At 36.6% G+C, this 144,179-nt stretch overlaps 1 protein-coding gene across 1 annotated transcript; it reads left to right on the forward strand.

The window, feature by feature from the left end:
* Positions 1 to 106,580: 106,580 nt before the first annotated feature.
* On the forward strand, positions 106,581 to 108,010 carry LOC131061205 (basic leucine zipper 19; the record flags this gene model as incomplete). The annotated part of the gene is made up of 1 exon (XM_057994740.2): positions 106,581 to 108,010. A coding segment is annotated over one exon (705 nt), but the record flags the coding sequence as incomplete, so codon positions are not given.
* Positions 108,011 to 144,179: the final 36,169 nt, after the last annotated feature.

Below are 144,179 nucleotides of genomic sequence, written 5' to 3' on the forward strand. Positions count from 1 at the left end.
ACCAAAGGATACATCTCCAAGTCATAGGATGAGTATCTCCTCTTGGCATCATTTAGCTTTTCACTAAAAAAGGTAATTGGACTTCCTTCTTGATTGAGCACTGCCCCAATAGCCTTGTGGCTTGCATCACATTCTACCTGGAATATCTTTTTGAAGTCCAGTAGGGCAAGGATTGGTTGTTCTGCAACTTTCTTCTTCAAAGTTTCAAATGAGTCATCTGCTTCCTTGGTCCAACTGAACCTGCACTTTTGTCCTCCTTTTATGGTGTCAAGAATTGGTGCACAAACATGACTAAATCCCCTTATAAACTTCCTATAAAAAGTTGCTAAACCATGGAAACTCTGGACATCATTCATAGTTTTAGGTGTAGGCCAAGACAATATGGCACTTACCTTCTTCTGGTCCATTTTCAACTCATCTTGTGAGATTAAAAAGCCCAAGTAGATGATCTCCCCTTGCATGAACAAACACTTATCCAAATTTATCATTAGCCATTCTTCATGTAACCTTTTGAGGACCATATCTATACGTTTGAGGTGCTCTTCCCTTGAGTGGCTAAAGATCAACATATCATCAAGGTATACTATCACAAACTTTTCTATGAACTCCACCAAGACCTCATTCATCAACCTCATAAAGGTACTAGGGGTGTTAAACAACCCAAATGGCATGACCTTCCACTCATACAACCCCTCATTGGTTTTAAAAGTTGTTTTCCATTCATCCCTCGGTCTTATTCTAATCTGATGGTATCCACTCTTTAGATCCATTTTCGTGAAATATTTTGCACTCCCCAAGCAATCAAGTAAATCCTCTATCCTAGGGATTGGGAACCTAGACCTTATAGTTATCTTGTTGATGGCCCTTGAGTCTATGCATAGCCTCCAAGTTCCTTCTTTCTTGGGTGTAAGGATAGCTGGTACTGCACATGGGCTTAAATTTTTGCCAATTATCCTTGATTCAAGCAACTCCTCAATTTGTCTTGCCATCTCTACATTCTGATTTGGAGTAAGTTTATATGCTACTTTATTTGGTAAGGTAGATATAGGGATCAAATCTATGTAATGACTTATGTATCTTATTGGTGGCAGGGATCTTGGCATTCTATCTGAGATGATGTGTTTGTACTTGTCAAGTAACTATCTGACTATAGGGTATATGTGTCTCTGTCCTTCTTCTTCCCTCTCTGCAAACTGCTCCTTCTATGTCATCTTGGACTTAGGAATGAGGGCATAGAAAACTGCATCCTTCTCTATAATCTCCTTCATTAACTTCTTGCCTTCTACCAAAAACACTTTGGCATCCTTTCCCTTCTGTTCTATCTCACTCTCCATTAGGGGTAAAATCTCTATCACCTTACCATGTTTGGTGATTGAATAGGTGTTTCTAACCCCATCATGGTAGGCCTCCAAGTCAAATTTCTAGGGTCCCCCAAATAGGAGGTGACATGCATCCATCTTGGTTATATCAAATAGAAATCTATCCTTGTATGATCCAATCTAAAACTCTACCCAAGCTTGCTCTTCTATCACTGCTTGTTGACCTTGGGTGAGCCATGAGACCTTGTAGGGGTAAGGATGTGGCAATCTTCTCAACTTCATATTCTCCACCATTTCAAGTGACACAAAATTTTCAGTAGACTCAGAGTCTATCAAGACCCTGCATACATTTCCTCCTGCCTTGAAGGTAGTTTTGAAAAGAGACTTTCTTTATGGGGGCTCCTTGTCAGGTACCTTTATGGTGGTTACTACTCTCCTCATCATCAAAGCCTCTCCTCTTTCAAGGTATCTATAGCTATCAGAAGCATTAACACTTTGATAGGTGTTTGCACTTGCCACACTTTGGCAATCAGATTCCTACACCAAGTTGCTCCTCCTCTCTCCCATGGAGCTTGTAGCCTTCTCCAGACACCTATTGGCCATGTTCCCTTCTTGGTTGTAGTTCTAGCATCTAGGAGGTCCTCTACCTTGGGATCTTCTACTAGAGAATGGTCTCCTACCCCTAAAGTTCCCTCTTTGATTATAGCCTCCTCCTTGGTTGTAACTACTCTCTCCTCTAGTGCCTTCTTGATTTGATTCACCTTGGTATCCAAAACAAATTCCTTTGCCTCTGAAAGGACTTCTTCCCCCTCTTTTTTGTCTCCCTTTGCCTCTGCTATTTTGTTCCTGCCTTCTCTTTAGCTTCTCCTCCACCTTGAGTGCCAACTGAAAGCACTTTTGGACTGTCTCTGGGGTGTGGAGATTCAAATCTTCTTGGATGGAAAATCTCGGTCCATTGAGATATCTCACCACCTTCTCATCTTCACTCTCCTTTACCTTTGTCTTCACACACAATTTCATGAACTCGTTTGTGTAGGAACTCATGTCCATCTCCTTCTACTTCAAATTTTGTCTTCCCTTATGCAATTGGACACTATAGTCCACTGGAATAGAGGCTTCCTTCACTGAAGCCATCATCTTCTTCCAAGTAGCCACTTTTCTCTTTCCCTCTTTCACCCTCTCATCTTGAATGAAATTTCACCAAGTCAGTGCAGCCCCCTTCATTTTGGATCGGGCTATCTTCACCCTTTGGTGTTCTGGTATGTCTTCACTCTAAAAGAAATTATCTAAGGAATCTATTCACTCCATCACTATATCAGGCTCCATATTTTCTGCAAACACTGTCAGATCCAACTTCACAACCATTTTATTCTTTCCATGGACTTGAGGACACTCATTAGGGGTATCTGGTCTATAGGAACATCTAGTTCTTTCTGCCTAGGGATCTCCTCTTCATCCCCTTCTTCATCTCCTCCAGAGTCTCTCTCTCCCCTCTCCACTTTTCCCTTCAACTAGTCCATTTCATTCCTCAAGGCCTAATTCTTAGCCCTGACTACTCTTATCTCTACCATTTTCTTCTTCACCAAGACAACCAACTCAGCATTGGTCATCCTTGATGGGATATCTTGGCATCCCTCTTCCTCTGACATCTTGTCTTCTCCTTCTATCCAAAGGACACTCCTAAGCTCTGATACCACTTCATGCAGAGCCCTTCTTACACCTAAGGACAAGTCCAAAAGGTTAGGGTCTGACCCTTCAAATGAAAAAAATGACCCTACAAGGAAGGACTCTACATCTTAAGGTTTTGATCTACTCTCCACTACTCAAGCCTAACACCTACTCAAGATGAGTAAATGGCTTCAACTTCTCTAACATGCCTCACCGGTGACTCCTGCTCTTGGGGACCTTGGATTTGGTCTATTCATTCCATCTAGGAGCTATTCCTAATATTGATTTTGGACTTAGGCATCAATATCGTATATCTCCTTCGGAAACCTACCCCGTAGACTAATAGCCCTCCTAGACCGGTATTTTGCCTTTAACTCCAAAATATTGAACACAACCTAGGAAACTATTTACCATTATAGATACCCTTTATGGAGTTACACTCATCCCCAAAAGGGATTGACAATATCTGTAACCTAAAGGTTTGAACCCCTTAGAAGCCTAGAGACCTAATTAGGGCGATTAGGCCTAATTTACAAAGCAACCCCCATTACCGGTTTTCCAACTACAATAAAAACTTTATGAGCATGTGGGGAATGATGAATAGTATCTAATTCTATGGTTACATGCTTGGAATCCATCGCTATAGGATTTTAAGGTGACTGTCCTAATTTTGTTTAAGGTAGTCACATGGAGATGACTACCTACTTTCACTTCAAGCGCCTCACAACCAAGCCTTTCTTGAAAAAAGCCATGAAAACCTTAATGTGTGCTAACCAATCTTGTACTCCACCAAAGGAATTAACTTCTAGAGGAAGGAGATGCAAGATATGGCCATTATTTGGCGAAACCCTATCCAAATCCTTACTTTTCAGGTAGCAGACAACAAAATGAAGGGTTCTCACTACTCACAGACATTCAGAACCTCAAAACACCACCAAATAATAGGTGATTCATCCCTCCAACTACTCCATGAAAGGTTTTGTCCAACCCAATCTGTACAAGGATGTACAATCTCTGTAAACTCAGAATTTCTGGGAAAACTCAGTTTATTCAGTGTTTAATTGCTTCCAAACTTCAAACCATAGCAAATCTCTCCTTGAGAATTATTCCCAAAAGGCTTATATCCTTCCCCAATGGTTTCCAACTGAATTTGTAAGAGGTTGGAGTATTTGAGAGGCTTCCAACAACCAAAAGTGGAAAAGTTGCACTTTTGCTTGCAAAAGTTGCACTTTTTGAAAAAGTTGTCAAACACTACTGTATGCGGGAAAAGTGGGCTTATAAAACTTAATACGTGAAAATTATGTAAAATTACTAGTCCACACACACACACAAGACTTCTTGATGCAAGCTATAGAGTAACGTAGTGTTACTCAGCTTCCCAAGGAGGGTCCCATGGTTCTCTATCTCACAATGTCCCTCAAACCAACGTTTTTGCTCTCAGATCACTGAGCAAAATGGTTTAGGGATGGCAAATATGAGAACGAGAGATGTTTTTGCTAAATTTAGTATGAAATAGATGTGAAACTATGTATGATGCTAAAAATGCAATAAACTAAATGATAAGTTAGCAAGATTAGTATGAATACTATCCTAGCATACTATATTTAGTCTATGATTGAGCTAAAATGATAAAGAACTTATTCTAAACATGCATATTTAGTCTAATTCCTGATCTAAAAGAGGCTAAATGATGAGCATATATGAAATGAAAGCTTGAAAGAATTTGAGCATAAGTGTGATGCTTCAAATTTGAAAGATGATTGTTGAAAATGGAGAAATGAGAGCTCTATTTATAGCACAAATAGGGCAATGGATGGTTAGGATTGAAAGGTTTAATCAAGGGCCAAGCTTGAAAGTTGGGGATCCATGTGCACAATTTGCACCAATGACATGGTGACAAGTGTCAACATAAGATTGGGTTGAAAGAAGGGGTTGGAGGTATTGAATTCCTGAGAAGACCTCATGGTTATCTAGAGGCTAAGGGTCAAGTCTAAATTAAGATTACCCACTAGATTAAGAGTTAATCCAAGGATAAATCTTTGTGCAAATGATTAAGAGATAATCATGGTCAAAGCATTAAAGGCCTAATGAGACCTTTGGGTTGGGTAGAGGTTGAGTCAAAACAAATGTTTTAACCATGTAGGAGGGTTTGAGTTAACCATTAATGGTTATTGGAGACTTTGTGGATTAAGTGGTTGAAGGTTGGAAGCTTTCAAAGGTTATCAAAGACTCTGAGGATTTAGTGGTTGAAGGTTGAAAACCTTTAATGGTTATCAAAGACTTTAGGCCATTTGAGAAGTGACTTCCCTTTTCTTAGGGATGTGACAAAGTTTAGAGGAGGGGTTAGGTTAATTAGAAGCGATTAGAAGATTCTAGAAGGGATTAGGAATGGGTTTGGGATTTTGCAAGTGGATGGGGGGGATAATAGGATTTAATTGAAATTATTTAATTCAATTTGGTTGCAATTTGGAGAAATTAAATAAATTAGATTTATTCAATTTGGGATAACTATTTAATTAAATTTGAATTTAATTAAAAGTGGATAGGGGGGATTTAATTGAATAAAATGATTTATTCATTAAATGGTATAGTGAATTTTATTTAAATAAATAGAGTAATTTACTTAATAAAATAGAAGAATATGAATAATTTAATTAAATTGGATTTAATCAAATAGAGAAATGAACATAAAATATTCATTTGGGTATGTGGTCATTTTTATACGTCTACATTTTGCCCCTCTTTGAAGTGACGTGTGTGCACATGTTATTTCAAAGAAAATGATGTGTTTTTGTGATTTTATGATCAAATGCAATTTTTGTTGTGTCGCTCTTATGATTTGTAAGTTGTGCCCCAGATTTAATTTGATGTGTGATACCAAATTTGATTTGATGTGTGATGCCCGAGATTCGATATTTTGATGGTGATGCCCCAGATTTGATTTGATGTGTGATGCCCCAGATTTGATATTTGTGTCGTGTTGTCATGATTTTATGTAGTTGTCCAATATGAGTGTCGGTATAACTTGTTTTGATGTGAGATATTTCAAGTTATGTAGATATCAATGTGTTGTTTTGATCAAAATATGATTTATTTGCGTGTTCTATTTCAAGTTCGATGTGTGAAGCCTGATGTGTATTACAAGCCGATATGGGTTGGAAACTTGAGTTGTGTTACAAGCTGATATGGGTGGGAAACTTGAGTTGTTTTACAAGTTTATGTGATTTTGGTACTTGAGTTGTTTTACAAGTTTTGATATGGTTTTTGAGAACTTGAGTTGTGTTACAAGTTGATATGAAATGATAGGATTTTGAACTTGATGTAGATGAGTAAATTTGTTTCATGTTGTTGATGTGAGTTTGATTTTGATATCTTTGTTGTGATGTGGAAACTGATATTGGATTTGTTTTGAGATTTGATATGATAATGCCCCCTCGAGAGATCATTCGTGCACACAAAGCATGAATGATCTCTCGAAAGAAGAAGAATGTTGTTTGAAAGATGGAAGAGTAGATAGTGATGGCATGCATGGGTTTGATAAGATTGATTAGATTGATTGGAATGAGAGCAAGTCTGGTTTCAGGTATGACACCTCCTATATAAGACATGGATGATCGAGCATCTGGTTTTAGGAATGATACCGCCTGTATAAGACATGATAGAAGATAGTTTGGAAGAATGATGAAGATAGTTTGGAAGAATGATAGAAGATAGTTTAGAAGAATGATAGAAGATAGTTTGGAAGAATGATGTAGATAGTTTGGAAGAATGATGAAGATAGTTTAGAAGAATGATGTAGATAGTTTGGAAGAATGATGAAGATAGTTTGGAAGAATGATGTAGATAGTTTGGAAGAATGATGAAGATAGTTTAGAAGAATGATAGAAGATATGAAAGTGAAGAAAGATTCCATGATGATGTGATAGATATGCATGCGAGGGATGCAATGATGAATGATGAATGATATTTGGAAAATGAGATGTATGATATGATATGCAACTATGTTAAAATGATATGCAACTAATGCTTTTTTTTTTTTTTTTTTGGGGGCATCCTCGTCCCGCATTTGCCATCTGATATAGCCATTTGTTTGCTTTCTTTGTAGATATCATCATTGAGCATTGATTTGTTTAGGATATGTTGAAAATTTATACAAGCATAATGGTATAATTGAACCATAATGACCTGAGAAAAATTTACATGATATTTGATTTTGCAAGATAGCACAAACGTCAAGGTATAATTGAACTAGGATGACCTGAGTGCATATTGCGTAAACATACAAGAGTTAACCTTTGTCCCATACAAATCTGAAATGTCCTCAGCGATATGCCACCGGATTTCTTCATAGGACAAATTTGCATGGTAAAAGACTTCACTCACAGATAGAAGACAAATAAAACATCACATTCCTTCCTTGCTTCTCTAGTCGTAAGACATCCTGGAGGTGCTCAGGAGATATGATAAGCAAAAATTAACAACCATAAATAATCATGCATGCTATTGGAAATGTATTCTTGTCAATTAAAACATCTTGCAAAATAGATCTTTGTTCAGTTGAAATCAGTTCAATTTCATGATGTTTATCCTTCTTGCATTGTCGGTTGTCATTTGTTGGTTGTTTTGATCCTTATTGTCTTACTACGTTTTTGGTCTGATGTTGAAAATCTTGAAGGCGAAATGCCCCAAGCGAGGCCAGGATTTTGCCCCTTGCTGTTGATACTACTTTTATATGGATATGTACACCGATCACCTAGCCATGGTGGGATATTATTTGGATAATTGTTTCAGATAAACTAAGGACAGTGACTACACTAAGTATGTCCAAGATTGATAAGCATTTGTGAATTTCTAGTGATGTCTCAGATGGGTGGATATGATATGTACAATATGATCTGTGAAACATGTACTACCATCAATTGATAAAGATAAGGCTAACTATAATAAAATCCAGCAGTCATACTGATTGATGTCATTGTTATGATTTGGTTGATGATTGATGTATAAAAACTTATTTCTCTTGATGAATTTGGAAAAACTAGGTTGTTGTTTCTTCAACGTGATGTTACGATAAAAGTTCTTTCTTCTCAGAATAAGGTGATTAGTCATGCATGAGTGATCAATGGATTCCTTTGATTGGTTTGGATTCAGTTGATTCTTGTCTTTGAAAATTTCAAATCTTACTTTATCAGAGTGAAGGTTTAGCTGCCCCTTCACGATAAAGCGTGTCAAATGATATGGATAAAAGCCTCTCGATCTGGAAACTGGATTTGACAATTTGAAAATTTTAAATAAGTGTTTTTGAGATAAAAATCCGTAAGATGGTAAAGGATTCTGTTGATACTGATGATGAGATTTTCCGGATTATGATAGGAGAGATGTCTTTTATCGTGTGATTTGTTTAGGATTTTGACAACTTTTGTTTTAGCACAAATTTAGCTCGAGAAATAGTTTTAATGGTTTGTTTGTTACTCTGCTTTGATGAAAAATGATGTTTCATGGATGGATTGATTATCAAGACTTGATGATTGATAGAAATGTCTAGTTTCAAAAAGTGAGTACCCCGTATAAGACATGTTTGATGTTGATGTTGATTTCCAGTAATGGATTGATTAACAAGACATGTGATAAGTTTGATTGCAGACTTTGAGAGTTTTCCTATTGTTGATCTGATTTGATGGATGGTCCATGTGTTCATGCTTTGATTTTTTTATTTATTTTTTTTATTTTGTTGATTTTTTTGGATATTTTGATTTTGATTTTTATTTTTTGGATATTTTGATTTTTTTGAGTTTTTGTATATTTTGATTTTTTTGAGTTTTTTGGATATTTTGATTTTTTTGAGTTTTTTGATATTTTGATTTTTTTGAGTTTTTGGATATTTTGATTTTTTTTTTTTTTGAGTTTTTGGATTAGAAGAAAGATGTATTTGGTTGCCCCAATGTATATCAAGACAAGGAATGGATCAATGGATGACTGAACCATTGAGGTGGAAATAGATTTGTTGTCCATAGTTTTGATCAAGATCAAGGATGAAAAAGGGGATATGGATAGAGATAGGATATAGATAGCACTGGATGATGGAAGCAATGAATAGATAGGATAGATAGATATGGATTAGAGTGAAGCTAGATTGTAGAAAGAATTGGAGGATAGAAGAAATGAATATATAGGATAAGGGATATGGATTAGAGTGAACCAAGATTGTAGAAAGAATTGGATGATAGAAGAAATGAATAGATAGGATAGATAGATATGAATTAGAGTGAAGCAATATTGTAGAAAGAATTGAATGATAGAAGAAATGAATAGATAGGATAAGGGATATGGATTAGAGGATTTGGGAGATATGGTAGGAAGAATAGAGTAGATGAACTTTGCCCCCAAGCATAGAGGTTTCCATTTGCAAAAAGGTGATATGTAAGATTGTCATAGTATTTAGCACCATCTGAATAAGTGTTTCTGAACTTTTCAAAGATAGAGACCCAACCCACACTTGGAACCTCTGGAAAATTCAACTAAATATTTCTAGCAACTAGGAAGCAGACTCAAAAGGGAAGAAGAATTCCAAACTGGATCAAGGTACTTAGTTCTTTGATTACCCATGTGTGTGCAAGTGGGTTCATTCTGGCTCATATGATCATTGTAATCTTCAAAATCCAACATGGCTAGCTACATGAGTTACCTTGACTTCAAAAGCATCCTGGATAGAGCCTTGCTGCTAGCGAGCGTCCATAGCCCCGACGAGGTTATCGCTGTAATCTCACAAATATTGCTCCATTGCTAGCCAGGCGTCCATAGCCCTGATGGAGTTACTTGCATGTTCCCATAGCCAATCATTTTGATATTGCATTTCATTGCATTTTGCTTTTCTTGATATTCATTTTCTTGCTCATGCTTTTGATATTTCTTTTTTTCTCTTTATTTTTCTTGCATTGGCTTGTAAGTGATGAAACTTACATGGGTGCGATAATTACAGTGGCACTGAAGAAAGATTTTAGATTTTTCACTAGCCATGTCTTCAATTTAAGAGATCACAATGATTTAGAGCAATCAATTAAGTGTATGAGATATAGTAATCAAAAGATGTCAGTACCAAGATACGATAAGTGGTTCTTTTCTGGATTGAGTGTGTATCCCAACCAAAAGAAAATGTTAAAGAGGAACAACCTCGGATTCTGAAGCATTTCATGAATAGATATCTAGGAAAAGGACTAAACATGAGATTTGAGCATGGGCAAGTATGTGACAAAATGACACAAATTCCTATTTCACAGATGAAAGATTTATGCAAAGGATTGAATGAAAGGGATGGAAGGATAGAAAAGAGGTGTTGGATAATAGATAGAATGTTTGAAGATTTGTGCAAGGATAGATAGAAATGTTTTCAGGATGAGTGTTGGTACTTGAAAAGTGATGAAGAGATGGAGGAAAATTGAATTTTGGGATATAAAGACCCAAAAATAGATAAAGAAAATGATGGAAGAATATTTTGGGAAAGATGTTTAGATAGAGGGTTGAAAGAATTTCAAAGATGTGTTCCTCATTGATCTTTCTTATGGATCATTTGAGGTGATGGATTGGTGGATGGAGGGAAGTAAGGACCCAAGATGGATGGAAGGGATGGAGAATTCGATTGTGGAATGAAAGGACCTACGATAGATTTGGAGGATGAAGAGATTGACTTGGAATGAAAGGACCTAAGATAGATTTAGAAGAAGAAGAGTTTGACTTTGGATTGAAAGGACCTAAGATAGATTTGGAGGATGAAGAGATTCCTTGATCTTGGTCTTGACTTGGAGTAGGATCATTTGGGTTTGTGCTTTCCTCTTGATTTTGAATTAGATGAGTGGATGATATGGAAGGGATATCATGCTCTTGCTTAGGAGGTGGATGTTGAATGGGACTCTGCTCTTGAGATGAAAGGGGATCATTGGGGATGGAATACCAAAATTTTAGGCGATCATCATAAGATTCTTGACAGGTGGGATCTTGATCGAAGATGGGATCAGATTGGAGAGCCATGATATTGTGATCTTGATTTAGGCTAGGACTCATTTCCTTTGACTGAGTTTCCTTTTTATCAGTTTGATGATGAATGGTCATACGAATGATAAAAGTTGATGTTTTTGATAGTTTGATGTAGAGAAATTTACTCCTATTGATAAGGGTCCTAGGACTAGGTTGTCTCTTCTTTAACTTAGTTTTGTGATAAAGACTTGTTCGTCTCAAAATATGAGGAGTGGTCATACATGAATGATCATTGGTTTCCTTCGATGTTTGGATTGAGATACTTTGTTTGAAAACTTAAGTCTACTTTTATCAAATGAAGGTTTAGATGCCCCCTCACGACAAAGTGTGTCAAATGATATGGATAAAGTCTCCCGATATAGAAACTTGATTTGACAACTTAAGGTTTAAACTTGGTATGTTGTTTGATAGAATCCTTTAGATGATGGACCTTTTGATCAAGGTGATGATAATACCTGATTTTGATAGGATAAAGTCTTATCTTTAGCTAGTTTTGGATTTGATAACTTTTGTTCTAAGACTGACTTGTTTGATTTGGAAATGATTTCTCTGGTGTTTTGATTTGATTTCTTGTGACCCCATTTGATATTGGACCTGAAAGGATACTCAAGAAGTTTGAAAACTTTTTCTAGAAAGGATTACTTGGTTTGGTATTCCCCTAATCTTGTTGGATGAAAGTCTTTCCTAAAGATAGTTGAAATGTTGATAGCCATCTCAAAAGATGTTTGTTGGATATGGAAATCTTCTCCACTTTATGATTTTTCCTTGTTTGAACTGACTTTTGAGTTTGATTGTTAGATACTTTGCAAGATATTTTAGCATTTGTGACAAGAATACATAGCACACATGAAGACAATGATCATCCTAATGCTACACAGTGAGTTTATATTCTTTTGAGGATGTGTTCAAATCCTTGATGTTATCACTGGTTTGATTTACAACAAAAGACACATCAGATAGACTCTTTATTCAAAGGTCATTGACAATATCATAGCCCACTAGTCTCGATACTCCGTCAGCTCAAAGAGCCTTGTCACCCCTAGGGGGCGCCCATTTTTTTGCCTTTTGCTAGAAATTAACTCAAAGTGAATTGCTTCACAATTGAGTAGTTATCTTGGGAGATATATGGTGAGTAATCTTGGGGGCGGATTCTTCCCCACCCTTGCACTATGATGTTGCCAATGTTTGTCGACTAACTTAGCTCAAAGTTTCTAATGCTAAAGTTCGTAATCAGGCTTCCCGTTTGGCCGTCAGTGATAAACTCCCTCAGGAGGCTTCCCAACTTTTAGAACAAAGGCTTTACATATCTCAAGGATACTGGGGGAAGGCTAATCACTACGCGCAACCTTTGAAAAGGACTTTCGTCACTTTCCACGTTTGATTATAGTGGGTTGGAATACTTGGCGTCAAAGTCGTTCCCCACTTAGGTCGTTCCCTTCACACCGGCCAAAGAATGGCTTTAAGAGTTTTTCAACCCCTCGAGAAGGCAGGCCTGCTAAAGGATGTAAGTGCTTGAAGTACAGAAAGCTTAAGAGTGGTTTGGCTTTTTGATCACCCAGTTATGGGGAGAGCATATACCTTCCACTTTTGAGACAAAGCAATCAAGTTGTTCTTTTTAGCCTTCAAGACAATGATTTGCTAACTTCTATTTGGATATGTTGCTCCAACAAGCATGATGTTCTTTTTAACCTTTCATAGCAAAGTGTGTATTTTCAAAACTTTTGTAAAACAAGCCTGGTCAACAAAGTAAATCGTGATATTTGGTCAACAAAATTAAAGTCGATAGGGGAAAACTTTCCCTCTTTGCCTTGCACAAAATGAAGATGAGGTTCTTTTACTTTGCAAAATGAAGTGAATCCTTTTAAACACCAAAGGAAAGTGAGGTTCATTTTAAGCTTTGCAGAAAGTAAAGATTGTTTGTCTTGTTCTTTTTAGAGCTTCCAAAATGAAGTGTTTTTCCTAATTTGTAGGAATGAAAGGTTTGTTTTGTTGTTCTTTTTACCATGCAATAAAGAAAGATGAATTTTCTTTTAAAACACCAAAAAGGAAGGCATGAAGTTCATTTTATGCATCCAAATGAAATGATGAGGTTTATTTTAACTTGTGCAAAAAGGGAGAGTGAGTTCTTTTTAACCAACTTTTGTTGAAAGAAAGTAAAAAAAGAGACTTAAATCCTCTAAACTAACTCCTTCCCCTTGCACAAAAAATATTAGAACCTACACACAGTCAGTGATCAAGTGTTAGTGTGGGCTTACACAAGCCTAATTTTTGACTCTGTCATAAATTTTTGGCTCTGCCAACTCTATGCGCTAAACTATTGCACAGATGCGCTAAGAAAAAGTACCCACGCGCTATTATGTGCCCCCAATGCGCTAAGTTGTTTTACGGATGCACTATTCTATTTTTCTCCTGCGTCGAGACCTATAGAAAAATATAGTGAAAGTCACATGCTAAAAAAAGGACTCCATGCGCTAGAGTATAGACCCCACGCGCTAAACAGTGAGCGGGATGCGCTAGACTATTAACTGGATGCACTACTCTGTTTTGTTTCCGCATTGAGGCCCACAGGAAAAACTTAATGGAAGTCACGTGCTAATGTTTGAACTGCATGCGCTAAATGAAGGTCTCCATGCACTGAACAGTGGATTGGATGCGCTACTCTGTTTACTGGATGCACTAAACAGTGTTTTGCCTGCGTCGAGACCTACAGGAAAAAAAAATTTTAAATAAAATCATGCGCTAAAGGAATGACTTTACGCACTATAGAAGAGACTCCATGCGCTAAACAGAAGGCTAGAAGGGCTAAACTGTTAGGCGGATGCGCTAAGGAATGTTTCTGACGCGCCAATTCATGTTTCCCGCAGACCTGCAAAAGTCATTAATTTGAAAAACCGATTTGTTATTTGGGGTCGTGCCCCATAGTGGGTGCCAGAAATGTATGCGGGAAAAGTGGGCTTATAAAACTTAATATGTGAAAATTATGTAAAATTACTAGTCCACACACACACACAGGACTTCTTGATGCAAGCTATGGAGTAACGTAGTGTTACTCAGCTTCCCAAGGAGGGTCCCATGGTTCTCTATCTCACAATGTCCCTCAAACCAACGTTTTTGCTCTCAGATCACTGAGCAAAATGGTTTGGGGATGGCAAATATGAGAACGAGAGATGTTTTTGCTAAATTTAATATGAAATAGATGTGAAACTATGTATGATGCTAAAAATGCAATAAACTAAATGATAAGATGGCAAGATTTGTATGAATACTATCCTAGCATACTATATTTAGTCTATGATTGAGCTAAAATGATAAATAACTTATTCTAAACATGCATATTTAGTCTAATTCCTGATCTAAAAGAGGCTAAATGATGAGCATATATGAAATGAAAGCTTGAAAGAATTTGAGCATAAGTGTGATGCTTCAAATTTGAAAGATGATTGTTGAAAATGGAGAAATGAGAGCTCTATTTATAGCACAAACAAGGCAATGGATGGTCAGGATTGAAAGGTTTAATCAAGGGCCAAGCTTGAAAGTTGGGGATCCATGTGCACAATTTGCACCAATGACATGGTGACAAGTGTCAACATAAGATTGGGTTGAAAGAACGGGTTGGAGGTATTGAATGCCTGAGAAGACCTCATGGTTATCTAGAGGCTAAGGGTCAAGTCTAAATTAAGATTACCCACTGGATTAAGAGTTAATCCAAGGATAAATCTTTGTGCAAATGATTAAGAGATAATCATGGTCAAAGCATTAAAGGCCTAATGACACCTTTGGGTTGGGTAGAGGTTGAGTCAAAACAAATGTTTTAACCATGTAGGAGGGTTTGAGTTAACCATTAATGGTTATTGGAGACTTTGTGGATTAAGTGGTTGAAGGTTGGAAGCTTTCAAAGGTTATCAAAGACTTTGAGGATTTAGTGGTTGAAGGTTGAAAACCTTTAATGGTTATCAAAGACTTTAGGCCATTTGAGAAGTGACTTCCCTTTGCTTAGGGATGTGACAAAGTTTAGAGGAGGGGTTAGGTTAATTAGAAGCGATTAGAAGATTCTAGAAGGGATTAGGAATGGGTTTGGGATTTTGCAAGTGGATGGTGGGGATAATAGGATTTAATTGAAATTATTTAATTCAATTTGGTTGCAATTTGGAGAAATTAAATAAATTAGATTTATTCAATTTGGGATAACTATTTAATTAAATTTGAATTTAATTAAAAGTGGATAGGGGGGATTTAATTGAATAAAATGATTTATTCATTAAATGGTATAGTTAATTTTATTTAAATAAATAGAGTAATTTACTTAATAAAATAGAAGAATGTGAATAATTTAATTAAATTGGATTTAATCAAATAGAGAAATGAACATAAAATATTCATTTGGGTATGTGGTCATTTTTATATGTCTACAACTACAAGTTTGGGATCCACACAACTTGGATCAACCAAACACCACAAAGACACCCTAAAATCCTATCAAAAACCAAAACAAACATCAATCTACCCCTTATACACCAAATTGTCCAAATTGGCTTATCAAGTTGCCTAATTTGTGACAATGGTTTACATGGTGGGGTCTTTATTCAAGACATGAAAATGCACAAACAAAAGACTTGCAAAATGATCCTAAGATCCTAATATTCATCATTAGTTGCATGATTAGCTTGTTGAAGAGGTGCCCCTACACCAGTGATTTAATTAATGACCTATACATTCTTATGTTTTTGATTAAGCAAAAACAGGTTTTATGGGGACTTGAAACCCCTTACAAAGCTACTAAAAAAAAAGAATTAAAGTTTAGGACACCCCAAAGATAAACACACAAAACTGGCTGCAACAAGAAAAACAATATAGACCACCAGCCCAAGCAACAACAACAAAAAGCTAGTGAGAAGCTGGCAGAGACAACAACTAACAGAAACTACTTATAAACATTTAAGGCCTAAGAGGCCTCCTTTTCCAGCATCAGCATGGTCTTGGTAGAATCTTTAAGATCTAGAAGATCCTGTGGAAGAGAATCCACCATCAATTTAGCACTCTACTTGGTCCTCCTCAATGAGTGAGGAACAAACTTTGAGCTGGCAACTCCACCACCTTCTCCTGGTCAATAACATTCTTCTCATTGTGAATTTTCTCCAACCTGGTAACCAAAGCATTCATGTTGGTAGCGAAAACCTTCATCATAGCAGCACTATTTTTCATAATTTTCTTTAGGGCTTCCTCAATCTGCACTGCCTTCTTGTTGACCCCCTCAATCTTTTAGCCATATCTGCTCTTTAAGAGCTCAATTGCCTCGCCATTTTTCTTCAAAAACTCTAACATCATGCTCTTTTCATCTGCAATCCAGGTAGCACTATCTGTCGCATTCTGAACAACTTTCCCTTTATATAGATTGGTGTCGTGGTTGTCTTTCTAAGTCAGACCCTCCTTCCCATCCAACTTAGTTATCATGGTTCTCTATTTCAAGTGTACCATCATTACAAGTTAAAGGGATATTTGTACCATTAATGCGATCAAATAATAATTTCTCCCTAGCTTTCATAGGTAATAACCCTTCATTATACCATGACATAGGGACCTCTAAACTCACTCCAAAGTTAGCAAAGAATTCCGCACATATATTAGCTTCCCTATAGGTATGAGAGATAATACACTCCTCCAAATCATCAATAATGTTAAGGGAATTAGAGATGATATTTTTAATTCCCCATGAGGGCTTAGACATCCTTTTGAGGCATCTAATAATATTTAGGGAATCTCCCTCAGACCAACCTTTTAAAATTTTTAAGTTTTTGATAATCTTGAGGATTTCCAAAGCCCCCCTTACTTTAGTATTGTGATTAGTTTGAATACCCAAAGGACAAGCTATGGCTGCCACACATAAACCATTAGAGTCCCTTATCACACCCCCACAACCAGCTCTCCTAGGGTTCCCCTTCACAGCACCATCAAAGTTGACTTTCATCCATCCCTTAGGGGGGTACTTCCACACCACACCATCTCTAATTCTTCTTGCTTTATATTTGTTGATATCAACTTGAAGGCCCCATCTCAAAGCAATAGCCTTATCCTCCTCCCCAACATGTAATGAAGGAAGAGATCTGAGCTTACTACCAATCAAATTCAAATTCTCTCTTATGGATCTACATATTGTATCAAAGACAATATCAGCAGTGCAAGAGGTCTCTCTAAAAATTCGATTGTTTCTTTCCTTCCAAACATGCCAAGACACAAAAGGAAAAATCAAAGACCAAAAGATTTTCAATATTGGGTTAGAGGAAGGACACTTCTATTGAACAAAGAAATAATTCACCTTTTCAGGAAAGACCTACTCTATCTTCCAAATGGAAAGGATTTGGCTCCAAATGTCAATGGAGAAAGGGCAATGCAAAACAAGGTGAGAAATAGATTCAGCAACATTATGACATAGGAAGCATCTATTCCGGATTTGGAAGCCTTTCTTCATGAGATTATCAATGGTGAGGATTCTGTTTTGGAGAAGTAGCTAGAAAAAAATATTAACTTTAAGAACAAGATTCTTAATCCAAGCCTTGGCCCACACAAGTGGATGAGGGAGGGTGGGACTTAATAACTTAATAGCAGAGGAAACATAATAAGAGCCATCTAGGGACTTCTTCTAGATGAAAAGGTCTTCAATGGTCAGGTTCACAAAAAGAGAAATCAAGGCTTTTTGCAAGGGGGAAAAGACAGCATCAATATCAACCAACTTGACCCAAGAGGACTGCTGCCAATACTCAAAAACCAGTGTTCCAAACCTTCCCTTGCAACTATTGATAAAAGGCAAAAAAATATTAAAAGAACAGAGGGGTTTGTCAAAAATCAAAGCATCTTCCCAAAATCTGATTTTAGTTCCATTGCCTAAAACCCAACCAGCACTAGCTTCAACCAAACACTTTTCCTTCAGGATACTGTTCCAAATAAAAGAGCTATTTGGAATGTCATTAGAGTGAAAGGAGGCCAAACAGAGTTCCAATCCTTTCTATCACCAAAAGTCCTCCAAACTTGTTTTGCAAGCAGAGCATAATTAAAGTCTTTAATAGACCTTAGGCCAAGACGCCCAATATTTTTTGGATTGCAAACCTTCTCCCAAGAAACCAATGGAAACTTTTTCTTCTTTTCAACCCCAGACCATAAAAAACCTCTTCTCAATTTTTTCAATGGCATCAGCAAATTTAGAAGAGAGGCTTTCAGGAGCTGCAATTTAACAGTTTGACTAAGTAAAGATCCTTTCCACCCAGCAAGTTTATTGTTAAACCTATCCACAAGAGAGCTCCAAAAAGAGTCAGGAGGGGAGGTGCCCAAAGGAATCCCCAAATAGCTAGAAGGAAAAGGCTCAATAGCACAACCAATAATGTCAACAATTTTCCTCTGTCTAACTAGAGGGATATTAGTGAAAAAGATAGTTGTCTTATTCCAATTTATCAACTGACCCGAAGCATTAGAATAAAGTTGTAAATCTCTTTTGAAGGACCTAGCTTCATGAACTGAGGCAGCACCAAGAAGGATAGTGTCATCCACAAATTGCTAATGAGAAAAAACAAGATTATAAGAGGAAGGCCTAACACCTTTAATAACTCTAGAAGCAACCAGCTTTTGCAAGTGTTTGCTTATACTTTCAGCCATAAAAATGAATAAAATAGGGGAGATAGGATCCCCTTGTCTTAAACCCCTAGATAGTTTTAAAAAGGAGGAAGGAGATCCATTAATAACCACAGACAAGGCAATAGAGATAAGCTTCCAAATGATGTTAGTAACTTTACCATCAAAGCCTAAGGCTTGTAGAATCCTTAGTAGAAAAAACTAGTCCACTCTATCATAGGCTTTAGCTAGATCAAGCTTAATGAGGAAACCATCTTTCTTAGAGGCTTGAAGCAAATGAATGTTCTCATGGACCAAGATGTTAGAATCCAAGATTTTCCTCCCAGGCACGAATCCATTCTGATGCGAGGACATGATGGAAGGTAGCACTGCCAACAATCTAGATGTAACAACCTTAGAGATGATTTTATATAATGAGTTGCAGAGACTAATAGGTCTAAACCTATCCATAGAGTCTACACTAGGCCTTTTAGGAATAAGAACCAAGAAGGTAGAGTTAACCTCTTTAAGCAGGGACTTGGATCGAAAAAATTCCTTCACATCATGAATAATATCCTTACCACCAATATGCCAAAAATGTTGGAAGAAGAACATGGAGAACCCATCAAGTCTACGGGCTTTATCCCCCTAGAAAGAAAAAATGGCTCTCATAACTTCCTTATTAGAAGGGATGGCACATATACTTTTGTTATGATCAGGTCCAATCACCTTAGGAATATTCTCCAACAAAGACTCTTGATCGTTCAGACAAAGATTTGGATCAGTAGTCAAAAGACTAGAGAAAAAATGAACAAAGTCCTTAGCAATATCCTCATCTCTATTAATAGTTGTACCTTCAACCACCAACTTAGCTATCCAGTTAGCAAGTTTATGTTTCACAAAGGACATATGAAATTATTTGGTATTTTTGTCTCCAGCAGACAACCACAATGCCCTAGATCTTTGTCTCCAAAAATCTTCTTCATTGGCTATAATCCTGTGATATCTAGCAAGGACCTCATTCTCTTTACCCCTTGTAACAAATTTATAACCCTTTTTTCTGAATAAGATCCTGAAGTTGTTTCAACTCCATCTTTAAAGCATTATTGATGAAAAAGATATCTCCTAAACTTTCGTATTCCAAACCTTGACCCTTTCCTTCACATACCTAAGTTTTTTAATAGCCTTCAACATCGTTGATCCTTCCACTAGGATACTCCACCACTGTCCAACATTTTTTTTAAAAGAAGGGTAGGATAACCACATTTTTTCAAATTTGAAAGGAAAACTTCTCCTTTTTGAAAGGGCATTAGCAATAAAAGAAATGGGAAAGTGGTCCGAGACAATTCTATTTATAATAGACAAAGGACAATGATATTTAGATAACCAATCATTATTGATTAAAGAGCTGTCCAGTCTAACCTAAATCAAATCCTCGCCATGCCTTATGTTGGTCTAGGTGAAAGAGGCCTCACTCAACTCCACATCTAAAAGAGCCATGTTGTTATTGAAGTACATAATATCAGTTCTGCTATCCATGTGAACTTGAGACCCTCCAATTTTTTTGGAATTATAGAGAGGAGTGTTAAAATCTCCCATGACCAACCAAGAGTCTTGATCAAAAGATTTTCTTTTGACCTCAACACTCTTCCAGAATTTGAACCTTGCAACTTTGGTATTTGGAGCATAAATATTGGATAGGACCCAAATGAAATCATCCCTTATGTGTCTAAGTCTAATATAGATCAAATTACTATCAGCCACAATCAGCTTACCTTCAATAACTTTCTTATTCTAGAAGACAACAACACCACCTGAGGCACCATCAGAGCTACTACCAGCTACACACCCAAAGCTGAAAATGCTAATTTGTTCAACTTTATCTTTACTCATCTTAGTTTCTTGAATTAGAACGACATCCGATTTATGGTCTCTAACCATATTCCAGAGGATATATTATTTGTGGGATCTGTTAAGGCCTCGAATGTTCCAAGAAATTATCTTCATTTAGGAAGAGGAGAGTAGGTCTCCAAAATGGTTCATTGACTTCCATTAGCAATGTTCTGCTTGCTTTCAAATTCTCTATGCCATCTAGCAGATTTTCTGCCAGGAGGGGACTTTGAGTTGCCAACATCAGCCTTATCCCTATTTCTAGTATGCATTCCAATAGCATTACCAGTCTTCTTACTTTTCTTTTTCCCAGCTGTCATAAATGGTTCTTCGCCCACCTCTTCCTTAGATTCATTCTTGTTACAGTCTAGATTTTGGCTCTTCCAATGGTTAGAGATCAGAGTAATAGTATTATCTTTTGGAGGATTTAAATCCCCCTGTTTAAACGAATCTTGAAATCACTGGCACTCTAGCCCTATAGGGCTTTTTGGGTCATCACTCTTCTCAAAGATAGTTTTTAGGACTTCAGAGTAACTACTACCATTATTCTCACCATTGATATTCTTAACAAGCATCTCCCCATTAACTACTGACTCATCGACTTATCCTTCTTCCAAAGACTTCTTCTCAAGAGCCTTTGAATCTGAGATAGGATATAAGCTCAAGCCATTTTGAGGAGCCATATTAGTAGATTTGTCTTCTATATTCTCCTGATCCCTAGAGATAGGGGCCTTAGGAACCTATAGAAAAGGGATTTCAGAGCTAACAGTATCCTTGATCAGTTTTTCTTTCCAAGCCTGCTTTTGGGACCCCTTGTTTTTAGAGAGATTCTTAGGGTTACTAAGACATCCTTTCTCCCAATGACTAGCATTTTTGCAATGAAATAACACAAAAGGAAAGGATTCATACTCTATAGGTTGTTCCCATATCCCCAGTTTGGAGGAAATATCAATTGATGATGGGAGATCAGAATTTTGGCATACATTCACAAAAATTCTAGCGTAAACCAACCTCTTCTTGGCTATTCTCATTAGGTCCATAGCAAGAAGCTCCCCAAATGAACCAGCAATACCCTTAGAAACATCCTCAAACCAAAATTCCAAGGGTAACCCAGGAAGACGCACCCAAACAAGGGCCGACTCAAAGAAGGAAGAATCCTTTAACTCCAATCTAGGAGGCCATTTCCTTAGGGTTAAAGAAGTTTTACCTAGCAACCAAGGTCCTCCACATGGACCACTTTCCAAATCTTCCATACAGTAGAAGTTGAAAGACAAAAACCCCTTTGGCATTAAGGATATTTCCACTTGAACCTTCAAGTGCAATTTTTTCTTCGCAAAAACCCTCACTATCTCAATATTAGGTCTTGGGCCAACAAATTTACCCACTAGAGTGAACACCATTAAAGAGATGTTGTGTTCAATCACAGCGTCCAAGATTGAAATGGAAAACTTTCCCATCGACTTGTTAGAAATGTCAGAAACCTTAAGGAAAGCAGATTTACCTATTGGTTTTGTACCAAATAAGACGGAACAAGATTTTAGGGGGGCTTGAAAGACAGCATTCTGCTCCAGCTCCACTCCCCCTTTCGAGATTCCCTCTCGATTAGAGGTTTCAACATGTGAAGCCTTGTTATCTCCTAAGTCAAAAGGAGGATCCACAACTTGTGGGTCCCCATCCTTGTTAGACTCCCCATCATCATTCCCTTCCTTAGACCTATTTGAGTCATGAGAACCATGCAAGATAGGGCCAAAGATCACAAACCAAAAACCAGCACCAGTGTTCCCACCCAGCAAGTTCCCACCCGATAGTGTTTGCTAAAGTTCCCGCCCATACATTCTTATGTTGATACTACATATGATCTTTAAATACAATGATTTTGATCCATGTAGAGTCTTTCATTCATGTTCAAGCTAATTTTGTTTTTCCTTGAATGTTTCAATATCTTCTTGTTTTTCTTCTATTTGAAGTATTTGACCTCTTTTGCATTGATGGTCATGCCTCCATCGTTATTTGTACTTGAAGAGTAGATTCTTCCTCCTTAGGTCTCTCTTTGTTCTAGTCCATATTTGGGTTGGAATCTATGTCCGCATCTTCATAATTATTTGCAAAAATGGCATGGTCTTCCTTACTCCTTATAATCTTCATCTCTATGAGGGTTCTTTGCATATGCCTTGGACACCATATATTTTGGTTTTTCTCTTGAGTGGTTGATTTCAACCTTAATTTCTCTTTGTATTGCTTCACCCAAACTTTGCAGATCCAAGGTGTTTACTATTTTCTTAATTGACTCCTTGAATCCTTCCACAAATAAATAGGCGAGTCTTCCTTGGGAGAGGTCAAGGACCATAACCACTAATTCTTGAAATTCATTGGCATTATCTTACATAGTTCCTTGTTGACTAAGTAGAGTTAATTCTTTGAAGTATATTCCAGGTGCCTTAGATCGAATCTCTTGATGAGCCTTTGGGTGAATTCACTATAAGTAGTGATATTTTGATGGCCTTGAGTGATAAGGCCATGATGCCACCAATTGTGTGTTGTTCAAGCTAGATGAAGAGTGGCAAACTTGATGGCATTTTTTTTTCCGTCATAGGACTTAGTGATAGATATGTGTCCATGTTCTACACCCATGACTGGGTGGTATATTTTCCCAAACCATCAAAATGGGGTAGGGACATTTTACTTATCCTTGCCTTGATCTCTTTGCCTATGTTTCTTTTTTTCCTAATTGGGTTAACCTGTGTCTTGACATCATAGTACTCCTTAAAGGGAATACACCCTTGTACTTTAGGGTCCAACCTCACATAGATTTATGCTAGTTCTTCTACACTTTCAATCATTGGTTCTTCTTCATCAGACATAGGTTCTTCTCTAGGCAAGAATGACGGCATGGTGGGTCTAAGAAAAGAGGCTTGAGTGGAGTTTTCATTTTCAAAATTATTAGAGTGGGTATCTCTTCCATAATTTGGATTAGCTCTTATATTGTTGTTGTTCATGCTTTGGATAGCTCAAAGGATCTATTGGTTTGTCTTCTCAAATTTGTCATTGATTTGCTCCATGAATGTTCTTAGTTCATTTGCCAATTGTTCTGACATAGCAGATCTACCCCATCTATGTGGGTTCGCTTGCATTAACTATTCCTCACAGGATGGAAGGATTATGCTTTGATACCACTATAATGTTCCCTTAAGTTAACACTTAGAAAATAGGGACAAATAACTTGCAAAATCAATTGCAAGAGTCTTCATTCCTCAAAGTCTCACTTAGCACTAAGAATGACAATCAATGATACCACTGATGAACGTTTCTATTATATATTTGATTACAATATCACTGCTATCTCTAATATAATAATTGAATATATGAAAGGTGGTTAAACCTATATATATGCTATTTAATATCAATATTAGACCACCAAATGAAAGATAATCATTTATTAAAAAATATCAAAATAAAAAATAAAATTTGACAAAAAAATTTAATGATAAAGATAAATCAATACGCTCAAAAATAAAATAAATAATGAAAATATATTTTTAACATTAATATGTAATAACATAAATTTTTAGATTATTCATGCACTCTAATCTCTGTAGATTAAATCTAGACCTTACACACATACCTATGTGAACTTCTTTAGTGAATGCTTTGCAAGTTGTAAATATGTGACATGGACTTTATGCTTTTGTTTCCTTAAAGAAAAAGAGATTATTAACGTACAAAGTATTACGAAACAATTCATTTTTCTATAAGCAAGACATCATAGATTCCCAGTGTACTCTCCTACTCTTAAAAGAATAATTTTGTTTTTTTTCTCTTTAATAGCATGGATAAATCTTCTACTTTCTCAAAGAAATCTTATATACTTTATCATATTGGAGTAAAGAAGATATAGTCATGTAGGGTTTTGTTGTAAGAAATTCTTCTTCATTGGATACTTTAACACTGAATTTATCTTTTCTATAATCTAGGTGTTTACACATTTGGAAGACATTTTGAATCATACGTGCTACCAGAGTTGGGAAAACAACACAATACTACATTCTAATCAAGTGTTGGGTCCTTTTTTTTAAGCTTTATTTCTATTGCAAGACAACATAGATCTAAAGTCCACTCTCCTACTCTTAAAGAGAATAATTTTGTCTTTTTTTCTCCCCTTTAATAGCAGGATTAAATCCACCTTTTAAGGATTAATGATGAGAAGACTATAGTAGAATCTGCATAAGCAAAAGAAAGACACATGTCCAATCGTTATGAACTTTAATCACCCACAAAAAAGAAGAAATGAATATTTGAGTTGTTGTATGGAAATCTACCAATTGTTTTGATGATCTTCGTTATAGAAATCACAAAAAATATGGCTATTGACGTCGAGTAGTCAAAATTTTCAGGGGTGAAGGGTTAGAGTTTGTGAACAATGCGACCCAAGGTATTATTTGCAGGTTAATTGAGTTATCAGAAAGCTTTTTCTGCTCTATAATTGATCTGAATTATGAATTCGGATGACAACACCTGAGTGAGAACCTACGGTATTGTAAATTTTGTTACAAGAACCAGAAATCATAGAATTGAAGCAAGCCAAAAAGTGATCTATTTCATTTGAAAACCCAACATATAGAAGTTCATGAGATTCCAAGAGTCACAAAAAACCTCTCTAGAATCGAAGTCCAACAGTCACATTTGTTCATTACATAATAAAATCTAAAAACTACGAATTTTTCAAAAAACTATATCAAATTTTATCCTAACTTAAACTAGACATAACTTTCTGCTTGGGACTCGAAATTAGGAGCTGTTGATCTCATTGGGAAGGTCTCTAAGAGTTGTAGACATGAATTTGAGTTGCAGGGGCTAAAAATGCCCTTAAGACCTTAAAAAATGCAAATTACTAACATATAGACAAACTAAAGTAAAAAAATAATATAATTCAAATTTTCTTCTGATCAATAATTTTCCCTGTTTTCCCTCTTTGATGTCGTACGATGATCCCTTCTTTGTAGTAAGTGGTGATATCTTTAAACTAAAATTCCCCATCTTAGTTTTTCTCCTGTGTTTTCCAGCAATCTATTCGATTGAGAAGCAAATGATTTTACAAACATCTAAGAGACAATGGAGCATATCCTTATGCAGCGCATGATTATCCTCTTGAGAGTCTTGACTTTAATATTTTTAGGTGGTCTCATAAGGATGGACTGTCTGAGAATGTCCTGAAGCAAATTGACATTGAGCAATGCATTCACCATACAACTGAAAAATGAGTGAAAAAGATGCTTTCATAGGCATGAAAATGGATCTACCTGGAAAAGGAAATCCCTTTGAAATCCCCAAAATCTATCCCCAAACCCTATAAGAAAAATTATAGTCAGTTTGAAAGACAAGAGTTTTGGTTTAAAAGTTATAACAAAGGAGGCAACATCTTTAATATGTAGTGGCGTATGATACCTCGAGAACCCAACAAGTAAAACATTGCAAACATCTTGAAGAGATGTGAATCGTTATCAAGCAATAGTGATAGGCCTAATAGGAAAGAGTGTTGATAGGGTAGAATAGAATTACTTTTTAGTTTCACTAAGGAGATGATAAAGGATGATAAAGGATGGTAGAGCTCTCTAGAAAAGTTTCAAAGTGATGAATATTTTGTGTAGAGGTTTGTTGTAACAAATGATAAGGCAAAAGGGCTTCCCTTGTTTCAGTCTCACAAGATAATTGTTTTGAAAATGAAGAGGGGACATGTATTAAGAAAAGAAAAAAGAAAATTGGGGAGTGTAGAGATTCTTCTCTAGCCTCTCTTAAGGTGGGTAATCAGGAGTGTTTGAGGGTTTCAGAGGAATCTCACCCTAAGACTGGCCATGAAGGGAGGCCCCTTTTCCCTTGTGACCTAAACTACAATTCTGCAATGTTAAATCTTGACAAAGAGCATCCTTTGGATCCCCATACAGTGATTGGGAATGTTGTAGTTGATAATTTCAAAATGCAAAAAAAATTCTTTCATGATATTAATGTTGCTATCTACGGGGTCAAGAATAAACTAGATAATCTAAAGGACCCAAATTCAAATTGGTTGGAGAAGGGAGGAATTAACATGGTTATCTCCCTGCAAAAAGTAGTTAAGGACATAGAACACTTCAAGGAAGATTTCAAAGAGAGAATAATGAGATTAGAGATGAACTATAAAAAAATCAATAATAATCTAATCACTCTAGTCAACTTCAACTACATGGTTATCAAGTCCAATGTATAGAGAATTAGATTTAGGGGAGAGAAGTTTGAGAGGGCTCAAGAGGAAAAATTGTCCTTCATTGATATTGATGTTGTTGAGAAAGGAAAGGAGCCTACTCAAGAGGAGGGTAGAGGCCCTTGTACTCATACTAGAATGATCACCAAGAAGATGGTGGATCAAGTGGCACAAGATGTGAGATATATGAAGAAGTTGTCCATGAACCTTTCTCAACTTGAAGTGGAAGTTGTTGAAGCTTTAAAGAATTTGAATTACTTGATTCTTCTTGTTTTGTTATGTTGTGTTCTATTTTGGTCTTTTATGTGAATTGGCTGCCCATATGCTAATGGTATGCTAATGGTTTTCTGATGGCATCTTAATGTAAACAAGGTTTTGGGTCCCATCAAAACCTGCTTGACCCCTTTAATAAAAAACCAAATGACAAGTGATATATATGTTGTCTTTTGTTTCTATTTCACTTTCAACAAAATGATAAATGCATTACATAAGTTAAAGAGGATCTTCCATTAAATGATGCCATGAAAACTATCATAGCCTCTATCAAAATAGTTAAAACTATTTTGTAAACCATACTTATGAAACTCCTATAGCTTTATGAAAGCACTTTACAATGTTATGGGTCATAATAGTTAGAAGACAAAATTAAGAAAGGGGAGTATTCTTTAGCTATAAGTACAAGATAAAGTGTGATAGAATGACCATAAATAATGAATAGACACATTCAAGGCAATTTGTAGTTAGGAAGAAAACTCTTAATACGATCAAGTCATAAAGTTGAGAGATCAAGTAAAGAACAAGAGCATGCACTATGATGAGCACATTGTAGGACTACTAGAAACTTTTGAGGATCCTATAAACCTATGCACGATTATGTTGAGAGGAAGTTGGAGACTAAGGCATGGTAAAAGAAATTTCTTAGGAGAAGAACTAGATAGTGACCTTTGGAGATAGTCAAATCGAGTGGGCATGTTATTTTTCCAAACAATATGATAGTGAAGTTGTATATAATAATACAAGGATAGTTAAAGGGTAGTAGACTGATCTCGAAATAAAAGAAATAGTCAACTAAGTTACAAGGCTCTTAGAAGAGAGTGTTTGACAATGTAATATTCTTAATTTTATATAGTGTTTGATAATATAACATTCTAAATTTTATATCTTTTACAATTTCATGTTATGTTTAGCAACTATTTGTTGGAAATTGACACTCATCTGGTAAGAGTCAATGGCATTTTGGGTTATCATTGATGGCAACTTATCTTCAAGTGTAAATATTATATCGGGATTCATTTCTTTGTTTTGTTTTGGTTAACTAACCGACATTTATTTTGCTTCACAACCAGCTTAGTCCTGATCTTGGTAATGTGCATTTGGAATGTGATAATGGATAGGACCCAGCTAGGAGATCTTATGGCCCCGATCATTTATTTGATGGAATTAATGGTAATGTGTGAAGGCCGACATGATCATTGGGATTATGTTTGAAATACATTATGATTCGGCAGTGGACAGGTATATATTTTTCATTGAAGCCAACATGATGGAAGTTAGAAAGATATTTAAGGAGATCCTTTCAGTGGTGGGTTAGTATGTTTTTGTGGAATGTGAATTTTGATTGTGAATTATTTAGAGATTATTAGTATGCATTTTGGTCAGGGATTGGAAGCGTTTGTATGCAATTTCACATGCACAACTTTAAAAAGTAGCAGAACAGAGCATCAACAGACTAGTACATAGTGAAGGCTATCAGAGCATGAACTGGAACTTATCCAGCATGGTCAAACGCATCTTATAAGTTCATTCCTTCTTGTAATTACTTTTTTATGTTTTGTAAGTTAGTGAGACTTCTTTTGTTGTGCTGAGAAATGAGCTCTAGAAGGTTGGCCTGATTGCATGTCCAGTCCCCTTCATGTAATATTTGTATACCTTGATCAAGTATATAGATATTATGGGTATCATCCCCACCATGGTTTTTCCCTTTCCAGGTTTTTCCACGTATAAATATTGGTGTTATGGTGTTTCCTCTTTATGTGTTGATTGGTGTATGCACTTTAATTTTATTTACTATTAACGGATTAATAAGTAATAATTTCAAAGCTAAAATTACCGGTAGAACACTGATTCACCTCCCCCCCTCCCCTCTCAGTGTTCTTGGATTCCAACAATTGGTATCAGAGTTTGGTCCCTCAGAAGAAGTTTAACCACTTGAGGAAGATCCAAAATTTGGAATCAATGGAAACCGGTCTGCGGTAGCAACTTCAAATTACTCTTGAGGATCTTGATAATGAGCAGATGGAGAATAATAAACTAAAGAAAGTCATAGTACACATCATTGATTGCAAGGAAAGCTTTCAGTTGTTAAGGCTAAGAGGAAGGAACTCTGTGATCAATTGTAAAATCAGAACAGTGATGAGGAAGATTCTATGAAGGATCAATGTTAGAAACTCACTCTGGAGAACACTATCCTGAAGAGTGAGATACAAGCCCTAACCATGAGAATGTGCAAGGAGATTGAGGATAGAAAGAAAAATGAATAAAACCTAGCTCAAGCATTGAAGGATAGATTTGATGAATGCAATAGACTGACTCATGGAAATGATATGATGAAACTTGAGTTGACCCGGTCTCGGAACAATGAAAAGAAACTTGAGAGATAGATTATAATCATGAGAGATGACTTGGTCATTGAAAATGAGTACAAGGACAAGTTCAAGGATAGCTCTACTAAACTTGATGAATTGTTGAATGATGGGATGGGGTATGGGATAGACTAGCCTAGTCTATGCTCTTGGACCCTTTCCTTGGGTCACTGGTGTTCTCCTCACACCCTAGGGTCTCTAGGATTTCCTTTGCTTGAGGAATCCCCTAATCTTGCCCAATCCACCCACCAATGTGTTGCTTTGTTGCTCCTAAGGTCTCACCTACACATGAGACTCAAAACCCCTTAATATGGCTAATAAGGGCAAATCTTGTTCCACACCTTCCAAGGTCTTAGCAAGGTTGTTTTAGGTCTATTTCATGCTCTATTCACCCATTCATGAGCCACCAAGAGGTTTCAAGATTCTAACCCCTTACCGCTTTCACCATTTTGTGGTTTTCCTACAAAATAGGGCTACAAGGATTAGGACCAATTAGGCCTCCTAACTGGTCTTCTAGGGCTCCCTCTCACAACCGATGCACAAACAACCCAATATTCTAAAAAGGACTACCATTCATTTGGCAAAGACTCAAATATTTTCTAGGTTTTAGGCCCCCTAGTGTCCGTACTCTATCCTTGGTGGATTTTAAGGTTTTTAAGGGTTTTGTGAGGGTTTTTAGGGTCTGTCTGGGTCACAGGGAATGTTTTGTGTTTTAACCTCCATGTCTAAATTGGTGGAGACTTCTCCTTCACACCAGTGGTGCTTCACACACTCCTTTGCACCTCCTCCAAAGGATGCATACTCCTCTGTTCAACCTTTCTCTCCAAGACCTCTGCACCAACAGCCATTCCTAACAGGGCACTATCCAGTCTCACCTAGGAATGGGTATTTGCTTGGCCTCCTTGCATTTACAAGGGCCCTACTTGTTTGGTAATATGGTAAAAGGTCTCCACATACATTCCCCATGGTTTCAGGGTGGTTCCACAATGGGGAATGGAGTCAAGACTTCATTTACTCAAACCGGTTCAACACTGGACAGAAAAGCTGCAATTCACAAACTATTTACAAACACACTCTACCGGTAAACAAAAAGATAAATTAATCACTCAAAATGAAGATATATACATTCAAGAAGACATTCCACACAAGTTTTCTCACAAATCAATCCATTTGCTTGCTCGGTAACTTCATTCAAACAGACTGGTAACTCATAAACAGTCACAGTTAGTACAGTTTGCTTGAGACGTACAATCTCTGACAACCAACCCTTTAACTTAGGGTTTAAAACATCTTATACTACTCATACCTTGATCAGTGTGCCACATTTATGGTTGTCCATGTTAACCTAACAATTTTGACAACATGGTGGAAAAGTTGCTTGACAACTTTTAAAAGTTGTCATGCAACTTTTGCAACTTTTAAGCAACTTTCCCAATGTTGCTCTTCATGACTCCTAGACCCACAATGGGCCAACCTAAGGACACCACCATGATATGAAGGACCCCTAAACACCTCCAGGACACACACAACGTCCATTTTCAAAACCATCACAAACTTTGACTTATGACCCCTAAGATCACCTCTAGGACTCTACCTAGGACCTATGAGCACTTGGCTCATTATTATATACAAAGGCTTCATAAGAAGCATAAAACCAACAAAACAAGAAAGAGAAGGAGTCTAGGAGGGTGCTCCTACACCATACTCCCCCTCTTCACACAACTAAGAAGAAGAAGAAGAGATGAGAGCCGGGTCTATTCCAAGTGTCTTGAACCTGCTCTCCTCCACCCATGTAGCTTCAGATACTGGTTGACTTGCCCATTTCACTAAGTGCTCCATGTAGACCTAGTGTCTAGTAGACTTCTTCACCCTTGATTCCAAGATCTCCTCTGCTTTAGGCTTCTTCACTTGAGGTAAGGTATTTACATCTAAGTCTTGTAATACCTTAGCTTGGTTTTCAATCTACCCTGTTGTTTCTCCCTTGTACATTACTAGATCAGCAACATTAAAGAGTGGTGAAATGGCTAAGTCTGAAGGTAAATCAACCTTATAGGCGTTCTCACCATATTTTGCTAGAATTTGACAAGGACCTACCCTCTTCATCTGCAGTTTGGTAGGCTTACCACTTTGCATCCTTGCTTTGCTCAAATGGACCATCACATAGTCACCCACCTTGAACTGAACTTCTCTCCTCTTTTCATCCACTTTGGCTTTTAGTTTGTGAGTGGATTCAAGGATGGTCTTCTTAACTTTCTCTTGAACTTCCTTGATGGTTTGGGTGAAGTCTTCTTCTTGTCCACTCTTCATCTCCAAACTACTTAGACCTCTCAACTCACATACTCCCCTTGGATGTCTGCCATACACAATCTCAAAAGGGCTTCTACCAATGGTTCTATTCACACTGTCATTATATGCATATTCTTCTTGAGGAATGATGAGGTCCCATGTCTGACCATATTCCTTAGTTAGACACCTCGACAAATTGCCTAACACTCTATTGATGACTTCAGTTTGACCATCGGTTTGTGGATGGTAAGCTAAGCTAAATGACAAGTTAGTTCCTAGTCTCCTCCATAATGTCTGCCAAAAATGACCCATGAACTTTTTGTCTCTGTCTGAAACAATGCTTAAAGGGAGTCCATGAATCCTTACAATCTCCTTAAAGAAGAGATGTGCAACATAACTAGCATCATGTGTAGTCTTACATGGTATGAAATGACTCATTTTGGAAAATCTATCTACTACCACATAGATGTTGTCCATACATGTTTTAGTCTTGGGAAGTCCTACTACAAATTCCATGCTTATGTATTCCCAAGGTCTGTTAGGAACCGGCAATGGTTGATACAAACTGGCATTGCTTGATCAACCTTTGGCTCGTTGGCATACACCACGCTGCTCTACATACCTCTTCACATCTCTTGGTAACTTTGGCCAATGGTATTACCTCTGTACTAGATCTAGGGTCTTATTTATCCCAAAGTGTCCACTCAAACTACCATTATGCTTCTCTTGGATGAGGTTCTCCCTCATAGATCCTCTAGGTACACACAACTGGTTACCCTTGAACAAGAGACCATTTTGGAGAGTGTAGTCTGCATACTCACCATGGAAATGGTTCTCAAATTCTTTACAAACCTTGTAAGCTGATGAGAAGTCTTCATCTCCTTCATAGAGGTTTTTGAAACCTTCTATGCCTATGCTCTGCAACTATAACTCTTGAACAGTCAACAACTTCCTACTCAATGCATCTGCCACCTTGTTAAGTTGTCCCTTCTTATGCTTGATGGTGAAGGTGAAGGATTGGAGATACTCCATCCATTTCAGATGTCTATTTCTTAGCTTCTCTTGAGTTTTGATGTAACTCAATGCCTGATTGTCTATGAACACTACAAATTCTTTTGGGAGTAAATAATGTCTCCACTTCTTTAGAGACTGAACTAATGCATATAGCTCTAGGTCATAGGCTGAGTATTTCTTCTTTGCTTCATTAAGCTTCTCACTAAAAAATGCCACAGGTCTTCCCTCTTGATTCAACACACTGCCTACTGCAATCCCACTTGCATCACACTCCAAGGTAAATAGCTTATCAAACATAGGTAGGAGAAGGATAGGTTTTGTGGCTATTTCTTGCTTTAACAATTGAAATGCTTTGTCAGCCTACTCTGTCCATTTAAACTTAGTTTTAAGACCTCCCTTTATGGTGTCAAGGATTGGTGCACATATGACACTGAAATTCCTCACAAACTTCCTATAGAATTGAGCTAATCCATGGAAACTTCTTACCTCACTCCCTGTTTTAGGTACAGGCCAATTCAAGATTGCCTCCACTTTGCTTGGATCCATCTTCAAGGTTCCCTTAGACACTACAAATCCTAAGTAAACCAACTCTTGCTTCAAGAAGTCACACTTCTCTAGGTTGATGGATAGCTTCTCCTCATGCAACCTCTCTAAGACTAACCTCAAATGCTCAAGGTGCTCCTCTTTGGTTCTGCTATAGATGAGAATGTCATCTAAGTACACCACCACAAATATGCCTATGAAATCCTTCAACACTTCATTCATCAACCTCATGAAAGTGCTTGGAGCATTAGTAAGCCCAAATGGCATCACAAGCCATTCATACAATCCATCTATGGTTTTAAAAGTTGTCATCCACTCATCACCCTCCTTAATTCTTATCTGGTGATACCACTTTTAAGGTCTAGCTTGGTAAAATACATAGCCCCTCCTAAACAGTCCATTAGATCCTCTATTCTAGGAATAGGAAACCTATACCTTATGGTAATCCTATTAATTGCTCTTGAGTCAGTGCAAAGTCTCCACTTACCTCCTTTTTTTGATGCTAGCACTACCGAAACTGCACATGGGCTGATGCTTTTCTTGACTAACCTTTGGTCCAATAACTCTTGCACTTGCATTGCTATTTCCTTATTCTAATCAGGTGTAAGCTTATATGTAGCCTTGTTAGGTAAGGAAGCACCGGGAACAAAGTCTATTTGATGGCTAATAGACCTTCTAGGTGGGAGAGTTGCAGGTGCTCCATCACTTACTATGTCCTCATACTTTTGTAACATCTATTTTACCTCCTTAGGTACCTCTATCTACAAATTACTCTCCTCCTCTTTAGGCTTTACAAAAATGGCACATCCGACTATCTCTTCCTCATGCAGCAAGTGTAAGAACTTTTTATCGGTGTTCAACAAAACACTAGGTGTTCTTGAGCTTCCTTCATCATCTTTTGTCAAAGACTAAATCTTGAAGGTTTTGTCATCCTTCTTGAAAGAAATGGAGTTCTCTCCTCCATCATAGACCATCTTCCTATCAAATTTCTAGGGTCTTCCTAGCAGTAGATGACAAGCATCCATGGGCAACACATCACAAAGGATCTTATCCTTATATCCTCCAATGGTAAACTCTACCCAAGTCTGTTTGTTGACAAACATACTCTGTCCTTTGTTCAACCAAGTCACCTTGTAAGGATTAGTGTGGGGTATTCTTGTGAGTTTCAACTTCCTATTTGCCTCTTCTGATATGATGTTGTCAGTTGAGCCTGAATCAACTATCACCTTGCACACTTTACCAAGAACTTTGCATCTCACCCTAAATAATGCTCTTCTATGTTTGGGTTCTTCTTTAACTGGTTGTCTGATCAAAATCCTATTGAACATTAGATTCTCACCAATTTCTAATTCAATCTAGTCCACATCCATTGTCTTGTTTCTTAAAGAGTCTTCATGTGCATATGCAACTCTCTTTCCACTATTGGATGATGTAGGCTTGTCAGGACATCTATATGTCGGGTGTCCTAATTGTCCACAGTTGTAACATTTCATGGTTGCAAAATAGGAACTACCTCTTCCGGTACCTCTACCCCTATTTGAACCACCTTGTGCACCTCTTCCTCTAGTTTGTCCTCCTCAAGGATTGGTTTCAATACCATGTTCAGTCAACTTGGCTTCTCCTTGGTTCCTCTGCTCATTTGACTTGCTTTGGTAACCACCTCGATGATTCACTTGGTCTCTACCTCTGCCTCTACCCCTATTATTGGATTCTCCTTTCCTTTTGTTCCTCTCTTCTACCTTGGCAGAAAGCTGATGACACTTCTGGACAGTAGTAGGAGTCCATAGACTTATCTCCTCTTGAATGTTCCACTTTAGGTCGCTTAGATACCTAGCCACCTTAATGGATTCATCTTCTTGAACTTTGGACCTAAGACATAGCTTTTGAAACTCCTCTATGTAGGAGGCCACATCAAGATCCTTCTACTTTAATCCTTGTCTCTTCTTATGAAGTTGGACTTCATAATCCTCTGGTAAGTAGTTCTCCTTAACCTTACTCACCATAGTTTTCCAATTTGCAATGGGTAGCTTTCCCATACTAACTCTCTCTTATTGCAGGTACTTCCACCATGTCAAAGTTGCTCCCCTTAATCTTGATTTTGCAACTTTAACCTTCTGAGCCCCTGTCACTCCTTCACACTCAAAGTGGTTTTCCATGCCCTCAATCCATTCCATAACAGTGTCTATGTCCATTCTTCCACTGAAATGTGGCAATCCTTCAAAAGCTTTGTTGTTCAAAGCCTTGATAGCTTTCACAAAAGGTTCTTAATTGAACAAGGGATCTAGTTTAGGGATAATGTCATCTAAGTCTATAGTCTTCTTGCCTTTACCCTTGGTGTCTTCATCCCAAGGTCCTTGTGTCCTCTGATCCACCACTTCCTACAGTTTATCCCTTATCTCACTCATAGCTTCTTCAAGGAGTCTGTTCTTCTCCTTCTGTTCTTCCATCTCTCTAGCCAGCTCTGCATTAGTGACCATTCTTCTCTCCCCTATTGATTCACAGTATATAGAGACATACACAGTCCAACAAATCTTTAACTTTCTCTGATACCAATCTCATGGGATGGGGTATGGGATAGACTAGCCTAGTCTATTCTCTTAGACCCTTTCCTTAGGTCACTGGTGTTCTCCTCACACCCTAGGGTCTCTAGGACTTCCTTTTCTTGATGAATCCCTTGACCTTACCCAATCCACCAACCAATGTGTTGCTTTTCTGCTCCTAAGGTCTCACCTACACATGAGACTCAAAACCCCTTACTATGGCTAATAAGGGCAAATCTTGTTCCACACCTTCCAAGGTCTTAGCAAGGTTGTTTTAGGTCTATTTCATGCTCTATTCACCCATTCATGAGCCCCCAAGAGGTTTCAAGATTCTAACCCCTTACCCCTTTCACCATTTTGTGGTTTTCCTACAAAATAGGGCTACAAGGATTAGGACTAATTAGGCCTCCTAACCGGTCTTCTAGGGCTCCCTCTCACAACTGATGCACAAACAACCCAATCTTCCAAAAAGGACTTCCATTCATTTGGAAAAGATTCAAATATTTTCTAGGTTTTAGGCCCCCTAGTGTCTGTACTCTATCCTTGGTGGATTTTAAGGTTTTTAAGGGTTTTGTGAGGGTTTCAGGGTCTGTCTAGGTCACAGGGAATGTTTTTTGTTTTAGCCTCCATGTCTAAATTGGTGGAGACTTCTCCTTCACACCAGTGGTGCTTCACACACTCCTTTGCACCTCCTCCAAAGGATGCATACTCCTCTATTCAACCTTTCTCTCCAAGACCTCTGCACCAACAGCCATTCCTAACCGGGCACTATCCAGTCTCGCCTAGGAATGGGTATTTGCTTGGCCTCCTTGCATTTCCAAGCGCCCTTCTTGTTTGGGATTATGGTACAAGGTCTCCACATCCATTCCCCATGGTTTCATGGTGGTTCCACAAAGGGGAATGGAGTCAAGACTTCATTTACTCAAACAAGTTCAACACTGGACAGAAAAGCTACAATTCACAAACTATTTACAAACACACTCTACCGGTAAACAAAAAGATAAATTAATCACTCACAATGAAGCTATATACATTCAAGAAGACATTCCACATAGGTTTTCGCATAGATCAATCCATTTGCTTGCTCGGTAACTTCATTCAAACAGACTGGTAACTCATAAACAGTCACAGTCAGTATAGTTTGCTTGAGCCGTACAATCTCTGACAACCAACCCTTTAACTTAGGGTTTAAAACATCTTATACTACTCATACCTCGGTTGGTGTACCACATTTAGTGTTTTCCACACCAACCTAACAATTTTGACAACATGGTGGAAAAGTTGATTGACAACTTTTAAAAGTTGTCATGCAACTTTTGAGCAACTTTCCCAATGTTGCTCTTCATGACTCCTAGACCCACAATGGTTCAACCTAAGGACACCACCATGATATGAAGGACCCCTAAACACCTCTAGGACACACACAACCTCCATTTTCAAAACCATCACAAACTTTGACTTATGACCCCTAAGATCACCTCTAGGACTCTACCTAGGACCTATGAGCACTTGACTCATTATTATATACAAAGGCTTCATAGGAAGCATAAAACCAACAAAACAAGAAAGAGAAGGAGTCTAGAAGGGTGCTCCTGCACCACTGAAGAATCAAAGAGATGCTAATGACAAGAGAGGTCATGGTTATGAAGAATAAGAAAGCTCTGGTACTACACAACAAGATCATGCATCCGCTTAGAAGAAGAATCATACCAAAAACCAGAACTAGAAATCACTGGTAAGACAACCTAATGCTCACAAATTCAATGGTACATGCTTTTTTATTCAATAAATATGGTCATATGGCTAGTTAGTGCAGAAAAATGAATAATCAAAACAATGCATCATTCACCAGTCTTGGAAATGTAAGATGTCATGCATGTAGCAAATTGGGACATATGGCTAACCAATGCAAATCAAAGGAAATCAACGAAATCAACAGATTAACAAAGCAATTCAGAAGAATAATATTATGTGTTATGCATGCAACAAGATTGGACATATTGCTAAATATTACAGAAGTAAGAACCCATCAGCAACTAATAGAAATGCGGATGAGAAGGGAAAGGAAAAAGTGGAAGACATTAGGAGATACCATGAGAAAATATGGGTAAGGAGATCAGATACACAATTGGTAGATCACCAGATAAAGTAATCAGGTCCTACACTAGTAGTAGACACAACCAGTAACTAAGGCACTCTGCCTTAGGGGTAGGCAAACCATTGAAGATCGTGCATATACCCTGGATTAGATCTATAGTTAGAGAACTCTAATTACGGATGGCTACTTAGGAAATTTTGGTTGTTTACCGAAATCTACTTGTAGACTATGTGACCCAGTAAAGCTTCCCGACAATATTTATGACAGTAAAAAATTAGGGTTAACGGTGATAAAAGTGATAAAAGGGAAAGGTAAAGATGTTTTCTTCACATAGCGATCAATAATTCAGATGAGCGATTTCCAGAGTGATTCAGAGTCCAAGGTGATTTGAGCAAGCACTTTCTATTCAAAGGCGATTTCATCCCCCAACAGTGTCTTGAAGTTTTTTTTGCTTGCAAAAATCCTGGTTTCAGTGTCTGGTTATTATGGCTTCATCATCTAGCATCAACACTACTTTGGTGGTAGAAATCAAGAATCAGCCCCATCCTATTTTCAAGAAGCATCCTTTCAAGTCACTTTTGGATGAACCTTTGGGACCATTTTCAAGCATTTGCCATGGTATTCTTCACACAAAGGATATTAGGGCATACATCCATTATAATATTGAGGAGCTTGGTAGATATGAGTTGTCCTACATTTTTATAGAAAACCTGATCACCTCCAACCAGTTGAAAGTGGAATTTTCACACTTGCAGAGGAAGGGTTTCACACAGTTCATGGATTTTTCCACTTTTGATGAGACGGAATGGGTGCGATACGTTTTGAGCCACATTCACGGAGATTTTATCTGGTTGGTCTGGCTGTACAAAATCACATAGGAAGTGATTAAGAATGTCACCTTTCTTCACAAGGTTGGAGGTGTACCTAGCCCTAGATGCAAGATTTCCAACTCAGAACTCAACAAACTCACTAACACAACTTTTGATGCATGATCAATGAGGGTTGATGATGTAAGGGATATTGATGTAAAGTTTGTCGTGATGATTATAGGTTATAAGGTCTATCAATCTAACCAACTAAACTTTGTCTCTGATAATAATATTTTGATTTCTCATCAAATGGTTAAGTAGGATGCACACTACAATCTTTGCAGTGTAATGCTAAAAGAGCTCATGACAAACCTCCAGAAAATTAAGAAAGACAAGAAGAATATTTTTCAGCATGGCTCTTTTGTTCTGTATCTAGTATTTTACTTTTTGGGCACTATTCCCGGTTTTGAAACAATTAAATAGGCTTTTGACTACCCAATAGCAACTCAGATAGGTCAAATTTTGGATAGGCAAGGGGATAAGTTAAGTAAGGATAATTTATGGGCATTTTTCAAGACTTTCCAAGAGGAAATGAAAAATAGATCTAGAATTCCAAAGTCTATAGTAGAAAAGTATGAGGATATTATATGTTTTCTAGTTAATAAAGATGAATGCATGATGGAAGCCATACAACCCACAATAATATAGATCATGCCTATGGGCTATGAGGTGAACAAGGCCACATTGGATGCCTATGCACAACACTTACTGCAAGCACCAGCAGATGAAAAACAAGAAAAAGGGCTTAAGGTTCACCAATAGTAGGTTGCACCAGCAATTAGAAAGAAAATGACTAAGGTTGCACCAGAATCACTTATGAGTGAAGGATATGACAGGGAAGAAGTTCAACAGAAAGTTAAAATCCTTGAAGCCCACAGGAAAGAAGAGATGAAGCAATAGAGGAAATAGGAAAGATAAGCCTGAAAAGCAGCTCAAGTCACTCCTAATGTGGTCTCCATACAAACAGAGACTTCCAAGAAACCAAAAGCATCATCCATGGATCTTTCTAGTCCTAAACCAGCTGAGTCTACAAAGAAAAAGCAGAAGGCAACCCAGCAATACATGACTATTTCTTCTAAGGAAACAGAATCAGATGAGGGTATAAAGGAAATTCCCAAGAAGAAAGGAGTAGTGGGGGAGAAGAAGGAGGAGAAAAAGAAAGAACCTATTAAGGAGACTCCTTGGAATCCCAAGCTCATAATCATACATAAACGAAAACCTAAGTCAGATGAGAAGCCCAAACAAGAAGCCAAGGTGAGAATCGGTAAGAAGAAATTGGATGCTCAAGATGTAATTGATCAAATTATTAATGTTGGGAACTTAGATAACATTTCTTTATTCTTTGATGGATTTCAGGAGAAGGACAAAAAGATAATTGAGGAAGCAATTCTTTTATATCTTGATTCTTTTAGTAGGGCATTAATTGAACTTGAGAAAATTTTGCCTAAAGAGTTGTATGATACGTTAGAGGCCAAAAAATTACATGCTCAGACTCTAGACCGACAGATAAAAGAGACAAAATTAGTTAATAGTTTTCCAACAATAACCCCTCCAGAGATGGCCGATCTAATAAATAAAACCGACTCATCCAAATTTAACCCTAAGCACAGAATAAACAACCTAATGTTGGAAAGGTTTGAAGAGATTCGGAAGGAAAAACAATAGATATTTGGGTAAGAATCCTTTTGAGTTTGGGTTATGAACCGAGTCTCAGTTTTGTTCAATCTCAATTTCCAAAAGATCTGTAACTGGCAGAACAACAAAGTGTATATACTGAGCAACCGGCTAGCACTCCATCAACTACCACTATATTGGTTAGTGAGTTAAATTTTGCAATAGAGGATATACCAACTGATAATGTACAAAATGCAGATTATACGAATGCAAATATAGATAAGGATATAGGTAATAAGGGTGCAGATGATGTACAGGATCTAGATAGGACACCAATTGGAAAAGCCACTGATGCACAAGAGTTAAAGGATTCTAAGGTTATCTCTCTGGTAGACAAGGTTAAGGAAACCATGGCAGATCTCTCTTCGAGCTTGGCAATTGACACTTCAGCCTTAGCCAAAGGGAACTTGTCATAATTTTCTATCAATTTTGACAAACCCTATCATAAGATGTCACCGGCTGAGAAAATTTTAGTGGCAAAAATACTTAAAGCATAGGCAACCCAGGAGTTGGATCAAGAAGAGTCAAAAGAAAGGAAATTAATTGAACACAGTTTTGAAGTTTTGAACCAGTTGGTACCAGAATTCCAAGAATAAGAGAGCGCAAGCTCATCTGGTAAACTGGAAGAAATTATTAATTTTATTCTCAAGCACTATGATTCTCTATTGAAAATTTCATTAATAGAGGCTAAAGATAAATTTGTTGAGGCCCGGAAACATACATTTTTGCAGATGATTGAGTTTGACAAGGGTAAATTCCAAACTTGCTTGCAATACATTGATGTGGCATTAGCATAGGGAGGTAGTGTATATAAGACTAGTCTAGATTTTGATAAGCTCATAGCATCTATAGACAAGAAACTATCAGATTGTAGGAACAATTTAATTCAGATTTCCAATTCTTACAACCCGACAATCAATCTTACAAGTTCTTTGGATGGTCCAATTTTTGTAGTTATGATCAAATTTTAAAATTGGAGAAGGACGTGGACACTATAATAAAGAGATTAAAAGAGCTTCAGAATCCTTTTGGTCCCTCATTGGATAATTTATTTTTTCATAAGACTGAGTATATTGCTAACATGCTAAAGAAGGATCCCAAAATATCAGAGGAAATTGAGTATTATGCGAATCTCTTGAATGGATTCATTTCCATTTTTGACTCCCTTAAGCAAGGTTGGGATACCTACTTTTCATTTTTGAAGAATATGTATGCAGCTATTAAGAAATCTGTATAGAACTAGCCTATGTTTATAACTGTACATAATTCTTTATGGGTACCCCTCTTTTTCATTGATGTCAAAGGCGAGGGGGAATAAAGTGAAAAATGTATATAGTTCTTAGGGGGAGCATCAAATGTATATAGAAGATTCATGTACAGGTCAGGTGGTCAAGCAGATTCAAAGGCAAATTCAATAACACCACCATTTTTCACATGAGTGTTGCCATTAATGCCAAAGGAGGAGATTGCTGGCAATTCACTCATCCGGTAAGAGTTAATGGAATTTTGGGTTTTCATTGATGGCAACTCATCTTCAGGTGTAAATATTCTATCAAGATTCATTACTTTTTTTTGTTTGGGTTAATTGGCATTCATTACACTTAATAGACATTCATTTTACTTCACAACTAGCTTAGTCCTAATCCCAATAACTGATCTCGATAACATGCATTTGGAACTTGGTAATGGATAGGACCCAACTAGGAGTCTTATGGCCTCGATCATTTATTTCATGGAATTTATGGTAACATGTGAAGGTCGACATGATCATTGGGATTATGTTTGAAATTCGTTATGATCCAACAGTCAACAAGTTTATATTTTTAATTGAAGCTGACATGATGGAAGTTAGGAGGATATTTAAGGAGATCCTTTCAGCAATGAATTAGTATGTTTTTGTGGAATGAAAATTTTGATTGCGAATTATTCAAAGATTATCGGTATGCATTTTGGTCAGTGATTGGAAGCATTTGTGTGTAGTTTCATGTGCATAGCTTAACCGATAGTAGAACAAGGTAGAATGGAGTATCAACAAACGTTTATATAGTGGAGGTTATTAGAGCATGAACCAAAACTTATCCAGCATGGTCATATTTATCTTATAAGTTCATTCCTTCTTGTAATCACTTTGTAATGTTTTGTAAGTCAATGAGAGTTCTTCTCTTGTGTTGAGCAATGAACTCTAGGTGGTTGGCCTGATTACATGTGCAATTGCCTTCATATAATATTTGTATACTTTTATCAAGTATATAGATATTATGGGTATCAGCCCCATCGTGGTTTTTCCCTTTGTAGGGTTTTACACATAAATATTGGTGTTATGGTGTTGCCTCTTTATGTGTTGATTAGTGTATGCATTTTAATTTTATTTACTGTTAATCGGTTAATAAGCAATAAGTTCAAAACTATCATTACCAGTAGAACACTGATTCACCCCCTTCTCACTATTCTTGGATTCCAACACTATTTTGGGGGTTGTTCTTGATTTTGTGCAAATGGACTCATCTTGGGTACAAAGAGGAAATATGGTCACACGTACAAGTTCCTAGCCCTATGTGTAGTGAAAAAGGCTAGACACAAGAACCAAGTGGCCATGTTCTCCCAATTTGGCCCCAAATTCAAGTCTTCATATGTCATTTTTAGGCTCTCAATAGTTTTTATGTTGTTGTCAGCCTCTCTCAAATATTCTACAGGAAAAGATGCAAAGAATATATAAATGTGACCTCCTTTTTTATTTAAAAGCCTAAACTGCTCTCTATAAGAATGCTTATGATCAATCTAAAAATTAAAGTAATAAATTTGAAGATTATCATCAAGAATAATGAGATATATTATTAAGAATTTTTTTTTTTTAATCATATTGTACTAACACCTTGCAAAACTTTATGAGAGCAAGTCAACATCACCATACATGGGATTCAAGCAAGGGTTTGATTTCTATGGTAATTATTATGGTTTATTTCATTTTTTGTCTATGCTTCTAAGGGTCCATACAATTGTTATCATCACCATTATTTCTATTATGAAAGTAGGAACACTAAAATTAGGTTTGATCAAGGCAAGTCGCTATAGAACAAAACCTTTTCCCCTTCTTTTATGTGTGTAGGTGCAGATCCGAGAATTTTTGGCTATTAGATGGTAATTCTGGGTCCTAGTGTTTGGGGAAAAATATCCTATTTTTTTGAATTCAATGACCCAATAACCTTCTAAATCTATTTCCAACATCAACTTCTATCATAACATCTTGTAGGACACAAGCACCTAAAATTTTGGCCCTACCCAATCAACTCTAGATTTTAACACTTGGTTCTTCTTTCCATCTCATTTCTATACCTCTTACTCTCTTCTATACTTCTATTCTATACTTTTTTCATTCTATTAAACTTTTCTAATTTATTCTTCTTTGGCCTAGTTCATTGCACATGATCAATCAATCCCTATCACATGTAATAAAAAAAAGTGTGAGTCCAAGATAATATTGGGTTTTTCTTGTGGACAAAAAAACAAAGTAAACTCACATCTATAACATTGTATGGGACAAGGATTGACCTAATTTAATACTCATATTATTCCATTGTTACTTATCCTACACATCATTTTGGTGAACTCAATGTATTATACACTTGTAATCATTCTGATTTCCTGATATATCTTATTGCATTTGATTAGATGAATAATTAATTGCATTATTTCTTTGAGTATCTTATTTAGTATTTACAAAAAACATGTGTTTGGTTTAGAAAATAAATCTTCTAAATACTATTGTCATATCATTTAGGAGAATAGTCTTCCAAACCTACTAATTTTATTTCATAGTTGAGTGGTTGGTAAATTGGTTATATAATGACATATTTAGAGACATTATCTTCATGGTTTTCTTGCCTCAAATAATTATAAAATGTATCTTGTTATAGTTGTGATGACTTATAATATTCATAGGGTTGATATTTATCCCCCTCCTAAAATTTGTCCTACTCATGATGACACTTTGGTACAAGAGGATCATGTTATTGAGATTTTCCTCAATATAATTCACCTTCAATTCATTTCAATGGTCCAATTCATGGAGATGAAGCATTAGTATATGAAGAACATTGTACCTCTCTTGAACTTGGTCCCACTTATGAAGATATTTTTTGCAAGAGGTTGATATCATTCTACTTAATACTAATCCTTTCAATACATTCTTGGATAAAAACTTGGGTAAGAATGAGGCTAGCAAGGATCTAAATTCTTGCCATGGGGTTGATCCTTCCTCAACCTTGCATCCATTTTGTGCTTCACAATATGATTACACAACTCATTTTGGTGGGGTTTATGATATGATTCCTCCTTCATCACAGTCAGAAACACATTATGTTGTTAGCTTTAATATTCCTTCTAAGTTTGGATGTAATGGATATTGTCTTGGGAATATGGAACAAGGAGTTAATGTCCTTGTAAATTTAATAGCACACTTTAATAGAGAGGGCTTAGGTTCTTAGTTTTATCCTCCACTTGCATCCCTTTGTTACCTCCTCCTAGAAAAATAAAACTTCCCTTCAATGAAATATAATTTCTTTCCAAACCCTATCCTTTATGGTGGCAAGAGAAAACCTACTTGAGGCTTCTTAAAGCCCATTTTATTACTCTTCCTCCAAAATTTCATAAATATCAACACATAATAAAACAAATTTATATTTTTGTGCATTTCATCACATGCTTGGTCATGAGACTATGGAATCTAATGCCTTTAAGTGAGAGGTGTAATAGCTTATTTATAATTCTATTAATATTCATGTGATTAGTGACATGTTAAGTTTCTTCTTTACCTTTTCACTCCCATAATTTATTAAAACTTTTTTTTTATTAGATTATGTTACTCCTCATTGAATGGCATTCATAGCTCTATATGGGGACTATCATGCCTATGAAGTGTGATACCTACAACTGAAACACAAACACTCAATAGATCATTACAAGCATGTTTAGCAAATAAGAAGCAAATGAAAGATGAACCATGACAAAGCGACCTATCACCTCCTAAGAGATGCGAGTATGGATTTTCTCTTAGATCTGGATAAGAAATCCCAGTGACTTGACTACACCTAGATGGAGAATTTGAAATGATAATGATATGCAAAGATGAGATTGATTACGCTAGATTGATCTAAGAGACTAATTAAGCTAATGATATGCATGATTAAGCTATGATGATGATGCAATTAAGCTAGAAAAGAGATTGATTAAGCTACATGATTCAATGCTAGAAAATGATCAAATTAAGCTAAATCTAAGATGCAATTGCCTATAATAATAATGCTCAAATGATATGCCTCTAGTAACAATGCCTAAATTGATAATGAGATGGGATTCTTTGTGCTCCAAAATGGGGGATATTTATAGGATTTCTAGGGCCAGGGGTGAGGTGGCAAGAATCAACAGTTGAGTTTAAAGATATCAAGGGTAAAATTGGAGGAGGTTGGAGAAGAGGTTGGAGGAAGGGACACATGTCATCTCTGTGGTGACAAGTGTCAAGGAGCCTTGCTCATAAAAGGGTAAGTGTCCATGAGAGGAGACATGTGGCCAAGGTGCCATGTGTCTCAAGGGAAGAATATCCACACCATAGGAGGTTAGGATAAGGAGGTTAGAATGTGCAAGATAGGATAGGGTTAGGTAAACCCAAGGTTAGGTGGTTAGAAGTTAGGAGGCATGTGGGTAATCTGAATTTTAAAAATTCAAATAATAGGAAAAGACTAATTAATTTTCAACAACTCATAAATTGATTTGTTTTAATTAATTAGGGGATTAGAAGAATTGATTGAAATGAGGGGAAGATTAATTAATCAAAGGAGACCATGGAATGAACTTAATGAATAAATCTTTAGATTTATTAATAAGTAGATGAAAGGGAGAATTTAATCAAATTGCCTAATGAATTCAATTAAATTAGGAAGGGGGATTAATTAAATAATTGCTTATTTAATTAATTATCTTTAGACCATTTTTAGGTGTATACATTTTGCCCCTCTTTGAAGCAAGGTGTGATGACATGTTGATTCAAATAATAATCTCATTTTGATGATGGTATTGGTTCGATAGGATGCCCCAACCATTGATTGATAAATTGCGTTATGATGATGCCCCCTCGAGAGATCAATTGAGATAATTGACCTTTGGAGTTTTTGGATCTTTGCAAAATTGATATCCCGATTAGAAATAAATTCATTATGATATACCCAATGATCCAAACCATGGCAAGAAGCCACTTGGGATGCCTACGTATGTACAAAGGCTTTATTATGGATATGAACAATGTTGATGGAAAAGAATGCAAGCGAAAGGATGCATGAACTAATATATGGAAGAGCTAGTGGACAGATAGCGCCTGTTTGACAAGTTTTCACCATCTGTTTTTATTGCACTTTTTCTCATATTTGATTTTTTTAGGGGGGATTTTCTGCTTTTTCACTGTTTTGGGATTTTTTTGCTTTTTCACTATTTTTTGGATTTTCTTCTTTTTCACTGTTTTTGAATTTTTTTGTTTTTTCAGACATAAAAACTTCTTTAGATGCATGCTATTGATGGGTTCCTCAAGGTGATCCCCATCTTATTTTGATAGCTGATATGCTCCTCACCCAAATACTGTTGTGACCACAAATGGACCTAACTAGTTTGGTTCAAACTTCCCTTTCTTTTCTCGATCTGATTGGTTTCGTGGATTTTCTTTGAGTACTAGTTCCCCAACTTGAAAGACTCATGGTTTGACCCTATGATTATAACTTCGGCACATTCTTTTCTGATATACCTTTAGATGATCAAAGGCATTTTTTCTTCATTCATGGATCAATTCTAACACTTGCAATCTAGATACTCATTGTTTTTCATCTAGGATAAGACCTTTTAATGATACTTGTAGAGAAGGTTTCTCCACTTCTATTGGTAGTATTGCTTCTGATCCATAGATAAAAGACAAAAGTGTGGCACATGTTGGTGTGCGAATACTAGTACGGTAGGCCCATAAAGTAGGGTTCAATTGAATATGCCAATCTCTGTCAGCATCATTCACTGTCTTTTTTGAGGATTTTCAGAATAGTTTTGTTTGATGCTTTTCCTTTCCCACTCCCTTGTGGATAGTAGGGTGTGGAAAAATTGTGTTGGATCTTGAATTTCTCACATAGTTCTTGGACATCCTGATTCTTGAATGGTCACCCATTATCAGTGATAATGGTCATGGGTATTTCATAGCGACAGATGATGTAGTTCAAGATAAAAGCAGAAATTTGTTTTCCTATGATATTTGTGAGAGGTACTGCCTCAATCCATTCTGTGAAATATTATGTAGCTATAAGGATGAATTTGTGATCATTGGATGAAGAAGGATTTATCTTTCTTACTAGATCAAGACCCCATTGGCAGAAAGTCCAAGATGTTGTCAAAGCATGAAGTTCTTATGCTGGTGCATGAATCAAAATCCCATGGATCTGACACTATTTGCATGTTCTAGCTATCTAAAAAGAATCTCGTTTCATAGTTGGCCAATAATAGCCCAAGCGTATGAGTTTTTTCGAAAGGCTAAGACCACTTGAATGAGTGCCAAAAATTCCATTATGGACTTCATGTAAGGCCTTCTTAGATTCTTCTTGTTTGAGACATCTTAAAAGAGTACCGTCTAGACCTTGTTTAAATAGGGTATCCGCGACAAGAGTATAATGGGAGGATTGGTGAATAAAGTTTCTCTTTTGATTTTTCGATAAGTCAGGAGGTAGGGTATTATCTTTTAGGTATGTGTAAGTTTGGCCATAACAGAAGTAATCATGCTCAACAAGGTGACAAGTAGTTTAGGAATTAGGACAATTATGAGCAGGGTAAAACAACTCTTCCACCAGGAATTCATAACGTTGTTGATTTTCATGTGTCTAAAGGAGAGAAGCAAGTGTTGCCATGGAATCTACTACTTTGTTGTCATTTCTTGGAATCTACTAAAAAGTTATTTCTACAAAGTATTTCTTGATATCATCAACCATCTTTTTATAAGGCATTAACTTTTCATCCTTTGTCTGATAATCGTCATTGATTTGATTGATGATGAGCTGAGAGTCTCCAAAGACTTGAAGTTGTGTAATGTTCCATTCTATAGCCATTTTGATACCTATAACCAAAGCTTCATATTTTGTTGTATTATTGGTGCATGGAAAGCTTAATTTGTATGCTTTTTGAATTGTATGACCTTGTGGTGTGATGAATAGAATACCTACTCCTAATCCATGCTGTGTATATGAACCATCAAAGTATAATTACCATGTTTTTGTTGTGACTGTTGGGATATCAACATCAGGAAATTCAATCTGCAAAGGATGATTATCCTGAAGTGATGCCTCGACTAGTTGGTCTGCAATGACTTGTCCCTTTATAGCTTGTTTGTCAACATACTCAATATCAAACTCAATCAGGATCATGATCCATTTTTCTAGTCTTCCTGTTAATGTTGCTTTGCTGAGTAAATAATTCAACAGATCGATTTTAGCTATCAACTTGATAGAGTGAGATAGTAGATAGTGTGTTAATTTTTGAGAAGCAAAAACTACTGCCAAGCGTGCTTTTTCTGTTGGTGAATAGGTGATCTCATATCCCACTAATGTTCTGCTAATGTAGTATATGGCTCATTCTTTTTCTTCATTATCTTATTGTGCAAGCAGAACTCCTAATGATACTTTGGTGGTCGATACATAGAGTAATAATGGATTTCTTGGAATTGGTGACATTAGGATAGGTGGTTGCATGAGATACACCTTGATCTTGTTGAATGTGTCCTCACATTGATGGTCCTACTTGAAATGAAAATTTTTGTGTAACAGATGAGTAAATGGTTGACATTTATCTGCTAGTTGAGCAACAAATCTTCTGATTGACTGGAGTCTGCCTTGGAGTGATCTAAGTTGACTGGTATTCCTGGGAGATTCCATCTCCATGATTTCTTTAACCTTAGCTAGATCTACTTCGATACCTCTAGCTGAAACAATGTATCCCAATAGCTTGCCTAAAGTGATACCAAAGGCACATTTCTTAGGATTTAGTCGTAGCTTGTACTATTCTAACCTATCAAAGATCTTTTCTAGTATTCCTATATAGTCTTCTTTGTTTTATGATTTAGCCAAGATGTCATCCATATAATCTTCCATGAATGTATGCATCATGTCATGGAATATCATTGTCATAGCTCTGTGATATGTAGCACTTGCGTTCTTTAGTCCAAAAGGCATGATGTTCTAGCAAAAAGTACCCCATGGGCATGTGAAAGCTAACTTTTCTTGATCTTCAGGTGCTATTTTAATCTGATTGTATCCGGAGAAACCATCCATTAGAGAAAACATGGAGTGTCTAGCAGTTAAATCTACAATGATGTCAATGTTAGGCAAAGGAAAGTCATCCTTTGGGCATATGCATTATTAAGATCTCTGAAGTCTATGCATATTTTGATACTTTTATCTAGTTTGGAAACAAGAATGGTGTTTGATACCCATTGAGGATAAGCTACAGGTCTGATGAATCCAACATCCAATAATTTCTTTAATTTAGCTTTGACTAGAAGAGCAATATGTGGATACATTTTCCTTAATTTTTGTTTAACTGGTTTGGCTCCTGAACTGACATTTAAGTGATGCATAATAAGCTCTGGATCCAACCCTAGCATGTCTGCATATAACTAGGCAAAATTGATTTGCCGTCGTTTGAAGAATTCCATATATTGTTGCATTTCTTCTTCTGACAAAGAAGTTGTTGGATGTAGGATCTTTGGTTGCTCTATTGTCCCAATGTTAACTACCTATGTTGGTTCGATCAAAATGGATGACCTTTCTTGATAGTGCATAGGTAAAGTGTCAAATCTCCCATCTTCTGGTGCCTCGAGGAGGTTTTTGTTGTTAGATGTGTCTTTTCTTTTTACTTTTTCCTTATCTAATGTTGCCAAGAAATGGTTTTCAGCATTAGACCTGATATCGTTTTCTTTATTTTCCTTTTGCGACTAGGAGATTTGGCACCCATTTGACTGGAAGATGCATTGCTAAAATTCCTGGTGAAATTTGTTGCGGGTTCAATTGCATTAAGATATATGGATATTGGTCATTCAGAAAGGTATCAATGGTAGTATGTCCTTCATTTTCCCAATCAATAAGTTCGGGGTGGATTAGAGGTAGGGGTTCATTAGGTTGAGATGTTTCGAGAGTATCAAGGGTCATGATGGATGTATCAAAGTTTTCGATATGTATTTCCATGTCTAGAACAGTACTCTCATCAGAATGACCTCGCACAAGGAGTTCCTAATCATCCTCGATTAAGTCCAAGTCAACCAATTCAAGTGAACTAGTTCCTAACATTTTCCCTACATACATGTGAGCTACATTGACTCTTACATCTTCTTCAAAACAATTTTATTTAGCTAATTCTTCAAAGTGATAAGAATCCCATTTTTATTAGTTAGAATCTATCTCACTTGCAGCTTGCAATCTACATATTTGTTCATATAGTATTTGATTTGTTTCTTTAGCTTTTCTTTCTATATCTTTTTTTCTTTCATATTCAACCTCTTCTGGAGTGAGATTGTGTTATGTCAACCTTATTATGAGATCTCCTTGATTAGTACCAGGTTTGTGTTTGTTTTGATTGAGATTTAAGGTTGCTTGTGTTGGGTCTCAAATCAACAGATTGGATAGGTTCTAAGGAAATTCCAACTCCTATGATCAAACCTTCCAATTGACTTGGCCAACTTATAGAGTGAACCTATTTGGTTACTAACTCTCTCACTTTAGGCTCTACAGGACCTAGGCGAGTATACCTACTCACTAGTTGTTCCTTCAACTAATGCTTTTTATAGTAGATTTAGTGTCTTAATCTGATGTCTCCTAGTCTCAGAATGGCATAAGTTTCTTAAACAAACTGACTTCAGATGTGTGTATTGATCTATGTATCTTACAAAAGTATATATGTTACACTTTGGCTAAATTACCTACTATACCTACTCTACTAATCCTAATGCTTAAAAGTAAAGGGTAACTGGTATGGTTAAAGGGTTTGTTTACAAATGATCAGTGCCTTTCCTCTTATTTGGGCTACAGAGTCTTATATTTCTTTAGGACTTATTGTGTAAACTTATGAGACAGTTTTTAAACCCACCACTTCTCGATGAGTCTGTCAGTTACTGTTTCTTATGAGCTCTACTTCAATGTCTATATTGTAAACTACTTGAATGGATTTAACCCTAACTTTTAAGAGACCATCCAAGGAAGAAATACAGGGAACAATTACAATTCACGAGTAAATCTTTTTGATCCAAATCTACAATATAAAACATAGAATTTTATTGGAAGAACACGAATAACCTTATCCACTTTTAGATAATATCATAAGCAACTACCTTCTAAAAATATGTTAACTCTCAACACATATGAGAAAGAAAATGCAACTGGTTATTTTTGATAAAAAGTTTTAAAGTACAAAATTGCCTCCACCTCTTCTCTCTATTCTCCTTTTCTCTTTACATTTTACATCACACATATATATGTGTTTGAATGGTTTTCATACCCCTTTGGGTGAAAAGACACCCCCCTTTTAAATAAAAATAATTCCAAATCCCGAAATTGCCTTAGTTTATGTAATTAATTGTCACTTTACAAGTTGTTTAGGCAGATTAGAGGTATTTTAAGGCTATTTTATGGGTATATAATGGATAAATGGTCTTTAAATGATGTAAATACCCCCTTTGGTGCTTCACACTCCATTTTTTATGCCCATTATTGTGTTTATGTTATGGTTTCATATTGTGCAACAAATATAAAATATATTACTTGTACCTATTCAATATATATATATATATGTATATATATATATTTAGAATTTTTCTTGCTCCTTGTCTTGGAATTTGGAATTCTAAAAATTGCAAATTTTAGGGTTCCAACAGTGGCTCTGTCTGGGGACGGATGCCCCTTGTGGGCATAGCAAGAATTTAGATCTCTGGTAGAGCAAACCATGTGCCTAATTCATTGACCTGTTTTAGTGGCCTCAAGCCCAAAAAATGAACACCAATTCTTTCCTCTATCAAACATCTGATTCTCATCATGAAGTAGTATAAAAACTTTGAAATTAGTGATATCACCTGATTGGCAATTCCTATCATAAGATGCATTATCCATCCTTATTTTATAAGGATTCTTTATTTCACCTGGATTACCATTATCCCCTATTCCATAGGAAATGATATTTGTATTTTTACAAAAGTTTTCTTCTTGTGGCATCTGCATATTCTTCATCTCTATTTTATTGGAATGCTGCATATTATCTAACTAGTACTTCTTTTCACCTTTTATTTTATTTATATGTGATGTACCTTCCTTTTGTAACTCTCTTATTTTTGTGGTCCTTTTATCACGTGACTTAGTCATATTATTACCCATGTTGTCTGCACACATGTTTGTATTGTCCATACTGTTTGAAATTTTTTCTTTTTCATCATATAAAGGATTTGAGAATACATGAAAATCCTTTTCACACATATCATGGCAATAGGGAATATTATTTTCCTCTATCACTTCATCACATAAGGGGTTTGAAAATATTTGAAAGCCATTTTCAAATTCCCATACCTCTTCTTTATCAATTGTATCATCAAGGTACTCAGGTATGGATTCACTTTCCTCATGACTAGTACAATATTTTTCATCAATGTTAGCAACAATTTCTTCAGGTTCTGACTTGTATTCACAAACATCATCAATTGCTTCTTCATCAGATGGGACTTCCAAAGGGATAACTGATTCTTCTATATATTCATCTTCATTTGCATCTCTTATGTTGATGTTACTCGTCTCATGCAAATCATGTAGTTTTTTATTCAATTCTTCAAGAATTGAACATGCTGACTCCAAGCTGTCAAACCCACATTCTCTCATGATCAATTCCTCCAGTATAGCTGAATTAAGTTGTATATTATCAGGCATTTGGAAATAAGTCACCATTATTCTACCAATTAGTTTTTCTATAGATTCACCTTCCTTTCTTCTTATGTTGTAGATTACATTGCCACAATCATAATCCGATTGAATCTGATTTTGGTATGGAGAACCAATTGAAGGGCAAGTGACTGAAGTGTTGTCCTTGATTACACCGTAAAATTCTTCCATGAACCACCACTCAAGTTCTTCCCATGATGAGATACTTTGTGGGGGTAGCAAGCTGAATGACTGCTCTGCAACATCCTCCATTGTTAGCACAAACCATTTCATGATCGTTTCTTCTAAGTAGATTTTGAAGGTCTCAATAAACCAATAAAATGATTTTAGATGCCCAATTGGTGATTCCCTTTCATCTCCATGGAACCTCGACATACAGATCTTCAACTCACAAGGAAATGCATATGGATACTCAGGGATGTTACCAAAATCCAATGGCTTAAAACTTCTTGGAATATTCTTGTCTCTTTGTGGCTGTGGTTGCCACTGTGCATATTTTTCTGAAGATGCTTCTCCATAAAAATATGGATATTGAAACATACTGAATGCAACTGATCTTTTTCATTTAATTTTCCTGTTTATAGAATTGCCACCTCTTTCATAGAGGACATAAGCTATTTCTTTCTTCTGAGTTCTCTCCCACAGCAGAGTCTTAATAATTTTTCCCCAACAGAGTCGCCAATCTGTTGGGTCTCGAATCAATAGATTGGATAGGTTCTAAGGAAATGCCAACTCCTATGATCAAACCTTCCAATTGACTTGGCCAACTTATATAGAGTGAACCTATTTGGTTACTAACTCTCTCACTTTAGGCTCTGCAGGACCTAGGCGGGTATACCTACTCACTAGTTGTTCTTTCAACTAATGCTTTTTATAGCAGATTTAGTGTCTTAATCTGATGTCTCCTAGTCTCAGAATAGCATAAGTTTCTTAAACAAACTGACTTCAGATGTGTGTATTGATCTATGTATCTTACAAAAGTATAAATGTTACACTTTGGCTAAATTACCTATTATACCTACTCTACTAATCCTAATGCTTAAAAGTAAAGGGTAACTGGTATGGTTAAAGGGTTTGTTTACAAATGATCAGTGCCTTTCCTCTTATTTGGGCTACAGAGTCTTATATTTCTTCATGACTTATTGTGTAAACTTATGAGATAGTTTTTAAACCCACCACCTCTTGATGAGTCTGTCAGTTACTGTTTCTTATGAGCTCTCTTCAATGTCTATATTGTAAACTGCTTGAATGGATTTAACCCTACCTTTTAAGAGACCATCCAAGGAAGAAATACAGGGAACAATTACAATTCACGAGTAAATCTTTTTGATCCAAATCTACAATATGAAACACAGAATTTTACTGGAAGAACACGAATAACCTTATCCACTTTTAGATAATATCATAAGCAACTACCTTCTAAAAATATGTTAACTCTCAACACATATGAGAAAGAAAATGCAACTGGTTATTTTTGATTAAAAGTTTTAAAGTACAAAATTGCCTCCACCTCTTCTCTCTGTTCTCCTTTTCTCTTTACATTTTACATCACACATATATATGTGTTTGAATGGTTTTCATACCCCTTTGGGTGAAAAGACACCCCCCTTTTAAATAAAAATAATTCCAAATCCCGAAATTGCCTTAGTTTATGTAATTAATTGTCACTTTACAAGTTGTTTAGGCATATTAGAGGTATTTTAAGGCTATTTTATGGGTATATAATGGATAAATGGTCTTTAAATGATGTAAATACCCCCTTTGGTGCTTCACACTCCATTTTTTATGCCCATTATTGTGTTTATGTTATGGTTTCATATTGTGCAACAAATATAAAATATATTACTTGTACCTATTCAATATATATATATGTATATATATATTTAGAATTTTTCTTGCTCCTTGTCTTGGAATTTGGAATTCTAAAAATTACAAATTTTAGGGTTCCAACAGCTTGAGAGGTGCTTTTAGTTTGTTTTTCTTATTGATTTGAAGCTTGCTTCTTTTCCCATTTCATGTTTTCTTGTGCTTATTGCTTAGTTGATGTTTCTTCTCTTTCAATTGCCAGTTGTTCTTGTCTATTTTCATATTCTTCTTGTTGTTGGCTAAAAGATGTGTCTTCTAGTGGAGTAACTTGTCCATATCCTAAGCCTACTTTGTCTGTAGCCTATTGAGTATGAGGTTGGATAGGTTTTGATATACCTTCTTTTCTTTTCCCTATAGGACTGGTTCCAGTATATTCCATTTTTCTGAGAATGTTAAATCCTTTTCCATACTTTTCTGTAGGTATGCGAACATTGTTGATCTTTTGTTGGACTTCTTCATCCTTGTATAGCTACTATAGTACATCTTTCTCTTCTGTTTCCTCTGATAAGGTCCCAACACTAACAAATGCTCCATCAGAAGATGTTTCACAATTGGTTGTTGTTTAGAGTTTGATGGTTTTCCAAAGGATTTAGGAGAAAGTGGTAATTGTGATATTGAATACTCTCCATTCCCTTGATCTCTTAGCTACATTTGTTTTTCCATACTTGACAAAATTGAGGCAAATCATTTTTATTTGGATTGTGTGTTTGAAGATGATGCCTCCCTATTATGAGGAACAATGACTTCTTGAGCTGGTTTGAGATTACTACAATACTGAAATGGATTTGAATCTGCTGAGATCATGATTTCCTACCCATTGTAGGGAAACTTTAGGCACTGATGATATGTGGATGGAACATCTTGTATGTCATGTATCCAAGATCTTCCCAAGAGTATGTTGTATGATAAGTCCAAATCTAGAACTTGGCATGCTGTGTCTTTCTGTAAAGGTCCCACTCTTATGGGTCATATCGCAATTCCTTTAGAGGAATGCTCTTCTTCATCATAGGCTTTAATGGTGATCTTTTTTTGAAGATCAACTGCATCTTCTGAATAACCTAGAGAACGGACTAGACTCAAAGAACAAATGTTTAAGCCAACTCCTCCATCTATTAGGACACATTTAACTCGCGTCTTATGAATGATGACTTCGATATGCAAGGGAGAATTATGGGGATGTTGCAAGGACATGTCGTCTTCTTTGGTGAATGATAAGCAGTGAGGGGTTGTGAGGTGTCCCACCTTGGTTTGGAATTGATCTATATCCAGATCTTTAGACACTGTTGTATCTACTAATGCTCATTCAAGAATTTCTTTGTGTGCAGGTGAAAGCTTTAAAAGTTCTAAGATGGATATTTGTGTGGGCATTTTCTACAATTGCTCCACTAGATTATTTTGTTTTGTAGTGGATGACATGTTTGTTGTAGGGCCTAGCAAAATAACTTTAGCTTTGCTTCTTGTGATAGCATGAATAGGTTCTTGATTTTGCTTTTCTTTAACTACAATCATATTTACCACACTATCATATGTATGAGCATAGTTTACCTTCGCTTTACCCTTACCATTATTTGTCATTGATGATTCACCCTTCTCATAGTTTGGAAGTGGAGTTTTAAAATTTGTATGAGATTCGTTTGTCGTATGTCCATCCACAGTTATTAGTCCATTATCAAACAAATCTTGGATGACATGTTTCAATTGCTGACAATTATCTGTTTGATGTCCCTTGTTTTGATGGAAATCGCAATAATGGTTATCATTCCACCAAGGGGGTTTTACTTGAGGTTCATAGTTCCTTTCTTCTGGCAAAGTAATCAATTTGTTTGCGAGAAGTGTCTTTAGTGCTGACCCAAGGGGTTCACCAATGTTTGTAAATTGCCTTTGAAAGAAATTTTTGATAGTAGCTTTTTGATGATTGTTGTTTTACTGAGCTGCTGCTGAGTGATTGGATAAATTAAAAACTGATTGTTTTGGTTTCACATTGTTGTTATCCACTATTCCATCGCTGACAACATTATGATTTCTATTCTAAAACTTTGGCTTATCATTGTTGTTTTTGTTGTTAGTGTTGTTAGGAGGGTGAACTCCTTCTTTGTATATTTTCAACTCACCCTTCTTTATCACGGCTTCCTCCATTCTGATTCCATTATCAATCATCTTTCCAAAACTTTGATGTCCTTGCATTTTTAGATGATAACTCATTTGATCATTTAGGTTGTTGATGAATATGTTCATTCTTTCATACTCTAGCACTGTACGAGGATATCATGAAGCTAACTGTCTCCATCTCTATAAAAATATCATGAAAGGTTCACCACTCTTTTGTTTGGCATTACATAGGTCTAGCATTGTTACTTAATGTTGTATGTTGTAAGAGTATTGTGAAACAAACTTATCCACCAATTCTGAGAATGATCTGATTCCAGGTGGAAGTTTGGAGAACCATTCCATAGCTAGTCCAGTTAAGCTTTTCAGAAATAATCTCCTCAAGTAAGTATCCTCATGTGCAAACTCCATACTCGTGCAAAATTATCGTATATGATCTTGTGGGTTAGTGCTTTCATCATATTTTTTGTATCTAGGAGTTTCACAACCTATATGAAATGGTATCATGTTTAGATTTATGTCGAATGGATAAGGATAGATTTCTTGAAGTGAGTATCTTCTAACATTTCCTCTTTGCATATCTTGAATTTTTGTTTGTAGTGTTTGTTTTTTTTGTGTGAGAGTTGTGATAGGATTATCAACATGATTTGTTCTTGCATAACCATGATTTTGCATTCTAGGAGGATCTTGATCTCTTCTTGTATCATCTCTACCCCTTCTTGTATCCTCATTGGATTGAACGTTATTTAGAATTTCTACGTCATCCCTTTTGGGAAAGTAAGTTTCCTCATTGGTTCTGGTGTTACTAGGAATTGATGTGTCATTAATTTTGAGACCAAAAATATCCTCATATTGTTCATTATTGGAGGGGTTCACTTCTCTTTTATGTCAATTTGTTCAGATCAAAATCTTGGGGGAGTGTAGCACCAAATTTTGCTAACATTAGGAAATATTGTTTTTCTCCCTCCAATATTTTCTGCATAAATTTATCGAATTGAGGATCTTTTTTGATGTCTCTGACATGTTGTTTTGTTATTTCCTCTTCAACTTGTATTTCATCTTTGTGTTCCATATTTCTATAATCTTCAGTTATATCTAATGTTTCAATTTCTGTCTCTGCGATCTTTCATCTCTGAGCCCTGGTTAAAATGGGCATACATGTGTGTTAGATATTGTGCTAGGAATCGATTGTCCAAAAGTTATTTTGATAAGTGATCAACTATCAATGTAAATGTGATAGAGTGATATGACATGAAAAGATGATTCAAGTGTTTTAAAAGTTTGCAAGTTTTTTGATCTTCGGATTTGGAGTGCAATGATGATGATTTTGATATAAACCAAGTCCAATAGGAACAATATATCCTATGATGTGAGACAAGGTTATCCTGAACAAACGTTGTAGTTTCATGATAGAGGATGATAGATCCTGATGAGAAACTATGTTTTGAGTGATCGGTTTATCAAAGATGGTGATGATGCGCTTTGAGATGCTTAGATCTTGAACTTGTTGAATGTGAATACTTGAAAATCTTGAGGTGTCTATTTCTAGAGTCCGATTTGACAGATGATAACTTGACAAAGCGAACCAAGGATACAATCTAAGCACAGAATGACAGATAATAGGTGTTTATGCTCACTGTAAATTGGTCAAGCAAATATGACAGATCTGAAAAAGACATGCAAGAAGATAGTTCTGGAGAGACAGAGACATAAATTCGTACGACAGATTATACAACCCCGAACAACAATTTAGATAGGCTCATACGACAAACTAGAAATTTTGCATGACAAAAGACATAAACTCATACAAGCTTTCTCACAGAACCAAACGATAAAAGATGACACAAAACTCTTTGCTAAGTTGATTCGTACGATAATCCTCACTAGGCCAGATGATGAAAGATGACATAAAATGTTCTGCTAAATTGGTTCATACGACAATTCTCATTGGACCGGATGATAAACTAGATGCCTTGTACAAAAAACTAACAAACTCATATGACAGAGGACTGAACAGAGACAAAAACTTTGTTTGGACAGATTTTTTATTAATGAAGTTTGATGTTTTGCTTCTAATTTTTTGTTTTAAGGACGAAGACACAGCAAACATGCGATATGATAAGTGACCTCAAGCACAGTACGCTACCTAAGGAAGTTGGCTGAGAGAGAAAACCTTTGCTTGGAAACTTAGGTACACACCCAATAGCTAATCAGAATACGATCGCTAAGTCTCATGCAATGGATTCTCAACATCGTATTATCCAACTCCAAACGCTAATGGGGGCACAATATGGCAAGTGTCTTGGGAGAGTTACTATCTCTCTTGCACAAAGATTATCCCCCTTTTGGAGGTGAATTGGGTAGCTTCTAATTTTAATCGAAACTAGTAAGGGATCCATTCGGCACATCGGGGTATAAACTTAATTATGAGGTCTCCTAGCCTTGAAAACCAAGGTTTGATATACCCGAAGGTATGGAGGAGATCTATTCCTGAGCACTGTCGTTGACTTGATTTTCATCAAATCACATTTATTTTATAGTGGGTTGGATTACTTGGTGTTAGCCGTTCTCACTTGGGTCATTCCCCTCTCACTGGCCTTAATGGATTCGGCCTTATAGGCTCCTCGGGAAGGCAGGCCCACTAAAGATATGCACTATTGAAAGCAAAGGATGAGTCTGGCTTTCTGATCACATAAGAAATGTAAGAGTATACTCGCCTATCATAAAAACACATAAGACATGTTTTTTCATTCCCTTTAGCAAAATAAGTGTTCTTAGAAAATTTAAAGAAGACATAAAGTTTGGTTGAGTCCTCCTAGGCAACCTACAAAATAGATACGTTAGTAGTCATGATGTTTGGATGAAATGAATCTTTGACAAGCGTAATCTTTGACAATCATCCTACAAAAAAAACTAGTTAGGTTATTGAAAAACTCACAAACAGACCAAGGTTAGCATTAGTAATAATCAAATTGAAGCATGAAAACCCTAAAATGCAATCTATTTTGAAAACATAGAAACAGAATTTTGTATGACAATTCTCACCTGCTTGTACAAGGACACAAAGGAACTCGTACGAGGTAGAAAGGGAACTTGTACAAAATTCTGAATCAGATCCGACCAAAAACTTGCTAGATTGGAAATTTGATGATGCGAAGAGGCCAAAAATGAGATTTTCGGCCCCACGGTGGGCACCAAAATGTTGTGCATGTGAAGTGTGATACCTACAGCTACAACACAAACACTCAATAGATCATTACAAGCCTGTTTAGAAAATAAGAAGCAAATGAAAGATGAACCATGACAAAGCGACCTATCGCCTCCTAAGAGATGCGAGTATGGATTTTCTCTTAGATCTGGATAAGCAATCCTAGTGACTTGACTACACCTAGATGGAGGATTTGAAATGATAATGATATGCAAAGATGAGATTGATTATGCTAGATTTATCTAAGAGACTAATTAAGCTAATGATATGCATGATTAAGCTATGATGATGATGCAATTAAGCTAGAAAAGAGATTGATTAAGCTACATGATTCGATGCTAGAAAATGATCAAATTAAGCTAAATCTAAGATGCAATTGCCTATAATAATAATGCTCAAATGATATGCCTATAGTAACAATGCCTAAATTGATAATGAGATGGTATGCTTTGTGCTCCAAAATGGGGGATATTTATAGGATTTCCAAGGCTAGGGGTGAGGTGGCAGGAATCAACGGTCAAGATTGAGTCTGAAGATATCAAGGGTGAAATTGGAGGAGGTTGGAGAAGAGGTTTGAGGAAGGGACACTTGTCATTTCTGTGGTGACAAGTGTCAAGGAGCCTTGCTCATAAAAGGGCAAGTGTCCAAGAGAGGAGACATGTGGCCAAAGTGCCATGTGTCTCAAGGAAAAAATATCCACACCATAGGAGGTTAGGATAAGGAGGTTAGAATGTGCAAGATAGGATAGGGTTAGACAAACCCAAGGTTAGGTGGAATGGGCTAGGTTAGGTGGTTAGAAGCTAGGAGGCATGTGGGTAATTTGAATTTTAAAAATTCAAATAATAGGAAAAGACTAATTAATTTTCAACAACTCATAAATTGATTTATTTTAATTAATTAGGGGATTAGAAGAATTGATTGAAATGGGGGGAAGATTAATTAATTTGAATTAATTAATTAAAGGAGACCATGGAATGAACTTAACGAATAAATTCTTATATTTATTAATAAGTAGATGAAAGGGAGAATTTAATCAAATTGCCTAATGAATTCAATTAAATTAGGAAGGGGGATTAATTGAATAATTGCTTATTTAATTAATTATCTTTAGACCATTTTTAGGTGTATACAGGGACTTATTGTCTTTCATCTTGGTACAACATTATGTGCAATCATACCTTATATTGGCTAGAAACATAATATTCCATATTTTAGTTATCTTCTTTTACACATTCATGGGTAAGGATGACTGGATTTTGAAGGTGTGTATTCTTCCTAAGTATGCCCTTCATTTTTCTTAAGATATTAGCGTGCAGAAATATGCAAACATCTTAAGGGGAGACATTGGCCTCATTTTATTTGTTTTCATTGATGTGACCCCTTTTTGGTGGTATTAAATTTATAATGGTCCATGAGGAATGGTTATCAAATCCATCTCTAGCAAATTTGGTGGTCTATGAATCAACCAACATACTACAACATGTTGGCTAGCTATATTCATATGACTCACCTTGATCACCCACTCTAATGTAGCTTGTTGGTTTTTTATAATTCTTGTTGTTTATTTTCCCTAGGGCACTAGTAGTTTATGAATTGCCTATTATAATGCAACTTACTAGTCAATGGAATTCATATGACTCACCTTGAATATGTAGGTTGATGCAACATGCTAGTTTATGATTGTTGTTATCATTTATGCTTCCTGAGGCATTAGCAGTCTATAAATCACCCAACATAACATAGTTTGCTATAATTTATATGATTCGTCTTGATCACCCATCATAACAAAAGTAGATCATTTTGTTGTTATTTTATGGATCACCTATCATAACACAACTTGCTAACTAGTAGAATTCATAAACATTTTTTGGCATTCATGCTCATGTAGCATTAAAAAAACATGGTATGCCCATTAATAACACCTAAAAAAGGCCCCAAAAAAATTCTAAATTTTTTTTCATCCCTATAAATCCATCCTAAACACCTAAATATTTTACTGAATCATATCTATGATAAATTAATTTGAAAGTTGAAATTTTTAGAATTTATACATCTTGCATTTCTAATTAAGAAAAGACATATATTTCTTAAGTAGGAAAAAATAATGAATTGCAAAATATATTTAATAATAATAAATTGGGTATCAAACATTACAATAATTTTGCCTAAAGATAAATAATATCACCTATCTCATTATATAAGTACTAATGAAAACTCTAAAATACACTAATATTATTTAGTCCCAATATTAGACCACCACATGAAACATAATTATAAATTTAAAAAATATCAAAATAAAAGTTAATAGAATTTAACAAATGAATTTAATGATTAATATAAATTAATACACTCAAAAATAAAATAAAGAATAAAACTATAACTTTAACATCCATTCATAATAACATAAAATAAAAATCTAAATTTCTATGAAACCTATTGTAAAGACACATTATGCATACACTTCAAACTCTCTAGATTAAATCGAGACCTTACACATATATTTGTAAATATGTGGCTTATGAGTATGGGATTTATGATTTCGTTTACTTAAAGAAAAATAGACTACTAGCCTGCAAAGTATTACAAAAGAATTATACATGCTAGTGGTGTTTGATATATTATATTCGTTCCTTGGGAATTATACTTCTATCACAAGACAACATATATTCCAAGCACACTCCTACTCTTAAAAGAGAACATTTTTGTTTTCTCCCCCTTTAATAGCAAGAGGAGATCTTCTTCTTTTTAAAATAAATATATGGCAATTGAGGTGAAGTAGTCATAAGATTTTGAACAATACCAACCCAAGATATTATTTTTATTACAGTATTAATGTTGTAATCAATCTCTTTCATGGATGGGTTTTCTTTACAGAAATTGCAAGAAATATATCAATTGAACTCAATTAGTGAGGGTGTGTAAGGTTAGAAGATTGTTATAGCATGGCAACCCAAGATATAATTTATAGGTTGAATGAGTTACCAGAAAGCTTACTCTACTCTAACATTATCTCTTGCCTTCCCCTCATTGATATTGTATGCTCCTCCATTCTCTACAGTAAGAGGGATTATTGGAATTTATTGTCCTCGCCACCAAGTCAACCCCCAGTGGATATGTGTCCACCTACATGTAAGGAGAGAAGCTATAGCAGACAATCTGGAGAAAGATTTTCTTAGATTTTGGGATCCCCATTCCAACTACTTGTGACATGAACAACAAGACTGTAGAGAATTAAATGAGGTAGCTATGAATTTGAATTTTGAATCTGGGGGGGATTTTGAGCAAAAAGCCACAAGACAAAAAGGGAGAATGTCTAGTTTAGTAGTTGCAAAGAGTGCAAATTAGCAGATCAAAAAGAAGTGCACTACTCTAGAGTGAATGCAGAGAATTTAGCTAACAGTAGCAGCCTGTGTGTGTTTTGTCAGTTGATCAAGATAGCTCCTGACTGTATGGTTTTTCAATAGAGAGGTGATTTCTCCTAACTATGTGTAGCGCCAAGAGAGAATTTCATTTGTAGAGAGCTTTGTGAAGCTCAGAGTTTTGTGTAGTAGAATGCAACTCCTAATCACTACTCAGTAGTTTGTAATTAGTAGACATTGTGTTTTAATTTTTCTTGTATTTTGTAATTTATTTCTATCTCAATAGAAAAGAGAAAGCTTGCATGTCTCCTTGTTTATTTTTTAGTTTATTTTATGTCGGTTTGTTCCCTTCTATTTGGGGATTGAGACAATTCCTAACTATTTGGGGATTGAGATAGTAGTCTCTGAATATTTTGGGTACACCAAGCTTGAGGATTTCCATATCCTCTACATGGTATCAAAACTATAGAGCCTAAATCTTTGTGTCTAAGAGACATGGTTGGAGATGAAGGAAAGAGCTAGCATTAGTCTTCATCCTTTAGTGGACAAAATTATGATGTTTGGGCCAAGAAGATGAAGACCATCATGGTTGCAAATGATTTGTGAGAATTTGTGTCATTGGGTTTGTGGATATGACTTATCCAGCTTAGTATGCTACCCTCACAAACAATCAGAAGAACCAGTTGAGGGAGACAAGGAGGAAAGATGCTAAGGCATTGAGTTTGATTGAAGCATCCTTGATAGAAGCATTATTTCTTAGAATAGCAATAGCTAACTACACTAAAGAAGCATGGGAAATCATCCAAACTAGCTATAAGGGGACCGACAAGGTCAAATTGGTGAAGCTCCGAATTCTTAAAAGATATTTTGAGACTCTTCAAATGAAGAATAGTGAGTCCATTTCAAAATTTCATACAAGAGTATCTGGTTTATTGAACCAGCTAAGGACAAATGGAGAAACCAGGGAGGAGCAGAGGATTGTTGATAAAATCCTTCGAAGTTTGCCTTCAAAGTTTGATGCAATAGTGATTGCCATTGAAGAGGAAAAGGATTTGTTGGTATTGATAATGATGAGTTGATGGGTTCTCTTCAAACCCATGAGAAGCACCTAAATAGGTCTACTACTTCTTCCCAAGAGAAAGGTTTCAAAGCTCAAGATAATGCAAGAGGCAGGGGAGAGGAACAAATGGTGGAAAGAGCTCAAACCAAGCCAAGAGGGAGTGAGGAGCTCTCAAAATCACTCCAAAAAAGGCAAGAAGAATAGCATCTTGAACCATAGGTATGACAAGAGCAATGTATAATGTTTTAACTATCATAAGTTTGGCCATAATGCAAGAGATTGTTGGAAAAAGAAAGGTAATCAGTCAAAGAATAATTCTAATGTGGCTTATGTGAATGTGGGTGGAAATAATCAGTCCACAACCTTCATCATGTACAACATTGGTGAAGAAGGCAGCCCTAAAGTATGGTATTTGGACAATAGGCAGTAACCACATGAGTGGTAATGAGAGTTTGTTCCCATTTATTGACAAAAATATCAAGTCTGAGATCAAAATGGGGAATAATGGAATAGCTCCACTTGTGGGCAAAGGGTGTATTATAATCCGCAACAAGAAAGGTGAGAAGAAGGAGATTGAGAATGTTTATTTTACTCCAAGCATTAAACATAATCTCATGAGTGTTGGATTGATAGTCTACCCCTTCATCCCATCTCTGTTGATCAGCCTTTTGCACAATGGGGGCTTAATTTTATTGGCCCTATCAATCCATTGTCAAGTGTAGGACACAAGTGGATTTTGGCTACCACATACTATTTCACAAGGTGGACAGAAGCAATTGCCTTGAAGGATGCAACTAAAAATTTAGTGGTTCAACTCCTTGAGGGGATTGCAACTAGATTTGGATCCCCTTCCACAATTATATCAAATAATGATAAAGCCTTTATGGGATCTTAGATTAGTCTATGGACAATCTAGCATGATGTGTTTTTGAAAACATCATCAAATTATTACTATCCCCAAGTTAATGGCTTAGCTGAGTCCTCCAACAAAAATCTCATCAAAATCATCAAGAGGACCCTTGAAGGCAATCAGAGGTCATGGCACCTCAAGTTGGGAATAGCCCTGTGGTTTGATAGGATCACTCCCAAAAGAGCTTTAGGCAACTCACCTTTCATGCTAGTATATGGAAAGGAAGCAAGGCTTACCTTATCCCTTGAGTTGCCATCTCTAGACCTAGCACATTAGTTGGAGCTATTAGAAAATGATGCCTTCTCAGTGAGGTATGTTGAGCTTACAAAGCTTGAAGAGGTTAGAGATAGGGTTGTGCAGATCCTAGATGTCCATCAGGGATAGGTTAAAAGGTATTTTGACAAGAAGGCCATTTTGAGGACCTTCTAGGTTGGAGATTTTGTCCTAAAATGAGATGTTGACAGAGAAAAAGTGGGGAGGCACTCAAAATTTGATGCAATATGGAGTGGTCTCTATGTGATTATAGGTTGCAAGGAGGCTAATTCTTTCAATCTATCTAGGCTAAATGTTGAAGACCTCCCTTTTGAAGTCAATGGCATACATCTCAAGGCATTTGCTTAGGGGTGATTTTTTGCAGATATTTTTACTAAATAGTGTGAATATCTATAATTTATGTTCCTTTGCTTTCCATAAGTAGGGGTGATTTTTTGCAGATATTTTTAGTAAATAGTGTGAATATCTATAATTTATGTTCCTTTGCTTTCCATAAGTACTCGTGCACAAGAAATTTCCTTCATATTGGCTGATTTTTTAAAATTTTGTAGGATGCAGGAGGTTTACCTTTTCTTTTCTCCTTTTGTGACTATGTGCCCAATGGATAACAAGGACATCTGGTCTTTCTCTAAGCAGGTTTAGGGTCCCCCTGAGTCACCAAAATGTTGACATTTTTCTATCAACAAAGTTGTAGGTCCAATCTCAAAAACTTGGATTTCCTACATAACCTACATGTTATCCGTTCCTACATAACCTTAATGTTATGTGAATTGATTAAGAAAAAGCAGAGGAGCATTTTTTCCTTTCGGGCTCCATTTTTATTTTTCAATTGATCGGGTCAACCGGTCAACTCACTTAAGTTCTACTGGCTAGATGGTTCCTTATTGTTCATGGGCTGATTCTCCTTATTTCCTCTTGTCAACCATTGGCAATTTCCTCTCAAGCTTTGGGCCCCACTACCCTAGATGTTTTTTCTAAGCCCAACAAATGATGCTACATAGGATGTCTTCTCCCTGCACAGGAAAAATTGAAAGGTGAACTCACACATAGGATAGGAGAAATGAAGAGAGGGTCTCTTCTCTGCTACATTGTGAGGAAGGATAGAGCACACGAAGGGCCCTACGAGATAAAAAAATACTAAGGACAGATGGATTCCACAACATCCTGCATGACAATTTAAGGAAACATTTGGGCCATGTGGGGTAAGAAACAAATGGGCAAAAGTCACCTCGCCACCCCACGATGGAAATCAACACCCAAGTGATGCTCTATGAGATAAGTAAAAGTTAGGTAGATGGTTTACTCACCATCCCATAGATAGCTTCATGGTTTCAAGGGAGGCCTCACAAGATAAACAATGCAAAGGGGCAAATAGTCATCTTGTGAACCTTTCCATACAATCACGGTGATCCTGTGGGGTAGGAACAAGAGAGTGCTAATATTCTTGCCATCCCACAAGAATTTTTGTGGATGCAGTGATACCCTGTAGGGTAATAAAATAAGTGTGCAAGTAGTGTTCCCACCACCCCACAAGGCAAAAGTGACCATTCAAAGGACCTTGTAGGGTAAACAACAAAGAAGTGAAAGGATTCCCTATCATCTCGTGGTTGTTTTCAAGAAAATAGTTTGGCCCGTGTGGGGTAGAAACACATGTGGCAGGAAATTTTCCTTGCCATCTTGCATAGCCAGGTGACTAAGTGGCAAAGGCCTTTTTCGTCTAACTTTCCAAGTTGTTGAATGTATTTTGGGGTCTTATTGAAGCATCTAGTCTTGGCGAAGCATAGCTATGGTGGGCCTCAAGTGACATGGCTTTTGCAAGGCGTTTACTCAAACCTTGATGGAGTGATTTTTTATGCCTGGTTGAGCACCAAGTACTCTGACCTAGTGGGTCTAGCTCGATGTGTGGTGCACCCTCGACCATTGGATTTTCATAGTAGTCAGTCAACGATAATGTTTTAAACTTTCATTGGGATTTTTGGAGTGCTTATGTGGTGAAATCTCGTGCGTCCATCTACATGAAAGATCTTTTGATCAATGGTGGATATTTTAACTTATGGAGGCCATTGAATTTTGAATGCTATGTAAGGAGGTGGTTGTCAACCTAGTAGTCAACATGTTTTTTGTGCTCAGTTGGCACCTGATCTTTGATCCATTTTGCTTCCAACCACTAGAGATTGTTACCATTACTCTAAATTGGACTTCTACAAGCTTATCTTGGATGCCACCATGCCCATTCAATGCGTTATGAAGACTTTTGGGTCTAAAAAAGATTTCTCAAATGCCATCCCATGCAAATTTCTCCTAATTTTTAGGAGATGAGTGTCCCTCCCACGCTTCTACAAGCAATTTCTGATGAAACACGTGCTCATTCATTACTGATTAGAGACATTTTTTCCTGGGAGTGTACTCGTCCATGCTTATGTGCAGGGGTTGCTTCATCTACAGAGTTTTTTTTTTCCTCCCAAACAATTAAACACTCATAGAGGAAATTTTGCACACTATAGCTCAGATCATTCATTTAGAATTTCTTCTCCCCTCTACCTTTTTTGTAACCTAACCCTTGTTAGGGTTATGGTTTCTATCTTGATTCCAGTCTGAGTTATGCCTAAAATATAAAGGCAATTTATGCCATATTTTCAAGATCTTCTTTTCTTTCTCTATAGAAAACTTATGTTTCTCTACATATGTAAAATTTTCTTTGCCTTCTTATGAATAGAATTAGCTTATTTTGCCTCTATTCAGTTCTCATAACTCGTGTATTTTATTTACCTTGTTGTTTCAATGCAAGTTTTTTTAAGTTCTCCTTAGCATAGTGATTGTGTTGAATCATCTTTAGGTGTTATCTATGGGATATTTTGAGTCCCTCTTGTCATCTTCAAGATTTCCAACCTTGACTCTTCTTAGGAAGCTAATTAAGATAGGATCTTGTGCCTGTCTTAAGTATTTTTATTCATATTTTGTGCAGTTATAGGCCAAAAGATTATATTAAATATAGGTGTGAACATTTTCCTTTCTTTCAAGCATCCCTCTTTCTCCCTTTTCCGTTATCAAACCAGTAGATTAGATATTTTGATGTTGGGTTTAGTTCAACACTTGCATTAGATTGAAGAGGAAGTCAAAACCTTCTTCGAAGATTCAACCTCACTTCTGCAAGTTCCACACTTGAGAGGTTGTTTTCATGTTTCACAAATTTGATGATAAAGGTTGATCATTACAGGGTGCAAAATTTTGTGACAATAGGTTGATGCCAAAGGAAAATCCAACCTAAAGGGTCAAAATTTTCTAATGTAGCTAAAAAAGCTACTAAATATTGTGTGTGCATTATTTGAATGCATTTTAAAAATGCACAAACATAACATTAAAAACAAATAAAAATAGCATACATTATTATCTAGATTGATTAATTATCTTTCTCTTTTTCCCGAACCCACTTTAATTAAGGCTTAAAATTTAGGGTTTATGATTTATGATGGATAGTTGAGGTTTTACCTTTCTCTACCTCCCACCTCCATACCTCTCTACTAATACTTCCCTTTCTCTCTCCCTCTATTCTCTCTCTCATCTCTCCCTCCCCTCTCTACATCTCTCCCAGCATCTCTCCCTCTCTACCTCACCTTATGTTCTTACCCTTGTCTCTATCATTACATCCCTCTCTCTCCCACCCTCTCTAGGTATCTCCCTCCCTCCCTCTTTATCTCTCTACCTCTCCATCATTGTCTCATTACTCATCTCTCTCTCCTCCTCTATCTCTCCCCCTATAGATCTCTCACCTTTCTCTCCCCAAGCTCTAAGTCTCTCACCTCTCTATATGTGCCCTCTCTTTTTTTTCCCTTCCTCTCCACTTCTCTTCATGTCTACTTATCCCTCTCCCTCATCTTTTTGAACTTATATCTCTCTCTCCCTTGCCTCTCTACATATCCCCTCTCTAGGTCTCTCACTCATTCCTTGTCTACCTCTCCCTCCCTCCTTAGTCCTCTCTTTCCCTTTATTGTTCTCTCTCATCTTTTCTATCCTTTCTCTATCTAGGTCATCACCTCTCCCTCCCTTGTATATAGTTTAGGTAATAGGATGTAGGATATAGGGTTTATGGTATCAAGTTGAGGGTATTGGTATAGGGTTGAGAATATTGGTATAGAGTTTAGGGGACAAAATTGATGGTATAATGTTTAGGATATATATGGTTGAGGGTATTGCCTATGTTGATAATTCCCTCTATCTCTTCATCTTCCTCTCCCTTTTGTACTCTCTTATTCTCTCTACATTGTCTAGCTCATCACCTTTCCCTCCCATCCTCTCTCTACCCTCTCTATCTCTCTCCCTCCCTCCATATCCACCTCTCTACCTCTAAATCCATGTATTATTAACTACCTCTTTCTATCCCCTCTATCTATCTCAACCCTCTCTCTCCCCATCTATGTCTAGATCACCTATCTCCCCCCTCTAGGTCTCTCACCTCTCTAGTTCTCTCCCTATATCTCCACCTCTCTCTCCATATCCCCTTACCCCACTCACTTTAAGAACTTTCTCATTCTCTTCTCTCTCTCCCATCTCCTCTTTATCCTATCCTTTCTTGGGTCTCTCACTCTCTCCATGTCTACATCTACCTCCATCCCTTCTCACTCCTCTATCTCTCTCTCTTTGTTCTTATATCTCTCCTCATATGCCTCCCTCCCCTCTATGAGTCTCTCCCTCCATTTATTCTCCTCCCCCTCTCTATCTCCACCCCTCCTTACCCCCATCTCTCTCTCTAGGTTTCTCTCTCCCTCCCTATCCACCTCTCTATCTCTCCATCCATGTCTCATTAACCACTTCTCTCTATCCCCCTCTATCTATCTCACCCCTCCCCCTCCCCATCTAGGTCTCTCACCTTTCTCTCGGGCACTGTAGATCTTTCACCTTTATATATTTCCCCTCTCTAGTTCTTTCCTTCCCTCTTCACCTCTCTCTCTCTCCACTTACCCCTCCCTTTATGAACTCTCTCATTTTCTTTTATCTCTCCCCTTAACTCTCTTCCTCATTCCCTAGTTTTATCACTCCTTCAATGTCTCTCTCTTTCCATCCCTTCTTACTCCTCTCACTATATTTTCGTATGTCTCTTCTCTTCTCCCTCACTCCACTATCTAGGTCGCTCCCTCTCTTCCCCTCTCCCTCTATATCTTCACCTCCCTCCTTACCCCTTATTTCTCTCTCTTATACCACTCTCACTTATTCTCTCTCCATTGTCTAGGTTGTCACCTTTCCCTCCCATTCTCTCTCTCAATCCCTCTCAGGGTTTCTCCCTCCCTCTCTCTCCACCTCACTACCCCTACATATATTTTGCGTTACCAACCTCTCTTTATCCCTCCTATCTATCTCACCACTTTCCCTCCCCATCTAGCTCTCTCAAATCTCTCCCTCCTCTAGGTCTCTCACCTCTCTATTTGTTCCCTCTCTGGTTCACCCCTCCATCTCCACATCTCTCTCCCTCCCACCATACCATTCTACCTTTATGAACTCTCACATTCTCCTGTCCCCCCCACTTACCTCTCTATCTCCTCCTTCCCTAGGTCTCTCACTCTCTCCATGTCTACGTCTACCTCCATCCCTTCTTACTCATATATCTATTTGTTATTTTGTCTCTCCTCTTCTCCCTTCATTTCTTCTCTAGGTCTCTCCCTCAATTTCTTCCCCTCTTCCTCTCTGTCTCCTCTCTATATTTCCCTCCCTCCTTACCCACATCTCTCTCTCTCTACCTCCCAGACCACTCTCTCCATTGTCTATATAGTCATCTCTCTCTCTATGTTTCTCCATCTCTCCCTCTCTACTACTCTACCTCTCTATCATTTTATCATTTCCCACCTCTTTCTATCTACTACTATCTCTGACCTCTCTCTTATCTCATCTAGGTATCTCACCTCTCTTTCCCTCTATAGGTCTCTCACCTCTTTATTTTTCCCCTCCCTAGTTCTCTCCTTCTTTATCCACCTCTCTCTCCCTCCCCCTTTATCCCTCTTCCCTTTATGAACCCTCTCATTCTCTTATCTCTCTCCTTTCTCCTCTCTATCTCCTCCTTCATTAGGTTTCTCACTCCCTCCATGTTTACCTTGTTGGAAATTTGGAGGAATTGATTATGTGTTGCATTAATGTTTGTCATTGATGTCAACACTAGCCACTTTGGTTCTTTACCAGTATCTAGATGGTCACGGTAGGATGATTGGTTTCTGGCTGATAAGATCATGTTGATCTAGTATGCCCCAGTATTCTTTGGCCTATGGAATTTGTTTGGATTGGTTATTCATGTGTTCCTGATGTGTATCACATTCAGTTGGTTTGGGATTTGATAATCCAAAAGCTATCACTTGTTCTAGTAAGCCTTTTGGTTACTGGTGAGGGTTTCACTAGCAAAGACTTGTTGAAGATCTTTTGATACTATTCATTAGTGGTATTAGTGCGGCTTCTAGTAGGTTCTCAGGATGCTGATGGTTATCTTGTTCATGTTCTAGTTGATCGGTGGTGTTGTGGTTAGCACCGGACCTATTATGTTCTAGGTTATGCTATCTAAGTTATGGATTGGTTTTTGTGACATGTTGGAGGATGTTCCTGATGTGTTACCAGCACGATTTAAGGATTGGTTCACATTGTTGTCAACCTAAGACAACTTGGTTGATCATTAGATTGCGGGTTCAAGTTATAAGTTTATTGTATTATCTTTTAGGTGGCCAACCTAATTGTTTAGGTCCTAGATTGGTATAAATATGATGTAAGATCTCTTTGTAGATCAATAGGAGATCATGTATGGTATGGTATTATGCGAATAATGTTGTAATCATTCATGCAGAAGACTTGGTCAATCATAAGTGATCGAATTGGGTTTGTGGAAAAGGTTTAAGGCCTCTAGTATTGACCTTAACCAAAATTGTACTCATGCATGGGAGATGCTATAGTTGTAGTTCAATCTTCATTTCAAAATGTTGTCTGATGTTTTTTGTAGTCAGTGAGACTCCTTTTGTGATGAGAAGTGTTGTCTAGGCTATTGGCCTTCCTACATGTGTAGGCCCCTTATTGTAATATTTATTCATCTGATCGGTGGATAGATATTGTGGGCCTCCAATCCCACTATGGTTTTTCCTATTTGAAGTTTTCCATGTACAATCTGTGGTGTTATGGTGCTTATCTTTGTGGTTTCATTGTTGCTTATTGTTATATGCTTTTATGTTTACTGGTTGCTAAGTTTTATTAATAAGGTTAAATTTCTCCATTCTGGTAGAACACTTATTCACCCCCCCCCCCCCCTCTCAGTGTTCTTGGAACCCAACAATTGGTATCGGAGCATTGTGCCTCCGAGTAAGTCTAACAAATTAAGAAAGATCTTGTTTTTGGAATCTATGGAGATAAGTTTAAGGAAGGAACTTTTACAAAATCAGGATGATGAAGAGAAAGATTCCCTTAAAGAAAAATGTCAGAAATTGAGTTAGGAGAATATTTTCATGAATAATGAAATGCAAGCTCTAAATATGAGGATGCCCAAGGAGATTGAAGACCCGAAGAAGAATTACGAAAATCTTTCTATATCTCTGAAAGACAGATCTAAGGAATGCATTAGGTCGGTTCGTTAAAATGATGTGTTGAGAACGAAATTGGTCCAATCACAGAACAATGAGCAAGAATTGGAAAGAATGGTAATAGTCCTAAGAGATGATCTGACTATTGTAAATGAATACAAAGATAAGTTCAAGGTTAGTTTTGCTAAGCTTGATGAATTATTGAAGGATCAAAGGGACACGGGAGACACTAGAGGTCTTGGATTTGAGCATGGAGAAAGCTCCGGTACTACAAATGAAGGTCAAAAGGTCAACCGGAATCAGAGGACACAAGTAAGACAACCCAATGCACATAAATTTAATGATAGATTCTTTGTTTGCAATATATTTGGTCATATGGTTGGACATTGTTTAAATAGAGAAAATCAGAATAATAATGCAGTTCTCAATCAATGTTCAAATTCTAAGAAGTATGGTCATAGGAAAGAAGATTGTAGAATGAATATGAAATGTCATGCATGTGGAAAGTTTGGACATATGGCTAATCAATGCAGGTTTAGGAATGGTCAAGGTTACACTAAGTCAATTTAGAAGAACAATGTCACTTGTTATGCATGCAACAAAGTAGGACATATTGCTAAATTTTGCAGAAGCAAGAACCTATCGGCAGGAAGTGATAAATCTAATGAGAAGGGAAAGAAGAAGGTTGATGACACTCAGAAGGAGCATAAGTGGGCTATGAAGTCTAAGGCTCAACCGACGGAGTCAATTGCCCCAAATGTTCATTTGGCTGAAGGATATACCTTGATTACTCAACCGACAGAGCATAATGTTCCTGCACCAGTAGGAAACTCATCCGGTAACTAAGGCATTCACCTTAGTGGGAGGCAAATTGATGATAAATCTTGCATTGCCCCTAGTAGTGGTCTGAAAGCCTGTTTTAGATATTTGGAAGTCAGTTTGAAGGTTAACCGACAAATATTTGTTGGATCTTGGATCTAGTTTGGTTTACCAATAAGTCACTTTATGAGTTATGGTTTGGTCATACATCTACAGTTAAGTATTTCATAATATTTCGTAGTAAATGACATATCAAGAGAGATGATTTCATTGGAAGTTTGATCCTAGATGTAATGAAAGAATATTTATTGGTTATTCTAATGGAAGCAAAGCATATAGATGTTATAACAAAAGATTGCAGAGGATTGTGAAGAGCACTAATGCCAAGGTGGATGAGCGGTATAGAGGTCAAATTTGAGCAAGAATCGACAGTGGAAATGGTCTTAACTGAAACGGTAACACCTTTACCAAACTAGGATGCAGAACTAGTTACTCCAGCAGTATCAGAAAATTCAATAGTAACTAAAGATCAGGGAAGAGGAATAGAGAGTCAGAAGATTCCTAGGTATGTAAAGCTGAATCATTCAGAAGATCAAATAATTGGACAAGAAGAAAATTGGCAGCTAATGAGGTATGCTTAATTTCTTTAACTATACCAACATCAGTTCTTGAAGCTTTTAAGGATGAATATTTGATGAAAGATATGGAGGAGGAATTGGATCAGTTAGAAAAGGACAACATAGACTTGGATTTTATTAGAATTGGGATTGATTGGTTTGCAATGGATATTCTCAGAAGGAAGGAATTGATTATGTTGAATCCTTGCTTCAGTAGCTAGGATTTTCAGATATTTTCAAGGATTATCTGGTATAGTTTTTTTTTTATGATGACTTTACACCTTGAGCATGTTCAAATGTGGATTGGAATAGAGATACAGGTAACCGAATAGGCTCATCCAGTGAAGCTTTCTTTCATGGAAAGAAAATTATTTCATGGATCAACAAGAAATAGTCATGTACTTATTTATCTACTACTGAAGCTGAGTATGTTGTTGTTGCTACTAACTGTACACAAGTTTTATGGATGAATCAAATGTTAAAGGCAATAAAAGTGCATTACAATGAACTAGTAGTTATTCATTGTGATAACTCTGCTACTATAGACATATCAAAGAATCCGATATTTCACTCTAAGACAAAGCACATATCTATCAAGTATAACTTTTTGAAGGAAAAGGTAGAAGAAAATGAAGTTAGATTGGTTTATGTGAACACTAAAGAGCAAATTGCAAACATCTTCACTAAACCTTTGCCTAAAGAATCATTTGAGTAGTTCAGAGACATATTAGGGGTTTATGCCCCTCTAGTAGAAAACTGATTGACGTTATTTTCCATCAGTCTGGTATGCATTATTAGAGATATTATTCATTTCAAATTGATGTGGTGATGCTACTACTTTGGGGGAGTTGTTAGTCTTGTGATTTAGTGGTTTATGATTTTGCTTTGATATTTACATTGAATGTCAACTAGGGAGAGATATTCTTGTAAAAAACATAAGGAGTTATATACATTAAGGGGAGAGATATTTATGTGGAAAATAATATTTAACTAGAGATCTTTTGATACTATTCATTAGTGGTGTTGGTGTGGCTTCTATCAGGTTCTCAGGATGTTGATGGTTATCATGTTCATGTTCCAGTGAATCGGTGGTGTTGTAGTCAGCACCAAACCTATTCTATTCTAGGTTATGTTATCTAGGTTATGGACCAATTTCTGTAACATGTTGGAGGATGTTCCTAATGTGTTACCAATAGGATTTAAGGATTGGTTTACATTGTTTTTTGCCTAAGATGACTTGGTTTATCATTAGATTGTGGGTTTAAGTTATGAATTTATTGTATTATCTTTTAGGTTCCCAACCTAATTGTTTAGGTCTCGGGTTGGTATAAATATGATGTAATATCTCTTTGTAGATCAATAGGAGATCATGTATGGTATGGGATTATGTGAATAATGTTGTAATCATTCATGCAGAAGACTTGTTCGATCATAGGTGATCGAATTGGGTTTGTGGAAGAGGTTTAAGGCTTCTGGTATTGAGCTTAATCTGAACTATACTCAGGCATGGGAGATGCTATACTTGGAGTTCAATCTTCATTTTGGATTGTTGTCTGAGGTTAGTCAGTGAGACTCATTTTGTAATGAGAAATGTGCTCTAGGCTATTGGCCTTCCTGCATATGCAGGACCCTTATTGTAATATTTATTCATCTGATTAATGGATAGATATTGTGGGTCTCCAATCCCACCATGGTTTTTCCTCTTTGAGGTTTTCCATGTATAAATATATGGTGTTATGGTGTTTATCTTTGTGGTTGCATTGTTGCTTATTGTTATATTCTTTTATGTTTACCAGTTGCTGAGTTGTTGTATTAATAAGGTTAAATTTCTCCATTTTGGTAGAACATTGATTCACCCACCTCTTAGTGTTCTTGGATCCCAACATACCTCTCCCTCCATCCTTTCGTACTCCTCTCTATCAGTGTTCTTTTGTCTATCCTCTTCTCCCTCCCTCCCCTCTTCAAGTACCTCCCTCCCTTTCTTTCCCTCTCCCTCTCAAAATCCCCTCCCTCCTTAGCCCCATCTATATTTTCCTCCCACACTCTCTCTTCATTTCTAGGTTCTCTCTCTCTCTCTCTCTCTCTCTCTCTCTCCCTCCCCAAGCTTCTTCCCTCTATCCCTCTCCACATAGGTCTCATTACCCACTTACTCCCTCCATCTATTTGACCCCTCTCTCCCCATCTAGGTCTCTCACTTCTCTCTCCCTCTCTAGGGATATTACATCTCTATATGTTCCCTCTCTATTTTTGTCCCTCCCTCTCCACCCCTCTCTCCCTCCCTCTTACCCCTATATCCCTTTATGAACTCTCTCATTCTCTCCTCTCTCTCCCCTATCTCTTTCCCTGGGTCTTGTACTCCCTCAATTTCTACCTCTCCCTCCCCTCTCTAGGTCTCTCCCTCCCTTTCTTCCCATCTCCATCTCTATTTCCCCCTCCCTCACCCTAATATCTCTATTCCTCTATGTCCACTCTCTTTTATTATCCCTTTATTATATAGGTCATCACCTTTCACTCTCACCCTCTCTCTCACCCATCTCTAGGTTTCTCCTTCCCTCACTCTCCATCTATCCACCTCTCCATCCATGTCTCTTTAACCACCTCTCTCAATCTCCCTTAATCTATCTCACCCCTCTCTCTCCCCATCTAGGTCTTTCACCTTTATATCTATCCCTTCTCTAGTTCTCTCCCTCCCTCTCCACCTCTTGTTACTACTTATCAAGTTGCCATTAGTTTTATGTCAAAGTTATATTATATACTCTAGTCGGTTATATATTCAATCAGTATGCACAGTCTAGTCGGTTACAAAAGAAAGTAAGTCTCAAAATGTAGTATACACCGAGCTGTCTACCGAGTATCATTTCATGTCTACCGAGTAGCAAAGATGACACACTGAGTTGATATACACTGAGTGAAACATGTTACCAGATTCATTGAACCTGGACATGCATATGAAAACGTGTTACAAGATCAAGGCACATCTAACCGTTATCACATTGGAAATTGCACTTAAAGATTGTGTATGATTTTGAGATCATCTAACCAATGAAATAATTTACATGGTTATTCATTCAATAAATCGTGTTTGTAAGATTGAAGCAATGAAAGGATCACTATCATAAGAGATCTATTTATATGACATGAGTTAATAATTAAAGGTATGTGTGCATGAGTGTAAGAAGATTGTTACAGAGACACAGAGGTCACCGAGAAGGTTTTCAAAGAATAATTGAAGAACAGAGTAAATAGAAGGGTATACCGAGTTACTATATGGGTTATCGAGGTATGCTATAAGCAAGGTAACTTATTCTGAGCACATAGAATCTTCTATAACATTCCAGATGTAAAGTTGCAGATATTTGTAATGATTTTATTGTAATATTGTAAAGTTGTAAGAAAAACCTTTAACAGGGTAAAAGACTCTAATCAAGTCTATAAATTGTAAAGCCTCTAACCAGGTGCAGCATTTAGTTTAAGTGTTGTTAAATCCTTTAGCAAGGTAGATCTAACAGATCTTGGTACTCCTAACAGGGTAAGCTATCAGAAATAGCTAAACATGTAGCTCTAACCGAGAACTCTTTATTATTGCAGTAGTGAAGTTGTGGGTGCCATCCCCACTGCAATTTTTCTCTCTAACCAAGAGTTTCTGCGTAACCAAAATATATGTGTTATGGAGTGAATCATGTATGATTGTTATCTATTTGTTTTAGCTTTATATTATGTTACTGCACTATTCGGTTTATGCATAACAGTAAAATTATTATTGAAGAAAAGTTTTGGAGTACTGATTTACCCCTCCCCTCTCAGTACATTAGCCTTCCATATTGGGCCTAACAATTGGTACCAGAGCCTGAATCTTGGAAAAGGGTTTAACTGCCTAAAGAGAAAGATCTTATCAATGGAAGGATATAAACAATCTCGGAGGATTGTGTATCTGCAAGAAGAGCTGGATCATGCTAATCAAGTGATTGCAGATATGCAAAGTCAAATGCAAAAATCTCTAAAAGTGACAAGAAGATTATCTGATGATTTGCAGGACTCTCAAGAGTTAGTGGAACAAATTGAGACATCATCTGAGAACAACATATCTGAAGAAACTGAAGAAATGATTGGAGTATTGAAAGAAAAGAACAAAGCACTGGCTGATCAATTGAAAGCAATGAAAAGAGAACATGAATATTTCAGCACACAAATGACTGAAAATCTTGATGCATTGAGGACAACTGAGGATAAAGTAAGAGATCTAGAAAGAGAGAAACAACAACTTGAAGTCTTAATATCTGATAAGAATGATGAAATCACAAGGTTGACTGGAATTCAACAAAATCTGTCAGATCAACTAGGTTATGCACATCATGAAGCAATTATGAAGAATGATGAGAATCAAGCATTGAAACTTGAAGTATCAAGGTTAACCAATGACCTTGAAACAGAGAAGAAATCCAAAGAAACACTGAAGAAGAGTTATGAAGCATAAAAAATGTTATATGAGCAACTGAATACAAGATGACCCAACAAAGATGCAGGACTCAACTACAAAGGAAAATACTCTACCGAGAAGGGAATTCAAACTATCGAGAGAGGAGAATCATCAAAGCAAGCTGGAATCAAGAAGAACATCAAAAGAAAGAAGCCTATTTGCAACTACTATGGAAATCAAGGTCACACTACCAACACGTCAAATCAAAAAAGGTAAGCAACCGAATGTCACTAAGTCCAAAGGTTATTGTTACAATTGCAATAAATATGGTCACACATCAAATCAATGTAGGACAAAGTCTATTAACAATTATCAGAAGGCAAAATTCAAAGGGTTTTGTAAAAACTGCAATAGATATGGACATAGTACCGAGAAGTGCTGCTTTAAGCAAAAGAACTATATGTGGTCTACACACCAAGCAAATGCTAGAGGTTACCGAACTCACACACATACTTATCGACAGTATTCTGCAGTACCATGGGATTACAATACAAGGATATGGTGTGAATGTTGTGGAAGATATGGACATATTAGTGCCAAATGTTTTATAAGGTTTTAGATGTACAACCAAAGATCATGGAGAAATCCTGGTATGGCATGTTTTCATTGTCACAAAGTTGGACACTTAGCTGAAGATTGCAGAGATCAACCTAGAAAAGACACTGAAGAAATAAAAGAAAAATTGAAGATGATTTGGAAAAGGAAGGAAATTGTGTCAAATAAAGAAAGCACCTTACCTACCGAGTTAGGTGCACCTATTCCAAATTAATCAGTAAAGGTATGAAGGGACTGCATTCTCTCAAGGTTAAATCTTAACAGTTCCTATTTTATTATGTACTTAATTCAAAATCTGCATAGTTAAGATGTATTAGTAAGTTTGAAATTCTATCAAAGTCTTTTGAAGCACTTTATAGGAAACCTGTCAAGTCAGTGAATACAAGAAGCCTGTCAAGTCGGTAAATAAAGGAAGTTTGGTTACTCGGTTAAAATGGAAAAAGGAGAATAAATCGGTTAAAGATGAACTGAGTGCATTTAATGTTTTTGACCTAACCTGCACAAAGCCCGATAAGGTGTATTGTGTACTTAAAAACATTTTCACGGTCATTTACACTTACCAAGTTTTCGAGAGAGCAGAGAAAAGTGAATCCAAGGCGATCAAAACCTCCTACAAAGAAAATTCAAGGTATCTACATCAATCTCAATGCATTGTTAAGCTGATTTACCAATCGTATCTAGTTGCCATTATCTACTAAGCATAAAGCATCAGTCGTTTGAAATCCTGAAACCCTAAGGATATTTTGTTAGCTTTTATCTAAAATCTTCAATGGCGCCTAAGATCCAAGATCCCATAGTTGTCAAGAATGTAGAGAAGCCTCACTAAAATACTCTTTGACTCCTAAAGTTGCATCTAAACCGGATGACAAAACCACCTTTTCACTCATCCCAGATGGAGTGTTGTTAGTCGAGGATGTGAGATTCTTCACCAAATGTCATGTTGAAGAACTCAATCATGTTGAAATCAGAGACACCTATGATGAGTTGTGTACCGATGGTAAATTGAACAGCAAGTATGAACACATCAAGATCAAGGGATTGACTGAAGCCCTAACCTATCCCCGTGTGTTCAAACCCTAGAGGGTCAAGTTTGTTCCAAGCAGAGTTCACAATGATTTCATGTGGCTAGAAGAGAAACCATTTAAGATTACTAAGGAAATCATTCATCTGATTACCGGTTATCCCATTTATTATCATGCCCGAGCCCAAAAGATGATATCATGGAAGGAATTGATCGGTTTAACCGGAGTAGAATCTGATTGCAGAGGATTGAAACTAAATAATGTCATAGATGAAGAATTAAAATTTTCCATTAGAGTAATGGGTTACTGTTTCTTCGAATCGGCAAGGGAAAACAGTGTTCCCTGTGCAGTGGTAGACCTGGCCAACAAAATTGTGAAAAAGGGAATGAAAATTGACCTATGTGAGGTGTTATTGAAGAACCTATTTGAAAATCTGAACACCATCAGGAAGCCAAAGAAAAACAACTCAGCTAATACTTTAAAGTTTGGATCATTACTGGTATGCATGTTTTTCTATTTTGAAAAATTCTTTCCATCAGTCGATAAAGTTGTTTGGGAACTACACCGACCAATCACCCATCAGATTAATGACTTCATTAAGAAGTTAGGAGATAATTTCAATAATATTATGGATGATTAATTTAGTAAATTTCAAGAGAAAAAGTATAACAGATATAGGATTCCACCCCATCTAGTAGAGAAATACCAAAATGATATATGTTTTGAAGTTGACACCGATTACTATTATGTGAATGTTGTGGAACCAAGAACTCAATCTTTGTCACCGATGGGGTACGAGATCAATTTTGAGATCACACAATAGCAAATTGATGCATTTCTTACATTACCAAGACATGCTACTGAGCTAAGGTATGAAACCTATGAGGAAGTAAAGGCAAAGGTAAAGATGAACATTGTAGTACCCAAAGCTACAAGAAAGGAAAAAAATATGATAAAGGCATTGTCAGAGAAATTTGGAGAAGACTCTTCCTCTACACCTATCAAAGGCACCATTGCCATTACCGAAGAGGAATCCGAAGCCCAAGAGGCAGCTATAACACTGAGCACTGAATTGCCTAAGGGAAAGGTGTTGAAGAGAAAGAAACATGACACATCAAAGGCCTCACCGACTCCACCGCCAAAGCGACCTAACACAAGAGCATCTACAGCCTCACCAAGTAAGAAAACAAAAAGTGTTACTGCTCCCAAGGTAACAAAGACATACAAGAAATCTACTTAGAGACTCATTTTGGCAAAAGAGTCTAGTGATACCGAATCAGAGGATGCAAGCAAATTCGAGATTGTCAAGAGCAAGAAGGTAGATATACATAATGTTGAAAACTTTTGTGCTAATATGAAAGAATATGGGGGATTTGGAGGATTTAGATATGTCAAGTATGAAACAACGAATAATGATGAGAAGAGACAAATTGAAGAAGTTGTCATCTGCACACTTCTAAAGTTTCGGTTAGCTCCATTGGAACTAGCTAAGTCACTTCCGAATGAACTGTATCTGCATATTGATAATAGGTGGAAGTATGCAATGGATTCAGAGAAACAAATCAGAGAGAGAAGTATGGTTCATCTCTTTCCTGACATGTTAGTAGCTGAAATAAAGGAACATCTGACAACCTACAACTCAAAGTTTCTTGTCAAACAAAGAGCCTTAAAACTGATGAATGGGCTATATATTGAAGTTGAAAATGAGATAAAAGCAAAGTGGCAGGAAATCTTTAAAGTCAAGGATGCCAGTGAGCAAGCTATAGTTGAATTTGTTGATGTCACCGAGCAAGGTCCTGATGCTACCGAACGAGACCTTGCTGACACCATTCAAATAGATGAAGATGTCATGGATACAGAGGCACCAGAACAAGAAATGATAGAAGGAACTGCATATGCAAAACTTGTATCTAGTGAATTGGTCTTGGAACAAGTTTAGCCTTATCCACCGATCAAGCAACCTGTCTCAACCGAAACCCCTCATGACACGGATCAAGGTAGTGAAGGTCACAAGTCTACAGTAGGAGAAGGGACTACCCAAGAACAGACTTCTCAAGCACCTTCTAACACTGAGACTGTTGCAACTAAGACACCAAGTACCGAGACACCGAAGGACTTTACAGAGGCTAAAGGAACTGATCAAAGTGTTGCCTCTACCAAGCAACCTACCCAGGGTCATCAAGCCTCACAAAGCCCTTGTCTTAGTTCCATCGGTGAAAGGTAAAGAAAAGAAGATGAAAAAGCATAGTTTTAAAGTTGATTTGTCAAAACCAATAGTGTTGCCCAATGTAGACATAGCAAAATTAAAAGGGCAAGCACTCATTGATTTCGGTGAACTATGCAAAGCAAAGGTCGAACAAGAGAAGCAAATGGCCATTCAAAAGAAAAATAAAGTACTTCAGAAGGTAAAAGCACTCCTAATAGATACACTACCAGAAGCTACAGTATCATCTGATACAACCATCCACATTCAACTGGATGAACTCCTAACAAAGATAGAGACATCTGGCGTAGATGCATCGGAATATTTAAGCAAGCTAAAAGACAAAGAGCTCACTGCAAAAATGATAGAAGAGGTACAGAAAGCTATAGCTATTGGCAAAGTTAAACTTGTCAAATTTATTGCTGAGTTGACTCCTCAACTCAAGCACATTCTTTATTTAATTCAGAAACTCTACACATTTTCTTTATTCATTAAAGACATTAAGAATAAAATAGAGGCAATTGAGATAGAGATCACCGATCTCTCAAGCAAGTTGACCACAGAGCCAAATTCAGTTCAGAATTTTTACACAAAACTACAACAACTCATGGCTCAACAATTGGACCTAAGAAATGAAGAACACAAGATCAGGATGGACATAATGACACTTCAGACATTATTCCTTCCTCATCTTTCATCCGTCCAAGCACAGATCAACCGAGCCACCTCCTTATCTACTACACAAGAGGGAAGCACTCTAGATGGCTTATTATCATTATTGGCTGATATTCAAGCACATAATTCTTTAATGGATAGTGTAAAGAATACCCTCTCTATCACTCTCACCAAAGCCCGAACCAAGTACAAATCCATTTTTGACCAGTTACCACCCCCAAATGGTAATTAAGTTTTGATGTTTGTCAAAAAAGGGGGAGTAATATGATACAGTATTGGGGGCGTGTAGCATTCAAAGCATCAAAGTATAAACTCAAATAGGAGTATAGTATATAGGGGGAGTATACCGAGCACAACAAGAAGAGTATCCAAGTGCAGTACACCGAGTAGTAAACAGAATAGATCACCAAACATGCAAAATCGGAGTTTTGTACAGCATATAGATTATTGAGTTATAACTTTGAAAGTAGTTTTTGTCAAACATCTCAACTAATGTCAAAAGGGGAGATTGTTACTACTTATCAAGTTACCATTAGTTCTATGTCAAAGTTATACTATATACTCTAGTCGGTTATCTCTACCGTAATATTCAGTCGGTATGCATAGTCTAGTCGGTTATAGAAGAAAGTAAGTCTCAAAATGTAGTATACACCGAGCTGTCTACTGAGTATCATTTCATGTCCACCGAGCAGCAAAGATGACACATTGAGTTGATATACACCGAGTGAAATGTGTTACCAAATTCATTGAACCTGGACATGCATATGAAAACGTGTTACAAGATCAAGGCACATCTAACTGTTATCACATTGGAAATTGCACTTAAAGATTGTGTATGATTTTGAGGTCATCTAACCAATGAAATAATTTACATGGTTATTCATTCAATAAATCGTGTTTGTAAGATCGAAGCAATGAAAGGATCACTGTCATAAGAGATCTATTTACACGACATGAGTTAAGAATTAAAGGTGTGTGTGCATGAGTGTAAGAGGACTGTTACAGAGACACAGAGGTCACTGAGAAGGTTTTCAAAGAACAATCAAAGAACAAAGTAAATAGAAGGGTTTACCGAGTTTCTATATGGGTTACCGAGGTATGCTATAAGCAAGGTAACTTATTCTGAGCACATAGAATCTGCTATAACATTCCAAATGTAAAGTTGTAGATATTTGTAATGATTTTATTGTAATATTGTGAAGTTGTAAGAGAAACCTTTAACAGGGTAAAAGACTCTAATCAAGTCTATAAATTGTAAAGCCTCTAACTAGGTGCAACATTTAGTTTAAGTGTTGTTAAATCCTTTAGCAAGGTAGATCTAATAGATCTTGATACTCCTAACAGGGTAAGCTATTAGAAATAGCTAAACATGTAGCTCTAATCGGGCACTCTTTATTATTGCAGTAGTGAAGTTGTGGGTGCCATCCCTACTGCAGTTTTTCTCTCTAACCAAGAGTTTCTGCGTAACCAAAATATATGTGTTATGGATTGAATCATGTATGATTGTTATCTATTTGTTTTATCTTTATATTATGTTACTGCACTATTCAGTTTATGCATAACAATAAAGTTATTATTGAAGAAAAGTTTTGGAGTATTGATTCACCCCTCCCCTCTCAGTACATTAGCCTTCCATATTGGGCCTAACACCTCTCTCTCCCTCACCCCTTACCCCTCTAACCTTATGAACTTTATCATTCTCTTCTCTCTCTCTCCTCACATCTATTTATCTCTTCCTTCCATAACCACCCTTTTTCTCTCATTTTCTCTCTCCCTCCCCTCTCTAGATCTCTCTCTCTCCCTTTCTTCCCCTCCCCCTCTCTATCTCCCCCTCCCTCTTATCTCAATCTCTCTCTCACCCTCTCAGAATAGTCTTTCTTATTCTCTCTATGCATTTTCTTCATCATCACCTTTCCCTTCCACCCCTCTCTCTCCCCTCTCTATGGTTCTCCCTCACTCCCTCTCCATCAATGTCCCATTACCCACATCTCTCTATCCCCCTCTACCTATCTCATGTTGGTATTATGGATGTGTTGCATTGGTTTTGTCATTGATGTCAACACTTATCAACACTTATCCTTGTGGAGATCTTTGGATATGTTCACCGGCATGTTTAGTGACTTATGTACAGTCATCGGTATCTGGTTCACTGATAGGTTATATTGTTCATCGACACTGAGGATGATCTGTTATCATCTGGAGATTACCTAGTTATGTCAAAGACATTGTTTGGACACTTGGTTTTGTTGATTTGGTTATTGGTCTAATCTAGTTTGCATATTTGTTGTTACTAGAAAATAGGTCTAGGTTATGGACCGGCAAGCATTATCTATTCCAGATCAGCACGACACATTATGGAGATGTTTTATTGATTGCTTATTATTGTAAATGCATTAAGCTGACATAATTCATCGCATATTGATTCATTTATAATTGATTTTATTGTAATATCTTAGTGATCCGACCTACACATTTGGTCTTAGGTTTTGGTATATATGTAAGAACTCATTTGTAAGATTAAAGATAGAGAAGGATTGAGGAAAAAGGATTGTAGTAAGGTATATGTGAATATAACAAGAGCTATACACAGAGACATCATTTGAAGATTCAAGGAAGGTATGAAGAATTCAATCAGAGCTTTAACCGGTATTGAATCCAACATATGAAGATGCTATTTTGAGTAGTACATTATCATTGGATTTAACCATCCGATTGTAGTCAGTGTGACTCCCATTTTCTAATTGAGCAGCGATCTCTAAGGAGTTGGCCTTTCTACATGTGCAGACCCCATTTGTACACACATACTATCTGCATTAGTATCATCTGATTGTGGGTAAGGTTTCCCACTGTGGTTTTTCCCCTTACAGGGTTTTCACGTACAAATATTTATGTTATGTGTTGTGGATGTCATTTGTCTTTTGTTTCATGCATTAAACTTTATGGGTACTGTTATTAACTACTAAACTGTCTACCGACATTAAGTTTGGTTTACCAATATTATGCATTAAGTTTGGTTAAGTTATATTTGGATTGAAATTAATAGACAACTGATTCACCCCCCCCGCACTCTTAGCTGCCTCTGATAACTCAATGATGAACGGATAGTACTAACCTGGTACTGAGAGTGGGGGGTGAATCAGTGCAAACAAAAATACAATCCTAAACCGGTTTGACAGCAAACACTTCAAATGACTAGCAAGCAGTGACACCGGTTTGAAACAAAGTGCAACCGGTAAAGCTAAGAATGACTGAGTCAAGCATTAACTGGTTACTCACTTAGCTTTTCACTCAACTCAAGACTACACTACTATTTCACCCTTATGCATAAACATGTAATCTATGATCAAACCATAATAACAGCTAGTTCAACATATTTTATTGATAGGCATAAAACACAGAACCATCATATGCTTGACAGACAATAGGAAAGCATCACAAGATAAAAGCATCACACATGACATGCATATTTTTCACGTGGAAACCCAATTGGGAAAAACCATGGTGGGGATGAATACCCACAAGCTATTTTTGAACTCTTTAGAAGTCCGCTCTATTAGGAGCCTTGTCCGGTTAGAGACATTACAATAGGTTTTGCTAGGAACCGATCCTGTTAGGGATCACCCGGTTAAGGGATGGCTAGAATACCCAGTTAAGGGTTAAACCTTATTAAAGGTTACCTTGTTAGAGGATTTCAAGAACTCAATAGCTTAAGGATTTTGAACTCAATAGCTTTGAATTACCCTGTTAAAGGATTTACAGCAAGCCGATTAAGGCTACCCTGTTAAGGGATTTTTCAACTATTGAAGTGGTTAGAAATCAATAGGTATTACAATGAGCTGGTAACAACACTCAATGCCAATGCAGATCTGCTTAAGCTCCTCTTCACCTTCTGCACTTACACTCTGCAAGTATCACTTATCTCCTTTTGGTCTGGCAAGAATCACATATCCCTTCTCTTGGATACACACACAACTTTTGCCAACAACCTCAGAAAGAGACACAACATCGACATTATAGGAAAATAGATAGGTCGGTAGCATAAACCCTAAACCCTAAACCTGTTAGGTTAAGGAATTCAAACGGTTCAATCCTAACCATTGAGCACACTATATTAAATGCAACAGTTCTTGATCCAATCTCAAGACATTCTCCATTGTCCATTTCCACCAATTTTATGGCGATCGATAACCCATCACACGTTATCACTAGTTTATAGACTTCTCACATTCTCGAGGTAGATAGGAACAATCTCCTTCATGCAAGATCCTTCATGCGCACAAGGCTTATGTGGAAACATAATCTGTTCTTTGTTATCATGCTAACTCATCACACAAAGTCACCGGTTGAGCCACATAGGCTTGAAGTACTTCAACCAAAAACCCTAAAGTTGAGACTACCAACCGATAGTCATACAATACTTCCATGTGTCGGTTCCCATAACCATATGTCGGTTCACTTTGAACAAGCACACCGCTTCACTTTGGCACAAATGCTAGTTCATAGTGTTATACCAGTTCTCTCATATGTCAGTTCTCACCTCTTCAACATGTTGACATCAATGACAACATATAATGTCATTATGTCCTCATACCGGTTCACATAATGCCAACAGCCTCTGGGTCCTAACAATTGGTATCAGAGCTAAGTTCTCTTTTTGCAGAAGTTTAATAGCTTGAGGAGATTCTATGGCAACTAAATATTTCAAGAAGGATAGTCTGAAGCTTGATGGAACTAACTATGGTATATGGAAGATCAGAATGGAGACACATCTGAATTGCATTAGAAAAGACATATGGGATGTTACAAAGATTGGCTATATTGGTCCTACTTAGAGTCAACCTAATCCACCAACCTTAGCTAAAGATCAGGAGAATGATTGCAAAGCAAGAGAAGAACTTTTGAGTGCATTGTCAAATCAACAAATCATGGGATTATCAGATCGATCTACTGCTAAAGCTATTTGGGATAAATTGGAAACATTGAATGAAGGTGATACCACTGTCAAAATTGCAAAACTAGAATGCTTTCGGGTCAGGTATGAAAATATGAAAATGGAAGAAGATGAAAGGATTTCTGCTTTTATGGAAAGAGTTAATGAAATTGTTTTGGGTACACAATGTTGTGGAGGATCCTTAAGTGAAGATGAAATTGTTTCTAAAGTTTTAAGAGCATTGCCACTGGCATACAAAATGAAAGTAACTGCTATTAATGAATTCAAAACAATGCCTAATGCATTAGTATCTAGAGATACTTTGTTTGGAAAACTTTCAGCCTTTGAACTTGAGGAATTTGGTCCTATTGCTACAATTAAGACAGATTTGGCTTTCAAAGCTTCATCATCTGCAAAATCATCATCATCTAAAAAATCTGATTGGAAAGAACTCTATGCTAGAGAACTTGAAGAAATCAAAAGAGAGAATGAAGTACTTGAAGAGCTTGAAGCACTATTTGCAAGGAAAATGCCTAAAGGTCCATTTGGAAGTAAGTATGAAGGTGAAGCACCATTTAAATGTTTTAACTACAATAAAATTGGTCATATGGCATCTAGGTGTCTTGATAGACATGCAAGATTGAAAGAAGAAGCTAAAAGAACATATAAGCCTAACCCTGAATATCAGAGATACATATTTAAGAAGAATAGAGACAAATCATGTTACTATGCTGATGAAGGAGTTACTGATGATTCTGATGAAGAACCAGCAAAAAATGGATGGGCTTTTGTTGCAATAATAGAAGATCAACCGAAACCTACTATTCAACCGGTAGAACAAGCCCTCACAGCTAAAATTGAAGATAAGGATGAATGGGTCATTGATTCTGGATGTTCGCATCATATGACTAGTGATAAGAGTAAATTCTTGACCTTTCAGAAATACAATGGAGGTCTAGTAAGATTTGGAGATGACAAAGCTTGTTTGATCAGAGGAAAAGGCACTATATCTTTTGATGGTAAGCACAATACTAATAATGTTTACTATGTTGAAGGCTTGAAGCATAATCTTTTGAGTGTTGGTCAATTATTTGAAAAGGGATTTCAATTACAATTCAAGAATGGTAAATGCAAAATCATGAATAGAACTGGTTTGAAAATTGCAACCGGTAATCAGACTAGAGGTAATATATTTCATTTGAATAACAATGAGAAGACATGCTTGATTGCACATATTGATGAAAGTTGGTTATGGCATAAGAGACTTTGTCATGTAAATTTTGATTGCATTGTGAAAATTAGTACAACTAAGGCAGTAAGGGATTTACCTAAGATTGTTAAACCTCACAATCCGGTATGTAAGGAATGTCAATTTGGAAAGCAAGTTAGAGCAACTTTTAAGAGTATTCCAGAAAAATCCAATAATGTTCTTGACTTAATTCATACTGATTTATGTGGTCCAGCAAGAACTAGAAGTTTACAAGGAGATAGATATTTTATGCTAATCATTGAGAATGTGTTGGGTTACTTTTCTCAGGGAGAAATCAGAAGCTTTTGGGAAATTCAAACTATTCAAGGTCATGGTAGAGAATGAAACCGGTAAGAAAATAAAATGTTTGAGATCAGATCAAGGAGGTGAATTCACATCCAGGGAATTTAATACATTCTGTGAAGTGAATGGAATCAGAAGAAAATTATCAGCACCTTGGACACCCCAGCAAAGTGGAGTTGTGGAAAGGAAGAATAGAACTATTTTGGATGCAGCTAGAAGCATGATATTAGAAGCAAACCTACCTCGTGTATTGGAGAGAAGCAGTGAATACAACTGTTTATACATTCAACAGAGCTCACATCAAAGGTGAAACCAGTAAGACCCCTCATGAACTATGGTTTGGTAATACTCCTACTCTTAAATATTTCAAAATATTTGGAAGCAAATGTTATATTAGGAGAGATGATTATATTGGCAAATTTGATCCTAGAAGTGATGAAGGAATATTTCTTGGTTATTCATCTAAGAGAAAGGCATATAGATGTTTTAACAAGAGATTGCAGAAAATCAATGAAAGTACAATTGTGAAGATTGATGAACAGTTTAGAAGGTCTAAAGACTCTGAACCGGTAGTTGAGATAATCACAAATGAATCTACAATGAGTACACCGGTACAAAATGTTGATCCAGTCACACTGGCATCATTTGAGAATTCCACAGTGACTGAAGAACAACAACAAGTGAATACACCCAGGTATGTAAGATTGAACCACTCTGAAAGTCAAATAATTGGGAATAAGTATCAAGGTGTTATGACTAGAGGAAGACTGGCAAATGAAGAGGTATGTCTAATTTCTCAAATTGAACCAGAAACTATTAATGAGGCATGTGAAGATAAACATTGGATTAAGGCTATGGAAGATGAATTGGAACAAATTGAAAATAATAACACATGGACATTGGTTCCCCGACCTAAAAACAAAAATGTAATTGGAACTAAAAGGGTATTTAGAACTAAACTTAATGAAGATGGTAAGGCAATCATAAACAAAGCAAGATTAGTGTGTAAGGGATATTCACAGAAAGAAGGAATTGATTACAATGAAACCTTTGCACCGGTAGCTAGAATTGAGGTAGTCAGATTATTCTTAGCTTTTGCAACACACAAGAACTATAAAGTATATCAAATGGATGTTAAATGTGCATTTCTGAATGGTGATCTTGAAGAGGAAGTTTACATTAAACAACCTGATGGATTTTCTTTGACAGATGACAAAGATATGGTTTGCGGGTTAAGGAAAGCTTTATATGGATTGAAGCAAGCTCCTAGAGCTTGGTATGCTAGATTGGACAAATATCTTCTGAAGCTTGGTTACACTAAAGGTAATGCTAACAAAAACTTATACTACAAAGTGACTAATGATGACATCATGGTTATTGAAATTTTTGTTGATGATATTATTTTTGGAGGAGAAGATGGATTGTGTAAAGACTTTTCTAATAAGATGCAAGAAGAATTTTAAATGTCTATGATTGGAGAGATAAAATTATTTTTAGGATTACAAATTTCACAGACTAATAAAGGTATATTCATAAATCAATCAAAGTACTTGAAGGAATTACTTAAGAAATTTGGCATAGAAAACTCTAAACCGGTAAGCACACCTATGACTACATCAGATAAACTATTATTGAAGGATGAATCAACACCTGTTAATCTAACAAGATACAAGTCTATGATAGGAGGTTTACTATATTTGACACAAATAAGACCTAATATTATGAATGCGGTATGTATTGTTTCAAGATTTCAGAGTAATCCTAAGGAAAATCATGAATCAGTAGTGAATAGGATTTTCCGGTACCTACAAGGCACAACAAATCTTGGTTTATGGTATCCTAAAGATGAAAATTTTGATTTATGTGCATACACAGATGCAAATTGGGTAGGAGATGTAGATGACATAAAATGAACCACCGACAAAGCATTTTTTCTTGGCAGTAGATTAATTTCATGGTTAAGCAAGAAACAAAGTTGTACATCACTATCAACAATAAAATCAGAATATGTTGCAGCAACAACTAATTGTACTCAGGTATTATGGATTAAACAAATGTTGAAGGACATAAAGGTAAAATGCAAAGAACCTATAATCATTTACTGTGATAATATGGTAGCAATTGATATATCAAAGAATCCGGTATTTCACTCTAAAACTAAATATGTTTCTATCAAATTCAAGTTTCTGAAAGAGAATGTTGAAGCAAAAGAAGTGAAATTGGTTTATGTGAATACTAAAGAGCAGATTGCAGATATCTTTACTAAGCCTTTGCCCAAGGAAACTTTTGAATATCTAAGAGAGTAGCTTAGAGTTATACCCTCACCAGTATAAACTTAGGCAGTTGGAGCATGGCATCAGATTGACAAAATTAACAGAGAAATCTTTTTCTGGCCTTTGATGAAGGAGAGCTACTTCTCAGGGGGAGTAGATTGAATAAATTTGGTTATAGAAATTGGTATTTGTAATAAGTTATATGAACTGATTGTATTTGGTTTTGTATTACTTTGGCATATGATGTCAAAGGGGGAGAGATATCTATGGAAAAACACATTATCTTTTGGGGAGAGATTATTCATTAGGGGAGAGATTGTTACTCTCTATATTTGTATTTTGATTTCTGGTTAATGATCTCTTTGGGAGATTGTTGGTTTTTGGTTTTTGGCATTTCTACTTTGGCACTTAGATGGTTTTTCCATCTTGTGTTGCCATCAATGCCAAAGGGGGAGATTGTTGGTATTATGGATGTGTTGCATTGGTTTTGTCATTAATGTCAACACTTATCAGCAATTATCCTTGTGGAGATCTTTGGTTATGTTCATCGACATGTTCAGTGACTTATGCACAGTCACCGGTATCTGGTTCACCAACAGGTTATATTGTTCATCGGCACTAGGGATGATCTGTTATCATCTGGAGATTACTTGGTTATGTCGAAGAAATTGTTTGGACACTTGGTTTTGGTGATTTGGTTATTGGTCTAATCGAGTTTGCATATTTGTTGTTACCAGCAAATAGGTCTAAGTTATGGACCGACAAGCATTATCTATTTCAGATCAGCACGACACTTTATGGAGATGTTTTATTGATTTCTTATTATTGTAAATGCATTGAGCCGACATCATGCATCGCATATTGATTCATTTGTAATTGATTTTATTGTAATATCTTAGTGAGACGACCTACACATTTGGTCTTAGGTTTTGGTATATATGTAAGATCTTATTTGTAAGATTAAAGATAGAGAAGGATTGAGGAAAAAGGATTGTAGTAAGGTATATGTGAATATAAGCAGAGCTATACACGCATACATCATTTGAAGATTCAAGGAAGGTATGAAGAAGTCAATCAGAGCTTAACCGGTACTGAATCTAGCATATGAAGATGCTATTTTGAGCAGTAGATTATCATTGGATTTAACCATCCAATTTTAGTCAGTGTGCCTCCCATTTTGTGATTGAGTAGTGAGCTCTAGGCAGTTGGCCTTTCTGCATGTGCAGACCCCATTTGTACACACATACTATCTGTAGTAGTATCATCTGATTGTGGGTAAGGTTTCCCACCATGGTTTTTCCCCTTACAAGGTTTCCACGTACAAATATCTGTGTTATGTGTTGTGGATGTTATTTATCTTTTGTTTCATGCATTAAACTTTACCGATACTGTTATTAACTGCTAAACTATCTACCGGCATTAAGTTTGGTTTATCAGTATTATGCATTAAGTTTGGTTAAGTTATATTTGGGATGAAGTTAATAGACAACTGATTCACCCCCCCTCTCAGTTGCCTCCAGGTCCTAACATCTCACTCTAGAGGCTCTCTTCCCATCTAGGTGTCTTAATTCTCTCTCCCCCTCTTGGTCTCTCACCTCTCTATCTATCCCCTCTCTAGTTCCCTCCTCTCTCCATATCTCTCTTTCCCCCTTACCCCTTTCCCTTTATGAACTCTCTCTCTCTCTCTCCAAGTTTCTTCCTCCCTCCCTCTCCATCTAGGTTTCATTACCCACTTACTCCCTCTATCGAATTCATCCCTCTCTCCCCATCTAGGTCTCTCCCTTCTCTCTCCCTCTCTAGGGCTCTCACATCTCTATATTTTCCCTCTCTATTTCTCTCCCTCCCTCTCCACCCCTCTCTCCCTCCCTCTTACCCCTCTCTCTTTATGAACTCTCTCATTATCTCCTCTCTCTCCCCTATATTCTTCCCTGGGTCTTGCACTCTCTCAGTTTCTACCTCTCCCTCCCTTCTCTAGGTCTCTCCCTCCCTTTCTTCCCATCTCTATCTCTATTTCCCCCTCACTCACCCCAATATCTCTCTTCCTCTTAGTCCACTACTTTTTATTATCCCTTTATTATCTAGGTCATCACCTTTCACTCTCACCCTCTCTCTCACCTATCTCTAGGTTTCTCCTTCCCTCACTCTCCATCTATCCACCTCTCCATCCATGTCTCTTTAACCACCTCTCTCAATCTCCCTTAATCTATCTCACCCCTCTCTCTCCCCATCTAGGTCTTTCACCTTTATGTCTATCCCTTCTCTAGTTCTCTCCCTCCCTCTCCACCTCTCTCTCCCTCACTCCTTACCCCTCTAACCTTATGAACTTTCTCAATCTCTTCTCTCTCTCCCCTCACATCTATTTATCTCCTCCTTCCATAACCATCATTTTTCTCTCATCTTCTCTCTCTGTCCCCTCTCTCTCTCCCTTTCTTACCCTCCCCCTCTTTATCTCCCCCTCCCTCTTATCTCAATCTCTCTCTCACCCTCTAAGACTAGTCTCTCATATTCTCTCTCTGTATTTTCTATAGCATCACCTTTCCCTTCCACCCCTCTCTCTCCCCTCTCCATGGTTCTCCCTCACTCCCTCTCCATCAATGTCCCATTACCCACATCTCTATATCCCCCTCTATCTATCTCACTCTAGAGGCTCTCTTCCTCTCAATTCTCTCTCCCCCTCTTGGTCTCTTCTCTCTTTCCCCCTTACCCCTTTATGAAATCTCTATCTCTCTCTGTCTGTCTGTCTATCTATCTGTCTCTCTCTCTCTCCAAGTTTCTTCCTCCCTCCCTTTCCATCTAGGTCAAATTACCCAATTACTTCCTTTATCTATTTCATCCCTCTCTCCCCATCTAGGTCTCTCCCTTCTCTCTCCTCTCTAGGGATCTCACCTCTCTATATGTTCCCTCTCTATTTCTCTCCCTCCCTCTCCACCCCTCTATCCCTCCCCCTTACCCCTCTCCCTTTATGAACTCTTTCATTCTCTTCTCCCTCTCCCCTATCTCCTTTCCTAGGTCTCTCACCCTCTCCATTTCTACCTCTCCCTCCCCTCTCTATGTCTCTCCCTCACTTTCTTCCCATATCCATCTCTAATTCCCCCTCCCTCATCCTGATATCCCTCTTCCTCTTAGTCCACTCTCTTTTATTATCTCTTTATTGTCTAGGTCATCACCTTTCCCTCCCACCCTCTCTCTGATCCATCTCTAGGTTTCTCCTTCCCTCACTATCCATATATCCACCTCTACATCCATGTCTCTTTAATCACCTCTCTCAATCTCCCTTAATCTATCTCACTCCTCTCTCTACCCATCTAGGTCTTTCACCTTTCTATCGATCCCTTTTCTAGTTCTCTCCCTCCCTCTCCACCTCTCTCTCCCTCACCCCTTATCCCTCTACCCTTATGAACTCTCGCATTCACTTCTTTGTCTCCCCTCACATCTATTTATCTCCTCCTTCCATAGACCCCCTTTTTCTCTCCTCTTCTCTCTCTCCCTCCCCTCTCTAGATCTCTCTCCCCCTTTCTTCCCCTCCCCCTGTCTATCTCCCCCTCCCTCTTATCTCCATCTCTCTCTCACCCGCTTAGTCTAGTCTCTCTTATTCTCTCTATGTATTGTCTATAACATCACCTTTCCCTTCCACCCCTCTCTCTCCCTTCTATATGGTTCTCCCCCACTCCCTCTCCATCAATATCCCATTTTCCACATCTCTCTACCCCCCTATGTCTATCTCACTCTAGAGGCTCTCTCCCCATCTAGGTTTCTCACTTCTCTCTCGCCCTATTAATCTCTCACCTCTCTATCTATCCCCTCTCTAGTTCTCTCCTTCCCTCTCCATATCTCTCTTTTCCCCCTTACCTCTCTCTCTCTCTCTCTCTCTCTCTCTCTCTCTCTCTCCTATGACTTCTCTAGCTCATCCTTCATGAGGTCTCTCATTCCATCCATGTCTACCTCTCTCTACATATCTTCTTATTCCTCTCTGTATTTGTTCTATTATCTCCTCTTCTCTCTCCCTCCCCTCTCTAGGTATTTACCTCCCATTCTTCCTCTTCCCCTCTTAATATCCTCCTCCCTCCTTTCCCCATTATCTCTCTCTCTCCCTCCTCCACTCTCTCTTATACTCTTTTGAGCATGGGTTTGAGGAGAAAATATGGCTACCTTTGATCATCAGTGTGGGTCTAAGGAGAAAAAGCATGCATGTTGTGAAAGAAAATAGTAGAAATGAGGGCAACTTTGCACTTTTTTATAACTTTTCTAAAGTGCGCTATCCACATAGCTCACTAGAAAATTGGTTTAAATTGACCAAGCTTAAGGTTTGGTAATTCTAAACCTAAACATGAACATCATATTTGGCTATCGTTTCATGCTCCAATGGGGGCCAAAATATAAAATGACAACTTTTTGGTTCCCCATTTTTATGCGCTTGCCCTAGTAGTCGAATAGAAAAATAAAAATTTAAACTTAAGGGAGAATATCACTTAGTCATATTCTCTTTATGAGATATCTAATTAACCCTATTGTCAAAAAAAATTATAGATAAATTAATGAGTATTACCCAATTAAGATGTTTTGCATAGAACATTCAATTGTCATTCATTAAATAATTTTTCTCACAAGATTTTTAAAATAATTCACCAATCAATTAGGATGTGGATATTTTTTTATACTTCAATTAAGTTAATTATTTGTATAATTTAGAAATTACTTGAGAAAATAGAATTGTCTCTAATTGTGATTAAATTCTTCGAGTGATAAAAATTAGTTAGGGAAATATTGATTGCATTTAAAGGTTCATTTCCTAGTCAAAATTAGTTATTATATTTTAAAATTAAGTTAGATAAATTGGGTTAAACATTTGCTAATGTAACTAGTTAAATTAGGGAAATTGATTTAATTAAACATTTATTTTATTTGTTTAAATACAAATTAGAACCCTTCATCAATATAATAAACTAAATGCAAGGGAAGAAGGGTTGTCTAAAGTTGTCTCATTAAACATTGAATAGTAAAGATTAAATAAGTAACATATGTTTCCTTTGAACTGCCATTATTTTCTTGTAATCAACTTTGATCAATAAGAAAAAAAGTAGTATGGAAAAATGAGAAGACTAAATGTTAGAGGAGAAATTAAATGTATTCCTTAGAAGTTTAATGTAGATGAATGATATATCTTTGTGCACAATTTAGTTTAGCTTTTTAAGCCAAACGTTTATTTTGTATTGCAATTAAGTTGAATACTCTACTGAAGTTGAGGGATTGAGTCTCATCTTGGAGGCTTAACCTCCTTCATTCCATGTATAAACCTTAAAAGGATTGATCTTGGGATGGATGTCCCTTGAGGTGTCTTGCACAAGACACTACACCCTAACTAGGCCAACCTCCATTGTAAGGTGAGGAGAATCATGGGTTTTGCCACACCCGAACACATTTCTTCCACTTCCTTGCCTTTGAAGTGACATGCTTGAAATGATATTGCACATGCAACACCATTAAGCTCACACAATAGATAAAATTTTTATGTGTTTAAATAAATGAATTATGTCTTCCATACGTTAAAATGTGGACATGACATAAACTCTACTGCAAGTGCTATTCTTTTTAATGGTCCAAATCCAAATGTTCTTAAGAATATTCCTTGTAATTGTTTAGGTTATTGAAATGATTTAGGATGTTCCAAGACATTCAATTAAAGTTCAAATGAATGTCTTGAAATATTAAAATATAATGTTTAGTTACATAATTGTAGACTAAGTTAGCTCTTAACAACTGATGTGAACATATGAGAGTTGACAATTTGAGTTTTAAAAGCTTAAACTTTGGGTTAGATCTATGTCATTCGGGATCACTCCTTCATATCACAGATATAATTCAATATAAAGAAGCACACAATTTGAAATTGAATTAGATGTAAAAAATCATGATTGATGATGAAACAACTGTCTACTTATATGTTAAAAGAAGAGAACAAAATCAAATATGTATAAATGTGTTGAAGCAAAAAGGAATAAAATAAATACAAATTGAAAAAAATTTAAAAAATTAACACAATATATCACATATCACTATATAGTATTAAAATATTTTCTCAAAATAAATTCATAATGAAATGAAAATAATAAATAAATATATGAATTTCACCCTTACAAATTTATTTAATTAAGATATTTATCTTAAAAACATACAAAAATACATAAAAACTTTATTTCTTTAAAATTACTTGTCTTTAAATATATATCAAATATATTTATATTTTATTTTTTATATACACATAAAAACATAAGATATCTTACTCTCAAACATTATAATCTACAAATCTTTTTAGAACCTCCAATGCACATTTTTTTTTTTGATTGATAACCAGGTTAGATTTATATTGCTTAAAAAGGAAAGTATACATGCTTAAAGTTGATCATCAGCGATCCACAAAATGGGGTCTAGCCCCTACAAAACCAAAAGAACTCGAGACTGACACCACACCTACATAGCCTACCATTCCATATGCAATCCTTACAACAAATCCTCCCCACCCAAACCCGACAACCCCCATGAGACCATCCTACCGAAACCAACCAAGGGCCTTCTCTCTAGAGAAATTAGGAATGCCTTGACTAGGACCTGCCTCAGGTATCTCCACCCCTCCACCTGTCAAGGTTCCCAGCCTGCCACCTCAAAGCAAACTGCAATCCACCACCTTCGCACTCTTCCGCAAGATTTTGTGATGCACTAGTGGCCGCCCATCTTCATTTATTGGAGCCTGCGACTTCATCGGGGTCTGCTTGTCATGCATCTTCTCTCTTTCCGCTGGTCCCAATTCCCGTGCAAACTTCATGACATCCCTCCACCCATTTCTTGCATCTTCCATTTGAGCATCCATAGAACAAGAAGCCGACCACACCACCAACGGCTGCATAGCTCCCATTTCCTCACCAAGATGCCGCCACGACCCTTGCACCACTCTCAGACCCTTGCCAATCTCCACACAAGCTACCACCTTCACCAAACCACCCGACCATTTAGGTCTCAACACAAGGGATGTCACCCGCAACACCACATCTATCGAATCTCCCACCATCAAAGCCAACACCACAAACAAGGACGAGATATCTAGGTTTGTTCGCGGGTGACAGTCAGAGTCCAAAATTTTTTCCCCAAACATTAGGTGCACAACCCTCCAAAAAACTTCCTCATCTACCCTGAAAATGTTCAACAGTTAATTGCTTGAAATTGAACCACGAAATGCAGGCATTTGGCCATCTGTAGACAACGAGAAGTTGGCTTCCATCCTTCCCCACACTCGCATCTGAAACCTGCACTCACGAAGCCTAAATCGTCCACTACGAAATGCCAAAACACAAAGAGATGAGGCCCTATAATAACCAAAGCCACTCCAAGAAATAATTACTTCACACGCTTCACCTCAAACCATGCATCATCAGCTGAACATACCTTCAAACACTGACATCATCACACCTGTGCCGCCATTACAACTTGCAACCAGAACAAAGATCACTAACCACGTGATTCATCACTTCCCCTCCATCATGTGAATCAAAAACAAATCACTCAAAACTCATCACCATGTCTCGGATTCTCCTTTCGCTTCCTAAGCACTATCAACCAAACTCTAGAGGACACACATTCCTTAGGTCCTCAAATAAATTAAAATGGTCAGCCAAAGAACTATTTGCACCAACATTCAAAAGCTCATCAACCTCAACGTTCGCTTCCCTAAGAACATGCGATACCTTAAAATCATCAAACCCACTCAGAAGGTAATTCATCCTTCTGATGTGTTTGTCTAGGTGCCAGGCCTCCATCCGTCCCCTAGCAATACCATTCAACACTATCTGGGAATCCCCCTCAAGATGGAGTTTTTTCACCTCCAATTTCTAAGCCAAAAGAATGGCTTCAATTGCCGCCTGACACTCAGCTTCATTGTTCGTACCATCCATCAGTCTCTTAGCTCCAAGGAAAAGAATACTTCCACTCTCATCATGGGATATGACCCCTGCCCCGGAGATCCTGGGATTCCCCCTTGAAGCCCCGTCAAAGTTGATCTTGGTCCAACCCTTATCTGTCGGAACCCACTCCTGACTTTTATCGCCCTTCCTAGGAGGATTAGCCCTCAAAAGCCTATTAATAGGCCTGAATTTAATCAAAGACCATCTCATCAGGATACCAACATCAAATTGAGTGAAAGGGGTCTTTGCCATGTTAACCTGGGAAGCAACATTAGAGACTAGTTCCAAAATTGCCCTCTCCAACTTTATCAGAAAGCGTTCCATTGGTTCCGATTTATCCTCAAAAAGTCTTCGATTCCGTTCTTTCCAGACTTCCCACATAACAGTTGAAGGCATTACCTTCCAAATTGTAGCAAAGGTTGAAGACTTATGCAAAGCTGACCACGAGTCCAACCACTCACGCAATTTCCCTACCAACGGCCCCTTCCGACTTAGCCTCTGCAACACAAAATGCTAGGCTTCTTGGGCAAAATCGCAATTTAGCAAAAGATGATCCACATCTTCCTCCTCCATCTTACAAAGCATGCAACGGAAGGGGCCCACAAACCCCATTCTTTTGAGTCTATCTCCAATCAAAATCCGATTGTTGCCTACCAACCAAGAGAAAGCACCTGCTTTCGGCAGACAAGAGTTGTTCCAACAAACCTTAGCCTCCCAATCCACCTTCCTGCCTTCTGCCTCCAACAAGGTGTACACCAACTTAACAAAATAACTACCACTCTTTGCACCACACCATATTGTTTCATCTTCCTCCCTAGAACACGTCACCTCTCTGCTAGCTAGGATATTCCTCATCAACCTTTCATTAGCCTCCTCCAAGTCCAGATCACGAGGATCCTTCCAAGTCATTTGTTGTCCCAGTTCAAGAGAGTCTTCTACCCCAATGTTGGATGGTCTTTTGGATAATCTGTTGGGGGGCCTTGATATCCAAAGATGGGCAACCGTCCCAAGAATCCTGCCAAAAACTCGCCTTACGACCATCTCCGATCCGCCAAGTCAGATGATTAGTAATCAAGCTCCTAGAATTCACCAAAAAATTCCAAAGAGCAAATCCTCTCAGGGGGTTTTCAACCATGAGAATCCTTTCCCTATCACCATTATCCAAATACTTAGCTTGAAGAATGCGAACCCATCTCTGCTCCGGCTTGCTGTACATATGCCACACTAACTTTGCCCCCATAGCTTCATTAATTAACTTCCAGTCGCGGAGCCCTACACCTCCTCCCCCTTTGGGTTTACCTCCAATGCACATTTTACCCTAATTATTAATTACCAGAAAAGATTAATAATTAGGGTAAAATGTGCATTGGAGGTTCTAAAAAGATTTGTAGATTATAATGTTTGAGAGTAAGATATCTTATGTTTTTATGTGTATATAAAAATTAAAATAAAAATATATTTGATATATATTTAAAAATAAGTAATTTTAAAGAAATAAAGTTTTTATGTATTTTTGTATGTTATTAAGATAAATATCTTAATTAAATAAATTTGTAAGGGCGAAATTCATATATTTATTTATTATTTTCATTTCATTATGAAATTATTTTGAGAAAATATTTTAATACTATATAGTGATATGTGATATATTGTGTTAATTTTTTTTATTTTTTTTCAATTTGTATTTATTTTATTCATTTCGCTTGAACACATTTATACATATTTTATTTTGTTCTTTTTTTAACATATTTATACATATAAATTATTTTTTATTTTCAATGAATTAATAAATACGATTAAATGTGCATTTATGAGGCTGGATGGACAGTAGTCAAGGGAGTCAATGCCAGCAGATCAATGTAACAAAAAATGCCATGCAGTCTCCAAAAAAAAAATCTCAGGGGAAAACTACAATAAATAAATAAATGCATAAAAATCTTTTCCTTTTTGAAAGAAAATTCCCCAAATAAGCTCAATAACTGTTGTACGAATCAGTTTACATGAACTCCAAACCCCCTGGAAGGAAACTATGCCCTACATTGTCCGGTTATTTGAACCTGGTCCAAAAGTCGTGTGTAGGTGAATAAAACTTTGATTGCCTTCCCATAAGACGAGGAATCGCCCGGACCAAAAATGATCGAGAATAGGAAACGTATTCTTTAGGTATGTCGGTAACAATTACTTTACTCCAGTTGTCGACTGTATTGTGTAATTTAGGGACAAAGAAAGCGAAGATTTTGGCTGTCCGGAGGAAACCTTATTTGGGTCCACACCACCAGCCCGATTATGGTGGCATATAGGCATTCTGTTGTAGTTCGTGTAAGTACTTTTTGTTGAGGAATTTGTTTTGATTTTAGGAAAACAAATTGCCCCTGAATGTCTTCTTTGAAATTCTTGAAAGTTCTTGTACGGGATGCGGGTTGGAGATTTTGATTTCCCTGTGTTTTCGTATTAAACTAGAATGGGTAGGTTAATGCTGGATTCAGCGGTGTGATCGATTTGTATTATTTTGGCGTGTTTGTTGAAAGAACTGTTTTGGCCTAGCACAAAAATTGGATGTAATTTTAAAATTTTTTGAGGAGGGTTTTTAGTTTCTTTGGGCAGATTCAACGAACTGAGCAGTAAGTTATTTTCTTTTTCTCAAAGGTGTAAAATTGCATTGGCAATGCCTTATTTTCTTTCAAAACATTAGTTCTCGCGTGTCCATGAATGTTGCTTAATGGGGATTGGCAATTTCGAATTCACCATTGAGCATAATCATGAGGCTGATACCTACCCATACAAAATTTGAACAAAATTTAAGCTTAATAGCAAACATTTCTCTAGGCTTCCATAAACCTGTTTGCATACAATATGGGTGTCAGGCTTGGTGACTGACTTAAAGCCCTACTCTTACCTTTACGGGAAAGGGTCCATATTTGAGCGCATTCCAAAACATGACATATAATTCATAGATTTGAAAAGCATTATCTTTCACAGTTTAGCCTATTAGTTGTGACTTCTACGTTTTAAGTACTGAACGTTATTACTAAAAATGGAAAGAAATGTTCTCATCATTCCAAAAATCAACAATCCTGTGATGTCACATGAATGCGCGAACCTGACTTAAAGTACAACTATGTCTTTATACACCTCAACAAAGACATACTAATATGATATTATAGTTGATGATATAGACCTGAAACCTTAGGTCCAAGCAGTGAACTTGCCAAGTAAACTGTTATCAAAATTTGAATAGTCTGAAATGCCCATCTAAAATTTGAATAGTTTGAAATGCCCATCTGTGATTTTGAGAGGCATGAAGGTAGGGGTTGTGAACTAGTGGGTCCTTTCCCATATGTATTAAATCTGATCTGAATTGGATTCAAAGATGATACTTTTGATTTATATTGGAATAAGCAAAATATAAAAGAATAACAGTTACAGCATACAGCAGCAAAATTAGGTACAGCAACAAGGGTAAATCATATGGCCAGTTCTGTAGCTGGACAATTTAAAGGGTGCCTGTTTCGTGCTTGAACACACTTTTTAAGAAAAGTGTACATAACATAGCAGTATAAACAGCTGAAACACAGCGAACAATGTTGCTGAGTAACCTCAGCATCTCTGCACAAACATTCAAGAATATAAGCAGAATTAAAAACATTGACTGCAAGAGCAGCAGTGATAATGGGCCTTAATAGGACAGTCAAACAATAATACATCCTGTCGACCATACATAGTAGCATCTCAATGGCCCCCTCCATTTGAAACAATTAGCAACAATGTCCAAAAAAGACTGCATCATCGGCTTCCTCGCTGACTCAGTGCTCTCACCATAGCAATACCTCTCTCAACAGGGGCTAATACCAGGAACCAATATCTGCCAAATCCAATGAACATATTCTTCGAAAACCTGGAGTATAACACCACTATCACATATGCCCTCCATTGTAATCAAATCAAGATTGTCTGCTGAAATGTTGTGGACTGACAATTTGGAGCCTGTTGACTGAACTCTGGTTTTCAATGGTCTGAATTTCAACTTGCAGATTGTGCAAGGTTCTATCAAGGTCAGAATTGGTCTAAAAAATAGTTTGCAAGTTCGTGATATGGAGGGATAAATTCAAGTAGACCATCTGTGTTTCAATTTGAGGAGGAAAAGAGTGTGAGAGAAGACAGCTAGGCAATGAGACCACCACAGGAAGTTAAAGATAGCCTGTGTAGAAGTCTGAGTGATGACATTTTGCCTTTTGGAGGTAGGAAAACCCAATAAGCACAGTTTTCCATGACCAAGCCTGTGGAAAAGCACGGGGAGTGTGGACAAGAGGGGGCACCACAAGTTGCGGGCACTGGGGCAGAGTGAGAAGCCAGTACAGAGCTTGTAGCAGCAAAGATAATACTATTCTAACTAAATCCTGGAAAGAACAGAGCAATTTAATTAATAAGAGAAATCACCCTTACCTTTATCTATTAAAAATTTAAATCTTATCTGAATTTGATTCAAACAAATGCTTGGAAGTACTTAGCTTGTAACAGCAAAGCTAATACGGTACATCTATTTGAAGATTAATCCTAGAGAAATGATCAGATTAGTTTGACTAATAAGAGGAGAATACAAGAAGAGATAAATGAAATTTAGTACCAAAACTCTTTATTGCTACTGTTCGAGAGAGAGTACATGTTCAGAATACGGTTATGTGCTGTATGGCTCTGTCTGTGCCTTTCCATGGCAGACGGTTTTATTTATCCGGGGTTGCACTCTGCATAACTGCAACCTAACTTTCTTTCCCAGCTTCAATTTCTAAATGGCTTGCTTCCTACATAAGTGTAGCCCTAACTTGCCTTCCCTCCTGTTCTATGTATTACTCTTTATCCCTTGGTTTGGACTAGTCATAACAGGACATAAAGTGGCAATGTTGTTAGGCAGATCAGGGTCATACTTGAATGTACCCTGCTATCCATTTCATCACAGGATGACCACATACCTAAAAGGGTTTTGGGCTGCCTGACTATTATGAAAAGGGCTTTAATGCCAGTAATCTTAAAAGAGACCAACATTACAATTACACCATGATTCGTTGGATTTGATAATGAATATTTTTTAATGAAGTTTTTGGGGTGAGGATTTCTAAAGCTGATATGGGTGGTTGTTTGTACTGCAGGGTTTGATGCCCACTTGAGCTTTAGGATGCTGTGTGAATATTGTCTTAATATAGGAACTGGTTTCTTCTATCGAGGTGGTTTGTTTGTGTGCATATTTTAATGACTGTATCATTTCCTTAGGCAGATGCTCTATTCAGTGCAGATAATGGGGTCAAGATTTCTTCATCTGTTTTGTGCACCAGTTTCCATGCAGGTTGTTAATGCTGTGATAAGTTTTCTTATTTGATTTGTTATTTTAGTTCCAAAATGGTGCTAAATTGGTTCTTAACAAAGGCGCAGTTACTTAATGGTACTCATTGTGATGTCAATGATCATTGTGTTATGTGGGTCATCATTTTGAGCTCAAATTTTAACCAACATTAGGACTTTCACAAAACTATTTTTACATGAAAATTATTTCTAGTTCGGTCATTCCTGCTTGGATGATTTCTAATGAAAATTTTGTTGATCAGATTTTTTATTTGTTATTCCCAAAATGTATTATTCCTTTTAGATATTCTTCCTCAGGTGATTTCTAATGGTAATTTGGTGATCACATTTTTTTCCTTAACGTAGTTACTGCTTTTCCTATTAGTTTTTATCTATATTGCTTATCTGGTGTAGTGATGCTCTTGATAGGAAAAGGTGTTGAGTGTGTAAGCAATGATATCTGGTTGTGGAAACGGACGATGGGGAGCTTGATTTCTCTGATGATGAAGTATTTCCTAGTCCTGATCTAGTTACCCACTTTTCCATGTTGACATCCATGGACACATTTGTGGATGATGTTTTGAAGAAAAATAGTCACACATGCACACACACTCATACCTGCAATCCCCCTGGACCAGATAATGCACATACCCATACTTGTTATCATACTCATACTCAATTTATCTCTACAGAAGAAGAGAAGGGTTTGCTTGAGAAAACAGAGCAATGCACAGAGAAAAAGAAAAGGCCCTTAGGGAACCGTGAAGCTGTCAGAAAGTATAGGGAGAAAAAGAAAGCACATACTGCTTATTTAGAAGAGGAAGTGCAGAAATTGCGTTTGATGAACCAGCAGTTACTGAGAAGACTGCAAGGCCAAGTAGTTCTTGAGGCTGAGGTTTCAAGGTTAAGAACTCTTTTATCTGACTTCAGAGTAAAAATAGAGTCTGAGTTAGGCACTTTTCCTTACCAAAGCCCATGCAGTGGGAATATTAAAGAAGGGAATTGCATTTTCCAACCTCACAATGCTGGAATTACTGTTCATTGTGAAACTGAGGTGACCTGCCCTCATGCACCTTTAGAGACATCTAGGACAGCTGCAAGTCAAAATGGTGATACCCTGCCATGGGAAGGAATTTGTGAAATTTCTAATCCTAATTGTTAAGGTTTTAAACTGAATGGGGATTTGGCTCCACACTTCTGAAGCTCTGAAAGTACAGTAACAGCAGAACATTCTTTAATTCCCAAGTCTTATCAATATCTGGGAATCTTTCCTGACAAGGAGGATTGGTCTGAGTAGTAACATTGGAGTATTGGCCATTTTCGTAATTATGGTTTTGTAAAGAACATAACTACAGATCTACTTGAAGGGCAGTGCAATGAAGCAACATTCGTGATGAAAATGTATCTTCAGTGCACATGCACATTTAGTTTTGAATAGCCAATATTCAAGGTTATCATCAAAGAGAAGAATAGTTGGATGTTGAGGAAGTTCCAGTGCAGAAGAATCTTCAATATGGCTAATTGATAGCTGGAAACTGTAGGAAATTTGTAATTTTAAAAGGATTCTTGAAAATGGCTAGTTCTCTTGAACCTGGATATAAAACTACTTGTTTTGGGCATATGTTACATATACCTGGAGCAGATATCAAACAGTAAGAGAGGGGCATAGAATGTGGACTCGTTGGATATCTATAAATGCATCCTAGTTTGGTTCAGCTTGTGATGTGTCTATAGTTATACTGTTGTTTCTGTGTGTTCTTGTTGGGTATACAGGGACACTTAGAAGGTCACCTTGAAACAAACTGAAAGGTCTTGAGCATTTTTAGATGCTTCTAATGTACTTTTAATTTTATAATTTAAATGTACAAATTTGTAGTTTTGATGTAATGCACGCCTTTGATGCCAGGTAGTAGTTACAAACTTACAATACAATCCTTGATGTAAATCTTAGCTCGTTTGCAATTGCATCTAGTTTATACGTTTTATTTTCATATGTGAATTTATTGTTTGCAACTTTGAAGTCCTTGGCCTTTAGCTTTTCAATTTAATCACAGTTCCCAATTAAACCTTGAAAATATTTGACTTCTTATAGCAGCAACTCGCATCCATTGGTTATATTGTGTAAAGGGATTATTTTATTGTTCAAGGATTAGCATTGCAAAATTTGCAATGCATGCTTTCCAAAATTTATAATTTTCAAACTATATTGGTAGTTTACTTTCTGCAGAATATCTGTATTTTTAATTGTCCTTAGTGTACATTCAATGTAATGCAAATTGTTAGTGATGAAATTACTGGTTTGGATTTGGTAAGCTTCCTTTACTTAAATAGAACTTTGTAAAGTATAATTTTTACATGTTCCTGAAACTTTTTGGTCTCATGTTTGCTTATACTAGCTTAACATTAAATCTCTCTCGGTGTGCTAGAAGCCAATATAATTTTTACATGTTCCTGAAACTTTTTGGTCTCATCTTTGCTTATACTAGCTTAACATTAAAACTCTCTCGGTGTGCTAGAAGCCATGTGTTGGCTGATACAATTTTTAATCGTAGGTAGCAAATTGTTAGATCGTAGAACATCTACAATTCTTGCATTGATCCCTTGATAATCAGACTCTTATGCAATCAATGGTGGAGACCAGTGAGAGACGTTTTAAGTTTTTGAGTTTTTGATTATGGATAAAATAGATTTGAAGGGATCCAAAACCCTTTACAAAAAGCTGCTTATAAGATAACCAATCCTAACCAGCAACAATACCAAGGAACAAAATGTTGCACAAAAAGTAGACATAACAAACCCGCAGCAGAACCAGAGAACAAAAAGCTGCCCCAAAGGAAAGAAACAGCAGACCTGCAGCGAACAAACAACAAAGACCCAGCAAAAACCAGACAAACAACAGAGACAACAAGAACTACTTTAACATATTCAAAGTACCAGCAGCTTCAAGTTCTTGCTGGTACATGTTCTAATGAAGTTCATACAACTTTTTTAAGTCGTCCTTAAGTGCTTCCGCAGATTTCTTCTTTCCTCAAGTCCTAGCACTAGGACCTTGATGACTAGAGAGACATTCTAAGTTGTTCTATGAGGGATGTTCATAATCATAGTATTTTTGTCGTCCATATTATTGGTGTTTGTTGACTGGTGAAACTGATTCTTTCTTGATAGATTATAGAGAACTTTGTTAAGAACTTAAGACATATTGTGAAGGAGATGCATCCATACTTATCTCATGCGTATGCCTCGGTCAATGATTTTACTTGTGCATTTTGATACAGACTGTTTGATCCTTCTATTTTTGAATTTTATCGAGAACCATGATGATTCCGAACTTTATAGTTGATCAACAATGATTTGGACCTTTATAACTGATCCATCCAGAACATACTGAATTTAAAAGAGATTTCTCGTAGAGTGGTTTCATTTCACTGTTATTCTTGTTAGCGAGTCTTACCATGTAATTGATAAGATGGTGAAAAGCTCTTTAAGTGTATTAATATTCTGGAAATTTTCATTTTTCTGATTTTTTTTGTTCTTTGTAAGTTGCTGAGTTAATGCTTAGCATATGATTGGAAAGTCCGTAGGATGCCTATTGTTTATAGACAAACTTAAGAGTTATTTTGTCAAGCGTTAGATAGTTTTGATATAAATCTTAATTAATTGTGATTAGATATGCTTTAGAAAGGCAGAAGGTAAGCGTACCCGTTACTGTTCTGATGTAGCTGTTCACCAGAATTGTAACGCCACCCCATGGGACTGGCTGCAAACTAATCAGACAGTCAATTGTCCTATCATCAATGGCAGCCATACTCCAACATTTGGGGAGAAACAACCCTTAGTGAGGCATTTTGGTCAGCTGCATGGTCTCCTCTATAGGATTATGCTAATTCTTTATGGCTGGATAAATTGTGGCCAGAACACTGCTATTTGATCCATTTGATCAGTTGGTTAAACTGGCCTCAGAGCTACAGTTTGCTTGAAGCGAGGTCAAAGTAAGATCGACCTGATTTGGGGAAGGAGCTTTTGAGTGTTGGAATAAATTGACGATAAATTGGGTGGTGTGAGCATTCATCGATTTTTTGTTTTTAAGATTTTGTTGTCAATGTTGGCTATTGATTTATAAAACATCAAAACAAAGAAACAGGGATAAACAAGAATAAAGCAATCATTCGTGAGTGAAAAGAATTCTTGTTGCACAACAAATGCTAAGAACCTGCTAATATTTTCTGGGTAATTGTAGTTTGAGGTTGCTTTATTGGAGACTCTGATTGACGACACTTTTTAGTAAAAGAGATTTTATTCATGTACATAATTTACAGTAGCTTACAAAAATTAAGCTCACTGACAGGGCACTTGTTGTGAGGCTCAAGTCCATGTAGCCTATGTATCTTAAGACCATAACATTCTCGAACCAATTAATAAATCGAAATAAAAAACTGACAAGAACATAGAGGACTAAAGATATAAGGCAGTGCAGGTAGGGTCAGGAATAGGTAGCAGGGGCATCTTATTGGCACTGGATACAAACTTCTCCTCATATTTGGGTAGCTGCAATATGTTGAATATGAAGTGTGAATAAATCAATTAACAGAATCAGAAATGAAGAAGGAAAGACACAAACAAATTGGGACACAAAACATCATATTTACGTGGTTCACCAAATTGACTACATCCACAGGGAGCAAGGGAAATCTCTGTTATTAATATCTCTGTTCGTTTACACATACAGCAATGAGCATACTTCAGTTATGCAATACTAAATTATTACATTATCCATTTGGTTTTATAAGTCTTCAAACTAAAAAGAAATGCCAGCTGTCATGCAATGGAGGTAAAACAGTGAGTCCGTTGGACTTCACATTACCAACACAATATTCATCACGCTGTTTGCTTCCTTGTTATATTTTCTACCTATAGACTGAAGATTCACCTGAGAAATGCTTAAGAAGAATGGCTTTAATAGTGTAAGATATCTCAACTGATTTGAAATATCCTTTGTTCACGGCTTTAATTATGAAATTTGAGTCCCCATAAACTTATACAGAGCTTATTCTATTCCCGTTGGCCAGCTTAAGCCCAACTTGAGGAATTGAGATTCGGCATTATTATTAGTGGTAAACCCGATCGCCCCAGAATATCCAAGAAAGATTTCCCCATTTTTGAGATCCACAACACCATCTCTAGCCGTTCCCAAGTTTCCTTTAGAGGTGTCTGTTGTCATTTTATGACACCCTTGGTCCATCACTGAAAACCGATCAGAGATACGATCCATGGACCGGTGCTGCCCCAGTTGATCAAGGAGAAAAGTAGTGGATTTATGAAGTGTGAAGTGTTGTCTTGCCTGGAGGAAGTTTCTTCCTTAGTGCCTCTTTCTCTTCCCTGGAACCCCGAGGTTCCGCAGTTCCTTTCCTTAGTCTTATTTCCGAAGTTCCCTGGAACTCCGAGGTTCCGAGGTTCTTTCCTTTCCTTGTCTCCTTTTCTATTCCCCGGAACTCTGGAACCCCGAGGTTCCCTCCTTTCTGCCTTTTCCCTCTTCCCCGGAACTCCGAAACCCCGAGGTTCCGAAGTTCCTTCCTTGCTCCTCTTCTCAGTTCCCAGGAACTTGGGAACCCTGAGGTTCCCAAGTTCCTTCCTTCTCAGTTCCCAGGAACTCCGGAACCTCGAGGTTCCAAAGTTCCTTTCCCTTGCCTTCTCCAGAACTCCGAAACCCCGAAGTTCTGAAGTTCTCTTCCTTTGCTTCCCCTCTTCTTTCTCGGAACTTCGGTTCCGAAGTTCCTTCCTTAGCCCTTTTTTCAATTCCTCAGAACTCCCTGCTGCTCTCCTTTCTCCTTCTCGAAACCTCGAGGTTCTGAGGTCCTTCCTTAGTCTTCCCCACTTCAGGAACATGAGTTTCCGAAGTCTTCCAACTTCTTTTCGGCTTGCATCACTTTCAGATGGCATGATCAACACTCAAAGCTTTAAATGCTCCGACGACTCTTGTGACTTGTGCGCCTTCTTTTCTGGAGCTATAGGGGTGCATTTAATGATTTTTGCAGGATTTCCATCAAAAGAGGTACAAGGCCATGCTTCTTGTGGTTACTTATGTCATGCCTGCATGCTCTGATTTTGGAATGTCAGTCAATTCACCTTCTTGAAGTGCCTTTCTTCTTATGATTGCATTTTCAGGGTATGGCTAGGTTGCTTGTATATACAAAATCTCAGGTGCATGCACTTCCCTGCATTCCTTGATTGACATTTCCCTGCATACACAAGGGTTAAGGCTTCTCTTCCTTGACCAATGGTCTCTCCTATGCGACCAATTTTCTATATAAAGGCTGTTAAGCCTCATTGTAAAGGGTTCTCTTCCTGCTGGCTTGAGCTATTCTATGCTCTTTCACTTCTCTTAAGGACTTGTGTATTTTTGCATTTCTGCAACTGTAAGTTGGCCATTGGCCTTTGAATGAATTGAAATCATCATTTTTGCCTTACTTCAACTTATGGATGTTGTGTATTTGTTCTTACCTTCATTACAAGTGTATGTTTGTGGCTTTCTTTCACATATATGTTGTGTTAACCTATTTCTGGGTGTGACTTGTGGGAAACCTTCTCCCCTTTGGAAATTCAACGAATTCTAACCTCCATACATGCATTGGGGTCAATACAACTAAAGTTTGTGCATCTCATGGGTATTTTAGTTGATTCTTTGTGCCATTTTGGGTAGGGAGAGAAACACACTCTTATCTTGGTGCATCACCTCCTTTCATTTTAAGCATTTCCCTCTTCCCTTTTCCTCTGCAGATTGTTAGGATAGGCTTAGGAGTAAGTTTTGAAGTGTTGAGTTGGTTCAACACCTGCACCTAGATTGAGAAGGAAGCCGACCTTCTCCGGAATCAACCCCCTTGCGCAAGGTCCCACACTTCGGGGTTGTTTCCATGTTTCATGAGGTTGTTGAGTTGATAGCTCAACAAGGGTGCAATCTTTTGTGAGAACAGTTTTTGGCACACTCGGTGGGACTGACTTTTGATGTACATGCTAAGGATTCAATGTTGTTCTTAGTGTCTCAGCCTTTAGAGGCAGTCATCTTTCAAGCACTTGGCGACTCTGCTCACAAGTCCAGTTCTTGTTCATGCCATGTTCCTAGCCTCGAAACCCCCAAGTTCCCAAGTCATCAGCTCCGGAAACCCCAGGTTTCGAGGTGCCCAAGTCCTCAACTTCGGAACCTTGAGGTTTTGAAGTCATGCAGTCCTAAGTCCAAGCCAAGTGAAGATTTAGTGTGTTCTTCAGTTCATCAAGCCTTTGGAGGCAACATCTTTCAAGCACCTAGCGACTTTGCAATCATTTGGTGGATCTGTGGTATGTTATCAATCTCTGGTTGAGAGGGTCCGTCTGCTCTCTTTAAGCATTTTGTTAAACAAGCTCCATCTCTTTCAAATACTTTAATATGAGTTCATATCATGGGTGTAACTTCTATTCACCCCCATTCTATGAGAATGCTAGCCGTTTTTCCCCTCCTTACCAACATGATTGAACTAGGACTGCTCCTAGTTTCAACCCAAATAACTTCACTTCAGCAGTAGGCGGGTACTTTCCTAATGCTTGCCACCCACCCACCCCTGCTCAACCTTCTTGGCAGCCCAATCAACCCCAAGATGATGAAAAAGGTAAATTGTAGAACTCAAAAAGTGTGTTGCTTGATCTCACCAAACAGTTGGAGTTGAAGAGGCAACAGGAGTGGGATTTGCAATAGGATCAACTTGCTTATCAGGCTCAGCTTCAGCAACAACAGATGGGAGCCCAAAGACAACATGATGAGTTCCTTGCAAGGCAACTTGCCTTTGCTAGGAAGAAAGAAATTGAGCAACTAGCAGCCATAGAGATGCGGCTCATACAGGAGGAGGTTTTTGCCCCTAGGGTTCCTAAGTTTGAAATCCCAAGCTTCAGGCAGGGGATACCTCCCAAGCCTTCAACTAATCCCCCTAGTTTTAAAATTCTAAGTTTCAAGGGAGCTCCAATTGTTGTTATACAAGAGCCTTCTCCTCGGTGCCTTTTGCAAAACGCCCCACCACCTAGGCCCTTTCCTGATGCTGTCTCCCTTTTTAAGGGCGGACTTGTTGTATGGAGGAGGGATGGTTCCCATCCTCATCGTGACGAAGGAGTTCAATCAACCATTGGTGAGTCTTCATATGGTCTAAAGGAGGAGGAATCGGAAATGCTGCAGGAGGATATTGAGAACAACCAGTTGCAACAACAGGTCATTGAACATGAGGAGTGTGAAGGTAAAGAGGAGGACGTTGTCCACTCATTTGACAATCTTCCTTTTGTTTATTGATCATGAGGAGAAGGATATGTCTACACCTCCCCCAGTGGTAGCTCTGGAGCAACAAGCTAGTCTTGAGGAGGGCACAAGGGGTAATGGTTTTGCTGCAGATTGCATGGCGGATGAATCGTGCCATGAACCTAAGGTTGTTGCATTATGCCAGGAGGAGGAAACAAAAACAAAGAGACAATTTGAAGATTTTAGTTCTTTTGAGGTGTCTCATAATCCTGAGATTTGTGCTGATGAGTTGGATATCAACACATGTGATTATGATGTATGCTGGTTCTCCCCTATCCCTTAAAGTGATGATGTTGAATATGAAGTCTTCATTCAAGGTGAAGATGTTTCTTTTGGCATTAGGGATAATGTGCCCGAGCTTGAATGTTTCACTTGGGACCAACATGCCAAGTTTGATGACGTTGAGCAACAACATGTTGGTCATGCCGACAATCTTTTGGTTGCTCAACTTGACAGTATACTCGAGCTTCAAAGTTTCTAATTTGATGTACCTGAAGAGTCCCTTTGTGCAGGCCAAGACAAAGATATGGTATACTTTTCATCACTATATGAGTTTGAGGCCTTTTCCTTTGGTTTCAACTAACACCAAGACGAGGTTGGCTATTGTGAAAAAAATGATGCCCCTTTGTATAATAGAGATGCCTTCTCTTTTGCAAGGAGTAGTTCTTTTGATGCTAGCCAACTCCTAAAAGACTCCCCCCTTGCTACTATGTGTATGCTTCATGCATCCCCAGATGTCTCATGTGGCTATCTGGTGGCTATTTTCTATGGCTCCCTTATGGTGGCAAGGTAAATGGCGAAGTGTTCTTTCACCACATGAGTAGTATGTGTGATCTAATGCATACATACACGAGATTTCAACCATTACTGCTAGATGGTGAATGTAACTATGGTATGAGGGGGATCAGCTCCTTCAAAAGGTTCCTCTTTGACAGAGGCAAAAGCATCAGTTGCCTCTTACTATAAAAATGTAAATATTAGTTAGGTTTCTTGTTTTCCAAGAAGTGCATGAGCACAGGCTGTTCCGCTTCAAAATGGCTGATCTTGATCCTTTGCAGATTACAGAGGAGAGAGTTTTTTTCTTTCTTGCAGTTGTGACTCAGTGCCCAATGGATGCTCAAGGCTCCTAGACTTCATCCTTAGCAGGCAAACATCCTGTAAAGGTTGCCAAAAATATTGTCATTTTATGACACCTTTGGTCCATCATTGAAAACCGATCAGAGATACGATCCATAGACCGACGCTGCCCCAGTTGATCAAGGAGAATAGTAGTGGATTTACGAAGTGTGAAGTGTTGTCTTGTCTTGATGAATTTTCTTCATTAGTCGCCTCTCTCTCTCTTCCTCAGAACCTCGTCCGAAGTTCCTTTCCTTAGTCTTCTTTCCGAAGTTCCCCAGAACCCCAAGGTTCCGAGGTTCTTTCCTTTCTTTGTCTCCTCTTCTATTCCTCGGAACTTCAGAACCCCGAGGTTCCGAAGTTCCTTTCTTGCTTCCTTTTCCCTCTTCCTTGGAACTCCGGAACCCTGAGGTTCCGAAGTTCCTTCCTTGCTCTTCTTCTCAGTTCCCAAGAACTTCGGAACCCCGAGGTTCCAAAGTTCGTCTCCCTTGCCTTCTCTGGAACTCCGGAACCCCGAGGTTCCAAAGTTCCCTCCTAGCCTTTCTTCCTTCCTTTCTCCAGAACCCCGAAACCTCGAGGTTCCGAAGTTCTATTCCTTTGCTTCCCCTCTTCTTTCTCGGAACTCCGAAATCTCAAGGTTCCGAGGTCCTTCCTTAGTCTTCCCCACTTTGGGAACCTGAGTTTCCAAAGTCTTCGAACTTCCTTCCGGCTTGCAACACTTCCGGATGGCGTGATCAACACTCAAAGCTTTAAATGCACCGACGAATCTTGTGACTTGTGCGTCTTCTTTTGTAGAGCTACAAGGGTACATTTAATGATTTTTGGAGGATTTCCATCAAGAGAGGTACAGGGCCATGCTTATTGTGGTTACTTATGTCATGCTTGCATGCTCCAACTTTGGAATGTCAGTCAATCCACCTTCTTGAAGTGCCTTTCTTCTTAGGATTGCATTTTCAGGGTATGGCTAGGTTGCTTGTATGTACAGAATGTTGGGTGCATGCACTTCCCTGCATTCCCTGATTGACATTGCCTTGCACACACAAGGGTCAAGGCTTCTCTTCCTTGACCAATGGTCTCTCCTATGCGACCAGTTTTCTATATAAAGGTTGTTAAGCCTCATTGTAAAGGGTTCTCTCCCTGCTGGCTTGAGCTATTCTATGCTCTTTCACTTCTCTTGAGGACTTGTATATTTTTGTATTTCTGCAACTGTAAGTTTGGCCATTGGCCTTTGAATGAATTGAAATCATCATTCTTGCCTTACTTCAACTTATGGATGTTGTGTATTTGTTCTTAACTTCATTATAGGTGCATGTTTGTGGCTTTCTTTCACATATATGCTGTGTTAACCTATTTTAGGGTGTGACTTGTGGGAAACCTTCTCCCCTCTTGACATTTAGCGAATTCTAACCTCCATAGATGCATTGGGGTCATTCATACAACTGAAGTTTGTGCATCTCCTGGGTATTTCGGTTTTATTCTTTGTGTCATTTCGGGTAGGGAGAGAAACAATCTCTTATCATGGTGCATCACTTCATTTCATTTTAAGCATTTCCCTCTTCCCTTTTCTTCTGCAAATTGTTAGGATAGGCTTAGGAGTAAGTTTTGAAGTGTTGAGTTGGTTCAACACCTTCACCTTGATTGAGAAGGAAGCCGACTTTCTGCGAAGACTCGACCCCGTTGCACAAGGTCCCACATTTCGGGGTTGTTTCCATGTTTCACGAGGTTGCTGAGTTGATAGCTCAGCAAAGGTGCAAGCTTTTGTGATAACAATGCCATCAAGGAAGAGGGAAAACAAGAAGGAAGAAGAGGGTTATTGTTTTGAAGGTTTTTTCATTTGCTGCATTCACTTATTTAGGTACTGGTAGAATCTTTCAAAAGAGCTTGGATATAAATGACAGTGACTCAAAGGTGATAGCGTTGGTTTCGAAAGAAGAAAGCCTCTCTAGCTTTCAAAAGACCACCCCAAAAAAATCTATGAATGGGGATGTTTGCTTCAGAATAAGACAATCATTCGTGAGCGAAAAACACTCTTGTTGAACAACAAATGCTAAGAAGCTGCCAATATTTCCTCGATAATTGTAGTTTTAAGTGATTTTATTGGATATTCTGATCAACGCCATTTTTTTACTAAAAGTGATATTACTCATGTACATAATTTACGACAACTTACAAAAATTAAGCTCATTGACAAGTTACTCATCGCGATGCCCAAACCTATGTATCTTATGACCATAACATTCTCAACCCAAATAATAACTAGAAATAAAAAAATTTCAAGAATGTAGAGGATTAAAACAAGAAGGCAATGCACGTAGAGTCAAGAATAGGTAGTAGGGGCATCTAATTTGCACTAGATTCAAACTTCTTTAGATATTTGGGTGTGTTGGAAAAATGGTGTGTCAACCTTGCATTTACATAAGGTTACTATTTATAGTAAGTTTTCGTTTTAGTCTGAAATGGTTCAAAAAAATATCAAAGCTTCAGATTGGCTAGATAAGCATGCCGGTAAATTTTTGTCGTAAGATCATAACTAGTTTTTAAGATATTAAAGTTTTTGTTTTTGGAGGTTGTAATGAAAGGTTTAAATTCAATTTTGAGGACTTTAGAAAGTTCGAAACGTTCTAAAAAGTGGGCATAATTGGCGCAACGAGTGCTTCAAACGGTTTGTCAATCGGATACCCGATTCACAAATTATGACCTTCAGAAGTTTAGCCTCCTAAAATAGGAAATATAAAAATGCATCAGATACATAAATGAGCTGTAAAAGGGAGGTACATGTGTTGATATATGTTTTGACACATGATAGGGCATCTAGATTGGAGATAAAGTCGGTTCCACTTTATTGGGTGGTTTTAGCCCATAGTCTTGTAATACTATTTGACGGTTTCATGTATTGTATCTTTTATATATATGAGGTGAGTGAGATAGAGGTTGTGTGTAAGAGTCTTATAGCTATTGAGTTACCTCTGAATCTCTGATTGGTGGTACTCCTGTAAAGAACTTTCTCTACAATTATATTGTAATCTGTTATTGATTTCTAAATAATATATTGGGTGGCTTTTAGAGTGGGGTTTTTCTCTCGAAAGGGTTTTCCTTACGTAAATCACTATGTTGTTGTATACATGCTATTATATCTATTTCTGTTAATTTTCTGTAACTGTTGTAATGATCTGTAAAAGTTTTTTCATTATCCTCATTTCAAGGTTAGTGTAGGAAGTTGTTCCGCTATTTAACTTCCTTACAAGTGGTATCAAACCTTGATCACCTTTGGTTTTAGTTGTGGGTTGTTGGGTTTTTTGAATTAATCCAAATTTGAGTGCGAGCTTATGCAGAAGATACTTTTTTTTTTTGATCGGTAAAAAGTCGAATTCTGATTTTTTTTTATTAATTAAAGAAAATGATTACAAACTCCATTTAGTGTGGGCATCGATAGGAAAGAATGGAGGAAGAAAACCTCCGGTCTCGCCCAGATCCCATAGGATCAGAATCTAATGATACCTAAAAGCAAGAAAGAGAACCAGATACAATGGCCCCTGGGAAATCCCATCCGGTCAGGGCTATATGACAAAGAAATATCATTCTAGAAATCTAGAAGTTCTGGAAGTGATGCTTCAGTCTAAAAATGATAACTAATTCGCCTATGATAGCCGGAATCAAATCCTTGGGAGCAAGTTACAAAAGATTTGCAAAAGATCTTTCGACCAAGATCAGTGTAAGAGAAAACACTACAGAGCTTAAATAAGAGAGCTATGACAAGAAACTCCCTGAATGAGAAATGAGGCACCAGAAACCTAAAACCTCAAGGGGAGGCCTCTGTAAGGCTAATAGGGACCAAACTTGCATACAAATCACCAGGCAAATCTTACAACAAGCACTTAACGAGAAGTTAGCCCAGAAAAACTTCACAACAAGTAGTGCCAAACTTTCACAATAAATCTGCAACATCCTCAGAGACTATAGGAGATGTTAAGAATAAAAGCTCATGTCATAGAAAGCTAAAGACCCAGTGTCGATTTATAGGAATGCAGAAGATACTTTTTGACTTTATTGTGCACATGAATTTTTAGATGACAAGTTCATCAGAGAGAATAAAGGTGAAGAAATTTTTTGGAAGTAATTTTGAGATGTGGAAGCTGAAAATAGAGGATTTGTTAATAGATCGAGATATGTGGGATACTATTGATGTGAATGTCTCAAGACCTTCAGATCCTACTGGGGCTGCTCAGTATGATGTTATGGACCATTAAGCCAAGGGTCTGATTAGATTGTTCTTGGTAGACTCTGTTCTAATCAATGTCCACGAAGAGACCTCTGCAAAGAAGCTATGGACTAAGCTTGGTGAAATGTATCAAGCCAAATCTTTATTGAATCGAATTTTTTTGAGGAAGAAATTTTATTCCTTGAGAATGGAAGAGGGTGGATGGATTACAGACCACCTGGAAGCATTTAATATAGCATTTAATATGTTGGCCGCTCAATCGGTATCTATTGGTGTTAAGATGGATGAGGAGGAAAAATGCCAGATCTTGCTTTGTTCTTTCTTTGATTCGTTGGATTATCTTGTTATGACTATCAATAGTACTTATGTTGTTTTGAAGTTTGAAGATGTGGTGGGTGTCTTGCTTGGTGACGAGATGCAGATGAAGCTATCCATCAGTGTGAAGGAAGCCCTAACTGTTCATGGAAGGCCTAAAGAAAAAGGCAAGAAGAATGAGAAGTGTAATAAATCCAAGTCTAGATGGAGATTGAAATCTCCTAGAAAGTCCGAAGTCATTTGTTGGAATTGCAGTAAATCAGGACACATTTGTAAAGACTACAAAGAAGAAAACAAAGAAGTTTGATTTTGATTCTAAATTCGAGAAAGAATATGGTGATGCATTCATTGCAACTTTGGTTATTCATGCAAGTAATGATGCATGGTTAATTGACTGAGTTGCATCTTTTCATGACTTCCAATAGAGATTGATTTTCTAAATATGCAAAAACTTAAAGGAAGTAAGGTGTAATTGGGTGATGATTCACATTTAGATATTGTTGGTTGTGGTAAAGTTAGAATCAAGTTTCCTGATTGTATAATAAAAATGATTAGCGGTGTGTTGTATATCCCTGAATAAAAACAAAATTTATTATCTGTGAGCAAACTGATAGATGCAGGTATGCAAGAATTCTTTTTTGATACAAGATGTAAGATGGTTAAGGGTGCTATGGTGATTGCTAGAGGTGTTAGATTTGACACTCTGTATAAGTTAGAGGCATACACTATTGAGTGTAATAACACTTCTTTAAAAAGTAAATCTATGGATACTTCATTGAAATATTTGAGGGTTTCACCTCCAATGGATGGACATAGCTTTTGGTTACCCAAGGGTTTTGTTTCTTCTCAAGAAAAGTTACTTGCAAAGAAGACTATGTTATGGCACCAAAGGCTTGACCACATTGAAGAAAAGGGTCTAAGGACCTTGAAAAATAAAAACCTTGTTGAAGGTTTGAATGATTATAATCTTGGCGTTGAATTTTGTGAGCATTACATTTATAGAAAACAAAACCGTGTTCAGTTTTACTTGAGTTCTCATAAATCTTGTGGTGTTTTGAATCTTATTCATTCCGACGTGTTTGGTCCTATAAATGTTGCTTCCATTGGAAAATCCACATACTATGTTTCATTCATTGCTGATTTTGTTAGGACATGGGTATACTTTAAAAAAAATAAATCTGAAGTTTTCAGTCGGTTTAAATAATCTAAAGCAATGGTTGAGTTGTAGACTGGAAAGAAAATAAAATGTTTGAGAATTGATAATGGCGGTGAATTTTTCTCTATTGATTTTGATAGATTATGTAAACATTGTGGCATTAATAGATAGAAGACAACTCTGTATTCTCCACAACAGAATGGAGTTATAGAAGAATGAACATGACATTGATGGAAAAGGCTAGGAGTATGCTGAGTGGTGCTAGTCTAGAACAAAAGCTATGGGCTGAAGCTGTTGCCACTTCTTACTACTTGATTAATAGGTCGTGTCTTCATTGAGACATTTTAGAATTTTTGGTTGCAAGGTATATGCACATGTGTGAAAGGAGAAATAAAAAAAGTTGGAGAATAAGGTTGTGAAATGTATCTTCATCAGATACAGTTATGATGTGAAAGGATACAAGCTTTGGGACCTTGTTGTACAACAAGTGATACATAGTAGAAGTGTTATTTTTAGAGAAATTAAGTCTCCTATTACATTGTAGCCGAAACAGACTAAACATAAAGATGTGATTCAATTCTCTTCTACTCCTGAAAGAGTTGAATCAAGACCTCTAGATAGACAAGTTGAGGAGAGCTCATCTAGTTCTAAATTTTTAGAAGAGGAGGAAGAGCCTCCAACTCAACATGTTTAATGTGGATGAACCTGGATGTGTAGAAAAAATATAAGGTATGAAATGATGCAGAATTTTGAAAGATTTCTATGGAAGAAGAAATGAAAACTTTGAAAAAGCATGACACATGAGATCTTGTACCATTGCTTGAAGGACATAAACTTGTTGGTTGTAAATGAGCATTCAAGAAAAAGATTGGTTCAAATGGAGGTATTGAGAAGTATAAAGAAAAGTTGGTTGCAAAAGGCTACTCTTAGGTTGAGGGTGTTGATTATGGCAAGATATTTTCTTCTATTGCCAAAATGACATCAATTAGATTTTTGCTTTCTATTGCCACCACTTATGATTTAGAGGTTGAGAAAATGGATGTGAAAACTGCTTTCCTTCATGGTAATTTGGAGAAGGATATTTATATGACATAGCTAGAGCACTATGTGGTAAAAGGTAAAAGTAATTTAGTTTGTAAATCAAAGAAATCTTTATATGGCCTCAAACAGAGTCCTAGGATTTGGAACCAGAAATTTGATAGATATATACACATAGGACACACACACATATGTATGTATGTATGTATGTGTATACCTATATATATATATATATACAATATTATTTTTTCTAGGTTTATTTTGTATCAAAAATTATAATTTTCGTTGTTGTAGGTCTAGAAAGCCTAATTTTCCAGACTAGTGGAAAGGGGAGTGGCTTGTGTGTCTTCTTTCTCACACTTATCTATTTTCTTTGGGATTTACTTTGTTGCACTCATGGATGCATCTATAGTTCTCATTTTAACACCATATAACTATTTTGTATATACGTATATATATCAAAAGATATGGATATCACCAATTCATAATGATACTTGTAACTAAACCTCAAGAAGTTACAATTTAACTTATAAAATGGTTTAATAAATATGATGAAGTGTTTGATACTCTATGTATGTTAGTTTCTCCTTACCTTTTCCAGATTAAAACTATCACTACACCAAATAGAGTGTGGACCACTTTACAAACTTTCTTTGATAAGTATAATGAGTTAAGGAGTCATCAGTTAGGTAAGTATAATGAGTTAAGGAGTCATCGGTTAGCGATTTAAGTCATAGAGTTGAGTCCTACAAAGTTTTACACCATACAAGTCTTCTTGAAAAAGTTCAAAGCTTGCACATTGCAATTGGAATAGTATGGAATCAAGAAGGTTGATAAGCACTTGATCTTGATTATTCTTTCTAATCTTGGTCCTAGCTATTTTGTATATGTTTCTACATTCTATGCTACGGAATTTACCCCAGGTTTGAACTATAAAATGCCTTCTCTAGATGAATCTGTTGCAAAACTCACTATGGAGTAGGAAAAATTGGTTCTAATGGGTATAATTAAATCCTTCAAGTCACATGTGTTATCTATAAAACAAGGAACAAAAGATAGAAATGGTCTATAAAATATGATAAGAAACAAACAAACTAGAGAGAGAATAAGAAAGATAAAAAAACTGCCACTTCAAAGTAGATAGTCAAACCTCTTCATCAAAAGGTAAGCAATGTAAGAAGGAGGTCAAGTGAGCCTATTATAAGGACCTATTCATAATAAACACAAGTGTTTAAAGAAAAACACAAATAACCTTTCACATCTTCTAGAAAAGAATAATATATCAAGGCTCCTGATTCAATCAAACATAGATCATTGAAAGGGTATTCTAAGGACATAGAAAAAGTGAGGGGAAAGGAAAGGGAAAGGCCTTCATTGTTGTTTCTTCACAGCCAAATTCTTAGATTATTGACTCTGGTGCTTTGCATTACATGGCTTCTTCATCCAAGACATTTTCACCTCTTTAGTGCCATATTCTATTTATACCATAGTAATTGATAATGACACTCCTATTGAAGTGAATGAGAGAGGGTCTATTGATGTGAGAAAATGAACATTTTAATATGTTGCTTTTGTTTCATATTTATCAACTAATCTCCTATCTATTTATTAGATCAATCACACTAGTTTAGGAAAATGAGTTTAGTTCACTTTGGATGGTAATTAGTGAAATGCATAATGGTTCTATGATCGCCATGGGAAAAGAAGAATGTCAGTTCATACTATATTATTTTTCTCAATTTTTTCTTGACTTTGCTTCGACGGTCTTACACATATAGATGATGAGTTGTTTGTGGCTTCAATGGTTTGGCCATTTGAACTACTATTGCTTGTAAGAACTCAATCAATAGGACATGGTTTTAGGGTTGCTTTCTATTCAATTTTATTTTGGAGCTTTCTAGGGATTCATTCTTGGTAAGAATCCTAAGGAGAAATATGATAATGAAAAAACATGAAGGGATACACAACTATTAGAGTTGGTTCACAGTGACTTGGTAGGACCATTTCCACAACCATATTTTACCAATGATAGATATTTGTTGACATTCATTAATTTTCCAGATACACTTGCATTTACTTTCTCAAACAAAAGTTGGAGGTTTCTGAGAATTTTAAATATTTCAAAGATTTGGTAGAGAAACAATCTAGGGATTCCATCAATATTTTATGAACAGATAATGGGGGCGAATATTTCAACAATTAGTTTAAATATTTTTGTTCTTTATAAAATATCAACATGCAACGCATTTCTATATAGTCCTCAACATAATGGTGTCACATAATGTAAGAACAAGCCCTTAGAGGGGATGAAAAAATGTACATGTTTCACCCCAAACTCTTGGTAACCCAGTAGAGGGTAGAGGCCATTAACTATATGTGTTACACACAGAACAAGGTTCCTCACAATTTTGTGAAGGGAGAAACACCCTTTTAATCTTGGATTGGTCAAAAGCCATAGTTAAACATTTTAGAGTGTTTGGTTCTCTAGCATGGGCCCACATACTAGCAAAGAAATGCAAGGCTATGTATCCATACGGAAATATTTGCATATTTGTTGGGTGCCCAAATGATGTCAAAGGTTATAGGCTTGTCCATCCCATGACTCATGAGTTGTCCACTGAGAGGAGTATTAATTTTGAGGAGATCCCTTCCCATTCTTCTCCTACCACTTTTCCATCCAACATAATATTTGAGACATTGCATCATGTTGAAATCTCTTTAGAGAATCTTGAACATCCTAATCTTGATGAGGAGTTACCTTGCTCCATTTAAGATGGAAACAATGATGACGAGTATTAACATTATTTTCCTAATAATCATTCAAAGGTTGATGATTGTCCCCCAGAATCTCTAACACAACACCTCTATGGGCTCTTCAAACATCCAACTCAGTAGGTGATTAGGTTGGTGATTAATCAGATATGAGAAGAAAATGGTCATATTTTCAACATGATCCATGATGGGAAATGGGGCATCCTAGAGAGCCATCTAAGATCAATATGCACCTCCAGTATCCAATGATTTTTAAAAACAAATTACAACATGCTGATACAAGCAAATACTACTATGCCATAAAAGCGGAAACAGACATAGTTGATTTCCCACATTTAAAACCTTAGAGGAAAGTGATTGTAATTTATAGATCTAAGAAAATTTTAGTAGCATTGTGGCATACAAACTTAATACATCATAGTCATGAAACAAGAAGAATGAGACATAAGAGAGAACACATAAATACATGGGGAAAACCCTTTCCTGTAAAAAACCCCTCTCCAAAACATCAAGCCAATGTCTTATTCAACAACAAGTTACAATACATCTTCAAGATCTAAACCTTTACATGAAGATTTATATCTTGTTCCATCCTGCAGAAAAACAGACAGTGTAACCTCTGCGAAATGAACTCCTCTCCTCACTTAAATTAGCTAAGGCATCAACATATAAATAGAGCTCAACACCAAGAGATAGGTGCCTATGGTTTCAAAAACCATCTTCAACACCTAAGAGGTAAGTTATGTCATAAATAATATCTTGCTAATCCCATGAAACGTTGCTCATAGGGTGAGTTCCCAATAATGGTTCCCACTTTCACCCACAAAGGAAAAACGTGATGGTAGGAAAAAAAATTTGAAGGGGGTTCGAGAGAAGTGGGGGTGTTCGAATGAACAACCATTTGGGGTTCGAGAAAACCCCCCACTTCGCTCGAACCCCCTCTTTCGAGCGAACCACCTTTAACGTTTGTTTATATCAATTTTTATTTTTTTGGGGGGGGGAAAGGGGGGGGGGTGGTGTTCACTTGAACCCCCTAAAAAAGAGGGATTCGCTCGAACCCCTTTTTTTACACTTCTCTAAAACTTCTTACAAATGTTTGCAGATTTTTGGCCTTCAAACCTCTAGTTGAAGGCTTAAATGGAACGATCTTGACAACCCAAAATGTAGTATGGTATTCCTCGAAGCAAGTTTTCCAATTACTATAATTTTATTACATATTGATTTTATTATGAACTTGTATTATTTATTTTACCAAACATAGGTTTTTCACTGAAGATGAATTTCTCTGTTCAACACATTGGAAAAAGTAGTAAATTAATTCAAAACAATTCTGAAAAACATCTACAGCCTAGGTATTGATGTCTTATTTTTAACAAAACAAAACAATTGAATTTTGATATATATAGAACAAGTTATGTATTCAAACGTACACCTATGTCTAAAATATAATTAGTCAGACTTCAAAACTTAATAAAATAAAAAATATTCAACATATCACTATCAAACCAACTGCAAGCCTTTGATATTGATGTTACAAACCAAAATTCAAAAGAATTGAGTTTTTATCATTTATAGAAAAAAAAGTTATGCGTTTCGGGAGGCACATCACTCTTAAAAAATGAAGTTTGTTGTAAAAAGATACTTTTTGAGGGAGATGAATTTTTTTTTTTTAAATCTTTAATATTTTTTTGAAAAATATATATATATATATATATATATATATATAATCCACAAAAAAAATGTTACAAATCACTAATTTACATCATCTTCAAACTCTTAATAGTTTAAAAGTTATAGTTGTCGGAAGTTGAAGATTATTTTAAAAATGTTCATCTTAGTGTCAAAAGTGGCGAAAAAGTGGGAGCCATTATTGTGAGTTCACCCCATAGCAGCTTCCAAAGCAACAACACCTATCTCATCCATAATGGTCATCTTGCCAAATAAAATTTAAGGACAACATAGAATTTACAATGACCAAGAATAGGTACCTTTCTTACGTCACACCACTTGTCAAAAATGTACTCCACCATAAATGCCAAAAGCTAAAATATTATTCCAATACATAATAGAAGCTGAAAACCAAGACTCTTTAGTCAACATAGGAAATTACCAAATCAATTTCCACTCCAACATAGCATCTTCAAAGTGGGTACCAACTTCCTAGAAAATAAGGAATATGCCATTTCATCAGCCACTTCACCAAGAGTTCCCACAAAGTGAATGACAACTTAGAAAGTTTATATCTTAGAATAAATCAATTAGACAAAATTAATTAATTTGGTATGTTAGGAATCTGAGGTTGAGACTCCTTAATCCCAACATTCTCCCACTTATCGAAAACATGTTAAGAGTCTACAACATCAACTTCATAGGAGCTAAAATGATAAAACCACATCATCACAACCATCCATGAAACCGTGTAAATATCAAACATGCTCTTGTGCTCCATCAAGGCACCAATCCAAAGAACACAAGCATAAAATCCCAGTGATAACAAAGTCTATAGGATACTGCCATCACTCCATTGTGCTCATGAGCTATACAAAAGCATCAACAACATCAACTTCAAAGCCTGTAATCAAAACACAATTACAATTTAGTCTTCTAGGAGAAAGGTAGAATATTAGCTAGAACAACAACCAAAATGACTGCTCCAATCCAACTAATAAACCAACGAGATTGAAAAATAGCACCCACAACAAGTGCTAACCCATCCAATCGCACATACCTCAAAGGTATCCACCATCAGTAAACTCACACCACTAGCATAACCAACCCATAAATTGCAACCACAAGCTCCATGTATAGACCAGTCAATTAAGGCCAAACACATCCAGAAACTCCCATTGCACAGGTACTGCCAAATCTAAAAGATCAAAGGCATACTGAGTCTACCAATCACAATACAAAAAATGTAACCATTTAGTACCAAGGATCATCCACAAAGATAAACACATCCTGCAAACAAAATTGCTACAAGAAACATCTTTCTCAACAAGTCTCCATAGCTCTCCCAAGTTCTCCACATCCAACAAAGGAAAGATATAAAGGAACCTCCATATCATCACCAAAAAACAATAAAGTACAAGTGACAACATATGACCACCAACTAGCGATCACCATAGCTCCACCTAAGATCTCAAAAAATAATGTTACGTGAATCCAAATATCTAGGAAGATAACCAAGACCAAAGAGAGAACTTGCAAATCATAAGCATGCATGTAACATATCCTTCTACATATACCTCTAAATGCAAATTGTGTTAAGTATGATCTCCTTCACAAACCCAAGTGAAAAGCCATAACAACATCCAAACCCGTTCAAACTCAAGATATCAAACATAACATAGATACCATGTATCTATATGGATGCTACCTTCTAAAAGAAGATTAAACTATTCCATTTCCCATTTCAGGAAATCAACCCACTACCATCCCCTATGATCATTAGAAAATAAAATATATATCCAAGGAGATAACCATGCTATCCATCTCTCACAATGAATCCTTTAGAACCATCTGATCACAGCTCAATATCTATGAATATGAAAGAAAAACATCAAGCACTTGAGAGAAACAATGGGCAATATCTCTCAAGTGATAAACTTCCGAGTAGACCAAGAGTGGGGAATGAGAATGCTCCTCCAAGATATCCAAGTCATCATGACTCATCCAAGAGAAATCTCTTCATAGGTCTCTATTGAACTCACATCCAATTAGGGTGTAGGCTTCTTGGACTTTCAGATGGAATCTCATCAAGAGTAACCATCTAAGCATGCATCTCTCAACTCAAAAGAACTATAGCCTCACCTAAGTCTCCATGTATCCATGAGTACCAACAAATGATCAATCCATGCTAAAATTCAAAATCATGTCTACACTCTCATGAAGCTCTCAACATATGACCAAATGCACCCAATACAAAGAGAACCACCTAGACCATCAATGCCAAAGCTAAAATCAACTGAATCAAGAACCCATCATGACATCATGATCTAACCATCCCCTCCTAGAAGATAATATGCTCTAAGTGAACATACCACAATCTCAAGAGAAATGTATCATGCCAAAAATTTGATGCACAATCAAGAGTATACCATGACATAACACTAAACATACTCTAAACCATCATCATGTGTCAAGCATCACCAACACCTCAACCAAAAACTCCAAGATTCCCCCATGGCCTTGAGATGTTACCTATCCTCTAATAGTGTACATGCAAAGGTGAAATAATTCTTCTACAACAACATGATCTAAGAATCCCTCCAAACCATTTGCATCACTAAAAAAGATCGTTCATCACCTCATGATAAATACATAGTCAGTGCTAAAGCTCCCACTGAACCATGGTATTGAGCTCTCCAAGCATCATGACACACCATCTCCCAAATCTGAAAAATCTTCTAGGTTCACATGCACAGGTGTACGACTAATCACACCAAGTGAAAACAAGATCTCTAGATCAAGGAGATACAACATTCTACAAGATTGCTTAATCAAATTCCTAGGTACTCACTTATCTTCCATCCTCTTATCTTAAAAATAGCCACACCAATACACAAGTGACCACAAATAAGGCTAGCTAATAAGTCTGCATAAATATTGAATCAAACCTCATGGATATAGACAAGCCACATCTAAGTCATCCCACTGCAATTTAATAGGTGATCAACGTACATAACTGCATAACTCATAGATCCAATCACTAAAACATGCAAACTCACTATCACATCCGTTTAATGCAAATCTAAGATCACAAAGAGAATAATCATGTAGACAACATGACTCAAGCACTAGATCAAGCACACATCCAATTTGCCAGTCATGTCCACATCGAGCATCGTAGTCCAGGAATCCGTCAAACATCACCACAAAGATATTGAGTGACTAATCATGTACCAAAATCTCCATGCAAAGAAAGAATCACACTTCCTCTCACCATGCACAAAGAATACATGTAGAGCTATAACTATCTCATCCAATAACACCTCACATAAAAAAGGCCTTGAAAATAGCTCTTCAACAGATCCACAAATCTGCAATTTTTTTTTTTGATCATGTAAAACATGCAAAACCACTATGTTTGAGAAAACCCATGCACATCCATACCCACTTCACATATGGAAGACTAAAAAGTCTGAAAACACCAAAAAAGGTTAAACCAGAATAATGGAAATATTATTATAGATGAGCATCACCATAGATTTCGAGCGTAAAATCTATAAAACCTTCAAATCCAAGGAACATGAATCTAAGCCAAACAAGTACAACCATCCATAGGGAAAAAGTAGTTTAGGAAATCTAGGCCCATTTGTATGCCAACTCCACAACCACCACTAGTACATGCATCTGAGGGAGATAGGCTATTCTAGAAGCTTCAAGATCATCTAATGATCAACTTCATAGCCTCCATGTATTTAGGGATAATATATGAAACAATGCCTTCCAATATCAGGGTCTAAAACAAGCACCCAATATAAGCACATTCACACCATAGTTTAAACAACCCAAGTTTCTCCATATTGTCAAGGAGCCTAAAAAAACACCCAACATGAAAAATATGTAGCCTACAACCATGAAATTAAACATCACCACCATGTATTAGTGTTATAACACTGTAAAACATGAGCTCCAGATCAATATCATATTAAATGAAAACACATGATCAACTCCATGAAACTCCATCTTCACCATCCTTCAAAATACTCGATGTCGCTTGGAAAACTTGATCAATTGCAAGACTTCCACTCATCAAAGGATTAATCATCAGTAAATTCCTTCAAAACAAATTTCCTCAAGCTTTCCAAGCTGAGAAATATTAACAGAATAAATACCTAGAACTAGAATCACCATGAATTCTCACATGCAAGAACCATGCAACTCATGGAATAGAGCTCTGATACCAATTGAAGGGAAATCGGGCATCCAAAAAATCCATCTAAGATTAGTATGCACCTCCAATATCCAATTCTTTTTCAAAACAAATTACAACATGCTGATACAAGCACATACTACTATGTCATAAAAGTGGAAACATACAGAGTTGATTTCCTATGATATAAACCTTCGAGGAAAGTGATTGCAATTTACAAATATAAAAAAAATTCAGCAACATTGTGGCATACAAATTTAATACATCATAATCATAACAAGAAGAATGAGACAGAAGAGAGAACACAAATATACATGGGTAAAACCCTTTCTGGTAAAAAATCCCACTCTCCAAATAATCCAGTCAATGTATTATTCAACAAGTTACAATACATTTTTTAGGCTCTAAGACTTTACATGGAGATTTACATCTTGTTCCATCTTGGAGGAAAAACAAAAGTGTAACCCTTGTGAAATGAACTCCTCTCCTCACTTAAATCAGCTAAGGCACTAACATATAAATAAAGCTCAACACAAAGAGGTAGGTACCCATGGTTTCGAAAACCATCTTCAACACCTAAGAGGTAAGTTGTGTCACAAACAATATCTTGCTAATCCCATGACACGTTGCTCATAGCAACTTTGAAGGCAACAACACCTATCTCATCCATAACTATCATCTTGCCAAATAAAATGTAAGGACAACATAGAATTTACAATGAGCAAGAATAGGTGCCTTTCTGACCTCACACCACTTGTCAAAAGTGAACTCCACCAAAAATGACAAAAGCTAAAATACAACTCCAATACATAACAGAAGTTGAAAACCAAGAATCTTTAGTAAACATAGGAAATTACCAAATCAATTTCCACTACAACATAGCATCTTCAAAGTGGGTACCAACTTCCTAGATAATAAGGAATATGCCATTTCATCACCTACCATGTAGGATGCCACCTTACCAAGAGTTCCCACAAAGTGAATGACAACTTAAAAAATTTATAACTTAGGATAAATCAATTAGGAAATAATGGAGACACCTTAATCCCAACAATCCACATCTCTTTTCTATTTTTGTTCTGATCCATAGTCGTTCATAGAGCTTAAGGTATCCCCAAGTGGGATGTTGCTATACAAGAAGACTTAAATTCCTCAAAGAGGAATCACACATGGAACTTAGCCCCTCCTTTTAGGGAAAGGAAACTTTTTCAATGCAAGTGAATCTATAAAAATAAATTTAGATAAAATGGGCTAGTTGATAAGCATAAATCTTTCTTGGTAGTAAAAGGATTCTCCCAGGTTTCAGAGATTGACTACTTTGAGACATTTTCACTAGTTGCTAAGATGAATTCTATCTAACTTGTCCTTGCTATTATTGTATTCCATCATTCGGAAGTTCATTAGATGGGTATGAAGAGTTCCTTTATTCACACTGAATTTTAGGAGGAAATATATATAGAGTAGCCATAGGGGTTTTCCTAGGATCCTTTGCTTTTGTGTCATCTTTGAAAGTATCTCTATGGCCTCAAATAGTCTCTTTGGTCTTGATATGCCAACATGACTTCTTTTTCACAATTGGGTTCAGACAATTCCATTCTAATCCAAACATATACATTCTACAATAGGATGATACTCACATTTTTGGTTTTCTATGTTGATGACTTGTTAATCATAAGGATTCATTCATCCACTATCAAGTCAATACATTTTTTTCTACATGATATTTTTTTATGTTTGACTTGGGTCTTTTGCAAATTACTTCTCTGGGATTGAGATCACTCAATCATCTTTAGGTATATTCCTTGGATAATCTAAGTATGCACTAGATATGCTCTCTATATTTTGCATGGCTAATTGGAAGCTTGCACATATTCTATTTTTTCAAGGGTCAAACTTGAGGCGAAGTGTTCCTCACCCTTGGTTGATGATAATTTATATCAATAACTTTTTGGAAATCTCATGTAAATGAGTAATATGAGACTCAAAATTTCATATGGTATGGGCATGGTTTCTCAATTCATGTAGGAACCATATGAGCTACATTGAAAAGCAACTAAGTGGATCCTCCACTACATTCAATGTAGTAGTTATGGGATTCAATATCTATGGATATTGACTTGGTGGGACACAAATATTCAGATTGTATAGGTGATTATTAGGATTAAAATTTTAGTTCAAAGTATTGCTTCTCACTTGGTTCCAATCTAGTTTGTTGGTTGAGAAAGATGCAATCTATAATTGCTCTTTTGTTGATAGAGGCTAAGTATCAAGGGGCCATTAAGGCCACCACTAAGGTTGGCTTTAAAATATTCTCATTGAATTGGACATTCCATTAAAAAATCCTATAAGCAAATTTTATGGTAATTAGAGTGCAATAAAGATCTCAAGAAATCCATTTCACAACCAAAGTATGAAACACATTGAGATACATATGCACTAAATTCAAAAGGTAATTTAGGATGACATCATTCATCTTAGGTATTATTCTATATCAAAGCATAATATGAATTTCTTCACTAAACTCTTCATAGAAAGAAAGTTCCTTCATATGGGAGATTTGTTATGGGTGTAGTGTGTTTCTACTTTACAGGGGTCTCCTTAGCCCTTCATTCTCTCTCTCTCTCTCTCTCTCTCTCTCTCTCTCTCTCTCTCTCTCTCTCTCTCTCTTTCTCTCTCTCTCTCTCTACTTTAATGGGGTATTTTCACTCTCTATTTATGTGGTGCTATTCTTCTTATAGGGAGATTCTTATTTTAGAGGGTGATCTCTATCTACTTGGATAGCGCATTAGGATTTACTTGATGCGATCCATCTTTTCATTCACCTAAGATATGCTTGTTGGGTGAAAATTTTGGAAACTGGGGAAGTTCACAAAATTCTTGTTTCAACTATAGTGTGTGAGATTGAATCTCTCCTAATTGTAAGGGAAGGCTCCCCCTTTTTCTTACTACTCTCTCTATTTGAAACACAAATTTAACTATGAATCCTATTCTAAACTTGGACAATACATCATCCTATTCTCTCTTTAGAATAGATGTTATTCTCTCCTCTTTTCTCAAGAAAGAATCTACAATGCAGAGTGGTAATGATTAATAAAACTTTGAAGTTACAAAGAAATAACTTAAAGTATGTGAATGGAAATACAAATAAAGAAGAAAAGTTTCTATGAAGGCTCAAAGTCCTCCTTAAGAACACTCTCACCATAAATCACAATGAATCCAACACAAAGTCTAAATGCCAAAGGTGTCTTCTTATTTGATCAAATTTGAGAAACAACAATATGAACTCAAAGTTTCACTTTTTCTCTCCACTTCAGCAGAGTTTCATTGCATAAGATTAAAGATAAAAATTATAATAAGCAACCTAATATATATAGGTGAGGTGCAATGAGCTGATCTAGGAAATCTATGACTAAATCAAAGAGGAGTCCTGTTTGACTTAAAACTCATGCATGTTGCAGATGTGAAAACTTGAATACAAAACCACACTTAAGGTTTTCAAGTCTTATTACAAAAATGCGTCTATAGCTCTAGAAAGTACAATAATTACTAAGTGTCACCATACACTCCATTATGATCTTGTTTCATGAGTTCCTCGAATTTCTGCAAAACTTCCTTCATTTGTTCTTCATTAGGTCCCTTGGTGTGGCTTGTGATAACCTTGACCTGAGTGATGGAATCTCTGAGGCTCATGTAGAATTTCTTGTGCTTCTTCAGAAGAGAAGCAAAATCGTCCAGATCAATTTTATTTCTATCAACTTATCAATTGAAGATAATGAGAAAAATTCTTTGTCCACCTCTTCCCCAATGAGAAAACTAATCTTATTGACAATAACATCTTCATGAAGAGGCTTTTGATTCTCATCAAGGAATGTACAAGGAAGTGTTGATATCTTTTCAATGATGTCCTTTCCTTTGTCATTACATTCCCTTTGAGATTTTCTCATATCTCTGACAAGCATTTGTAGGGTATTCATTTGATATTCCAATACCTCCCTTTGTTCAATATACATATCCCTTGAAGGGAGTACTCCATTACCAACTAGCACATCTAGTTGAAAATCTTCCAAATTCAACCATGAGTAGAATTTCTTTTCACATGTCTCTAATTCATTTGAGAATAGATCCAAAGAATTATCTATCTTAGACTTTACATCTTATAGGTTATCGATTAGAGAATCATAGAACATAAGAGATGTGTACCTTGGCTCAATATTTTGTCCATCCATTCACCAACTAACCTTCCTCATGAATTAACCTATTCATCTTTCTTGATGATCCATTCATCAATTGATGAAGTGACTGGTTCAATTACCTTTGATGGTTTTGTTATCTTGATCAAGATATCAGTGAGTTGCTCCACTTGTTTCTTCTTGATTTGTCCTTCTTGATCTTATCTTCATTATAACTTGCTACAAGATTGTCAAAGGATGCTTGAGCATTGTCTACTGTTCCTTGATTTTTCTTCTTTCCCAAATCCTTGGGGAGTAATTATCATTTCTACATACTTATTTTTTGACATATCCACCTTTACCCTAGATAAGGTCTAGGCCCTCTTAGTACCCTTGGGTTTTACAGGAATCAACTGATTGAAGTTGAAGTCATTTGAGGAGATGGCTTGCTTTTTTCATTTAGGGATATTAGAAACTAACCAAGGTGGTACAGGTGTATATCTTATACTTGAGTGGCCAATACTTGAGACACAAGCTCTTGATTCTACATAGTTGTGGTCACAATAGTAGGAGTAGAGATCACAATGGTAGGTGGATTTTCAACAGTTGAAACCTTAGAGGGAAGTTCAATTTCTGACATAAACTTATCAAAATCATCTAGCATAAAAGAGGACACTTCAAAAAAATTAGGAAGAAACACATTTTCAATGTTGTCATGCTGGGTGTCAAGAGCTGACTCACTAGTTGTTGTTGATGGAATGGTGTGGATTACCATACTAGGAGCTTCAAATGCATATGAAAAGGTAGAACCAAAAGAAGTCGGAGTAAATACTGGTATTGAAGGAGGATTTGTACCTGTAGCATCATGCAATGAAGGAGGGATGGCTTCTTGTCTCCCTTCGGACTAGAAGTACTAGGAATTTCTGATAATCTCTCTTCATCATATTCTTCTTCTTCTTCTTTTTCACCTTCTTCATCAAGCAATTCTCCTTCATCTCCATCATGGGTTTGAGTCTCTAGGGTTGAATATTCCCCTTGACTCTTACCTTTCCCAACTGTGAATTTTAATTTGGGAGTCTTTGGAGTTGTTGGATCTTGTCTATTCTTCATCCTTAACTCAGAAGTCTTTCCCACTGGCCCTGCAACGTCATCTTTGGATCTAGTTTAGAAAAGTTTCAATTGAATACCTCTCTGAGTTAGCCAGATATTGGTATTGGCAAGAATATTTTGGAATTAGGTCCTTATTGAAGTTTTTCCCTTTTGGGACCATTGAATAAGAGGCAAAGGTGAACCGACAACCTTATTCTTCTCATACATAGGATCTAAAATGTCACTATCATCCTCAAGATCCTCAGGGATATCAACAAGATTCAGGTTCTGAATTTTCTCCAGAGTAAAGCGATAGTAATCAAGCCTTGTGATATCCTCTTCTATTCTACAATCAATCCAAATGTCCTCTAGCCAGTGAACATGAGTGTAGCTTTTCTTTAGTTTGTTCTTCACACCTCCATAATCAAAATATTTCATGGCCTTGAATAATCTCATTGTTACTCTTCTCATTTCTTCATCCATAGCTTAGCCTTATAGATAAAATTGATTAAATATCCCCAATGGTGAGAGAAAAGTTGAAACAAGTCTTGTGTAAACTAGATTGACGTTCATGCACTACTACCATTTGACGAGCTAACTCCATAAGTATAATTTTGTCTGATGGGTATCTAGGAAGCATGACGAGTTCACCGTAAAATATCCTATTATGAGATATGTAAAGGTGGAGAATTGTAGGAATATGCACCCATATTGATTTAACACATTATAGGCTTCATCTGATACTCTCTTCTTCTGAAGATCTTTATCAAACATACACATATGCTGAGCAAAGCAAGCATCATTAACCCTCCTGAAATGTTGAAAATTATTCTTAATAGTCAACTGTGTGAAATATTGATAAACAAGAACTTGACTCTCGTCTCTTGTGGTGGACAACCCTAGAAAATACCTCATTCAGGTTGTTGCATATACTAGATACAAAGTCATATAGAACTTCAAAGTGGTAGGAACTATGGTCAGCTGTTCACACAAAGCATCAACTATTTGTTTACCCTAGAAGATATTTTTCTTATTTTGCCAGATAATGTGAATGTGTTGATACATCCACTTATGGTAGATATCTGAAATAGGAAGTACTTTTACTCTACCGAGGAGAGTAATCAAATCATTTACCTTATTAATGAAGTCACTTCAATGAACAGTCTCAGACCATCTTGCAATAGTGGGCCTTGGGGTATTTAACCAACTCTCATTGATATTCCTTCTGCATTTATCTGAATTGTTGTCATAATAAGTCAATGCTGATTGCATGTCAATATTGGCATATTGATCTATATGGGGATACTTGAAAATAGTGTCAAAAAGTCCTCAACAAACTTGATGAGATTCTTCTTTCCCTTTGCATCCTTAATTGACCTGCTCACTGGATCATATATGTTAGCTAAAGCTAGCACAAATTTAGGGTTTTGTGCTAACATGGGGAAGGTCACAACCAAATGGATGTTACTATTGATGGTTGCCTCCATTTTGTAGTATTGTGGCAACTCTTTGACTCTTTTCAAGAAATCTTCAAGATTAACATGCCCTATCTCTGCGTCTCTAATTTTGTCAATGTTGGAGGACATAGATGAAGGTGAAAAGACTGGATGTGGGTCTTGCTTCTTGAACTTCATTGTTCTCTTGCTTGGTGAGGGCTCTGTCATTTGAGTGTGATGAAAACTGCAATATTTGAAAAAGATCATCACCAAGTTTAAGCACATTAAGACCCCCTTATAAGGATTCCAAAAATCCTAGTTGATAGAACAAAAGTCTCTTATTGAGTGCAAATTGGATTCATTTTCAATTTGCAAGTGTGTGCATTCAGTGTAAATCAAACTTATAAGTCTGATTTGCACTAAAAACTAGTGAAAAACACAAACAAAGTGCATATTAGACTTACAAGTTTGATTTACATTAGAGAAAGACAAAACTCACAAAGGTGCATATTGGGCTTGTAAGTTTGATATACACTTGGGAAGGACAATCAGATAGGTGCATATTGGGCTTGTAAGTTCGATATGCACTTATGCAAAAAGAACAAAGGAAATAAACTATCTTAGGTGCTAAGAAAGGTTATAACACCAACTTACACCTAAGAAAGTACCATGGTGCAAGTCGGGGTTACAATCTCGATTAGCACCCACATTAAGCACTTAGAAAAAATGAAGTAAAAGGAATGGCAAAGAGAATGGTGTATGGCAGAGCTAGGGCCCTAACATGCACCGTTGGGTAAGTCTCTGGTGCATGGTGGGGTCATAAATCTTCCATCCACCACTTGGGTGATACATAAAAAACATAGTGATACAAATCAGGGGTAAATCCAGACACACATCAGAAGCTAGGGCTTTGATGTGTGCCAGGGTTATATTTATGATTCGCACCAAAACTAGGGCAACAATAGCAAGAAAAAAATGATGTATGATAGGTATAAAATCCCAACACACATCCTCATTCATCATCGAAAGGAGATTTAAACAAAAACATAGGGCGAGGCAATAATAATGGCATACATCCAAAACTAGCATGGCTGTATATCAGGATTATTGTCCCAACCTGTACTAAAAGGCCATTAAAACCAAGGCCGAATAAGTAAATAAAATTACAAAAGCATGAAATGAAGATGGAGAAAAAAAAATACATACTGGGTAAAGGATAGGATCAACCCTAAACAAAGAATCTCTAAGTATCACGAACAACTTGAAGCAATATGAGAAGAACAATAACCAAAAGTGAGAATAAAGGGAAAAGAAGCTCAAGTGAAATCAAGCGCTTGCAAGAAATAAATGCCAAAATGTGCATAATAATGGTGTATTTCAGACTTACAAGTTCAATTTGCACAATTAGACCAAAAGAGGTGTAATTTGAACTTGTAAGTCCAAAATACATGTAACCTAGGCCACTACACTAAATGCAATGTCAGGTTCTAATTCTGACTTTAAACCTAACAAACCAAAGATGGTCTAAAATTAGGTTTAGAATCCGATTTTGCACCAAAACATAAAAAATTCATTTTAAGTTAAAATTTTGAATTTTAACGAAATAAGAATTCAAAAATATGAATACAAAGTATTCAAAGAGCAACGAGGTGACCAAAATTCCTCGTAAAGCTAACGCTTAGAGAAATGAGAACAAATTTAAATAAAAAATTATAGGGGGTTATCTTTTTTTCACCCTGAATGAAAGCAAGGATAACAATGCTTAAGGGAGGTGTTAGTGTAGTATTTTGGGAAAAAGCACAAAACTGTGTCACACTTCGGACTAATTGGGCATAGTTCAACCAAACTTAGTCTAGCCGGATTGAGTTCAGTTAGACTATTTCCTTGCCACGTGGCGCTTAAATGGTACCAATAGTTTAACCGAACTATTGGTGCCCTAATCTAGGCTTTTTGTGAGCACCCAAATGTAAAAGAGTCAAAATAATTCAAAATAGTTTGGCCAAACTCAGTTCGGCTGAACTCACCTATTTGGCAGGTGATGTGCCAACCAAATCACTTATTTTGTCTATATTTCTAAAACTTTTCACTTTTGCTCAATTTTTCTTCAGGCGGAATACTCTTTTAACAAAAATAAAAAATACCCTTTTGTAGAGCTTGAAGTCACGAAGCTGGACATATAATTTTTTAATATTTTGATTTAATTTACTATTTTTTATTTTTTAAACATTCCAAGTAGGTTTTTTAAGTTCAAGAAGAGGCTAATTTGAAATTTAAAAAAAACTATAAAATGATTTTAAAGATATATATTTTTCACTAGATGAGAGAATCTTCTCCAAAAGGGTATAATTTTTTTTTTGATAATGATAAATTTAGTAGACAAAAGGTGACACCGAATGAAAACTACCAAATTTAGCTATGTTGGACTTTACAATATTATTACGAGAAAAATACACATCAATATTTTTTTATTTTAACACTACATATATATGTCCTCTATTTGGAAAATTAAAATCAGAGAAAAATAAGTTCATTTTCATTTTGTTTGGTGACGCCGACTAGAACCCTTGATTTTTAGCATTTTTTAGCAATAAATTTTTTATCTTTGAATATATGACATTTTTAAAAAAAAAATTTAGAAATAACAAACATAAATTTCATTAATATTTCTATATTTGATCAATTTACATCATTTTGAAATTAAGTTTATAAATGTCACTTTTATGTAGTCGAAGTTAAACAGTTTTAGTTGTGTTGACCACTTCCTTTATAAAAGTGTGACACAACATTGTTCTTTTACCCTTTTATTCTCTTATGTTAGGAGGTATTTATTTTTCCCTACACATTATTTAAGTTTCTTAGTTTATTAAATATGGTTAATATTAGGACACATAGAAAGATACATTACTAACATGTGTCACTCTCTCTTACACATGGGTAGTTGAGTTACACAACCTATTTTGGCTTTTTGTGCCACCTCTCATAACCACTATTCTCTATTTACTTGAATAGGTTATGTGGTAATTGCATTTCTCACTTTCTTTTGGCTTTATATATGCCACCTCCCATAACCTCTCTTTGTCTTCAATTGAGGAGGTAACACCACATGCTTTGACATTTACAAAGTAGTTGAAACCTACCACCTTTTAAGAGTGGGAGTTAATGAACCTCTTGGATGTATATACCCTATTATTTCTATACAGACACCACTCTCCTCTCATATTCACTAGTGCAATGATAGTTCAATGATATTATTGGTGTATTCTCAAATTTCTCTTGCTTCTCTAATTTCTCTTTTAGATTTTCTTTCCATTAGCTATTTTGATCTTTGATCATTTTTTACTAGAGTGCATGTGATCTATGATCAACATTAGATCATGACTGAATTCTTACTTCTCATATAATTTAACACTTGCATTAGGTCCCGACATTAGAGAAAATGACACACTAATGCCACAACTTTTTTCTAAAGTTGTTACATGTGCTAAATGCTTGAACATTGTTTGTTTAGATTGTGACTTGTATTGACACTTGTTGGATTGAAACTACTTGTGATATATTAGTTTTTATTTTAAATCTTATACTAAGACCTAATATAATTTTTTCTTATAATATTTTATGATAATAAACTATGTGGCTCTAATAAATAAGAAACTTAAAGCCAATTATAATATGTCAAGATATTCCTCCCATGAATTTTTCTTTTACTTATAAAAGAAACAATAAATGTTAATCTCCATCTCTTATAATGTCCTCAAAAAAGAATCTAACCACTAACTAAATGTAAAATAGAAATGAAAAAGAAAACTAAAACATCCAAAAATCTCCCTAAACATGCAATAGGACAAATATTAAAATTAGCAAATTGTCTAAATTAAAAGAACAAAATTGCATAACAAAACATTGTTGAAGAAAACCATCAATGCAAACTCTCATATCTAGAGAAAATTCATCATCTACTGTTAAAATCAGTAGGTAAGCAATCACAATTCCTAAAATAAGGAGAAAAAGGGACAATAGTGTCACAAATCCTTCCAAATTCTAGCAACTTTTTTTCTCATGAAAGTGTCATAGTCCAATATTTTGCATTATTGTAGCATGCAATACAATAGGAAAAAGCCAATTCATTGCATCAACATTATTAGCAAGCTCCCACTAAAATGTTATGGAGCTAAACTAGTAGTCAAAACATATACAGGCTTATGAAAGAGATTTTTTGTTTATTTTGAATGGATACATTATTAAAAAATAAAAGCATCAAAAGTCAATCTATAGTCTAAAACAACATTTACAATGATTATAAGTATGAATACAAAATAATGTCAATATCAAATGGGCCAATGTACAAAATAAAAGTATATACAATTAATTATTAATCCAATAGCTTATGCTAGACTAGTAGCACTATTCACAACTATTATCCAATAAAATAGTGGTTAAGCTAATTTTGATTTGAAATAAAAACAAGAGAAATTATATATGAGAAAATTTGTCAACTTATATTAATTGAGCTTTCTTATTGGTTAGTTTGTTGCCAACTAATATAATCTAATGGATGCATTAGTATTCTTACATCCAACAAGAACTAATAATGCACTATTGTTATAATTAGGAATATACATGTAGATAAAAGTTAATTTAGAGTATTTAAAGTCAATTTATTTTTTAGGTCATTCTAAATATATTTGTAAAGCCGAATGATTTATAACTGTTATAGATATATTAAATGCATCTACCTAAGAAATACCGAGAGGGTATCAATTGAAATTATTTTATTTACCTTAATATAAATACTTTGACATATAAATGGTTGTCAAGTTTAAGATAAGTGGTAAGAATTATTCTTAACGCACTGACATTAGCACGTTCACACCATTACACTCCACCTCTTGCTGCCATTGTAGAACACCTCTCGATATTTAAAAGTTTATTAAAATCAATTCTTATTCTATCCAAAATTTGTGATATCAAATTCAAGAATATAGATATTCCTAAATTTATACTAAAAGAATTCATTAAAATTCAATTTTATTCTATTCAAAATTTATGATATCAAATTAACAAAAATGGATATCCTGAATTTATACTTTTTATCCATCACATTGAATGGTGTATGATTTACACAATATATTAAAAATCGAATCTTAAAAAAATCTATAACAGATATCAAACAAAATGAATACCCCTCAATCATATACGAATGGCCAACATATCAGATTAAATGTAGATGGCAGGTCGTAGGAGCAATATCTAGAAGAAGAAATCAGATGTCACAAAAATTCCAAATATCTAGTGCCAGCATTGCATTTGGGGTGTTCCATCCACAGGTTAGTGCGTTCCGATGTTGACTGCATACAATCATTTTTTAGATTTTTTGATGATGATATTTAAACAATATCTTCACGCTGATTTTCAACGTCGTCATTTTCGTCTCACTTCTGTCAAATGTGGCCCTCATTTAATTGGGAAAATTAGATAAATTATGTTTAATATAGGATATTTTGTTTAGTGTGTTCCCTCTGAAAAACCTCATAAAGAGGTTTTTTCTCTTTTACTTTCTTGAAGCTAGTCATATTGAGACCATTTCTAAAGCGTGGTCCTTAGTTTTTTGAAGCATTTTTTTAGTCATCACACTTTGAATATGATAACTTGTGTTTTTCAGGGAGAGATCTCTTTGTGTTTCTATTTGAGTCGATTTTCATGGGTTCTTTGTATATTGATTGTTTTTGGTAAATAGAATTTGTTTTAGGTAATGTCTTTTATGTTGAGTCAAACAATTGTTTCTTAGTTCATTTATAAAAAAATATATGTGTTGAGATTGATCTCTAAAAGGACTTAAAGGAGATTATTGACATTTGACATTTAAATCTGATAAATATGACATATATAAAATGTCTTTTATTTGAATCTCTAAAGAACATATTGTCAATCCAATTCTTCATCAAAATATTATAGAGTTCCCTATAGTTTTTTTCTTTTAGCAAACCCACTCCTCATTTCACTATTGATGTTCCACCTACAAAAAGGAGGAGGGTTGGTCAACCATTATTAGTTGCAAAAATAACAAGAATATTATTGTTGATGGTTCTCTACTAGAAACCCCAACTGAAAATTGTGGCTAACCGCTAAGGTCCCAAGGTGGTACATTTTCAAAACCTTAACACATAGGGAAAGTTGGTATTCCCTCAATTAGTGTGTTGTGCAATGAGGTGAATAAGCTAAAGTTCACCAAAACATCATAAGTAGCCTCAAGTTAAATTCTTAACAAAATATTCTTACCCAACATTCTTCCTCTCCTTCCCTAGTGTTCCAATGATATTCTCAAAGTCTACAGGTGCTTGGAAGAGTGAAACTATGATTGAGATAAACATTAACATAACCAACTAATTATTCATATAAGTAGCTTTAACTTAGAAGATGAATCTTTGTAGAATATCTATGTGTTGGAAGTATGTGTTATTGTGGTTGTCATTGATGTCAAACTTGTGGTTCTAGATAGTTGTTGGTTTGGAATGTGTGTGGTGCAGAGATATCATGTTGTGTTGATGTTGTAGTTGTTCTAT

This window comes from Cryptomeria japonica, chromosome 7 (assembly GCF_030272615.1).
Source record: "Cryptomeria japonica chromosome 7, Sugi_1.0, whole genome shotgun sequence".
Classification (NCBI taxonomy): domain Eukaryota; kingdom Viridiplantae; phylum Streptophyta; class Pinopsida; order Cupressales; family Cupressaceae; genus Cryptomeria; species Cryptomeria japonica.